Source organism: Rhinichthys klamathensis, unplaced genomic scaffold (genome assembly GCF_029890125.1).
Source record: "Rhinichthys klamathensis goyatoka isolate OS25496 unplaced genomic scaffold, OSU_Roscu_1.1 h1tg000090l_1, whole genome shotgun sequence".
Taxonomy (NCBI): domain Eukaryota; kingdom Metazoa; phylum Chordata; class Actinopteri; order Cypriniformes; family Leuciscidae; genus Rhinichthys; species Rhinichthys klamathensis.
This window is the reverse complement of record NW_026606629.1, coordinates 803,336-947,514: the sequence shown is the minus strand read 5'-3', so window position 1 is coordinate 947,514 and position 144,179 is coordinate 803,336. Positions and strand designations below refer to the sequence as shown.

General features: G+C 40.4%; 3 protein-coding genes and 1 long non-coding RNA gene across 5 annotated transcripts; 1 reads left to right on the top strand and 3 right to left on the bottom strand.

The window, feature by feature from the left end:
• Nucleotides 1-71,371: 71,371 nt before the first annotated feature.
• On the bottom strand, nucleotides 71,372-112,304 carry cckbrb (cholecystokinin B receptor b). Of its 2 annotated transcripts, XR_008807181.1 has the most exons (6): nucleotides 112,095-112,304; nucleotides 88,758-89,006; nucleotides 85,799-86,060; nucleotides 81,110-81,237; nucleotides 72,022-72,855; nucleotides 71,372-71,940 (listed from the first exon to the last, which is right to left on the bottom strand). XR_008807181.1 is itself a non-coding variant. In XM_056251791.1 (5 exons), the coding sequence occupies exons 1-5, from the start codon at nucleotides 112,240-112,242 to the stop codon at nucleotides 72,326-72,328; spliced, it is 1,317 nt and encodes a 438-aa protein (XP_056107766.1). In that variant the 5' UTR covers nucleotides 112,243-112,304; the 3' UTR covers nucleotides 71,372-72,325. The 2 variants fall into 2 exon arrangements, 1 of the variants encoding a protein (XP_056107766.1); XM_056251791.1 differs by having other exon boundaries at nucleotides 71,372-72,855.
• A 3,014-nt stretch (nucleotides 112,305-115,318) lies between these two features.
• pdzk1 (PDZ domain containing 1) lies at nucleotides 115,319-126,898 on the top strand. Its single transcript, XM_056251790.1, has 8 exons — nucleotides 115,319-115,548; nucleotides 115,672-115,900; nucleotides 116,482-116,618; nucleotides 117,754-117,949; nucleotides 119,951-120,147; nucleotides 120,644-120,865; nucleotides 125,225-125,551; nucleotides 126,442-126,898. The coding sequence occupies exons 1-8, from the start codon at nucleotides 115,342-115,344 to the stop codon at nucleotides 126,523-126,525; spliced, it is 1,599 nt and encodes a 532-aa protein (XP_056107765.1). The 5' UTR covers nucleotides 115,319-115,341; the 3' UTR covers nucleotides 126,526-126,898.
• A 392-nt stretch (nucleotides 126,899-127,290) lies between these two features.
• Nucleotides 127,291-129,299, bottom strand: LOC130085829 (uncharacterized). The gene is made up of 2 exons (XR_008807180.1): nucleotides 128,559-129,299; nucleotides 127,291-127,617 (listed from the first exon to the last, which is right to left on the bottom strand). It is a non-coding gene; the product is annotated as an uncharacterized LOC130085829 (long non-coding RNA).
• A 5-nt stretch (nucleotides 129,300-129,304) lies between these two features.
• On the bottom strand, nucleotides 129,305-140,823 carry si:ch73-390b10.2 (Golgi pH regulator). Its single transcript, XM_056251789.1, has 14 exons — nucleotides 140,667-140,823; nucleotides 140,109-140,168; nucleotides 139,913-140,016; nucleotides 139,722-139,828; nucleotides 139,519-139,620; nucleotides 138,488-138,608; nucleotides 138,327-138,407; nucleotides 137,560-137,669; nucleotides 136,424-136,512; nucleotides 135,782-135,874; nucleotides 135,595-135,690; nucleotides 134,352-134,441; nucleotides 134,048-134,113; nucleotides 129,305-129,683 (listed from the first exon to the last, which is right to left on the bottom strand). The coding sequence occupies exons 1-14, from the start codon at nucleotides 140,706-140,708 to the stop codon at nucleotides 129,477-129,479; spliced, it is 1,368 nt and encodes a 455-aa protein (XP_056107764.1). The 5' UTR covers nucleotides 140,709-140,823; the 3' UTR covers nucleotides 129,305-129,476.
• Nucleotides 140,824-144,179: the final 3,356 nt, after the last annotated feature.

Sequence of the window (144,179 nt, the reverse complement as noted above, 5' to 3'; positions counted from 1 at the left end):
ACACAATCATAAAATTATATTATATACTGATTGGTTAACACATCTTACTTAGTAGTTAACAGTAGTGAAGAAGTAGTTCATGAAGAATTCAACACAGTCTCATGAAAGTGCGTATCTATACCACGAATGTCATTTCTCGTGCCATTTATACGCCAAAAATGTTTTTTGCGTGCATATGCTACGCACTGAAAACCCCTTGGGTAGGTTTAGGGGGGAGGGGGGTGGGGAGTGCGTGCGTATTACACGCCATAAAGTGCGTATCATATGCACGCGAAAACTGCGTATCATACAGACGCAAAAACCATTTTTGGCGTATAAATAGCACGAAAAATGACATTCGTGGTATAGATACGCACTTTCATGAGATCGGGCTGGAAGAATTACCTATTAGTTCTTCAATAATTCCCAATTAGTTATGCAGTAAGTAAGAAACAGTATTCTAAAGTGTTACCGGGACGAGTTCTCACTATGAACTAGTTGCTTATTAGCATGCATTTTACAAGGATATTGGCTGTTTATTAGTACCTATAAGCACATATTATGTACCTTATTCGGAATTACCATATTCTACCTCCCTTAATCCTACCCAATATGTAAGGGATAATGTACATCCAGCCGATTGTTATCTCAGAATAAACACCGACAGGATGATCAGGACACTGACTAGAAGCGGAGGGGTCTTGCATCTGCCTGAAAGGGTTTATTCTGAGATAAAAACCGGCTGGATGTACATTATCCTGCTTATTACACGGCTACTTGACACGTAAGTAAATAATCAAGACACAAAATATTGATCTGAGTCAAAATATTTTATTAGGTCTTTAAACAAAAAACTTTCACGGAGAGAGCAGTTGCTAGCGCGGCAAGTTCAAACTAGACTGATATTTAAGGGATACAGTACAGTCATACCACTTATTACACTGCATTTCGCCACATAAATCACTATGGGGATAAGATATATTGATTTGAGATTAAACTGCTTTAAAATTATACCTGTTTGATATCTTATAATCCAACAGCGTACAAAACAAAATAGTCGTACAGTGGCAGCAGCTGCATTTGAATGAAACTCACAGAAAACAACGCAAGAGTACCAAATTGAGTTCTCTTTTGCCTTTTTTTTTGCGCTAGAATGGTTTTAAATAGCTTGAATGTGTAAATTGGCAAGACAATTTTGACCTGGTCCTGATCCATTTAACCCCTAAGAAATATAATAAAGTTATGGGCTGGATTTCCCAAAACCTTCTTAACGCTACGTCTTTCTTAAGTTATACCTTAAAAAGCAATTTCTTTAAAATAAAATATCTCCCTTTGCTTTGAACTTTGAGCATTGAAACTTTGCAGATGTTGTTTATGCTCAAACAGCAACATTACACACTAACTTAAGTTAGAAAAGGGAAATAATACCATTTCCCTTTAACTAAAGGTATACCATTTCTAGGCGTGTTCCCCAAACTATACCTTAGAAGGTTGCTTAAGATATACCTTCTTATGTGCTACGTTACCAGGTGCTGTCCGTGGTGGTGGTGCTAAATTGGTTGATATCGATGCCTCGAGAATCAATTATTCACTCATGCACGGGTTGCTTCACTGCGTTATGTGCGAAAGTGATGTTCTTTATAAAAGAAGCACTTCAGAAATAGTTGAAATTGCATTTATTAGGACAAATTGCTAACTAAATAGAACGCCTATTGGGAACGTCCTTCCACGTGAACCGGTGTCTGAAAAGCTATCCAATCATGGCAATCGAATTTGACTGGTGACAGCCTATGACGTCACTAGTGCGACCTGGAAGTATAAAAGGGGTGCCTAGAGAACATGTCATCCACTTTCGTCTGAAGAGACTGTTCAGCTGGCATCCCAGAGGCATGGCTAACGACGCAGTGTCTCGTTCCCTGTTCTCAGGGAACAGAGGTTACAGTTGTAACCTAGATGTTCCCTTTCGAAAGGGAACTCGGACTGCGTCAATGACACTATAGGGGAACAAAGTACAATCCCACCATGCTGAGGGGAGTGCATGCCAATTATGGCTCATGACAAAACGTCAGAACTGACAGTTTAAACCTGAAACACCAAGAAAACACTCCCCTCCGGGTCACATACAGGCTGTCAGTGACATTATTCCCTACGGTCACTGTCCAAGCTATAAGCCTCAAAGAGGCCTCCAAACAACAGAAGGCCTACCAAGGCCGCTCAAATGCTTGGAACAAACAAGCTTCCAAGGAAGGGGTTCCTTTAAGGGAATATGGCCAGGGGGTCCGAAAGGAGTCCCGTCCAGTCACTTTCTGAGGGGGACATAGACGCAACCTCACATGCCACCAGGGAGGCTGATCTGATCAAATCTACTGATAGTCTTGCCAACAACCTGTCTGTTTTCCCAAACAGGATCTATCACAATAACCAATAGTAAAACCAGAACATAGAGACGGGCATCCTGGAGAGTAGAACTCAGCATAGCACTTTATAACCCTTGCAAACGAGGGGAGTAACTCTACTCTACACAGTGCTTTAAAATATTGTGGAGGCTGGGCACTCTACCAAGGGACCCTAGATAAGGGGAGCGCCTCCAGCTCTAGGGCTGATCTAGCAGGGAGGCCTTGTGAAAGGCCTTCAACCTTCTAACCAGACTTAGGGTAGCTAGGAAAATTATTTATATATATATATATATATATATATATATATATATATATATACAGTATATATATATTTGACCAGGCTCAGGGCTAGAATCAGGGAGGCTCAAATGGAGCCTACAACGTGATGATCTTATTTATTGCTAAAAATAAATAAAAAAAGATAGTGGAACCACCTTCAAGGAGGCCTGTGAAGGCCTACTACTTGATAGCTATACATGTTAGCAGAACTAGCCTCCGATATCATAGGTACTTATAGAAATACTATGGGCCGGTTTTTCCTACTTTACATTGCCAATGGACAGTGTACTCAGCTAGATCACTATTGACCCTTTAAGGACTACAACAAACGGCTGGTAGGGACTACATGATATTCCTCCCAGGTTAATGACATCACTAACCCTAAAATTTACATAAATCCCACCCCCGGAACACGATTTATAGATTATCAAGACAGAATATTCTAATCAATGACTAGAAGATACCTACACATAAGCTACAAATTCATCAACTAACCATTCAGAAATACTGTCTACATGTTCTTGTTACTACTTCTTGAGTCTCTCCATATATGTCTGACTGCGGTTTGAGCATAAAACGCTAAAAGTTTTTGACATTTTCAGTGCATGTCTGTGTGCGGTAATCAAAACTGCTAAAAATGAGCTGTTGTAGCTCCTTCGTTTGTGCTGGGAGCAGCAGCTCATTTGCATTTAAAGGGACAGACACAAAAACGGTGCGTTTTTGCTCATCCTCAAAAAGTGACAATTTTAACATGCTATTTAAAAATATATGTGGAGTAATTTGAGCTAAAACTTCACATAGACACTCTGGGGACATCAGAGATTTATTTTATATCTTGTGAAAAGGGCATTATAAAGAGACAACGTTATCGGGTAATCCAACCTTGAACGTTTCCACTGTTATTACCCATGAAAATATAGTTGGTTATGTTGCTACAATGGGACCTTCCATTAAACAGCCTATTATGTGGTTTTATATGGAAGTTTGTTTCCACCATGAAAAAAAAAAAAAAAAAGTAATTACTAAATTTTCTCTCATAATTCGTATTTTTTTTCTCTCGCAATTGCAAGTTTATATCTCACAATTCTGACTTCATAACTCACAATTCTAAGACATAATGTCAGAATTGTGAGATATAAAATCACGATTGCGAGTTATAAAGTCTGAATTGTGAGATAGAGGGTTTGTGAGAAATAAATTCTGACTTTATTTCTTAGAACTGTGAGATATAAACTATAAAGTCAGAATTATGAGATAAAGTCACAATTACCTTGTAATGTCTTATTTCATGGTGGAATAAAGCTTCCATAGTTTTAAGCTAAATTCAAACAGTAACATTTATGTAACAGCAAAAAAGGAAGGGTAACAAATGAACATATCAAAACTGCTTTGGCCCACAAATATTGTAAGTAATGGTTTGTGTAAATTAATAACATTTAAAACATCTATTACAAATTTTACTCGTTTTATTTTATATTATTTACAAAACTGCTGCTATAAACACATTTGTGTAATTTGACTTTCAAAACCATATAGCCTCTGAGAGAAAAAAAGAGAAAAAACTATTATCATAATAGATAGCAGTTGTGGTTACATGCATTTACTTTTTTTTTTTATTAGTATTTATTATAGCACACTCCAGTGTGTGATCAGAATTATAGCACTAAAATCAAACCTTGCAATTATACATCCACAATAGATCACACTGGGTCAATTTTGACCAAATGTCATGGTAATTTTTCAAGCTGCATGTGTCAGGCAATCCATCCCTCCCCAGAATTCAAATGAGCTTTCTATCAATGATTAACCTACGACACATAATTAATGTGAACAAAAAGCTCCATTAATTTGTCAACATTTACCTCTGTCATGATCAAGTCTGTGTAGGGGCAGGTAATTAACAATATGAATCTGTTATACCGACATTCCTTCATCAGAACAGACTCTTAAGCAGGCACTACATATTGAGGCTTTCTTAGTAATTGCTAGCTATGGGAAGCAAGATGGAAAGATTTATCGATTCAGCGTCAGGTGCTTGGAAAAGAGTAATGGTGTTAAACAAGGAGGTGGTGTATATGCTCCATGTACAACCTCACCACAAAACAGGTATCATTTGTGTTTGGAAGCTGTCGATTTATGCAGCCAAAAAGATTCATCCTCCTGTCACTCATGTCACAGTTAATGAAAACAATCTTCATTCCCAAAGAAAATGAGGGCCCATTAATTGAATGTTCATGAGATGCTGTACAAGAACTGTAACACAGCAACATATCAATATCTAATTAATCACAGCATGTCTGCCACCCGACACCAGCACAGCTGTAGATCAGTCCGCTTTGAGAAAGACAGCACTTTTGCACAAGCATAAACAAACACTATAAATCCCAGTAATACTCACCCAGTTCACCCAGAACTTTATATGTTAGCACAATGTTATATCATTGAGAACACAGGAGCATTGCATGTTTTGTTGTTGACTGATTGCTGTTTTTTTGTAAATAAAAAAACAAAATGAATCCTTCCATGATCCCCAGTCACTTCACCATCACCTTCGCACTACATTTCCTCACCTGCACTCTTTCAGCTATCACCCACACCTGTTACACATCATCCTTGTCAGCAGCACCACATACAAGCACACACCTCGTATCCCTTGATTGTCCAGTCTCTTTCATACTTTCGTTTGCTTCCAGCGTTTAGGACTACGTGACTCCAATAGGCTTGTTTGAGATGAACAAAATCTGCGCATAACCGATCACCGCGAGATGCATACCGGTTAGACATGCTCATTTTCAGGATATGACATGCTCTGTTAAAACTGGGAACTATGTTTATGCGTCTACTCATGAGGGGTCCCGCAAGGATAAATTCTTGGTCCAACTTTGTTCTCTTTATACATGCTGCCCCTGAGGTTAAAGGTTTTAGGAAATGCAAGATAAATTATCTTGGGAGTAGTTTTCGATTCTGACCGTCGCTTTGATCGTCATAAAAAGAGAGTTGTGAGAACATCTATTTTCAGTAAAGGAAATTGTCTAACCTGAACCCTATCCTAACCTAACCAAGGACTTGGAGACTGTTATACATGCTTTAATTTCCACATCCTTGGATTGTTGTAATGATTTGTATTTAAGCATAAGTTAATCCTTGGTTACTCTTCTTCAATATGTCCAAAATGCAGCAGGCGATACTTTTAACAAACACCAGGAAAAGGGATAATTTAACACCCGTGTTAATATCTCTTAACTGGCTACCTGTAAAATACAGAATATAATACAAGTTGTTAATGTTTGTTTGCAAAGCATTACATGATCGGGCTCCTGGGTATATAAAGGATATATTAATCCCCTACCAATCTCAATGAGTGAATGCTTCTAACTGTTCAGCATTCCCATTTGAGGCGTAGTTGAGTAGTAACAGCTCTGGAATCCACTGCCATTATTTACAAAATCCCCATCAAGAATAGACACTTTTAAAAGTGACTTAAAGACTTACTTATTTTATCAGGCTTTCTGCGTTTGATTAGGTCTGATAAATGTGAGTCATTTGCTGTACGATGGACGATTTATTGGTGTTGCACCTTGTTGCTATTTTATGTTTGTATGAATTTTAGAGTTATATGCTATTTATGTATAGCCATTTGGACCATTTTTACGGTTTTGAAATTGCTTTATAAATTAAATTTGAGTTGAGTTGAGTTGAGTTGAGTTGAGCATAGGCCCATCTTGTAGAGTGGGCACTAGACTGAGTGATGGTGTCTATCATTCCTGGTGATAGCCCACTCAAGTCTTCCGCGTCACATCCTGAGGCCAGACATTGAGGTTCCAGAGGTATGGGCGTGGGTGCCAAATTCTGCCCCGACCTTGAGAAAGGAGGTTCTAGAAGTAATAGAAATGTATAGGCTTATGTATATTTATTATTAGGCTACTCTTGACAGAGAGCTGGTTTGATTTCTGAGAGGCGCACAGAGACGGAACGCGGCTGTTCGATTTGCGATCCTTCGGTGCTTATTCCATTCATTTGTGTATCATATCGTATAAGATTTAAATCATTTAAATACACTTATCAAATAGTAGAACATGTGTGTCACGGTCAGGTTCAGATGAAGATGATGAAAAAGGTTCAAACAGGTTTCTACAAACATAAGGTTTCTATGAACAATACCGGACAATGAGTGCAGGTGAAGGAACAACTTATGGAACACAAACGAGGATAATTAATCACATACAGCTGACACATATGAACTAATGATAACGGTAATCAAGGAGACAAATGAGTGGCGGAAACATGAACAAAGAAGACACGTGACAAATGAAAACAAACTGAAAGTCCATAAAAACTAAACTGAACAGAACATAATGGTGGCAATGTGTATAATGTAGTATTTTAGTTGATTTACTCTTGCCAAGATCTGTATCAGCCTCAGCCGAATATTATTCGGCAGAATTATTTGTTATTTGTTTTGAAGCCATTATCCCGGCGTCAGGCCAACCCCTAATCGCTGCTTGATTTATCTCGTCAAGGATGTGAGTGAACTGCAGTGACTTTAGTTGCTGCTGACTCCAGATGAGGAGATGGCTGGTGAGTTGTGACATGCGACGTGAAGATAAACTGCCCTGGCGGTTTATGTATGCAACAGTCGCCGTGTTGGTCTTGCCCTAGATCATAGGTTCTCAAAGTGCGGCCCGCGGGCCAATGGCGGCCCGCCGAAACATTTCTGGCGGCCCGCGATAACATCTGTAAAACTGTTAAAACTATTGCTTTGAAAAAATGAATATCTCCGTTTAGTGGTGTTTAGCGGCATCCATAGGCATAAGCGGTAATTACATGGTCCGACCGACCGATCGCACTTGACCTCACTCCCAAGGCCACCAGGAACAGTGGTTGTCTACACAGGAATAGGAATCGTGGCCAACCGAAACCAGCATCACAAATCCCATTGCAATTTAAAAGGGTATGTTGACCAAGTAATCAATATTCAATGTGACTTAATAATAATCTTAACAATGTCAAGCTTATTAATAGTCGCGTTTCCATTACCTTTCAAAATGTTCACGGGCGCGAACACTTGCATTTTCCTATCAACAGTGGAAACAACTTAAACTAGTCTATCATTTCTGGTCATACAGAAAATAATAATGCATTATTCGCAACTACTTTTATTTGTGTAAACTCATAACAAGAAAACGTGCTTTTGTAAAATAAAATAAAACAATCAGTAGCCTACTACGCGCTTTCATGATCTCTGTGAACTGGAGCGCGAGAACTGAAACAAAATATAGCCTATGTAGGCTAAAGCTTAAAATGTGCACTTTTAAACAAACAAACTCGAATCGAAAGCAAATACCTGATTATGTAATCCGTATGAAAGGTGGATTTCTCTCTAAAAGCGCATCTGCTTAACAGCGGAGATGGAGATATGTTTTTAGCCGACACTTAGAAAACAATAGTTTATTAATAAACAATTAAAATGCCTCGCTGTTTTTTCAGACGCATTTATTATCATTAGCCTATAACTCACCTATAAATCAGGCTAGATCAGACACGTACAGGCTATATGGCTCTTCTCATTCATCACTGCGGGAAAAATATAAATTCCAGGTTCTAATTTGGCCTTAGAAAACCAGTAAAATCGACATGTTTTCCATATTAATTTGTGAATATTTAAAATGTTTAATAAAGGGGCAAAAAGTCATTTAAACAAAAATCTGAAAAAGTCTGTCGATATTTACTTTTTTGCGCAGCAGTTGGTGAAGCCAGTTCAAATTAAAATTTTGTTCAACTTTGCGTTTTAAAAAGACAACAACCGTTCATTTTTCGTTTTTCAGTTACGGGTTAAAAAAGATAGATAATAATATGCAAATCTGCAATAATGGAAACGCGACTGACAAGCAATGATAGAAATGAATGATGATGATGACTTGTTTGGTAAGCTTCTATTTTAAAAGTTTCTTTCTCTCCCCCCAAAAATTTTCACAAGTTTTGCCAGGTTTAGCCTCAGTTATGAATTAAAATGTGTTTATTGCAACTAATGTAAACTGTAGAGATGCAACCTGGTCATTAAAATAATTTCAAATGGGATTTTCTTTTCAGTTTTTTTTTCTTCGTTTTCTCCCCCACCACTGGCGGCCCTCAGTTCAATGTTGGGTTCCTAAATTGGCCCTCACCTATCAAAACTTTGAGAACCCCTGCCCTAGATGAACGGCCGAAACATCCAAAGGGCCAGCAACTCGTGGCAATTGATATGCCAGCGCAGTCGAGGTCCTGTCCAGGGACCCAAGGCTGTGTGCCCGTTGCATACTGCACCCCACCCCATCTGAGGAACCTCTATGTACCCCCTGGCCACCCCACCATCGAGGTTAGTGAGGGTGGAAGCCCATGAGGTAACGCTTCCTTTTACAGTACAGTACTTACGTGTACTTACAGTGTTCTTACCTAGAAAGTACTGGCTAATATATGGTAAGTACATGGGTTAGGGGTAGGTTCAGGGTTAGTACCTAGTTATTACCCAGTAATTATAATTACTATAATAAGTACATAGTAAGTACATGGGTAACAGGACTGTAAAAGGAAGCGTTACCGCCCATGAAGTATGATGTGGAAGTAAAAGGTGCCTTCCACGACTTTGTGAGCTCCTCATGCACTTTCTGGAAGAAGGGGACTGGGCCCCAGATATCAATCATCGAACCAAGAGAACTTGGGACAGGGCGGATGATTCCATTCCAGCCCGATGCTCTCGGCAGCCAGGGCAAGCATGGCCGCCAACTCTGCATTATACTCAGACTGGGCCACTGTGCCCGAGGGTGGGAGCCCAGCTGAGTCATCCATGTTCGAAGGCATTGGCCCCTCCGATGCTGCTGTCGACAGCCCCTCCTCGTCTGAAGCACCAAATGAAAAATCAGGTTGACCATGTGACACAACGCCAAACTCATCCATTTTGCTTTTTTAGAGAAAAACTGTTCTTTTCAGATGGCTTAAGCGCCCATGGGAAGCTCTCACTACAATTAGCTGTGCGTGGGGCAGCGAGACTGCTGTAATGCACCGTAATCTTCTAGCAACGAGTCGAATGAGAATGAGCGTCTGTCTGTAAGTGACATCCACTCTGCTCTGTTTAACAAATCTGAATGAGTGAATGCACGCCAGCTCCTTTTTTACCCATATGTCTTGGGGTGTGGAATGCAAATTCCACTAGCCAATTCTCATTGGCCTTTTCTGAAGTATTAGAGGTATTTGGTGCTCCCAAGTGCGACCGCTAGTATCAGCATTCAACACCATGTCGAAGTGAACCCACAGTTAAGACTGATTTATACTTCTGCGTCGGACCTACGCCGGAGCCTCTACGCTGTAGGCTACGCGTTGATTTTCATTTATACTTCTGCGTCGTTGTCCACGTTGACGCGCAATTACACATGCAGACGGAGCATGTAAAAACCGAGGGAGCGGTTCTAGCAGACCAATCACAGCGCTTGCGTCCGCGTAGAATTGACGCGTTGTTACATTTTTTAAGAGGTGCACATTAGAGTTCGACGCAGAAGTATAAATTGGGCTTTACTCTCAAGCCATTCTGCAATTCAAGTATCTCTCTTACCTGTTTAAAGACTGTGTTTCTGCCGATTCACTAATAAACGTACCCGTTTTATCTCCCGCAGGTCATTAAGTCTAAGCCTGTACATGACAATAATAACCAGGTTTATATATTTACAAAATAAAAAATCCAGTTTTGTTTCAGTCTCATAAGGGGCTTTCACACCGGAGAATCCTTTTCATAATTCCTAGACCATTAGCGGAAGTTCCTGGATTTTGGCAGATCTCCTTTTGGAGGAACTAATTTAGCTCCTACTTCAGAGTAGGGTCTAAACCAGCACTATAGGAACTGTCAGTGATGTAAGTGTACGCTGATTAGCCGAACACACGCAAAACGCACCCTCCATTTTTAAAAAAAGCTGTGAAAACACACAGATTATAGCCTAGTTATTTACTCCACAAACTAACTCTACGAACATGGAAAACAGTGATAGATGGGCATCTAACCTTTACGCTAAGGAGAAAATCCAACGCAACTTTGAGGGGACCAAGCCAAACATGATAATGTATTTCTGCTCAGCAAGCAACACTGGACATCAACCACACGGCATACGCTAAAACCTTTTCATATACTGTCTACTTTCTATGTATAACAGTTCTATCTAATAACCTATAAGACAGGACTGTTAGACAGATCCTAAACTAATAAATACGGAGAATGCGAGCACTGTGAGCTCAGTCTCTGGAGTTCTCAGCACCATCAAAATAAAGGTCCACCGTCCTGTCAAAATAAAAGTCACAACAAGAAGCGGGGCTTATGTCACTTCAGAGTTCCTACTGGTGGTGCGAATGCAACCAGGAAAATGTTCCTAAGGGAACCATTAGTTCTCAGGGAACTACCCTGGTGGCTAGTTCCTACTACCCGGTGCGAAAGTCCCTATGCATTTTAACTAATTGAATATAGCTTTTTCCACTGGTAGCCATTTAACTATATTCATACTTTTAAATATGTTAGGGTTAGTAAATACGTAGCAAGGTTAGATGTTGTGGGAAGAAGGAAGCGGGAACCGGCGAACAATCAACAACTTTAATGAATAAATAAACAAATAAAAAACACGAAAGTAAAGACGGCAGCCCCTCACGGTCGACTGCCGCCACACATAATAAAACAAAACATCAAAATAAAATAGTCCAGGCCTGGCCTCTCTCGATCGTCACTGTCGTCACTCCTCCTTTTATGCTTCCGCTCCTCCATTAGAGATACGAGACCGGTGCATCACGAAGGTGTCACTCATCAGCAGTCACGCCACCGCTCTCTGCCTCTCACTGCTCGCCACAAATTTTTTTTTGACAATGAACAGATTTATGCTGATTCTTAACTGTTTTAATAAATGCATTGTTTTATTATTTAAATAAAATCACTAGATGAAAATGGTTGATAAACTATGCCATAATTAGAGTATAGAAATCTTGTCTGTTTCTTACCTGTTTCATTATGCATGACTGACATATGCATCACATTATGTTTGTTAGTTTATGTTAAACCTGTGTAATCCAAATGGATGGACATTTTATATGCAATTAAAATACATAAATCTTAAATTTGGGCTTAAATATATATATATATATATATATATATATATATATATATATATATATATATATATATATATATATATTTTTTTTTTTTTTTTTTTTTTTTTTTTGAGTGTACATAGACAGTGCAGAGATGCACTGATCATCCTCATTTGTTTCCCCCCTGAACTCTAATCCTTTTTCAGCTTCTCCAGCAGCGGGTTGGATTATTTGTTTATTTCCCACATTGCAGAGCTGTCCATCACCCTGAAAATGCTGTTGGCATTCAAAGTTTCTATGCCACTTACATTAACCCGAGCTGAACAAGATGATCCCACTCAGAATAAACACCACCAAGCGCATACATTACTAACATTACATGGGCTGTTTTTTTTTTTTCTAGAGTTAAATATTGTAGAAAGACCTGGTGTTATTGAGTCCAGTATGGTTAAAGCAATTGATTAAGGGTACGTTTACACGACAACAATACGCTTAAAACGGAGAAGTTTTTTCTTTGAGTTTTCTGCATACAGGTCAAAACGATCCCCCATTCACACGGATCCGTGAAAACCACTAAAAACACTGTATTTTGCTGCCAGGCCATTAGATGGCGATGAAACACTATAGACTGAACACGTAATACACATGTGCATGACGTCATTGTCTTCAGAGATTCACGTTTTTGTTGTTTACATGGAGACCGTTTCAAAAACTTGCACTTTGAAACCCGTTTTCACAAGTTTGTGTTTTTAGGCACCCAAAAATGCCGTTGTTGTGTAAATGAACGGCCAAAACGCAATTAAAAAGTTTTACGTTTTTAGTTGAAAACGGTGTCGTGTAAACAGCCCCTAAGGCCCCATCCACACTACTGCGTTTTAGTTTAGAAACGGATAATTAAAACGAATACGATCTCCGTCCACACCAGCGTTTTAGCTGCGTATTAGAATTGATCTCCATCCACATTAAAACGACTGAAAACGCAGATCACGTGACCATTCACCAACACTGGGCATGCGCGTGCCGGTGTAAACACAACTTCATTGATAAAATTATCCCACCATGCTCTGGGTTAACCCCAAACCGACGCTCCATGTACGGTCAACGCCGCCGCTGCACACGGGAATTGTCACAGATCGCTCGAATAATAGCTTGACTCCGGCGCATGTAGGCAGTTATAGCGTTGTAAAATGCAGAATTTACTTGTACAACAGCTGCTAGCAAAGATATACGCCATGACTGATGACACCCAATCATAGAGCCGAGCGTGAGCCTCTACTACGTCATCGTTTCTAGTCCGTTTTGACCCGTCTACACTAAAATGCCCTCCGGAGATTCAAAACGAAAAACGGATCGGCAGCGTTTCTAAACTTCTCCGTTTTGGGTCTCCTTTTTTGCCGTTTTAGTGTGGACGGGAGGTGCAAACGTAGCAAAAGGTCTCCGTTTTTAAAAGAAAACGCAGTAGTGTGGACGGGGCCTAAGAGTGTAATACAGTTCCCTTTCGAGGGAACTTTACACTGCGTCGAGAATCGACTCTTTGGGGACGCTCCCTAAGCGTGCGCCTCTGAAGTATGAATGAAACTAATCCAATCCTGATTGGTGTTGCGTCGTGACGTAACATGTGACGGCATACCCGGAAGTATAAAAGTGACGCTGTCACAACACACACTAGCTTTCGCTCTTCAGCAAGCGCTCTGTGTTGAAACTGTCTGTCTTATTTGGTGTTGTTTGTCAATCAGTTGATCAGAATGGCCAGCGAACAATTTAAAAGATGTGTGCATCCTTGCCCTCGTTTTATTACGGGTGGGGACACACATGCTTTGTGTGTGAATTGTTTGGGAGCGCAGCATGCACAAGCAGCTCTTGAGGGAGCTGTTTGTGCAGACTGTGAAGCACTTCCTATTAGAGTGCTGCGCTCCCGGCTGGCGTGCTTTGATGAGCACGGTCAGGCTCGCGTTCCCCACGGTTCTGGTCTCGCGTCCGTTGAGGCGGCGCGACGATTGAGATCGCGGGGTTCGCAGCAGGATCTTCCAGATGAGAATGAGACTGCTGCGGCACTTTCTCATTCTTCATCTGAGGATCCCGTAGCCCCTGAGAGTGGTACAGGAGCCCGAATCGCGGCTTCTCCTGCCCACGATCAGGTTCCAATGCTTGAGCTCTCTGCTTCCGAGGAAGTGGATGGGCTCAGTATTGATGCGGATGACCGTGATTTGGGCGCGCCAGTTCACGGCCAAAGCTATGAGGAGCTGGTAGAGGTTGTGACTCGTGCTGTGGCCAGACTTAACATTAGCTGGCCACATGATGAGCAAGGAACGCAAGTGAAAGCAAGTTTGATGAGCGTTTCCTGCAGCACAGGTCACAACCTCAGCGCCGGGCTAACTGTTTTTCCCCAGTCTTACAAATAAAGAGATAGGAACTCTCCTGGGGAAAACCCCACTCTTTTTCAAATCTGATCACATTCAAAACTAAATGATTATTTGAAGAGGTGGGTGTGAGATGGCGGTTGGTCAGGCTGGTACGTTCCTGTACTCTAAGACGATTTTACAGGCGTATAATGGCACTAAACGTTCCTTAGCTTATTGTAGCAGTTATGATGGTTGAGAGACATCAGTGGCTTAATTTGTCTGGTATAAAAAAAGGGAAGACAAATATTTTCTGCTGAACGCTCCGCTATCACCTTCTGGCCTGTTCTCTGACGCTGTAACTTCAATCGTCGACAGGTTTATGAATAAATAAATAAAATAAATATATATATATATATAAAAATAAATATATATATATATATATATAAAACTATATATGTTGTCCCGCCGTTTTTGAGCGTTTCGGGCTACATCAATTTCCAGCGAACGCACACCGTGGCGTTCACCCCAAGAGCTTGCAACCGGGCACCGACAATGGTCACAAAATTTTTCTAGACTTTTTCCTGCCGGTCATCTGCTTCAGGAAGTCGAGAATAGTGCTCGAGAAACACCCGAGGCCGGTCCCAAGGGGCTGGTTCCCTTAGTAGATTTTGTAGAATGGCAACGCCTTCCAATTATCTATATGGGTCCTGAATATTTTTAAATATGGGTACGGACTGCAGTTCGGTTACCGACCTCCCAGCTTTGTTGGGGTCGTACCGACCGCAGGGGTTCCAGAACAGGCTCGGGTTATGGAACAAGAGGTACAGACTCTACTGGAGTTAAGGGGCCATGGAGAAGGTTCCCCTACCAGATAGAAAGTCCAGGTGTTACAGCCGGTACTTTTTAGTTCCAAAGGAGGATGTTGGACTGAGGCCAATTTTAGATCTAAGGCTATTGACTTGTTCTTTGAGGAGATCCAGGTTCAAAATGCTTACAATTTCCATTATCGGAAACCAAATCAGATCCGAGGACTGGTTTGGCATGGTAGATCTAAATGTTGGGGCTGTCCACTCAGTTGCAGGGCAACCGATGTTGTTCTTGCAGCGGGGCCCGGAAACGATGTGTATTACCCGCCGTCTATGACGCTTCGGGCCGCATCATTTTCCAGGGAATGCACTCTGCGTCGTCTGTCCTCGAAAAATAGAAAACGAGCATCAGTTCAATTCAATTCAATTCAATTTTTATTTATATAGCGCCATTACAACACCCAAAAAGGTGCACAAAGCGCTTTCCATAAAACACATAAAAAGACAACAGTATATAAAAATTGAAAGTAACTAACACAACGACTAAAAACAAAACAAATGATTACGTGTTGAAAGCCTTCCTGAAAAGAAACGTTTTCAACTGTGATTTAAAAACACTAAACACAGTAATGTTACGAAGGGTAGTAGGTAAGGCATTCCACAAAGTAGGACCCTGGATGGCAAAAGATCGGCCTCCAAACTTTTTGCATCTAAACTTGGGGATAATCAAAGAGGTGTTCTGAGAGGAGCGGAGGGTTCTGGCAGAATGGTATACAGTGACCAGCTCAGAGAGGTAAGTTGGGGCCAGACCATTAATGGCCTTAAAAACAAACATCAGAACCTTATACTCCACCCTAAAACGTACCGGGAGCCAATGAAGTGAACAGAGGACGGGGGTGATATGAGTATGTTTGTGGGTATTTGTAAGGAGACGGGCTGCTGCGTTTTGAACCATCTGAAGACGGTTGAGAAGTGATAGGTTAAGCCCAGTGTAGAGGGCATTACAATAATCCAGCTTTGAGCTGATAAATGCATGAATGGCTCTTTCTAGATCAGCACGGGACAGGAATGATTTCACCTTACTGAGGAGCCTAAGCTGGAAAAAGCTACTCTTAACGACTGCACCAATCTGTTTGTCAAAATGCAATCTATTGTCGAAAGCAACACCCAGGTTACGAACAGTGGATGCAAACTGGGGCGTGAGAGGGCCAAAACTAAGAGAGCTGCAAGGTGAGTCCTGCGTGAACAATATATACTCGGTCTTACCTTCATTCAAATGAAGAAAGTTTTGAGAGAGCCACCGTTTAATGTCCTGGATGCAGTTATGGATGGGGTCTAATGCTGAATGATTGTTCAAAACTACAGGAAGGTAGACTTGAAGGTCGTCAGCATAGAAATGAAACTGAACGTTGTGCTTAGAAATGAGTTGACCTAGTGGCAGCATATAAAGGGAGAACAGTAAAGGACCAAGAATAGAACCCTGGGGCACACCAGATGATAAAGGGGCAGCTGAGGAGGAGAAGTCATCAAGCATTACTGAGAAAGTTCTGTTGGTGAGATATGACGAGAACCATTTTAGCACCGTGCCCTGTAGACCCACAACATGTTGGAGCCGGTCGATGAGGATTGCGTGGTCGACGGTGTCAAAAGCAGCGGTAAGGTCAAGCAGCACCATAACCACTGAGTTTTTGTTATCCAAGGCTCTAAGAATGTCATTATGAACCCTCAGTAAGGCTGACTCTGTACTATGTCTAGACTTAAAGCCAGATTGAAATTTGTCCCCCATACCATGCAGATCGATGTATGACTGAAGCTGGGAGAAAACAAGCTTTTCCATAAGCTTAGCCAAAAATGACAGATGGGATATGGGGCGGAAATTAGACAGTACAAAAGGATCAAGGTTTGGTTTCTTAAGAAGTGGTCTAACAATGGCGTGCTTGAGAGGATTGGGAACAACGCCCAGACTAAAACAGCTATTCATGAAGGAGACCAGGAAAGGGCATACGATGTCGATGGCTTCTTTCAGAATCCTAGCAGGAACAGTATCTAGAGGGCAGGTGGTTGGCTTCAAGTCATGAACAGCTTTTTTAAGATCAACAACAGAAACCACTTCGAAATTCTCCAATACACATTGCGTCGCCTGGGAGGGAGTACTGACAACAGGGGCTGGTATGATAGTTTGCCTAACAGACTGGACCTTATCAATAAAATATTTTTTAAATACATTGCATGCATTAACTGAAGCATCATTCAATACAACAGGGGCTGGATTTATAACAGAGTTTATAGTACTGAATAAAATACCAGGACGGTGGCTGTTGTTATTAATGAGCTTAGAGAGGTATTGACTTTTGGCTTCCTTGACTGCTCTCTGGATCGCGTGAAATGCTAGCGGGCTAAAGGCTAGTAGCCGAGATTCGCAAAGTTGGATCTAAGTAGCGATATCAAAGCAATCCGATTGTTTTTTTATTTTTATTTTTTATAGGGAATAGTATCGAGGATAGGTTCACACGATATAAAAATAGAAAGTGCTTGTTAATAAATGAGTGGTAAAGAAGAAAATCAAGGATTAATGAATCAATTCGACGGAGCTCCAAACACAAACAAACACCGCACGCGCATGCGCAGCCAAAGTAAGTGAGCAATGCAACAAAGTAAGTGAGAAAACTTCACAGAGGAAGAAGGAGAGTGACTGGCAGAAAAGAGAGTGGAAACCCGCTGCAGGATTCCCGCGATTCACCGAGGAAAAGTTAAGTGCACCCTTTCTATGATTCACCTTTTGGAGAAAGACACATGTAAAGATTGCAATCACCAGTGTACGACTAACCTGTGTTTGTGGGCAGTGTGTGTTATCCTGATGACAGTAGCGGCTGGGAAGATCGCTGAGTCCATGTTCATCTTCGGAGTCCACTATTCTTTGGTTCATCCATCCTATGAAGAAAAGAGAAACGAGTTGATTAATCGCTGTGAAGATAGAGTGAGTTTGCAGTGTCTGAAAGAGTGAACTAAACACGTGTGGAGATTTACAAGAGTGATTTATGCACGAGTGCGGTGAGGTCAAACAACTGTGTTCTCTCTGAGTTTCTGACGGGTGAGATTGACCCATAACTTTGAAGATTCTTTTGAATTGATCTGTCCCCTTAGCTGTGTCCAGGTCTCTGGGATTGTGTGTATGGTGCAGAGGAGAACAGCTCAACGCACCTCTATTACCACCGTTCACGAGCACTGTACCCCACGCCAAAGAAGGTCCAGCCTCCCTATTTCTCCCAACGGCGCCGTTCTAATCCACCCAGAACGAGAGCGAAGGCTGGTAAAGTACCCCGTTGCTGTCTTCAAAGCCACTGTCCGTCCCACGAGCTTATGCAACGAGTCTGACGACGAGAGAAGCCACTGCCTGTTCCACGAGCTTATGCAACGAGTCTGACGACGAGAGAAGCCACTGCCTGTTCCACGAGCTTATTCAACGAGTCTGACGACGAGAGAAGTCGCTGTCTGTCCCACGAGCTTATGCAACGAGTCTGACGACGAGGGAAGCCACTGTCTGTCCCACGAGCTTATGCAACGAGTCTGACGACGAGAGAAGCCACTGCCTGTTCCACGAGCTTATTCAACGAGTCTGATGACGAGAGAAGTCACTGTCTGTCCCACGAGTTTACTCAACGAGTCTGACGACGAGAGAAGTCACTGTCTGTCCCACGAGCTTATGCAACGAGTCTGACGACGAGAGAAGCCACTGCCTGTTCCACGAGCTTATGCAACGAGTCTGACGACGAGAGAAGCCACTGCCTGTTCCACGAGCTTATTCAACGAGTCTGACGACGAGAGAAGTCGCTGTCTGTCCCACGAGCTTATGCAACGAGTCTGACGACGACAGAAGCCACTGCCTGTTCCACGAGCTTATTCAACGAGTCTGATGACGAGAGAAGTCACTGTCTGTCCCATGAGTTTACTCAACGAGTCTGACGACGAGAGAAGCCACTGTCTGTCCCGCGAGCTTATTCAACGAGTCTGACGACGAGAAGAGCCATTGCCCGTCCCAGGAGCCATCAGGAGAGGGATATACTTACTTGAAGAACGGACAGAGTACCTACCAGCACTCCCCTCCCCGTATTGCACCAAAGCCACAGCCACGAACGTCCCTGCCCCTGCTTTTATCCCTTTTTAATTTTAATAAAAACTTACCTTTTAAACTTACCTTGGTTGTCTGCCTCTGGTGTCTGCTCCTCCGGAGTGTGGTAAATAACCCTTGGCCTTAACATCGGTGACATTACCTCTCTGTGAATACAGTCCCATCTCGTTAAAAGAGACATCTGAAATTTAGCATCACGATCATTGGCAAAACACAAGAGAGCTATTGATGTTTGGCATCAGTGACGTCATGGGGGCTCTTAGGGGAGAAAATGTAATGGTATTTCCCTAGATAAAATGAAAGTTGACAACATAATGAAATAAGCACACAACAGAATATAATTAGAATCAATATAAATTGAACATTTGAACAAATGGCATTTCAAGTAGTTCACAGAACAATGCAGATTTGGTTACAATTTTCACATTTAATGGAATGGTCAGATTATTAGATTAATTATTGACAGGCTACAGTTGTAAGGACTGAAATACAACAAAATAGTGGATCTGAAACATTATTTGGGTGACTGTGCAGCTGATTCAATATGTCAGTTTTGTGAACTGTTGCTTCCATTATCCAGGCTCATTCGGCACAGGTGCACAACTAAATTGAAGGTGACAGAGGAGCTTGACCCCTGCGGGTAAGACTCTCTATTTCAGATAAAAATAACTAGATCCATTTCCTCCCAATGTTTCATCACAGTTCTGTTAGTGAAATGAATAAATGCATGTCTTCTGTTAAAAGTAAGCTGTGTGTTATGCATAATTAACTGTACATAATTATCGATTTCAGTAACAAAATTTAGAATCTACAAATATTTTTTCCTAATGCATGTATTGATATGTTTTAATGTGTCTGCTAGACAAGCTGAGTCTAACCTTGCCTGACACTGGTCTCAGTGAAGCTTCAAGTCTGTTCAGTCCCTTGTCTCCACTTTTGAAATGCTAAAGGCCAGAATGAATCTGCGTATTTCTGCGGCAAAACTAATGACACTCATCTAGATGGATGGGGCAAGTGCTAACATGCAATAATGGCAAATTTGTGCAAATGAGGTTCTTGGAAAATACACTGTTTTTGTTTTGTTTTGTTTTGTTTTGTTTTGAGTGTCTGTTATATATATTTTTTTTTTTAACTGCACGGGTGAAGTATTTGTATTCATTTCGTACCAAAAACTATTATAAAAAAAATAATTGACTACCTTTTTTCCATGAATAAGATGAGATGATGATGAGACAACATCCCAGCAAACAGAACGACAACGTACCCAACTTTCTAACAACGTTTTAACAACATGGCAAAAAGGTTGCTATAACTACTTTGTGTGGTGAAGGTTGTTACATCGTTGTCACAATGTTGACATTAAACCACCAGGGCCTTTGCTTAATGTTGTGCCTAGGGTGTACATCCACTGGATGACATGTGTACTCGTCACTGCCCTGAAGCGCGAAAATCAGCCTTTTAAATTTCAACCGCCCATTGGGCTCATTGTGTTGTCTTGTCTCATTCTTCATCGAGCAAGGATACGTGAGTATTGCGTTTAATTTACCTCAGCTAAATAAGATACGTAATTATTCAAACACAACCTACAACTTCATTTTCTAATGTGACTAATGTAGCCTATAATCGCTCGCACATCTGTTTAGTTCTTCCTTTGATTTGTCTGCTATTTCAACGCATTCTCATCCTTTGGCGTCATATAGATGACGCCATATGACATTTCGTCGAAATCTTACGCACATGGTATCCTTTAGCGTCAATATAACACGCACTGTTATGGGTAGGTTTAGGTCTGGGGTAGGGTTACGGTTATGACGCCTTGGGATCTGCGTCTCATATTGACGCTAAACGATGCCATGTGCGTCGGATTTAGACGAGCGTCACCTGTATGACGCCTTGGGTTCTGCGTCTCAAATTGATGCTAAAGGATGCCATGTGCGTAAGATTTCAACGAAATGTCCAAAGCGTCACATGTATGACACCTTGGGATGAGAACGGGCTGGCTATATAGTCTAGTTCGTTTCTTTGCTCCTCTGGATTTGTTGATGTTTCCTGGACTGATTCCGGTTACCGAGCTTTATCGCCCAGCTTTCGACTACGCTCCCCTGTCTGCCATGTACAGAGCCCGGTTTTGTTCATTAAATGTTCTGATCTGCCTTTGCTTTTTATTTATTTTATTTATTATACTGAAAATAAATTTGTATATTCTTTTATTTCGTTTTTTTCTCTTTTCACAAATGTATGACTTTTGGAAGTGCAATTTTATTACCATATGCAGTTTTAATAAAGTTGAATTAATGTAACCTTCTGTCATTTTTACTCTTCAAAGTGTACACTTGCAGGTGTTGATTATAATTAGGCTAATTTACTGATATGCCCACTAAATAATAATAAGGATAAACAATATTTGAAAAGTATATAATTATCTAACATCTGACTAATTAAAATTAACCTCAAAACATAACTTGCTAAATGGGGGATATCTATAGGCCTATCAAGCATAAAAAAAAAGAAATTGTCAGAACGTCGTCTCGCAGTTGCTGAATGTCGCGCAACAAATACAGTCCTGTCGCGTCTTAGGCCCTGTCCCAATATCCACACTACGCCCTAAGGTCTTCCTCGAAGTGGACACTTGTTGAAAGTGCACTTAGCGGAGTAAGTGCGCAAGGGCCCGAAGCTGTGAAGAGCAGAATTGGGACAGTTTTGCACATATCACTATCTACGTCACTTCTGTTGTGATCAGGAGAGCAAACACCGTTCATTTGGGTAATGTGTGTGCTGCTAATAATAGCTGTAACATGACACAATCCTTTGAATAAAAAAATGAATATCATTTTTTACTCTTAGCTACCAACCTTTCTGTTAATGTTATTAATATTAAAACATTTTTTTGGATAAGATAAATTGTGATATAACCTAAACTATGAAATGATGTAAACTATACTGCATTATACTGAGAGCTGTTCCTAATATTTTGTCAATTTGGTGAGTGAGTGTGGAGAAAAGAACTATTTTATAGAGAACTATTTTCACTTACACTTAAAAAGAAATTTCTTCTCCATTTGTTTGTCCTCTTGCCGGCTTCCTTTTTCTTCAGAGTTTTCCATGGAGTTTTCCCGCTGCTGTTCGAAACGTCACGACACTACAAGGATTCAAGGACACTACGTACTACAAGCACGTAGACAGCGACGTTGCCATGGTAGAAATGCAACGTGCCACAGACGTTGCCACAACGTAAATGTGTTTGCTGGGATCCACATCATTAAACACTAACTATGACTATATCAACGTGTAATATTGTTGACGGAAAAGACAAGACTAAAACAGCTTTTGCTGTTTCCTGTGACTAAATCTTGTGGTTGCTGAATAAATGCACTTACGCAACCTGTGTGACAATACAAAGACTTTTTTTTTCTTTGTGTTAATAGAAATACATTATAGAAATGTAGAATTATTGGAATAACAGTAAGGAATTTCACTGTATTCTAAAACAGACATTTGACAAAGGGATACAGCTAAATTAAAAAATCTTAACACTACATGCAGCTCACAAAGGAGCAGATTAATAGAGGGAGACAGGGAGAGTTAAGACAGTTAAATGAGTACAATTATTGTAATTGCACCATTATTACCACAACATCACAACAGCATACTATTCCCTGTCTGATAACAGCCATACATAATTCATACTGGACAGAACAGGTTCCGATTGAATTTATAATCAGACACTGTATCATCTTAACTGAGAGCTTTATCAAACAAGCCCTGGTCAGAGATGAGGATCTGCTCACCTTTTCTCCAGGCCCAAATGAACAGAACGAATGAGCCCAAGCGTGGAGAAGTGACATCATGAAAGGTCACCTGTCAGTTTGGGCTGTGTGGATGAAAGGGGTCCCCTACATAATGAGAATCACTGCTGCTTCAACAACACCCACCTCAATCCTCTGAGCACTGGCTGCAAAATAAGAGGAGAGTGGAAAATGTCAGATTTGTTCCACTATGCGAGTTAATCTCAAGTGGAATGCCCCATCATGAATTTTAATGAGTCCCATAAGTCATTAATAATTTCACTTATCAAATTGGATGACCATAATTTAAAGGCTTTTCAGTTCTGACCAGTAGAGCAGAGATAATGTGCAAACCACACAAAAAATGAACACTTTGGCTTTCAAGAGTCTTTATTGTCTCAGGTTCTCTGTGACAGTATCTTTCAGCTCAGAGGCAATTTCATGCATACAATTTCATTTCATACAATTCATGTGTTTACACTTACAAATAATCAGTATTTGGAGTAGTTGGCGAGCTCTCCAAGGAGAGTGCTCCATGCTCAGTATTTTGGTATTTTGGTGGTGGAGGGATGCTGAAAGCTGTCGAGGAACATAAGTGAGTGGGCTACGTATATATAGGCCACCTATCATGCTGAATGGATAGATCATGTGTACATGTTCCTCCCAAACTTTGTTAGTAAAACATAATTTCACAAGTTTACACTTACATATAATCAGAAAGAGTAAAATAAGTATGTGTATTTGGTGTGCTGTGCGGGGAAAGGGCTCCGAGCTCTGTATTTTGGCCCGAACCCAGAGTACTCCCCCAACAAATTACAAACCAACGCAGGACAGCAGCCAAGAACATTACTGGCAACCCCCAAAAATTGTGGAGTGTAGGGCTGATAAGTTCGGAGGGTTTAGTCTTTGGACCGGAAGGGTTCTTGCATCAATGGACTAGGACATCACTGTTGCGGCATTGGAGAAAATTTAGCCAGAAAAACTGAGCTCCTGCAGTAGCGAGGAGGAAATACTGCTGCCACAGGGAAGGCAAGATTAGCCAGAGAACTGGTCTCCTGCGGGAGCATAGGGGACATCACTGCATCCTCACCTTAGAGTCTGCTGAAAGAGCTGTAGGCCACTGGTACGGGAAGAGGTTAGAGGCAGCGGGAGGAGGAGGAGGAAATGTTATCTGGACTTGAGTTGCTAGCGGAGGTAGCCTCGCGCTAGGAGCTGCAGGCCATGGACAATGCAGAGTGTTAGAGATGGCGGGATGAAAGGGCTGAGATGGCCGAGCTTGCTCAGCTTGCGGAGACAACCTCACGCTAGGGTGAAGGTATTTGTCGAGAGGGGCAGGCATTGTTGTGGCGCCGGGGAAAGCCGCGGTGTGTGGCTGAGCGGAGGGAGGAGGAGAATGAGGCCTGGTAGTGGCAGAATCTGAGCAGCAGCCCAGAGTTTTATATTGAAATGTATTCTCCATTGTTTCCATGCTCACTTCCTGTGATTGGTATCTGTTTCCCTTGCTGTCTTGCCTGCCTTCTTTGCTCCCATAGTTAACCTCATTAGTTCACATGACTACTAATCACTGACACCTGTCCCTCTTAAGTCCCTTGTTAACCTGTCTATTTAAACCTCTGTGCTTCAGTTGTTTGTCGGTTGTTGCTTGTGTTCTTGTTGTTGCTCTCCTGCCTTCTTTGTGTGGATTCCTCTCTTGTCCTTAGATTGGATTATCTGCATTTGTGTTTCTGCAGTTAAACTGGTGCTTGCATCTGGTTTCTCGCTTTCTGCCTCGTTCCTGCTCACGTTACATAAATATATTATTGTCACGTTTAGTTTTGGCTTCTGTTTCATTTTCATTTTCATGGGCTTTTAGGCCACGTACACACTGTAATGTTTCAGGAGTGAGTGCCCTAAACTATTGTTCCATGGGTGTACGGAACATGACTGAATCTGTAACGATTGAGACAAAGCAGACACAATTATTTGTTATATTTAAAGGTGGGGTATGTGATTTTCTTTTTTGATCATTTTTTCAAAATCACTTGAAATCCTATTCTTAACCTACTTACAGTCACTGAGTTAGAAGCACTGAAAATGAAAATTAAGCAATTTAATCATCTGTGGAACGGGCAGGACTCGAAAAACTCCAGCCAATCATTTCCAAGACCACCTAGAATCATTGGACAGTCAGTGCGTCAATCAAACGGTCGTACCATACCCCCCTCCCCCTCGCGCGCGTGTCCGCTTCGTGCGCATACTCAAAGCTCGTGACCCAGTCACAGTAAGTGCAAGTCGCCCCGGTACAGTGAGAGAGAGAGTAAGTGCAATCTCGAGCATCTGAGTTTTGCAGATGCATGATTGCGCGTCCATGTTCTTCGAATGGGTGGAGTCAGGGCCAGCGTTGGAGGAAAGAAGGTAGGACTTTTTGAGTTGTGTATTTTCAAAATCTGCTGGCCGTTTTGCAAATCCCATACCCTATACATTTAACAAATGATCTTTAAAACTCACTCTGGGAACTATGGTCTCATCCCCCCAACAAGGGTCTTGGTTACCAAGTTGGTTTTATTGCTGTTAAAAATGTGGTCACGTGGAAAAAGCAGAGGCCATAGAAAAGACCCACAGCCCTTAAACAGACTTTCCTGCGCATGAATGGACAAACTGATCTATAAATGAACATGCACCCCAGAACATTGTGTGAATGATTTACTGTCTTGTGTAGTGTCTTTTAATTATATTATTTTTTATTTTTGATATTGTGGATTTTGTGATAGAACCAACGGTCAATGTAACCTCACCTATACCATTTTGGTCTCCATAAATTGGTACTTTGAAGATCTGATTGCTAAGGTTTCCGGGTTGAACGTCATGTTTCCTGGAAACGGCGTGCACCGGTGTGCAACGGGGTTTGAGATACGTTTTATCTTGTTTGGTGGGTGTGTCAGAACAGCAGTCCAATCAGCAGCAACATGTATATAAAGCACGCGGTATTAAAGTGAACTCGCACAATGGGTTCAAGGAAAGTAATTTACAAATGTGTTCGATGCAGCTCGGCATACGCAACAACTGAGGATATTAGAAGACATGTTTGTCGTAAGTTTTATTGTAAAAATATAAGATATCAACATAATGATGTAGTTGTTTATATTTTTAGCTTCATTGCAAGTGTATGACATTTGGTATAGAAATAAACAATGGTAATTATGTGCTTTTCCTAAAAATGAGAAAGAAAATACAGGGTATTAAAACAGTATGAACTACAAATAAAGTCAGTATGTGAGGCTAAATAGATGTGTTTAAGTCTGAATTAGGTAAGATGTGTGCTTCCATTTGAAGTTTCCACAAATCCCTTCACTCGATTGGGATGTTCTCTTGTGTTCTGGGCGGCAAGTGCAGTAACTGTAACATCGGGCATATTTTGTAGTATTAAACACATATTTATACCGACTTCATCAGGCTCCGAAAATTTTCCACAAAGAACACAAAGAATGGCCTTCTCAGCTGCCATAGTTGCAAGTTGCATGGGTGATCTTTGGGTGATCTAGCTGGGTGATCTTTGGTGCAAGATGGCGGCGCCAGGTGTGGCAGGTATAGCTGCAGCACTCTTTGTTTATGCACTTCTTGCAAATAACTTTTTCTACACAGATACTGGTCGAATTCTGAATGACTCTTATAGTTATAATAGCATTAAGCTTACATTAGTGGACACTGTAACAATCAAAGCCACCAAACACTTTGGACTTGGGAGATACGTCCTGGCTGCTACTTTCATTCGTCCACATTTGTACAGCAAAGAAAGAAAGCACACTAAATCGGAACAAAAACCGCAGCAGAGCCTTGCGCTAATAATTACCATCTGTCTTCTGCTGTCCGGGGACATCCACCAATGCCCCGGTCCAACAACTGGTTCAACGTTAGATAGCTACCATAACTTCAAATCAAACCACAGCAAGAGCACCGCAGGAAACTTACAGGTACGTACTTTTACTCTACGCCACATGAGTTAAACACTCACCTCGACTCTTCCATGTCTCCGGCGAGCGCGGCGGGACCAGTGATCGACGTGGATACGGTTCGACGTGGATACGTGAATATGGACGGATCCATCAGGGAGTAGCGGCGAGTTTACCGGCTGCGCCGCACTGCCCTCTCCACCGCGCGGGATGCCCTCGTCAATTGGTTACTTGGACGAGGACGCATTCCGGGATTGCTGTGAAGCGCAGTCTCACCAGCGTTCATCGTGCACACTAGAGATCGCTGCAGCGAATGAACGGGTTTCACCTGTTGCTGTTACGGGATCCAGCTGGACGAGGCCTACCAAGTCCATCTGCGGGTTTGAGTCCTCCGCGGTGAAGCGGCAGCTAGTTGTCCAAACTTCGAGCGAAGAGACGTGTGTCGGCCCATACCACCTAATGTCTCCTGGTGTAACGAAATTGCGGGGAACATCGGACACCGTTTGTCTCGCTACGCCGGTGAGTTTTGGCCCATCAAACGATCATATTCTCGAGAATCAAAAACCCTGCTATGCTGCTGTGACAGAAGCGGAAAGTACACAAAGACGGTGTCCTGCAAGGGTCAAAACATCAAATTGCGCGACAGTAAGGCAGAGGCAGCTCAAGTTTTTTCAGACCGTAAATCATGCGCAAGTCTTATGGAATCCGCAAACGAAACCTAAAGGAATACTAGGTGGACACCTCAACGTTAGAAGTATTTTACCAAAAATAGACCAAATACATAATCTATTAACTGACTCGAATTTGGACTTTTTGTGTGTTTCTGAAAGCTGGTTAAATCAATGTACTTCAACAAATTTAATTAATATAGGCTACAAATGCTTTAGAAGAGATCGGGAACAAGGAAGGGGCAGGGGGGTGTTAATATACATCAGAGATCAATTTCAATGTGAAGAGGTTGCAATAAATGTGAAATTGGAGGGCCTTATACTACGAATAACTCTGTCTGCAACCATGAAATTTAATTTATGTGTTCTTTACAATCCACCATCACACAGTGTGAACTTTTACAACGATTTCAAGAGTTTTCTTTCAAATATGGATTGCTCTGAAAGCATAATATTGGGCGATTTTAATATAAACTGGATGGAAAAAAGTAGTAAAATGAAATTAAAAGGTCTAGTAGATACATTTAAGTATAAACAGCTCATAGACAAACCTACCAGAGTCACCAGAAGTAGTAAAACGCTGATTGATCTGATTCTTACAAATAGGCCTGAAAGAATAACAAAAACCTATTATCTCATTACTGTGCTCTCGGATCATAACATGACCTTAATTGTTAGGAAACTGGGTAAAAACCGATTGACTTATTATAACCAAGAAACAAAAATGCAGAAAATAGGAATTCCAAAAGCAAAACAAAATAACTTTGAAGAAGAACTGAACCAAATAAACTGGCATAATGTTATGAAAGAGTCCAATGTGAACCAAAGTGCTAATATCTTTGTCACTACACTCAGTAATACGATAAAAAAGTTTTCTAAAACATGGACAAGTAAACAAAAACAACATTCCCTTCCATGGTTTAATAGTGATATTTGGCACATCATGAAAAAACGTGATACTGCACGTAAAAAGTTTCTGAAAACTAGAACCGGTACAGATCAACTAATTTATACCACACTTAGAAATCAAGTCATAAGCAATATGCGTAAAGCCAAAACCAACTATTTTACTAATAAAATAGAAGAGGCTAATGGTAGTAGTTCTAAACTGTGGCAACACATAAACCACTTAACCAATCCTGCAAAGAAAAAGCACATTATGATAAATTCCATCAAAGTGGATGGCACTCTTGTTAAAAACAATGAGTCAATGGCAAATGTTTTTAATATTTTTTTTATAGACTCTCATTTTATAGGTCTCTTCTGTTAAAGTCAAAAAGATAATTACAAATATGAACAACTCCGCGGCAAAAGACATCCATAACCTAAGTATGATCTTGATTAAAAAACATCAGGACAGTCTGCTGCAACCAATTACATATTTAGTTTAATCTCTCAATTCGGTCAAGTACATTTCCACAGTGCTGGAAGCCCGCTGTAATAACACCAATTCCCAAGTCAGGGGAAAAGGACACACCCAACAATTACAGGCCTATTGCAATTTTACCTGTTGTGTCTAAAATCTTGGAGAAGGTTATTGCAGAAAAACTCATTGAACATCTTGAGTCAAACCAGTTGCTGCATCCTCAACAGTTTGGTTTTAGGCGCAAATACAGCACCGAAACATCTAATTGTTATTTGCTAGAGAAGATCAAAGGGCCTCTAGACAAAGGGCAAGTAGTTGGTGCTGTATTTTTAGACCTAAAAAAGACCTTTAATACTGTGGATCACAGTGTGCTAATTAACAAACTCCAGCTCTTCAATATGTCATCTAGTTCTCTAGCATGGTTACAATCATATTTGGAGGGAAGGCAACAGTGTGTTAAGGTTAATGAGGTGATGTCAGCTCTTTGCCCTAACAACATGGGGGTTCCTTAAGGATCAGTGCTGGGGCCATTGTTGTGCACGATGTACATCAATGACTTCCCTGACAGCTGTCAAGGTGCCAACTGCCAGCTGTATGCAGATGATAATTATTCTTGACAATAACCTTAAATTTAAAAGTCAAGTCAAAAATGTTTGCAAAAAGGTAAAATCCAACTTGAACTGTTTTCGTTTTATCAGGAGGGATTTGTCTCAACAGGCCGCCCGGTTATATATGCATGCAATGATTTTTTTCACATCTGTCTTATTGCGTAACATCTTGGTCACAAACCTCCATGTCCACACTCAAGCCAGTTGTTTCAGTGTACAAGCAGGCAGTCAAGGTATTTAATAGAAAACCCATGACATCGCATCACTGTCCCTTATATTATTTTCCTTCCCATTTTCCAATATATTATATATTGGAAATGCATGGAGTAATATATTGATGATACATATATTCTACAATATATTAAATATATTGTAATATATTGCAAAATATACAAATGATTGCCGCTTTCAATATATTGAAATATATGGTAAATGAATATATAATATATGTAATTATATATCCGAAAATATATGCAATTTTATACTTATAAATATCCACCATAATGTATTACAATTTGTATGGAATAATGTATTGGGAATATATGTAAAGATATAGGGTCCCATGTATGTTCAATATATGGTAGAATATATTTCAATATATATATATATATATATGAAATTATATGGAAATATATAAATAAAATATATGTATAGATATGTGTTCAATATATTGTGGAATATATTTTAAATATATGTACAATTATATGGAAATATATACATACATATATGTATAGATATGTGTTCAATATATTGTGGAATATATTTTAAATATATGTACAATTATATGGAAATTATATCGTATGTATATATGTAAAATTATATCGAAATATATGTACATATATTGTACATATATCAATATATATTGAGAACATGCACATTCTGTAACGATGCAGGCAGGAATGAAGCGGAGATTGAATCCAATCGCAAGCACTTTAATAAACAAACAAACAGGTAAACCAGGGTACACGACAGAACACTCAGAACAGGAACAGGGAACTCAGGATGGGAACAAGGAGACAACAACAAACATTACAACATCAAGAACTCACAAGGACTGAACTAAAACACAGGGCTTAAACACAAGGGAACACAAGCTAAGATAACAAGGGTGCGTGGTTAAACTAAAAACACTTGGGAAGACCAATCAACATAATGGGGAACTGCTGAACATGGGACAAGACACATGGTAGGATCACATGACAAACAGGGAATCACATGACAGACAAGAACAAGGACCAAGACAAAACCCACACCGTGACACATACAATGTATGTACATATACGGTGATATACAGTAGTATTCAGTATAAGTACATGTGATGTAACATCTAAAATATATGAATACTTAATAAATATTCAACCTGCAATATATGTGCAAACCTTTACACCACATATTAACACAGACTAATGGGTAATCTATCAAAAGCCACCTTTATTTTTTTTTAAATCAAGCACAGATACTAAACCCAATTTGAGGTAGAGCTAAAACCACAAAACGCCTTGCATATGGTCAGACAAAGGAAATGTGATTGACTACATTTATTAACAGTGCAACATTTTTAAAGAGTGCCATTGAACAGAAAATATACAAATTATACAATATAAATTGAAGGAATTTCAATGACCAATGTCTATTTCAAACTTTCAGCAGTGCTGTTATGAAATATAAATAAAATATCTATAAACAAAATGCACAAATAATAAGGAATAAATAAATAATATACAAACTTTCAAGGACCTTTGGGAACTGTGGAAAAGCATATATGTTTCAATAAAACTTATTTGTGTAATGCAATTGCAGTAATTATTTGTAAATTATTAAAGATATTTTAGTTGAGCTAAATAGCTATGCCATGCATGTCCATATGGTTGTTTATTTGGAAAGTATAACATGTAAAATCATATATAGCCTATATATGTATATATATATATATATATATATACACTCACCGGCCACTTTATTAGGTACACCTGTCCAACTGCTCGTTAACACTTAATTTCTAAGCAGCCAATCACATGGCGGCAACTCAGTGCATTTAGGCATGTAGACATGGTCAAGACAATCTCCTGCAGTTCAAACCGAGCATCAGTATGGGGAAGAAAGTTGATTTGAGTGACTTTGAACGTGGCATGATTGTTGGTGCCAGAAGGGCTGGTCTGAGTATTTCAGAAACTGCTAATCTACTGGGATTTTCACGCACAACCATCTCTAGGGTTTACAGAGAATGGTCCGAAAAAGAAAAAACATCCAGTGAGCGGCAGTTCTGTGGGCGGAAATGCCTTGTTGATGCCAGAGGTCAGAGGAGAATGGCCAGACTGGTTCGAGCTGATAGAAGGGCAACAGTGACTGAAATAACCACTCGTTACAACCGAGGTATGCAGCAAAGCATTTGTGAAGCCACAACACGCACAACCTTGAGGCGGATGGGCTACAACAGCAGAAGACTCCACCGGGTACCACTCATCTCCACTACAAATAGGAAAAAGAGGCTACAATTTGCAAGAGCTCACCAAAATTGGACAGTTGAAGACTGGAAAAATGTTGCCTGGTCTGATGAGTCTCGATTTCTGTTGAGACATTCAGATGTTAGAGTCAGAATTTGGCGTAAACAGAATGAGGACATGGAACCATCATGCCTTGTTACCACTGTGCAGGCTGGTGGTGGTGGTGTAATGGTGTGGGGGATGTTTTCCTGGCACACTTTAGGCCCCTTAGTGCCAATTGGGCATCGTTTAAATGCCACGGCCTACCTGAGCATTGTTTCTGACCATGTCCATCCCTTTATGGCCACCATGTACCCATCCTCTGATGGCTACTTCCACCATGTCACAAAGCTCTAATCATTTCAAATTGGTTTCTTGAACATGACAATGAGTTCACTGTACTAAAATGGCCTCCACAGTCACCAGATCTCAACCCAATAGAGCATCTTTGGGATGTGGTGGAACGGGAGATTCGCATCATGGATGTGCAGCCGACAAATCTGCGGCAACTGTGTGATGCCATCATGTCAATATGGACCAAACTCCCTGAGGAATGCTTCCAGCACCTTGTTGAATCTATGCCACGAAGAATTGAGGCAGTACTGAAGGCAAAAGGGGGTCCAACCCGTTACTAGCATGGGGTACCTAATAAAGTGGCCGGTGAGTGTATATATATATATATACACACATACATACATAGCTTACACACACACACACACACACACACACACACATAATGTGTGTGTGTGTGTGTGTGTGTGTAGGCTATGTATGTATGTATGTGTGTGTGTGTGTGTATATATATATATATATATATATATACAGCACATATATTGTAGTATGTTAAAGCATATAAAGACAATATGTAAAAAATATAGTGCCCTTTTTGGTCTTGATTGCAATATATGTATCAATATATATACATATGGACTATGCATATATTGCAATATATTGGACAATATAAATATTAAATCCTATATATGGGAATATATTGCCTAATATATCACATGGTATTTTCCAATATACTGCAATATATTTTTGTTTCGTAATGGGTGACACTATTCAAAGCACATAATCTGTTTACTTTTGGAAATTTTATACATTTTAGTACTTTGAAATTAGTTTTTAAATGTTTGAACAGTCATGTATCGCCATTGTTTTCTGCTCTCATTATTAGGCGTCAGGGCTCACAGACCTTCCACCAGAGCCTCAGTCAGTGGGGACTGTGTTCTTCCGCGATTTACAAAATCTTTTGGTCAGTCTAGTTTCTCTTTTAATGGATCGAGACTATGGAACTCTCTGCCCACTGAACTAAAATTGCAGACAGACATGATCAGCTTTGACAGAGGTCTGAAACAATGGCTGAGGTCAAGTCAAAGCTGTACACATGGTAACGCTGTATGAAATGAATGTTGATAATGTGTATTGTTTACTTTCTTAAATATTGTATTGTGTACTGTTTTTGTACTGTGTTTTGTGAAAGTGTGTAGCTTTCTATGGACAAGTGTTGCAAATTAGCAGTTCCCTTTCGAGGGAACTCCAACTGCGTCGAATGACACTTTGGGGGAACGCCCCTCAGCGTAGCGCCTCTGAAGTATGAATGAAACTGAGCCGATCTCTGATTGGTGCAACGTCATGACGTGATGTATGACGGCACATAGGCGGAAGCTATAAAAGCAGCCGGCACACATAAGATGTCAGCTTTCTGTTCTTCAGCAAGCGCTATCTGTGACTGTTTGTCCTATTTATTGTTGTCTATTACTGAGTGAACTGAATGAGTGAAATGGCGAGTGTGAGCTTCAGGAAGTGTGTGCATCCTTGCCCTCGCTACATCACGGGCGGGGACACACACCAACTGTGCACACATTGTTTGGGAATGCAGCACGCGCAGGCAGCTCTCGAGGGGGCTGCTTGCGAGGATTGTGAAAAGTTGACAATCCGTGTGCTGCGTTCCCGGCTGGCTATCTTTGATGAAGATGGTCAGCCTCGCGAGCCCCGTGGTGCGGGACCCGCGTCCGCTGAGGCGGCGCGGCGACGCTCTTCATGGGGCTCGCAAAAAGATCTGTCCGGGGATCTCGAGGCTGCCGAGGCACCTTCTCGGGATTCATCGGGCAGTTCTGATGTCCTCGAGCCTCGCGCAGAAGCCCGCCCCGCGGCTTCTTCTGCGCGAGTCGAGGATCCGATGTTTGAGCTGTCTGCCTCCGAGGAGGTTGACGTGCTCAGCATCGAGGGCGGGGATTTCGGGGACGACTCACCGCCCCGTGTCCCCGCGTATGAGGAGCTGGTTGAGGTTGTTTCCCGTGCGGTGGCTCATTTAAATATCAGCTGGCCACAAGAGAGGCAGGAAGCGCAAACTAAAAGCAAACTGGATGAGCGCTTCCTGCAGCACAGGGAACAACCTCATCACCGGGGCTTGCCGTTCTTTCCCGATCTGCACAACGAGTTGTGTAGATCGTGGAAAAAACCACACTCTTCTCGTGTCTCCAATCCCCCTATTATTAATTATAGTAACATCATGGGGGCACGAGAGAACGGTTATGGGATGATGCCGCGCGTTGAACAGCCTTTGGCGAATTATTTATCGCCTGAGTCGGCATCATCCCTTAAAGCCCCGGTGCTGCCCACTAAGCCGTGTAGAGACACATCAGCGCTAGTGGGCAGGGCTTATATGGCTGCGGGTCGGGCTGGTGCGAGTCTTCACACCATGGCTATGCTCCAGGCGTACCAGGCCGACCTTCTTAAGGACATTGATGAGGGCGAGGGTCCAACTCCGGAAGATATTGCGGAGTTGAGGAAGGTCGCTGATTTGTCTCTCCGAGTCACCAAGGAGACGGCCCGCGCTGTCGGTCGCTCCATGGCAGCTATGGTGGTCTCGGAGAGGCATTTATGGTTAAATCTTACGGGCATCAGGGAGAAAGACAGGGCTTTCCTCCTTGATGCCCCGATTTCGCCTTCTGGCCTGTTCGGCGACGCCGTTAATACCGTCGTCGATAGGTTTCAGGAGGCGAAAAGACAATCAGCGGCCTTCAAACAATATCTCCCTCGCCGCTCAGTGTCCAAGAAGTCTGCCCCCAGTGGGCAGCCGCAGCCACAGCCATCAGCCAGCTCCTCCGCCTATAGACAGGCTCAAAAACAGAGCGTCGCGTCTAGAGCCCCCCCTCAAGGAGCTTGGGGGCATAGACAGCGCTCTCAGGCGAAGCCTCAGCCTAAGCAGGGCGACCTGAGGGCCGTCCTGCAGGCTAAAAAGGCTTCGTCAAAGAGATCCTAGCTACTCTAGGATCTCTGCGGGCGGCCCCACCCGTGGTGGAACGACCGAGGTCGTCTCCTTCACGGAGCCCGCAGGAAATCGATGTTGCTCTCCCGCCGTTAAACACGCTTCGGGACACATCGGTATCCAGCGAACGCAGGCTGCACTGTCCGCCCCACAGGCTTGCGGTCAGGCAGCATTCGCGTCCGCCCATCGAGAATCGTTTTCGGTTCAGCCCTGCCGGGAATCCGCTTCAGGGGGCCGAGAACGAATCCCGATTAATACCCGAAGCCAGGCTCGAGAGCCTGGTTCCCTTGGTAAAATATTTCGATGCATGGAAAAATCTGGCGAATATTTCTCCTTGGGCCCTGCGCACCATTCAAAATGGGTACAGGCTGCAGTTCAGTTCCCGCCCACCCAGATTCAACGGGGTGGTCTGGACTGTAGTCGACCCAGTGCAGGGTCGGGTATTGGAACAGGAAGTAAACTCCCTGCTGGCAAAGGAGGCTATAGATCGTATTCCTCCACCGGACAGGGAGTCCGGGTTTTACAGCCGCTACTTCATAGTTCCCAAGAAGGATGGGGGGTTGCGTCCAATAATAGATCTCAGGCACCTGAACCGTTCTCTGAGGAGATTCAGGTTCAAGATGCTCACTATTCCCATTATCGTGAGTCAAATTCAGTCCGAGGATTGGTTTGTCACGATAGATCTAAAGTACGCATACTTCCACATATCCATCCTTCCATCTCACAGGAAGTTCCTGAGGTTCGCTTTCGGGGGCGAAGCGTACCAATATCGGGTTCTTCCGTTCGGCCTAGCTCTCTCCCCTCGCACATTTACCAAATGTATGGATGCAGCTCTGGCACCGCTGAGGCATCAGGGTGCTCAATTATATCGACGACTGGCTGATTTTAGCGCAGTCACAGGAGCTGGCGGTTCGGCATCGAGATGTCGTCCTCGCCCACATCCAGAGCCTGGGGTTGAGACTCAACACGAAAAAGAGCGTGTTGACACCAGCCCAGAGAACTACGTTCCTGGGAGTGGTGTGGGACTCGGTCACGATGCGGGCACAATTGTCTCCCGCGCGGATCGAGTCCATCCTGACCACAGTGTCCAGGATAAGGCTAGGCCAAGCCATCACTGTGAAGCACTTCCAGAGAGTGTTGGGGCTCATGGCAGCAGCGTCCAGTGTCATTCCATTCGGCCTGCTGCACATGAGGGCCCTTCAGTGGTGGTTAAAAACCAAGGGGTTCTCCCCGAGGGGAAACCCGTTCCGCATGATCAGGGTTAGGCGCAGATGCCTTCGTTCCCTATCTATGTGGAAGAAAGCTTGGTTTCTGTCCCAAGGGCCAGTGTTGGGAGCGTCATGTCGCCGGAGAACCGTTTCGACAGACGCCTCCCTCACGGGCTGGGGCGCGGTCATGGACGGCCGCTTTACGACAGGCCTATGGCAGGACCATCATGCCTCCTGGCACATAAACTGCCTGGAGATGTTGGCGGTGTTCCGAGCTCTGAGGAGCTTCCTGCCGGACCTCAAAGGTCATCATGTCCTTGTGAGGTCAGACAATATGTCGGTAGTGGCCTATATAAACCATCAGGGGGGTCTGAGGTCTCGCCCTCTATGCAGACTGGCGCATCAGATCCTCCTGTGGTCCCAGGGGAAGTTGTTGTCTCTAAAAGCAACATTCATCCCGGGGAGTCAAAATCAGGGAGCAGACATCCTGTCGAGACAGGGGCTGAGGCCCGGGGAGTGGAGACTCCACCCCGAGGTGGTGGAGTCAATATCTCAGAGGTTCGGCCCAGTGGAAGTGGACTTGTTCGCGTCTCGAGAGACGACCCACTGTCCACTGTGGTTTTCCCTCACCCATCCAGCCCCGCTGGGGTTGGATGCCATGGTGCAGACGTGGCCGAGGCTACGTCTGTACGCATTTCCCCCGATCGCTCTGCTCCCGGGAGTTCTAGAGAGAGTCCGTCGCGACGGGGTCAGTCTACTGTTGGTAGCCCCGTTGTGGCCGGCCCGAGTATGGTTCTCCGACATAATTTTGCTCCTGGACGGCCCTCCATGGGAGATTCCCATCAGGAGGGACCTGCTGACACAGGCAGAGGGCTCAATATTTCACCCTCGGCCCGAGTTATGGAAACTGTGGGTCTGGCCCCTGAGGGGGCACAGTACCTAGAGGCCGGCCTATCAGCTGGAGTAGTGGAGACCATACTCAGCTCTAGAGCTCCATCCACGAGGAAATTGTACGGCCTAAAGTGGAACGTCTTCACCGTTTGGTGTAGGGAGCGTGAGGTGGACCCAGTTAACTGCCCAGTGGCTTCAGTGCTGGAGTTCCTCCAAGATCGCTTTTCCACTGGTCTTACCCCGTCCACACTCAAGGTGTACGTGGCTGCCATTGCGGCTTTCCACGCTCCTCTGAGTGATGGGCCTCTGGGGAGACACCAATTGGTCGTACGTTTCCTCCGTGGGGCTTGGAGGATGAGACCTGCGGCTCGTACCAGGGTTCCCACTTGGGACCTGGCAGTGGTTCTCGAAGGGCTGGCCGAGGCCCCCTTCGAACCATTGGAGTCGGCTGAGGCCAAGAACCTTTCGTTGAAGGTGGTCTTTTTGTTGGCCATTACTTCTCTGAGGAGGGTAGGAGATCTCCAGGCGCTCTCCATATCTAACGAGTGCCTGGAGTTTGCTCCAGGCAACATTAAGGCCATTCTTCACCCTAGGCCCGGCTATTTGCCTAAGGTGCCGTCCAGTGCGGCACGGCCTACGGTTCTGCAGGCTTTTCATCCTCCACCTCACGTGACGGCGAATGAAGAGAGACTTCACATGCTCTGCCCTGTCAGAGCACTGAGTATTTACATTCAGAGGTCCTCTTCATGGCGGAAGTCGGACCAGTTGCTGGTGTGTTTCGGGTCGCCCAGAAAGGGGCTTCCCGCCTCAAAGCAGACCATCAGCAACTGGATTGTCCAAGCGATTTCCACGGCCTATCAGGTGCGCGGTATGCCTTCACCTTTGGCCGTGAGGGCTCATTCTACCAGAGGCATGGCGTCCTCTAGAGCCCTTCTCGCGGGGGCCCCCATCCAGGAGGTCTGCGATGCAGCAGGATGGGCTACCCCTCATACCTTTATTAGGTTTTATAGTTTGGACATTCCGTCTACACCCGGCTCTCTTGTGCTCGCGTCCTAAGTGTGCCTGTGAGCAGCTTCACACTAGGGCAGGCAGGGCGCGTTGTGGCGTAGTGGGTACTCGTTCCCCCAAAGTGTCATTCGACGCAGTTGGAGTTCCCTCGAAAGGGAACGTCCTCGGGTTACGACTGTAACCCTTGTTCCCTGAGAAGGGAACGAGAACTGCGTCCCTTGGCCACGCCTTCCCCTGCCTGGGAGCGCTTGCTTCATCACAGAAGCTGACATCTTATGTGTGCCGGCTGCTTTTATAGCTTCCGCCTATGTGCCGTCACACATCACGTCATGACGTTGCACCAATCAGAGATCGGCTCAGTTTCATTCATACTTCAGAGGCGCTACGCTGAGGGGCGTTCCCCCAAAGTGTCATTCGACGCAGTTCTCGTTCCCTTCTCAGGGAACAAGGGTTACAGTCGTAACCCGAGGACGTTTTGCTATAACACGAAAAACAATGTATCTGGTTTGTACAATACTGTTGTTATGTCCATATCAAATAAACAAATAAATAAATAAAAACTCTTGCATCATCAGAACAGTGTTCAACGCATCACCGTTTCTGTTTAAAAAACGTTGTGCAAAGTTTTGTCGGGGCTGAACGCAGCCCTGGTGTGCTGAGTTGATGCTGGCTGTGGTGTGTGTCGCCAGGTGTACCCGTGACAATAACAAATAACATATTAAATTTTTTTAGAAAATATTTTAATTTGATTGTTTTTATTTTAAAGTTATTTTATATATTAGCTTTTCATGAACTTTCAAACCCCTATTTGGGAAACCCTGTTTTAGAGGCCATAGCTTTCAGCATACTGCACTTTTATACACAATTGTACATAAGGTGCTGAATGTTGTCTTCATGGTTGTCTAAAGTAAAATATGACACACAGAGGTTTAGTTAACAAAGTAGTCTATTTTATATATATATATATATTGAACCAACAAAATCCACAAAGAACCTCCAACACCCCAATGTAAAAAAACAAAACAAAAAAAAACTGCTTAACCTAATTTTAAAGGTTAATGATTAATTATACCAAGACTGTAGGAAAGTAACTGCTGACTCAGAACGTGATTGTGAGAGGGTCAATCCTTTTCACCCATAGGCCAATTTTCATTGTAAAGGAATATAAATGAAATTCATTGGTGTGATTTCAGGAGTATTTCTCCACATGATTTCCTTTGAGGGATGTGTGACTCGGGATATAGCTGTTTTTTTCTCAGAGTCACTCCAGCAAACACTTTTAATCAGTGTAGAGTATTTCCTGACAGCTTCTTTTATCAACAAAATAAAATAAAGAACATCCACTACAGTATCACGTCTCTTTCATAAGTATTCTCTCCAACAGCTGCTGGGCAGAAAACTAGCATCCCTTAACACGTCCTTTATGATTATCTTTTCACATAATCTCACATAAGATGTCACTTGTACTGGAACTTTACTGTTAAAATCTATACTTATGGAATATTTTGATATACATTTTTAATTTTCAGTCGCCTTACTGCCCATAGTGGCCAAAAGTAATGTCCGGCCTAGGACTTACCCTATATTTAAATATTTTTCGTTTTTTTTTTTAAAGTCTGTAAGCATATATTATGTAGTTGTGCTTGGAGTCAATTGTTTTATTTGCAATAATGCAATGAAACATGCCAAATTGTGCTGACATAATTTTTGGACTGGCTGTTATACAAATAAATTATGAACACATGCAAGAACAAGAGAGAACCAATAAAATGTAAGCTTTTTCCTGTGAGCTGTAGTTTGCCCTTTTTGCCAAATTATTTTGTCAGATAAATACCTTAGCCATGTTAAGTGTTTTGTTCTTCCTTCATATTTAAAATATTTAAAACATATAAGATATTTTCCTCATATTTTGACGGTTTAATCGAACTAGTAGGGTCATTAAAAACAAATATCACATTCTGCTCCATAGTGGTACATACCAGTAAATTCCAGTAAATCAGACACAGTCAACAGCTCCATAATGGAAACCCTGTGTTGTTAAAGAGTCACAGGCTTTTTCTTCCCCCTGAGGTCCACTTATAAAGTTTGTTTGCACCAAAATCAGTCATAATCTAGTTAATTAGCCAACTGAGACAAGCCATGCAGAATATCTGAAAGAAATATAAACGATTCTTATGTTGGCTGTAATGAAGTGTTCATCTTAAAAAGCCTTTTATCTTCTATATTTCTTTACAGAAATTGTTCAACTGCAAATTGACACTGAAACTGAAAAGAGAAAAGCCTTCTCTGAGAGATTACAACTACTAACATGAGCGTAATATAAGAAAGGTTTCTACAATTCTACAATGCATCTACTACTGTTAGCTCTTTAGTTATTATCCACACTAATGACGAATTAATCATTATGTTCAAAAATAACAAAGATGACAACATTAACTTACAAATTTAGATGTTTTTACTAATTTTACTAGTTTATTTGAGAATGATAACTGACACAGTTTCATCCACAGCATGCACTTCTCAAGATTTATTTTATGATTTGGAAAATGGAAAAATACTGCTTGTATCCTCTCTGTCACTAATATAAGTTAGTTTTTCTCAAACCTGGTCCCAAAGTATCCCGGACACATTTTGTACAAATATTGTCATTTTCAATTGAATTTTTCACTGTATATGGAAACCATCATTGGCATCCTTCTGTCTCGAACGACAATGGAATCTGTGCCTTGGGGTCTCTAGACATTTGAGTTACAGCACCTGCTATGACTGTAGAGCCCGATTCTTGACAGACATGTTCTGTTGCAATTTCTGCAAGGGAAAATCATGCCTGTCTCTGTGGATGTTGGGTCTGTTGTCTTCGCTCGCTCCTCTCTTCCCACGGGTGCTCCCTACTCCTTTTGCTAACTTTGATGCCTGGATTAATGTTGCTTGCCTTTAGATCTTGTTTACACACATCTTTATAGCAGAGTAAAGGCCTAGTGGCCTGGAGCCAGTGGCAAGTTTGCTGTACATCAGGTCTTTAGGCATTCGGCCAGTGTTCATGCGGCTGACATGATCGAGCCAGCTGAGAGATCTCTGGGCGAGAGATCTGAGAGATCTCTGCGGGTAAAGCAATATATAGGTAAACCTGTGCGAGAACATTTTTGTTTGGAATGTGGTCCAGCCAGGAGATGCCCAAAATCCTTCTTAGATTACGTAGATGGAAGACATTAAGTCTGCGTTCTTGTAGAGTCAACGTTTCGCTGCTGTAGAGCAGTGTGTTAAGTAAGCAGGCTTGATAAACCCTCATCTTAGTGTTGATTGTTTACATGGAGTTATCCCAGACCCTCTTTGCCAGGCGAGCCATTGCTGTTGCTACCTTCCTGATCCGTATGTTCAGCTCGGCATCTAGAGAGAGATTGCAGGAGATAGCCAAGGTATGTGAAATTCTCCACCACCTCAATGGTAAAGTCACCAATAGAGATGCTGCACTGTTGATATCTTGTCCCATGATGTTGGTTTTGAGGAGGTTAATAGTGAGTCCAAACTCACTGCAAACATGTGTGAAGCAGTTGATGAGGCGCTGTAATGCTTTTTCATCATGTTAAGCATCGTCTGCAAATAGCATTTCCCTTATCAATACTTTTTGTAACTTGGTCTTAGCCCTAAAACGTGCAAGGTCAAATAGATTCTCATCGCTTCTGGTGTGGATGTATACACCATCCTCTGACTGATTGAAGGCAGACAGCAACAGAGAGAAGATGCCAAAGAGTGTTGGTGCCAGGACACATTCTTGAATCACATTCTTGGAAAAGGGTCAGAGGATGAGCCATCATACTGGATGGTGCCATGCCAGCCCGTTCTCATCCCAAGGCTTCATCTAACTGACGCTTTTGACCATGCGTCAACATGCCGACGGTCTAACCCTAACCCTAACCCTACCCCAGACCTAAACCTACCCATAACGGAAGCGTCATCTAACTGACGCTAAAGGGTGCCATGTGTGTCGGATTTAGACGCATGGTCAAAAGCGTCAGTTAGATGACGCCCGAGGATGAGCGTCTTATATTGACGCTTGAGGGGTACCATGTGCGTCGGCATGTTGACGCATGGTCAAAATTGTCAGTTAGATGACGCCTTGGGATGAGAATGTGTTGGCCATGCACCTTCTTTTAATAGAAGGTTCATGGAAATCCTCTGAAGTAATTTAAAAAGGCCATTCCTGTTGACAGAGTCAAAAGTCTTGGTCAGATCAATGAAGGCAATGTAGAGTGGTCGCCTCTGCTCGGTCGCCTTATATACACGTTCTGCGAAACAGGGGATTTATGGTCTCATCTGCTGTGTTGGTAAAAATATTCTGTTTCGAGTAGAGTTCCAGATAGTGTTTCGCCCATCTCTTCTTTTGCTCGCCACCGTCGGTTATGATGTCACCTTAGGTGGACTTTAGGGGTGTGATCCTGATGATGTTTGGCCCGAGGGTCTTCTTCATACCCTCACACATCACTCTGATGTTGCCACAGTCAGCAGAAAATGTTATACTCTGACAATGTAATGTTATACTTCAGCCAGAAGCCATTGGCGCATTTACGAATGATACTTTTGGTGTCTATTCTGGCCTACCTGAATGCAGCCAGTGTTTTCTCTGAAGGCTCCTTTTTGTTCTTAAACTCTTAAGCTTCACGAGGACGACGGCGCATTGAAGCATTTTTTGTTTATATTAGTTCAAAATTTGAAAGTAAATGATTGTAATTATAATTATAACTATACATCATTAAAAAGATCTAAGACTCAAGCTTCAGTTTGTTTACCTCTATTTTATTCTGAAAATCTGATAGTGGCAGTTGTGTCAGGACCACTATCATCAAATACAATTGGCAATTGCATACAGTTTCGATTGGCGGTATGATTCTGTTCTGGGCAAGAACTCCCTGTGCATCCAAGCAGCCTAGCATGGATAAGGGCAGGGAGAGCAGCAATAACTCCCCTTAGGGTAAACAGAACAGAACCAACATACATGTATTGCAGATATCATTAATTCAAGATTTTAAAATACAACATAATTCGAGAATTTGTTCTGATTCAAGGGGAATCAGAATGCCATACTGACTGATGAGAGGAGGAGCTGGGGATGGGGGAGGGTAATTGCTCCTGAGAAACACGATAGCTGCTGATAATACTGAAGGAGCTTATATATGTATACAGTAATAGGCGTCGTATTCCCATAGGTAGACGTGGATCAGCTGAGTGTCAGCTGATGCGAGCTTGACTAACGTGACCTGCCAGAACTGACGCTATGCTTTAATTTATGTCTTAATTTGTGTCAGGAGTTATGAAAATGGAAAAAGGAGTCGATGGCTTTAATATTACTTATGACCGTCTGCCCCTCCCATTCAGAAAAAAAACCTCATGTACGGTTGTTATGAAAGCGCTTGACAAAACAACGTCCCTCAGGGCTTTTAGTTCAAAATTGTGCAGATTTGGAGAAATATTGATAGATTCTCATGTTTAAATCAAATTTCTATAGAGAGGAGTCTTGTTTATTAAATTTTTACCCAAAATGTGGTGCTTTGACTGAGCAGTACCACTTAACACTTTAATGTACTGTTATTCATACATACTGAAAACTGGAGGACGCTCTATGCATGTTTAGTCCACAAACGAGACTCGTGTTGAACAGCCATATCATGTGATATTCTAGCAAATCCTTTACATAAATAAGGCTTCCAGAGCTTGCTGTAAAATGCAGATAAAGATGTTTTGGAGACAATAAACACCTGATTGCAACGTTATATGATTTATCTATGTTCTTCAAGCCATGTCTGTCAGGATTCCACCAGCTTCACTCACTCCTCCCACTCATTCAATCACTCCTCCCACTCGTTCATTGTCTCCTGAGTTCTGATCACCATCACCTGCACCTCATCATTCCACCTCCTTTATAGTCGACTCTCCTTCACACACTCTTTGTCTGGTCTCGTCTCTACATGATACACAGACTCACCCATGCTACCAACCTGCTATCCATTGGACTACCTGCTATCCATTGGACTACCTTCATCACCCTTGTCATTGTATGCCTTCTCCAGTCTTCAGCCATCCGTCTTCAACCCTTCCATGTGACTCTCCATCTGCATCTGAAACAGATACTCTAGTTATCCTTCAGTTAAGTTCCCATCTGCTAATCAACTGTCTGAATACTCACCATATCTCCGTCTGCTTCTGCAATCCTGTTAATAAACACTATTTCACTTACCACCTGTCTGACTCCTGTTCCATCCGTGACAAAACGACCAGACCAAAAATGCAGAATCCAGCGGAGCCTGTGGGGAATCCACCACGCGATCCATTCGCGGGACTCGTTCAGGCTGTTCGCCAATCTCTATTTCCTTCTCCACCAGCTAATCCACCCACCGTTCCCGAAGATATCCTTCACTCTGCACGCCAGCATTCACTTCCGCAAACACCCGCTGCTTCGTCAGCTGCCTCTGCGAGTCCCATGGCCCGTCCAGCGACATTCACCGGAGAGGCGGAGGATTTCAGCAGTTTTTTGCTTCAGGTATCGCTCTATTTTCAGATGCAAGCACATCAATTCTCTAATGATTCAGCCCGAGTGGCCTTTGTTATCTCCCTGCTGTCTGGCCGAGCGCTCCAATGGGCACAATCCCTTTGGAACTCTGATTCTCCTGTGGTAAAGTCCCTGTCAAGTTTTATTCAACATTTCAAAGAAGTGTTTGGTCAGACAGTTTCCGAACTCACCGTTCACGATCAAATCTACAATCTTCGTCAAGGAAAATCTTCTGTGAGTACATATGCACTTCAATTCCGCACGCTGGCAGCTTCTAGTGGCTGGAGTGAGACCGCCCTGATTACTGCTTTTCGGCATGGTCTCAACCCCAACATCCGTCAGCTGGTAGTGGTATATGAAGATGCAATGGGAATTGAAAGTCTCATTCAGAAAACCATTCGAGTATCCCAACGTTTGTCTGCCTGTGATAACCCTGCTACCGCTGTAAGTCCTCCGCCCTCGGCTCCATCTGTCGCTCCTCCAGCACCCGAGCCCATGCAAGTTGACTCCACTCATCTCTCTTCCACGGAGCGGCAGCGTCGCATTCAACACCATCTCTGCCTGTACTGTGGGGGTGAGAAACATCTCATCAATACCTGTCCTGTTCGACCACAACGCCCGGCGGTAAGCACCATTCTTCCTCCCAAGATTGCAACCTTGAACCGTACTACTGTCCATTTGTTAACCTCTCGTGTATGTGTCTCAGCACAAGCGCTCCTCGACTCTGGTTCAGCGGGGAACTTCATTTCCACGCAACTCCTACAAAAACTGAACGTCCGTGAACACCGAAGTCATCAAGATCTCAGAGTTCAAACCATCCAGGGTAAGCCGCTGGGTCGAGGTCGAAATCGCCATTTCACCCCCACACTGACGCTCTGCATTGGCTACTTACACTCGGAGGAGATCTCCTTTATGGTGCTGGAGGAGTCCACTGCTGAGCTCATCCTGGGACGCCCTTGGATGGTCCAACACCAACCCACCATCGACTGGAAATCCGGGGAGGTCCTTCGTTGGGGTGAAGACTGTTTCCATTCCTGTCTAACTTCGGTTAAGAAGATCCTGAAAAGCCCCTGCTTTGTTTCTCTATCTTCAGAGGGAAAGTCTGAGTTTCCCGTTTGTTCCACTTCCATTGAGAGTCCTGAGGTCCAACACCAGGTGGAGATTCCAGCTGAGTACAGGACGTTCCAGGATGTGTTCAGCAAGCAGTTGGCGACCAAACTACCACCTCATCGGCCATGGGACTGCGCCATCGACCTGCTACCTGGAGCCACTCTATCTAAAGGCCGTATTTACCCTATGTCCATCCCGGAGCAGAAGGCCATGGAGGAGTATGTGGAGGAAGCCCTTAAACAAGAGTACATTCGTCCATCTACATCCCCTGCTGCTTTCAGCTTCTTTTTCGTGGCTAAGAAGGACGGAGGCTTGAGGCTGTGCATTGATTATCGTCATCTCAACTCTCAAACTGTGAAGTTTAGTTATCCCCTTCCTCTGGTCCCAGCAGCACTGGAGCAGCTGTGTGGTGCCCGCATCTTTTCTAAGCTAGATCTACGCAGTGCGTATAACTTGATCCGAATTCGTCGGGGTGATGAATGGAAGACGGCATTCATCACGCCCTCCGGCCATTATGAGTACCGAGTCATGCCCTTCGGACTGTCCAATGCTCCAGCAGTCTTCCAAGGGTACATGAATGAGATCTTCCGGGAACATCTCAACAGATTTGTGGTTGTCTACATTGACGATATTCTCATATACTCCTCATCTCTCTCGGAGCATCAATGCCACGTCTCTCTTGTCCTGGAGAAGCTGAGAGCTCATAAACTGTATCTAAAACTGGAGAAATGTGAGTTTCACACCACCACTGTTCAATTTCTGGGCTATATCATTGACCAACATGGACTTCAGATGGACCAGAGGAAGGTGGAAACTATCCGGAACTGGCCCCAGCCCTCTACTGTAAAGGATATTCAGCGATTCCTCGGGTTCGCCAATTTCTATAGAAGATTCATCAATAACTACAGTCACATCAGTTCTCCTCTGACCTCATCTCTAAAGGGCCGGCCCAAGTCTCTGTCCTTATCTCCTGAAGCCATATTAGCCTTTCAGCAACTCAAAGAAGCCTTCCTGACCGCTCCAATCTTGGTTCATCCTAACCCTGAGATTCCCTTTGTCGTTGAGGTGGACGCATCCTCAACAGGAGTTGGAGCGGTTCTCTCCCAGAGACAGGGTGATCCTCCCAAACTCCATCCATGCGCCTTCTACTCTAAGAAGCTATCCCCGGCGGAGCGGAACTATGATATCGAACTGCTCGCCATCAAGCTGGCTTTAGAGGAGTGGAGGCATTGGCTGGAGGGAGCTAATCACCAGTTTGAGGTAATAACCGATCATCGCAACCTGGAATAAATGGTAAATGGTAAATGGACTGCATTTATATAGTGCTTTCACAGACCCAATGGCCACCAAAGCGCTTTACATTTTGCCTCACATTCACCCATTCACTCACTCATTCATACACCGACGGCGGTGTCAGCCATGCAAGGCGCCATCCAGCTCGTCGGGAGCAGCTGGGGTTAGGTGTCTTGCTCATGGACACCTCGACACTTGGTCAGGTGGAACCGGGGATTGAACCACCAACCTTCTGGTTTGTAGACAACCTACACCTCAGGAATACCTCAGAGGAATCCTGAGGAATACCTCAGAGGCGAAAATGCTAAATCCTCGTCAGGCTCGATGGGCTCTCTTCTTTACCCGCTTTGATTTCATCGTGTCATACCATCCTGGAAGTAAGAATTGCAAAGCGGATGCTCTCTCTCGTCTTCATCATTTTTCCTGCGAAGATTCTCTACCCGAACCTATTCTCCCTCCAGCCGTGTTCGTCAGCCCGATCGTCTGGGACATCGAGCAGATTTCGCAGATTTCTTCATCGTTGTGGATCGCTTTTCGAAGGCCTGCAAGTTAGTCCCATTGCCTGGACTTCCTACTGCTTTTGAGGCCGCTGAAGCCCTCTTCGATCATGTGTTTCGAAACTTCGGCATCCCCGAAGACAGAGGTCCACAGTTCATTTCAAGGGTTTGGCAAGCGTTCTTCAGACTCCTCGGGGTGACTGTCAGCCTGTCTTCTGCGTACCACCCTCAGACTAACGGCCAGACTGAGCGGAAGATCCAGGAGATCAGACGCTACCTAAGTCGGGTATTTTCATAATTATACATTATTTGTATAATGCAATGCTAATCGACATTGTCTTTATCATTGTGCAGAATAATACAAAATAATATATTTTCTGTCAGATTTTTTGATCAGAAGCCACATCAGATTCAGATCACAGAAGGTTATTTAATGCACTCGACTTGCAGTATAAAGTAAGTTTGGAGCAAAAACATGTTTTTAATCTCATACATTGTTGTGTATTTATGGTGTGCTAAGCTAACATGCTATCTAACCCTATACGATACACCTGCCACCTAGCTGAGCAAAATGTTATTTTTATGAATAATTTCGAATAGTAAAGCTTACTGAAATGTTTCCTTTTTTTCAAGAAGTGCATTTGATAAAGTTTCAAATAAGGTGAAGTCATTAGGGGTTAAACCGACTAGTCGATTAGTCGACTAGTCAACCTTAATGAAATACCGCGACGCTTTAAGCTTGACGTCGACTAGTCGCGTTGATCATGTGACACTATGATTGCGCTAATTAATTATCTAATTTAAAACTAAAATAAATATTCTCTGTTTATGTAATCTCTATGAAAAGAGAGAGGTGTCAGCCGTTCTCATTATCGTTCTCGCATCTCATTATTCCGCTAATGTGACACGCCCACGGAGAGCGCGCGCTATTCAAACGCTAATGATCTGAAGCAACACATTGAGACGTGTAAACGCCCACATAAACTCGGTAAACACACTATATTTAGTCAGATTAATGTACTGTTGTCTTGCGCGGCTGTGAGGAATAATCCTGGGACATTTACCTACCTCAGAACAAGTGCTGGTTTATTTTCACTTCGAGGAGCGAGCTGGGCTGTAAGTGTTTTATTCTTGTGCTTTGTTCTAATCGCGATATATAATAACGTTAGTGTCTGGAAACGCAAAAATAGCCTACTGTTTAAATTTGAATCATGTTTCTCTGTGTGTGTGTGTGACTAGTTTTGGATAGATTATAAAGTTTTAACTCTAAAATAGACATCAAATAAGCTTTTGTTAGCAGTTTCTGCTCATATGTTAAATATATAGTATGTTTTGTCAATAAACTAATCAACTAAGATGTTATAGTGTTTGTTCCAATGCAAGCTATATCAAAATAATGAATCCTTAACTTTGAAATATGTATGATAAAATGTATTGGCCTACTAAGACATTTATGGAAAAAGACAATTTTCTTTTCAAGATGTTTCCAACTCTAACTTTGAACCAATTCTGTAGAATGGCCCATATAACCTATTTGAACAGGATTTGTTTCCAGGTATGACTAAAAATGTGCTTTTGACTTTCATTTATATATTTGATTGTATATATATATATATATATATATATATATATATATATATATATATATATGTATGTGTGTGTGTGTGTGTGTGTGTGTGTATTGTCCTTGCATTCTTTCTTGTGTGACACACCTGAATGAAAGGCTCATTAATATGCGGGTCTTTGTCTTCTCAACCACCTAATTATTCATAATGGGGTTGGGCCTTTCGCACGCCCATTCGCATATTGCCTTGGCTAACAAAAAATGTTTTTCACAATTTAAAAGAATCTATTGTGTTATGTGAATGATTAGACAGGATGATTTTCAGATCATTTTGAAGCAAAAACTCTAGGCCACAACTTCCATTAGTCAAAAGTCTTGTGGACACATATTTAGTATGTGTTGTGTGGCTTTATTTCAGAAACTTTAATTTTTTGTTTTTTTCAATAACCATGCATAAACAATATTCTCTCAAAAATACAAACATGTACATACATGTTGCTCACATATTATGGTAGCCCTGTTTGTGCTAAATAGAGTGTAATTTCACCTGTGCCATTAATATGTTTATAAGCAACTGAAAAAAGCACAAATGTCAGGGCATGTCAAAACATCTCAAGGACCCCAAAAACACCTTGGTCCCCAGAGGGTTAAAGACATTTGTGGCTCAACCTAGCACATTAAAGAGAAAGACAAAAAAAAAATTCTCATGGACACTCCACTGTGACCTCCTGGCCTCTTCGGCAACGCTGTCAATACAGTCGTCGAGAGATTTCGCGAGGCTAGCAAATAGGCACTGGCATTCCAGAAATTTCTCCCCCTGGGCGGGAGCAGCCCCAAACATCACAGAAAGCCAGCTTCTCACACCGTGACACCTAAAAACAGAGTCCCGCCACCCGAGCTCCCCCACAGAAAGAATGGGGGCCAGGGAGGCACTCTCAACCACAGCCTTCGCGGGGTAAGCCAGATCTTAGGACCGTCATTAGCGCCAAAAAGGCTGCGGGAAAGAGGTCCTGATGCCAGTGGCGCCAGCCATCTGAGAGGAGTGCCCTTAGGGAGCTGTTCTGCCCACCCCATCACCTTGTGTGCTTTGGTGCGCAACGGTCTCTGGCGAGCCCATATCTCAGTGTCCGCACGGAAACGTTCAGTTGTTCCCTGCCGGTTCCCCACTTCAGGGCACCAAGTTGCTCCCTCGAGTACTACCAGATGCCAGTCTCGAGAGACTGGTTCCCTCAGTAGAGTTTTTAACAGCGTGGAAGCTACTACCAAATGTATCTCGTTGGGTCCTGTGAACAGTCGAAAATGGATACTCTATACAGTTCAGGTCTTGCCCAGATTTATGGGGGTCCTGCCCACAGTGGTGGGCCCCTAGCAGGCTCCGGTTATGGAACAAGAGGTCGAAACTTTGTTGGAGAATGAGGCTATAGAACATGTACTGTACCTCCCCCAAAAGAGAAACCCTTTTCTACAGCCGGTGTTTTATCGTTCCAAAGAAGGATGGGGGTTGGGTCCCATTTTTGATCTGCGTCATCTGAACCAGTCAGTCATGCAGCTCAAATTCAAAATGTTAACTTTAAGACAAATCGTGCCACAGATCAGACACGAAAACTGGTTTATTACGATAGATCTCAAGGACGCATATTTCCATATCTCCTTTATTCAACACAGGGCTGGGGGAAGACAATCCAGCGCTCTAGGCAAAATAGGAATATGCCGCCACCTACATTCAAATTTTTAAGAGAAAAAATGCCAATTTATCACATATTGACCTCTACTGTTGACTTAAGACAGGTGTAATGAATTAATACAGTTGACTCACCATTTAAAAAAGGACCTTTCTTGCTTTGGCTGTTGCAAACTCTTCAATTATCTTGGAGTAATCCAATGTGTCACAGATTTGGTGCTCAATTGAAATTTCTGCCAATCCATTCAAACGATCTTGTGACACTGGCTAGTTCCCTTTCGAGGGAACTCGCGATGCGTCAACGACGCTTTGGGAACGCCCCCAGCGTGAATGCGTCTGAGCATCAATGTCAACTAGTCCAATGGAAAGAATGAGCGTCACGGGCGGGTGACGTCATGACCAGGAAGGGATAAAAGCACATCCGGTGCAAACCGGCATTAGCTTCTGTGTCTCAGCAAGCGATCTGTGTTACTCTGTCTCTGTCTATTTATTGTTGTCTGTTGCATATATATTGGAAAGAGTTATGGCGAAACAAATGTACAAACAGTGTGCTTCTCCCTGCCCGCGTTATTTAACGGGTGGGAACACACACGAGCTTTGTGTCGTTTGTTTAGGAGTGGAGCATGCGGTCTCAGCCTTCGAGGGGGCTGAGTGCCAGCATTGTGAGATGCTTCCGCTTCGCATGCTCCGCTCTCGCCTGTCACTCTTTGACGAGAGTGGTCAGGTTCGCGATCCTCAGGGTGCAGGACCCGCTGTTGCCGAGGCAGCACAGAGAATGCATTCCTGGGGATCGCAAAAGGATCTTTCGGAGGGGTTGGAGACGGGTCCGAGGGCCTTTTCTCCTTCCTTACCCGGAGGATCCAGTGCTCTCCCCCCGGTGTTGGAAGCCCGCTCTGCGGCTTCTTCCGCCCGGGGAGAGAGCCCTCCATTACTTCATTGCTCTTCCTCTGAGGAGGTTGATGTGATGAGTATGGAGAGTGTAAGCACACACACTGGGGAAAGAGATTCGCCACCTGTTTCCCCAGCATATGAGGAGCTGGTGGATGTGATGTCTAGGGCTGTAGAAAAATTAAATATTGAATGGCCAGCTGAGAAAAGGGGCGCTCGTCCCAAAAGTAAATTAGACGAGCGTTTCCTTTCTTCAGCTACATCATCTCCACCACGGGGCCTTCCCTTTTTTCCCGATCTCAATAACGAGTTATCTAGATCATGGGATAAGCCGTACTCGTCACGACTTTTCAGACCTCAGGTTCATTTATATTCAGGTATAAGAGGGCTGAAAGAGTACGGATATGAGGCGATGCCCCAGGCTGAACAGACGCTCGCGAGCTATCTGTCACCTGGCCCAGCATCGTCTCTGAAGGCCTCAGCTTTGCCCACTAGACCGCTTAAAGCAACTTCGGTTTTAGTGGGCAAAGCGTATACGGCAGCAGGTCAGGCTGGAGCATGTCTGCACACTATGGCAGTGCTCCAGGCTTACCAGGCTGACCTGCTGGGGGATCTGGATAGGAGTGAGGGAGTTGGTCCTGACGAGGTTCGAGAGCTTCGTCGGGCCACCGATCTGTCTCTCAGAGCTACAAAGGAGACCGCTAGAGCAATTGGGCGGTCTATGGCAGCCCTTGTAGCTACTGAGAGACACCTTTGGTTAAATCTGGCCGAAATAAAAGAAAAAGACCGGGCTTTTTTACTGGATGCTCCGCTTGAGCCTTCTGGTCTCTTCGGCGACGCAGTCAATGCGGTCGTCGAGAGATTTCAGGAGTCGAAGAAGCAAGCGGAGGCATTTAAAAAGTTTCTCCCTCGCCGTGTCCAGCCCCCTGGGGCTGCTGGGCGTGAGCAGCCCCAGCCGCCGAGCTCCTCATATCGTGCGCAACAAAAAGAGAGTGTTTCGTCTCGTGCACCTCCACATAAACACTGGAAACAGGCGCAACACTCTCAGTCGAAGTCTTCTAAGTCGAAGCCGGATCTGAGGACCGTTCTTCAGGCAAAGAAGACTTCGGCTCAAAAAAAGCGGTCCTGACGTCACTGGCGTCAGACCTGTGAGGACAGCCCCGACCGAAGTGGAGCGGTGTACACCTCAGAATACGGTGCCCGTTCCACTTCGGGGTCCTCACGGGACCGTTCTGCCAACCCCGTCACCCTTGGTGCTTCGGGGCGCAGCGGTCTCCAGCGAGTCGCTGATGCTATGCTGCGGCACTGCATCGGTTTCGCGCCCTCTGAGGGGGGTTTTAGAGCAGTCAGTTCAGGTAGTTCCTGCCATTATGTTTCAGGCTCCACAACTGGCTGTCTCGTTAACACCAGAGACCAGCCTCGAGGTTCCCTTAGTAGATTTTCTGGCAGCGTGGAAGCTACTGCCAAATATTTCTCGTTGGGTCCTGCAGATTGTAGAGAAAGGATACAGAATCCAGTTCGGTTCTCGTCCTCCTCGCTACAACGGGATGTTGCTCACAGTAGTGCATCCCGAGCAGGCTCTGGTAATGGAGCAAGAGGTAAAGGCCCTGTTAGCAAAGGAAGCTATAGAACAGGTGTACTCACCCGACAGAGAGTCGGGTTTTTACAGCCGTTATTTCATTGTTCCGAAAAAGGATGGAGGGTTGCGTCCCATTTTAGATCTTCGTCTGTTAAATCGTTCAGTACAGAAACTCAAGTTCAAGATGCTGACACTCAAACAGATCGTGACTCAAATCAGATCCGAGGACTGGTTTGTCACGATAGATCTGAAGGACGCTTACTTCCATGTCTCCATCCTCTCTCAGCACAGGAAGTTCCTAAGGATTTCTTTCAGGGGCAAAGAATACCAGTATCAGGTACTTCCTTTCGGTCTTGCTCTATCACCCCGCACGTTCACGAAATGCGTAGATGCAGCTCTAGCCCCGCTCAGGCTGCAGGGCATACGTATTCTGAACTACATCGACGACTGGCTGATTCTAGCGGAATCAGAGCAATTGGCGGTTCGGCACCGAGGTGTCGTTCTCTCATATGCAGATGTTGGGGTTGAGGCTCAATGCCAAGAAGAGTGTTCTTTCTCCAGTACAGAGAACCACTTTCCTTGGTGTGGTATGGGATTCAGTGACGATGCGGGCCACTCTATCGCCCGTTCGTGTAGCAGCTATCCTGACAGCCACAGAAGAGCTTAGGCTAGGCCAGTCACGCACTGTGAAACAGTTCGAGAGACTGTTGGGTCTCTTGGCAGCAGCGTCCAACGTGATACCTTTTGGCCTGCTGTACATGAGACCTTTACAGTGGTGGCTCAGGACCAGAGGGTTCTCTCCGAGGGGAAACCCACTTCGTATAATCAAGATCACGCGGCGGTGTCTCCGCGCCTTGGTTATATGGAGGAAACACTGGTTCTTAACCCAGGGTCCGGTGTTGGGAGCTCTTTGCCATCGAGTTGCGATCTCGACAGATGCTTCCCTCACCGGCTGGGGAGCGGTAATGGAAGGCCGCTCGGTTCAGGGTCTGTGGAGGAGTCATCATCTTTCTTGGCACATAAATTGCCTGGAGATGATGGCTGTCTTCAATGCGTTGAGGCAATTCCTCCCAGACCTGAGGGGCCATCATGTGCTCGTCCGTACAGACAACACATCGGTGGTCTCTTATCTGAACCGTCAGGGGGGTCTGCGGTCGCGTCCGCTTTGCAAGCTGGCGCACCAGATCCTCCTGTGGTCTCTGGGGAAGGTACTCTCCCTGAGGGCAGTGTATATTCCTGGGGACCAGAATATTGGAGCAGGCATCCTGTCGAGGCAGGAGCTGAGGCCAGGGGACTGGAGACTCCACCCCGAGGCGGTGGAGAAAATTTGGGAGTTTTACGGCCAAGCAGAGGTGGATCTGTTTGCGTCTCAGCATACGACGCACTGTCCACTTTGGTTCTCCCTTACTCACCCAGCCCCCCTGGGGCTGGATGCTATGGTGCAGACGTGGCCGAGGCTACGTCTGTACGCACTTCCCCCTGTTGCTCTGCTCCCAGGAGTTCTGGAGCGAGTCCGCCAGTACGGAATAAGCCTACTGCTAGAAGCACCACGCTGGCCGAGTCGGATCTGGTTTGCGGACCTGATCCATCTCCTAGACGGTCCTCCCTTGGAGATCCCGATCAGGAGAGACCTTCTGTCTCAGGCCGGGGGCACAATATTTCACCCCCGACCAGAGATTTGGAACCTGTGGGTTTGGCCTCTGAGGGGGCCCAACTCATAGAGAGTGGTGGTCTCTCAAATGAGGTTGTTGAGACCATTCTAAGCTCCAGAGCTCCAGCTACTAGGAAACTATATGCGCTTAAATGGAGAGTTTTTTCTGTATGGTGTCACCGACATCAGTGGGACCCGGTAAACTGTTCTGTGAACACAGTACTCGAGTTCCTGCAGGAGCGCTTTACGTCAGGTCTATGTCCTTCCACGCTTAAGGTCTACGTGGCGGCCATTGCGGCTTACCACGCCCTGGTGGGGGGGTACATTGTTGGGTCGAGACCCCCTGATTACACGTTTCTTTCGTGGCACATTGAGGCTGAGGCCTGCAACTGCACTAGGGTGCCAGCTTGGGATTTGGCAATAGTACTAGAAGGCCTGTCTAGGGCTCCATTCGAGCCCTTAGATTCGGTTTCAGAGAAATTTCTTACCCTTAAGACTATCTTTCTGCTAGCTATTTCATCCCTTAAGAGAGTTGGAGACCTTCAGGCCCTTTCGGTTTCCCCCACTTGCCTTGAGTTTGCACCGGGGATGGTCAAGGCATTCTTATATCCGAAACAGGGATACGTCCCTAAGGTGCCGACCTTGATTCCGAGGCCTATTGTGCTGCAGGCTTTCTGTCCTCCTCCTTTTACATCTGCGGACCAGGAAAGGCTGAACCTCTTGTGTCCAGTGCGAGCACTGGATACTTATGTTCATCGGACATCTTCAATGAGGAAGTCCGACCAGTTCTTTATTTGCTTTGGATCACCTAAGAAGGGTCTTCCTGCTTCTAAACAGACGGTTAGTAAGTGGATAGTTGAGGCTATTTCACTTGCATACGAGTACTCTGACCAGCCGTGTCCTTTGGCGGTCAGAGCTCACTCTACGAGGAGTATGGCGGCCTCTAAAGCCTTACTATTTGGAGTTTCTCTTCAAGACGTGTGTCAGGCTGGTCCTCACCGCTCACATTCGTTAGGTTTTATAGCTTGGACCTGGATGCTGCCCCAGGTTCTCAGGTGCTTAGTGCTTAGTTTCAACAGACTGACACTCAGGTACTTGGAATTCTGGCGTTTTGGGTATTCTCGCTCCCAAAGCGTCGTTGACGCATCGCGAGTTCCCTCGAAAGGGAACGTCTCAGGTTACGACTGTAACCATAGTTCCCTGAGAAAGGGAACGAGACGATGCGTCACCCTGCCATACATCCTGCATCCCTGTGATCGGCTTGCTTCGACATTTTTTAAGCTAATGCCGGTTTGCACCGGATGTGCTTTTATCCCTTCCTGGTCATGACGTCACCCGCCCGTGACGCTCATTCTTTCCATTGGACTAGTTGACATTGATGCTCAGACGCATTCACGCTGGGGGCGTTCCCAAAGCGTCGTTGACACATCGTCTCGTTCCCTTTCTCAGGGAACTATGGTTACAGTCGTAACCTGAGACGTTTTACATGCACACCTTTTGTTTCAATTGGACTTCATTCATTACAATTGATGAATCTGAACGTAGTGTTTACATAAATACTATATAAAGTGATCAGGTTGATGTGCTCGTTTAGATGTCACAAGCTTCAAATCATAATTTATTTTTTGACATGCATAAACATACAGAGTTTCTCACTGTTTGCGCATAATAACTATTCTCCTACATTGGTTGTTAATTTGTTTTAAACAGCAGACTTAATATCCGAGACAATGAGCATATGAACCGTTGTGATATGCTGCTTATATTTATAACATGCAGTAAAAATGTATTCAACAGGATGAACAGCTCGTCAAGTGGGTCATACGTCATTAAGCTATTTCTACGTCAATGCACATTTGCAGTCTTTTCAGTTTCGGTTTTCAATCCGATCAATTTTCAAGCCCTTTCGATCGCATTAGAAAAGAAATAAACTACCCCTTTCAATCCGATCGAAATTTCATTCGGATAGAGTTCAATCGGATTGATTAAGGTGTTTACATTAAGGCTTTATGGATTATTTGGTTGGATGTAAACGTAGCCATTGTCGATCGCAGATAGTTCTTCACAAGTTTGAGATGTTCCTTGACATGGTGCGGCGCCCTTTAGAGTCTAGAACCCTGGGCAATTGCCCAGTTTGCCCAGCGCTTCCGCCGGCCCCAATTCTACAAACACAGGAAGTTTCTGAGATTTACCAATATCGGGTTCTTCCTTTCGGTCTAGCTTTATCACCCCGCACTTTCACCAAATGCGTGGATGTAGCACAGGAGCCTTTACGACCTCAGGGCATCCGCATTCTGAACTACATCGACGATTGGTTGATTCTAGCTCAGTCACATCAGCTGGCGGCTGGCACCTGGCAACGAGATGTTGTTCTCGCCCATATGATAATGTTGGGGAGTTAAGGTTAAATGCCAAGAAGAGTGTGCTTTATCCAGCAGAGAGGACCACTTTCTAGGTCGTGGTGTGGGAGTCGATTACAATGCAGGCTTGTCTATCTCCGGCATGCATCAAATCAATCCTTTCAGCCGTAAACAGAATAATACTAGGCCAGTCACTCACTGTAAAGCAGATTGATGGCAGCAGTGTCCAACGTGATACCTTTTGGCCTGCTGTACATGAGACCCCTGCAGTGGTGGTTTAGGACCAAAGGGTTTCCCCCAAGGGGCAACCCATTTCACATTATCAAGATCACGCGACGATGCTTACGTGCCTTGGTTATGTGGAAGAAACACTGGTTCCTATCCCGAGGTCCTGTGTTAGGAGCTCCTTGTCGCAAAATACTAATTACGAATGCTCCTCTCACGGGTTGGGGAGCGATGCTTGACGGTAGGTCTTTCTTGCTGTCAAGAATTTCCTCCCAGGCCTCAGGGGCCACCATGTGCTCATCCGCACAGACAACACATCGGTAGTCGCCTACATAAATCATCAGAGGTGGATCGGTTTGCATCTCAAGAGATGTCTCAATATGCACTTTGGTTCTCCCCCTCGTATCCAGCTCTTCTGGGACTGGATGCTATAGTATGGACGTGGCTGCGTCTGTATGCATTTCCCCCGATTGCTCTTCTCCCGGGAGTTCTATAGAGAGTTCGCAGGGACAAGGTCCGTCGTCTCTTGACACAACTCCGTTGTGGCCGGCCAGAGTATGTTTCGCGGATCTAGTGTCTCTCCTCGACGGCTCTCCTTGGGAGATTCCGGTCAGGTGGGACCTTCTGTCCCAGGCAGGAGGCTCAATACATCACCCCCACCCAGAACTGTGGAAGCTGTGGTCTTGGCCTCTGAGGAGATCCAGCTCATAGACTCCTGTCTCTCACCGGAGGTTGTCGAGACTATTGTTAACTCCAGAGCTCCCTACATGAGGAAACTGTATGCTCTGAAGTGGAGAGTCTTCGCTTCTTGGTGCAGTGGCCGTCAGCTGAATCCAGTTAACAGCCCTGATGGTACAGTGCTGGAGTTCCTGCAAGGGAATCGTGAATCGTTATCCCCGTCCACTTTAAAGGTCTATGCGGCGGCCATAGCTGCTTACCACATTCCTTTTGGTGGTATGTATTTAGGGAGAGACCCGTTGGCAACATGTTTCCTCCGTGGCACATTGAGGCAGATGCCTGCAGTACACACTAGGGTGCCGGCCTGGGATCTGGTCGTGGTTCTCCAAGACCTGTCCCTGGCTCCTTTCGGTCCTATTGAGAAGGTTCAGTCAAGTTTGTGGCTCTCAAAGTATTGTTCCTCTTGGCTATAACATCCCTTAAAAGCATAGGAGATTTGCAAGCTCTGTCGGTTGCCCCTTCGTGCACCTGGCATGGTGAAGGCATTTCTTCACCCGAGGCCAGTTTACATTCCTAAGGTCCCCACTAATGTGGCTAGATCTATTGTGCTGCAGGCCTTCTGTCCTTCTCCATTCCAGGATACAGACCAGGAAAGAAACAATCTGCTATGTCCAGTTTGGGCTTTATATGCTTATGTCCACAGAGCTGCCCTGTGGCTTAAATCAGAACAGCTGTTCATCTGTATTGGGTCACCCAGCAAGGGGTCCCCAGCATAGAAGCAGAGGATGAGCAAGTGGATATTTGAGGCTATCTCTCTTGCATATGAGTCGGCCAGACAACCTTCAGCTATGTCAATCCCAGCCCACTCTAGGAGTATGGCTGCCTCTAAGGCTCTTCTTTCAGGAGTATCACTTCAAAAGGTTTGTGATGTGACAGGCTGTTTCTCACCGCACACATTCGTGACGTTTTACAATCTGGACTTGGGCTCTACTCTAGGGTCCCAGGTGCTCACGTCTTAGTGCTGCTCTTCACGATTTCATACAAGACAGACACTTCATTATGATGTCCCATCACACCATTGGACTGATTTCACATGTGCTTCATTAAGCAATCATGCAGAGCATTCCCACAGCGTCATTTCTCATTCACTCTTCAGGGAACCAAGGCGAGGCGTTTATTGTTATGATTTTTTTTTAAGTATATGAAATACATATTTTCCAAAACACGTTTTATTCTAAAACTGTGAGAAAAATCAAATACATAAATCTAAACAAGTTATGTTCCACATTTGAACTTGATATCTAAAAAAAGAGCTTTCATTGAGATTTGTTTGGCCATAGTACCAAAAGTTTCCTCATGATGAAATGCATTTCCCATTAATTTCCAAAGCTTTCATTTTTGCTCGCGAGGAGTACAAGTGTGACCATTTTTTTTCAGAACCATTTAATAATTTTTTAATCATGTCCATGACTTTTTTTCTGTGTTCCCATAGCAAGTGCCAAAACCTTTCCCAAGTTTGTACCATTCTGATGAAGTAAAACATAAAAAAAAAAAAAAAATAATTTGTTTATACCCCTGGATGGTAATTGACAGTAATGATTGAACATGCATTGAATTTGTTTAGAAGCCCATTTAAATAACTGTTTGTTCTGTTTCAGGTGCTTTTTTTAGTTTGTGTTGAACATTTGCTAATCTTTATAGCTGCTGCATTGGATGTGTTACAAATGACTTTGAATGAAAACAATCCGTCAGGTTGGCAAGTATGATAGAGATGTGCCAGGTAGTAAACTGGATTGTTTCTTTGATTTTGGCACTTTTTCAACTATATTCACACAGTATCTTGACCCCAAAACCTTAATCTTTCCACACACTGTCATCTATCAAAATGACAAATAAAATATATATATATTATTATATATTATATATATTATAAAAAATAATAATAATAATATTTGGATAAACGTGCTTTCTGAATCCATTTTATTTTGTAATCTAACCAAATTTTCTTGATATCTGGAAGTTGCCACATTTCACAAAAATAAGTAGTTTGGCCGGTATCAATAACCAGTCTATTTTGAAGCTGATAACCAAAATATGACCTGGTAAATCTAAATCTAGATATATCTACATTTATTTATACTGATTACAAAAAATAAAATGCTTAAATGTTAAAAATATTAAACAATAAAGATAACATATTTATTTATCACAATCATTAACCAAATGTAGCCTACTTCAATCCAGTGAAATAAAATTACTTTATTGTAGAAGTTGCACTTTGTAATAAATTACATGCATGGACTGCTTTTACATACAATGCATTTACAAACACTTCATTTCACTTATTTCAATCCTGTCAAAAGATAACAATAAGGAATGTAAACAAGTCTCAAACTCACTGTAAACATAGAAATATCAAATATAATAATACGAAGAAACAAAATGTCTCTGTGCCATTTTTCTTTCATAATGTCATTTTTTCATATTATTATTGAGTGGGACATGCTGTACTCAGTCACGTATGCCCAGAGTGTTGCAATAGTTCATCATAAAACTTTTTCCATTTCAAACTTGATCTCATTGTTTAGTGTAGACAGCAGCCTGGTCTAAACAGAGGCCTCAGGATATTGTCTTGCGGTGGTGTGGGATATTACCCAGCCATGTTGCCATCCTGAAGATATATCTGATAGTTTATCTTTGATGGCTGATCTTAAACTTTGGTGTACCAGCTGTAGCAAGTCCAGTGTTCATCTTGTTTCCTAGATAGAAACTGAAATACTACAAATCTTTATATATTACAAATCTAAATCTAAATATTATTTTAACTTACAGTTTTATGTATTTATACGTTTTGCATCTTTTTAGCGTCAAACCATTACACTTATGCATAGACAACAGTTATTATGCTGGTCATGTAGGGTACGTTATTGCATCTCACTCCATCTCAGGGGTATTTTCATTAACTAAAACTAAAACTGTTCAGAACATTTTTAGTAATTGAAATAAAGGTTAAATAAAATAAAATAATAAATATTACATGGGAAATATTGCCTTGGCAACAAACTAAAATATATTTAAGCTGAAGTACTAAAAAATAACTAACTGGAAATAAATATAAACTAAAGCTGGACTAAAACGAAAAGAAAAATAAATGCAACCTAAATAGTAAAATAATAAAAGAAAAACGTTTTAAACTGGCAAAACCACAACAACATAACTAAACATTTACTTAACATTAAAATGAAGAATTGCTTTAAAAATAAAAAATAATTCAAAATAGCATGCTATTGGAAAGTGCTTATCTGAAATATTCGTATTTAACATCATGATAAATGCTATCAGCCCTTGTTGAATTAAAGAGCAAAATGAGTTATTTACCCTTATTTCAGTCTTGTGTGATTTGATCAGGTGTGGTAATCGGCCTGAAGCAGTTGCTGAAGAACATCTGTTCTTGATGGAATACTAGGACTGAGTTTTATATGAGCAACAAAAGCCAAGAATGTTCTTGGTGGATTATGATTATTGCATCATATTTTAGCTCTGATCTGAGACAACCACAAAAAGCAGTAAAGTATCCTGCACTCATTTATATCTTAGAATTTAAGTGCCTTATTTCCATTAGTACATTAGTCAAATGCTGTCAAGGCACCATGAAACCAGATGGCAGTGCCACGTTGGCAGTGTCGTGTTTTCTGGGACTTTCACTGGCAACCATGGGGGAATGCTGGGAGTTTTTATTTTGCTCTGTCCTAGTTTTTTTTTTTTTCTCTTGGAAGCTTTTATTTTGAAGTGTCTCATGTTTAGCGTGGCCTTGTTAGCTCCTGCTGGTAGATACTAGAACTTAAGCAGTAAATTCTGATGAAAACCATATTTTTGCAGGCAACATATAAATCCAAAATATTTCTTTGTTATAGCAGATGTTTTAACTGTGGTGGATGTTTTGTGGGCTCTTGAAAACAGTACTTTTTGGATATGTATCCCTGTCTTCTGGCTTTGATGTCAGAGCTCAGGATTGATGCCATTGAAGGGTTTGAGACTGTGTTTTTGTGATATCATCAGAAATGTATGTTTTCTTGTGGCTTCAGAGTGATTACACTTGTGAAAAAGAAGTACACTTTAGCATGCTTATAAAAAAAAAGTACTTTATACTGAAAAAAAAGTTTAAAAGAATATACTAAACTCTCGTAATGCGTTAAAAAACTGTATACACCTGTTGCATTTCCGGGTGTCACCGGTTGGCTGTAGCTTAATCCACAGATGATGAGTGATTCAGAATGAACGAAAAATATACCTTTTAATTCTATTTAAAAGTTGAAAAAAAGTTGAAAAAAAATATTCAAAAAGTTGTTGTTTTTTGCGTATGTATGGGTTTTGATGGCAACCTCTACAGAGGACACTATGCATCATCCTATACATTGCCACCAAGTGGCAAGCCATTGTACTGTATGTTGAATATTTTTCTCCAAACCAAGATGGCCGATAGCCAGTCAGAAATGCCAATTTGCTCCGGAATATCAATCCATTTTTTTTATCCTAGGAGAGTCTTGCAGGTAAAAAAAAAAAATGTTGTAGCATCAAGTAACATCTAAAACCCTATTCGGATGGGATTAGTTTAACATGGAGAGGTGGGATAAAGTAATTATTACCAGAGCTTCTCAGTGATTTTAGTCCCGTTCGCATGTGCCAGTAATCATTACGGACAATGTCAGAAAAGATTACGGCGACTTTTACCTTCTGTAAAAAGGTCCGGGAAAATTACCTTAGGTAATACTAATCCCGTGCGAATAGACCCACTGTAAATATGTACTTAAATATCCCATCATTTCCTGTTTAAATGTAGTTTTCCGTGGTTTTTCAAGGATGGAGGTGCTTGAAAAGCATTCAGTTGTGTTCTAGGTGGTGGGATAAATCTGTGGCAAATCTCAAGTGTTTTTCACATACCATTCAGATCAAAAAGAAGGTCCAAAGCACTTGTTAGAGGCATGAAACTTCTTTTAGCGTAAGGTCAGTGCATATTACAATAATAACAAATATAACATAATCCAATCTGAATTTAATTAATACATCGTTCGACCGGACCTAACTGTTATATAAATATAGTTTATATTTGTTTGCGCACATGATATCAGGAAGGTGAAGCATGATATAAATCGAGTTAACCCTCCCACTTCTGCTAGTTAACTGAGATATATTATCCCCTGCAAATTATTATTTAATTATTATTACAGACATCCTGTGGTAAAATTGTGGTAAAATACGAATCCCGTCCGAATAGGGCTTTAGCCTCGCTCCGTTCTCATGGCTCTCGGCCTCGTCCTGCTTGCCATAACCGTATTTCTTCAGTTAAAAGCAAAAACGAATACTGTCCACTCAAGTGGACATCTAAAAATCTCTTTGAAAAATATGACATCACTCTTCTTTTTTACAAGGCTTACAGCTTACAGCGTCGGTGATTGGCTCAAAACAACTTGGCTAAAAAAAACTGAGCACACACAAGCGTAGATGGCAGTTTCGAATGCTTTCAAGCAACTGCCAATGAGATGGGAATGCTTTCTCCAGGTATTATAGACCTCTTTTTTTATAAAGTGTATAACCTGTTTTATGTATTATTTAACTGATCTTGAATGTATCATATGAATGTTCCTAGTGAATCTGAACTTGAATCTAGGTATCTTGATTTAAGTCCCTGTTATCATGATCATCCTTGTGTTTTAATTCTAAACTGCTGCACTTTATGTTTGAGTCATGGTTGTTACAGGCAGTCCATTAGTTAAAATTAGGTCACATCTTCATTCTGGTTATTGACCATGTCTCATAACAATGGATGACCAGGGTAAAATCTCTCGGATGACTGGCTCCTTTTCCTCCAGACTACCATTTTTTTTACGATATGACTTAGAGACAGCCTATGTGAATGCAGATGGCCTCTTTAAAATGTATGGCCTCCGGTCAGATCTGGAGAGTGCTAATCCGCCTCACAATTTCCTCCTCCGCTGTCTTTTATCTTCTGGTGTCCAGATGCTTTGGGAGTGGGAGCGTAAATATCAGGCCGCAGTGCACTATCATCCAGTGTTTCACAGATTCTCTCAGTCTTCGTCTTTTCAGGTCACTAACAAGGTGGTTTGATGACATCCTCCAAAACTTTGATGTTTGTGATGTTTTGGCTCAAGACTGCTCATTTGATGTGTAAGTCTTCTAAGCCAGGAAAGTTCAGAGATAAAGGGAAAGGACACATTCTCATTTTTACTTTTGGTGATGTTTTCGTCACTGTGTCTGATCTCCGAAAAGCTAATAAAGACAAGTGTTTGATGTGTTTTCTTCTCTTGAACTCACAATATCTGATCTCCTTCAGTCTCATTAAGTCTCCAAGCTCCCTTGAGGAGTTTGTGTGTGTGTGTGTGTGTGCGTGCTTGCATGTGTGTTTTTACAACGCTTGAAGTACAAAATAACTTCCAACAGTATAAAGCAGATTTAATTTTCATGGCCTTGAACATTGCGACCCTGATCTAATTTTACATGAAAGGCAGGCCAGGCCTAAAACTATTTATTATATTTTATATATTTGTGATATTTTATTAGCAATAAAAGTCATTTTTCAAGTATGACAATTATTTTCTACTGAATAGAAGCATCTACCTAGTACCAAGTAGACTGTCTGCGTAATATGATAACACTTTATTTTGATGCTCCCCCAAAATACATTCTACTGACTATAAGTAACTTTGCAACTACATGTCAACTAACTCTCATTAGATTATTAGTTGACTGTCTGCTAAATATCTGCTAAAACTAGTTTGATGGTCCTTCAACAGGCATTCTACTGAATATAAGTAACTTTGCAACTACTGTATATGTCAACTTATTATTCTAACCTCTAATGAGAGTTAGTTGACATGTAATTGCAAAGTTACTTATAGTTAGTAGAGTATCTAAAGTGGACCGTCAAAATAAAGTGTAACCTTAAAATATGTTTTCTTTGTGCTCAAATGCATTACACTCTGTCCACACTTGTTCTTTAGTGGCATCAATCAAAAGTTTGATCCAGAACATTTAGTGAGGCAAAACTGTTTAGATGGCATAACATTGTTCTGAGTGTGCATTTTCCTCTATAATCCTTTGGGGCGTGAGATCAAAACCTTCAAGTACTTTAGGGTCATATTTGCTGTAAGAGGGAGTGAAGTAATCAGCTATAAATGTACAGCAATGCTGTTAGTTTGAAATATTAATCAATATCCTTCTGCATCTCTTCCTCTCTGAAAGGTTTTGATGCTCAAAGCGAAGAACATAATAAACAACTTCCCGATATGACACAATGGAAATTACTCTTTAATATCACATACCCTTGCCTCTGTCCATTAAAGCTTGTAAACATATACCGCTATGGAATTTATCTCTAATTCATATCTTCGATTTTGGCAAAGGTACATTTCTGATAAGCTCCAAAAAATGTTTCGCAACCTTGAACTTAGAGAACTTTGAAACTGTTTTGAACAGAGCCAACAACTCCAAAATAACCAGGGTCTGTATGTATCTTGAAGTTATTTATTGTGTTGTTTTTGATTATGGTAATCTTCACAGCAGACACTACAGAGATGATGAGCTTTATTATTTGATTACAACAACAAATTACACAGCATCAGTGGCCCCAGACGGACTCACTGGTTCACATATACATTTACACGCTGTGAAAGCAACAAGAGTCAGTCTCTTGGGTTTGCAAGCACAATTTATACTCGCAGTGGAAATACAGAAAGGATATGATTCTGCAGCTGAAGAAAACTGAGACTATGAGCAAATATGCCTGCAGTATTATTAAATTGAGTCCTCATATACTCGTGTCATTACACTGTTTATACTCCTTCATATGGTGTCAAATATATAGAATGTGTCAAATATATATATATATATATATATATATATATATAGCCATATTCCTTGTATATACTCTCTCAAACAGACTTTTATACAATTCTGTAGAATTAACTATTCACCAGCACAGTATATTTAATTCATTACTTCTGAATTAGCTTTGTTTCACTGTGTTGAAGGAGCATTGAGATAAACCATCTTTCAACAACCAAGGCAATAACACAAATGGCTGTCACAACAATCATAGTACAGATTATTATAGATTATAAGTAATATCAATACAATGAACACAAGACTGTATATGACATCCTTTCAAAAACAACAAAGCAAATTCACAACAGCGGTAAACAGATTATAAAATGTTCAATCTTCAAAGAAAATAAAAAGAGATCACAAGCTCACGAAAAACTCACCAAAAAATATAATATACGTTTAAGGCATTGGTGGCCTAAAGTCTATAATGTTTCACTTTTCATGTAGTCTTGTTTTCTTTTCTTTTTTTCTAGTCTTGTTTACACAATGCACAGATTCAATTTGAAATCCTTTTATAGTATCATTAAATCCTATTATAGTATTACACAAAAGTAATGAAATGGAACATGTCACCACAGTTGCTGGGGTGGAGATATCAGTGCATGGATGTCAGTAGATGTAATAACTTATTTTAGATGTCTCGCTTCAGCTTGAAGCCTCTGGTGGTGGTTACACCTTTACCTTAAGAGTATATGACATTTCCGGGTTAGAGTCACTTTATATTAGGCATATTTAACTATGTACTTGCATATAAACATGTTAGGCTACAACGCACTTATTGTGTTGCAAAAGACTTTTGCTGCTATTGAGGTGGAATTCGCGTAAGTTTAGGGACGGGTTTGGTGGTAAGGGTAGGTTTAAGGATTAAGGGAAGAGTCAACTGTATAATGATACAGAAATTAATAACAGCTGTAATAACATGCAGGTTTGCATACAAGTACACAATAAGTGCGTTTTATCAAATAATTTAAATGTTAGTACATAGTAAAAACAATATAAAATTGGGACCACATTTCTTTTACTACTACTTCTTTGATAGATTCATTGTCGGTTATTCTATTTAGAATAAGTATTTAGCATATTTATTTATGCATGACTAACATTTATGTTCGGTTGAGATTTTGAATGTATTTAATAATGTGTATGCAGTTTAAATATGATACTGTATGTAATTTAATTTATTTCATATTAAGTAACATTTTTCAAGTTATTAAAATGTCCTTGTGATATAATAGTAATGCACCTGTACATATAGATTTTTTTTTATTTTTATGATGGATCTCTCCACCAGTTGCTTTGCTCTGTACAAATTATTTAACAGTCATTCACAAGGACAATACAAGTCCACTAAATATAGAAACTAAGAATCTAAGATTATGAAAGATTAAATTAACATATGCTCTTCATTTGTTTTTATTTTAAACTTTTTGGTGACTGGGACGAATTTTGGAGAAGGTCACTTTAATTAAATCTATAAAATGTTGACGTGATGAGCATAGGTTTGCTATTTGTTTTAGAAAGCACAATCTGTCATCAGTTTCCATGAGCCAGTAATAAATCATGAGGCTTTCTGAGTGAAATCTGTCCACTGCCTTAGTAACAGATGCTGCTTAATCCTGGTTACAAGGCTAAGCTGCCTGCAAAAGAGATGAACGTTTTAATATATCATCTAAAAAAAAAAGGTTTAAAAGGACATTTTGGCTTGACGTGTGCACACTGCACATAGATCAAATCCAATCTTTCAGACTGACCTTCATTGTGTAGGTGATGTAATTTGATTTGTTTGTGCAGACAGTTTAGTTCATATCAGTTGTATCTAAATCATCAGTTGCTGTAATGGTCAAGAAAACCTAAAATGTCCATCCAATCATGTCCATCATGACATCGTGCTGTTATTCTGAAATCCTGAGGCACATGAGAGCAACATTTTGAGTGACATTTTATACATTCATGCATATACATATGTCCAAAACCATTGACTTGATCAAAATAGTGAATGGCATATAATGGGAAAAAGTGAGAGAAAAGTCTATGTGCACAATATTGTATTTTTTTTTTCTGACTACAAATGCTCTTCTGACTAAACACACAGGCAAATATGCCAAAAATCTGTTTTCTGTCTGTGTGAAGTTGGCTGCCTCAGTGTTTCTTGTCATCTTGACTGATGATGCTGTTAAACTTTTATTTTCATCATGCTAACTTTGTCCGTACAGAAGTGGCAAGGTGAAGCATTTCGAGGAAAGACTACACAGCATAGCCGAGAAGAGCTGAGAGGTTGTGTATGTAATCTAATGAGAACACTTGAGTTGTCTGTTGGTTTAACATCATGAATAATGTGGTTAGTTTAGGCTTCAGATTATATCCTATTAATCAGAAGAGAGCTGTGGGCCACAATAGCCCAATGTGTTCGGAGGTCTCGCCATAGACTTCTCAAATACACCTCAGGGAAATCAATGTTTTACAGCCTTTACATTTGCAGCCCTAGCACCCAAGTCTGAGAGCATTAACAACAGCGAAACGCCTCCAGGCCGAGGCAGGCGTTATGATGTCCGACTAATTAGAGTGTCCCACAGTTCATTTATGAAATTCATTTTCTAAAGTTGTTTGCCATCTCTAAATGCTTATTGTTTTACTGGATTAACATGCCAGATGTTGTTGCTGTCTGTTCGGACGTATTCATTTAAGTGTTTAGAGTTTAATTGATTCCACGTTCCGCTAATCCAAAAACATTATGTCAAATGTTTCCTCCATGAGAGCATTTCCTGAATGAAACTAGCCTGTTTTGTGCAAAAAAAAAAAAAATTGTGAGCTATGAAACATTGAATCCACAAAAGGGTCGAATCCATATTATCTTTCACAAACGACATATGTGCCACCTACAGCAGGCTATGCTACATTTTACTATTGCTTTCACAGTTCAAAAAGTATTCAAACTTACCAAGTTATGGGTTTTTCTCTTGCTTTGGGGACTTGTTTATACTATTTATAGGAAAACATGTTGTAGCATGCCAGTTGTTTTTCAGAGGGAACACATGGTTTTAGTCTGGATCCAAACCTGACGTTTGCTTCAAAACGTCATTCACAGGAGGATCCTTAACACTGGCTGTATATTGGTCTCATAAAAAAAAGGAGTCATGATGGGCTTGGAAAGGTCAGAACTTAATGCATCTGCTGACCTCATTTCTCTTCTAATTAGAATAAAACTGAAACATCTGCCGAACAGACATCCATCCAAAACCTCTTGAAGACTGAGTGATGCAATGCAATTTAAAGATGGGGTCATATAAAAGCATTTCGATCCTTTTTCAAAGCTTGCAATCAGGAAGAGTTCAAATGGTCCGTTTCAACCACAAATGCCATCACCTTTTCCGATCTCAAAATACTAATGGGATGCTGTTTTAAAATGTCAGAAACAAGCGAATCTGACAACATTGTCTGGGGGATCTAATAAATCTAATCTTTGTGTGTGATCCTGAATACCGACCCATTATCCAAGGCATGAGCAACGCAGGGGAAGGATGCTATTAAAACCCTGGCTGGTGCATCAGGGAAAGTTGGGATGGCCAAGCGGCATAAATTTAATGGGGGAATTGGCAGGTTTAAAAGGGCTGTTGTGTGATGGGCGGCCATCAGGGCAGGGGAGGAGTGTGGATAACTAGATATCAGTACATTGTTGACATTGTTCACTGCAAAGTATATAGGTTCAGGGAGCAGATGCACATTGATTAGAAAGCCACGGGAAAAAAAGAGAAACATAGAAAGCAGGGAAAAAAAGGGACAGACATTTGGAAAAGAGAAGATAGGTGTCAAAATAAACAGAAGGGAGAGTAATAGGAATTTTCCAGGGAGCATGTATGCCGGTTCTTGCTCGGTTATGATTATGCTCAACTGTACCTACGATGTAAAGAAACCTTTTGCACATAATGATGTTTGAAGTGAGCATGAGCAATGTAAAGTACACAGACAGAAGTGACTCAATGCCATCTTTTAAAACCAGTGTTTCCCAAGCATTTTTGTCTTATGTTTCTCAAAAGCCCTATCAGTACAGCTTCATCAACACCAAACCAGAAATGTGAATTTTGGTGAAAAAAAAGTCTATGAAAACATCCATAGTCATCAAAGTTGTAAAACAAGTCTTATTGCTGAAATGTATGCAGTTCAAATCAGTCGTGTGAGAATCGTTTTATGACCAATTTACCTAAATTGTTTCATTAATGGTGCCTATTATTTGGTGTTCTTTCATTATAAAGGAACTCAAAAACATCATGACATGAATCATAATTAGTTATTCTAACTAATTACTGTTTTACATGTTTAAAAGAAAAATCTAAAATACCCCTGGGATTGACTTACAGTCAATGTGACCACTTACTAATAAGTTAGTAATAATGTTAGTAATTATGTTTGGATGTGAATTGCAGATCAATCATTTTTCAAAATAAATGGTGTACATGCAATTAATTAATAATATAATAATATATATAAACAAGATACCATAACAAGTATGTCATAACTTCCTACTTAATTTCAGCTTAATTTTCTTCATCAGTAATTCAAATCAAAGTGGCTGAGAAAGTGCAACACACTTATCACTGCAGGTTCTCACTTTGGCAGCAGTTTACCTTTACTTAAAGGCAGCAATCAATTTGATGTTTTCAATTTTAGTGGCTTGACCATTTTTACTGACTCAAGTCTCACGTCCCATGGGCATCAAAAATATCTGACATTAATTCAAGCCCCACTCTCTTTCTCTAACCTGCCTCAATTTTTAAAAATGTTTTCTCTTCTAAAAGAAGGAGAAATTAAACAATCGCAAATCAGGTTTGAATGATCTTATTTGAGGACCATATATGAGGACCTTAATAAGCTTATATCTATAAAATTTGTGAGAGCATGTAAAAGCAGTCATAAATCAGTCTGCGAGATTATGACAGATCGGCATGAGTTTATCCTAATCGGGTGTCTTAGGTTCTCGTTCAGTTGAGGTGACCTGCATTTACCGCCACTTAAGACGATGAGTCACAGATTGTGAAGGCCATGAAGGACATCTTTGAAAACAAAACAAAACCTCTTTGGCTCCAAAAAATGGGATGAAACCAATTACCAAAATCATTGTCTTGTCTAGCAACAGACTATAATCATTAACCGTTTTTTGTAATACTGTAGAATATTGTGACTACAAGCATGCTACCTACGACTTTGGAGAGCTGTTATATGTCTGTGTTCAAGAGTTCTGATCATTTCACATAAGTGAAATCTTTTACATTATGCGACTACTACTCTGAAGAAAGCCTTGACCTCAGAACAGATTTTAAAGAATTATGCAGGCACTTAAATCTACAACAAAAGGATAATTCCACATAAAATGTCTAAGGCTTGCATTCCACTAGCTATTGTCAGTCATTTACATAGTTGTATGAGAATCATAGGAGATCGGTGCATGTAACCATCCCTCGGTGAGTGATAACAGCTTCAGAAACTCTGCTTCCTGCTGAGTTGATGGTCTAGCTGACTCTGACAATCGCATATTTGACATTATCATTATCCCGATAAGGCCGACCAATGAGCTTCTTCTCATCCTGAAGAACAGTTGTCAGGTTTGAATCTGATCCAAACTTCCTCTCAGCAAACTCTAAGCCACATGCATGAAACGCTGATTGTTATTCATTGTGGTTGCATAAATGAGTGTTCTTCTGGGGTTCTGCTACACCAAAATGACTTCTTAATTCAGTCAGAAATAAATGTTTAGTCATTTAGTCTTTCTTTTGCATTCTTAATGAGTGAGAGTAACAAGTAACAGACCTTCACCAGAAGAGGATGAGGTTGGTGTAACCGCTCCTACCGAGTTGTTTTAGGTCGGCCTGTGGGACGCCACCTTAAGTATATACATTTATAATACAAGTCTCTAGTGAGTTTGTCATGGATCATAAAACAACGACCGATGATGACGTAGCATGTGGTATGCTTGGTTGCAAATAGGCGATAAACAATCTAAGTCTGTCCATTTGAATACAGCTACTCCCTTCTACCAAAATGTAAACCCTGACAATATGTCAACATCAAGCCCAGTTCTCCTACATCTTTCCCAGCCTTGGTCCTCTGAGAATCAGCACGGTCCCATTGTGCTGACAGTGGTGTAGTTGAACTTAGACATGGACGCTCCGGTGGCAGTGACCTCATCGTCACCTTCCCTGAAGCCTCTTCTACGGCAGGGCCAGCAGCAGCAAGAGAAAGTGGTGAAAAGTGCTTTTCGAAAACGCTTGTTCATAAAGCAGTAGATGATAGGGTTGACGCAGGCAGATGTGTAGGACAGGAGGTGGATGAACGAGATGGGGGCTCCAGAGAGAGCCCTGTGGGCAGAGGGAAGGTCGAACGCTTTCCAGGTGTTAACGGAGTACAGGGGCATCCAGCAGATGAAGAACATGGCCACGATGACGATGAGCATACGGATCACTCGCTTCTTTGCCATCAGTTTAGCCTCGGAGGTATTGCTGCGGGGTCGGTCCACCTTTGCGGAGCCCGTTGGGGTGAGGGCTGACATCTCCAAGGAGTTGGGTCTCTTGGACACCTGGATGTAGCAGCCGTCTCCGTCATCGCTGGTACATAAGACAGTGGTGCTGATACCATTTTTCATTCCTGTAGAGGAAACATTGCATTTTCCTTAAAAAGAAGCTCTGAGTACTCACACATCAAACACACATCAAAAGGACGTTTACATTTTGAAGCAAATGTGCATTTCCTGAATGTACTGTAGGTCTAAGGCTGGCAGCAAAAAAAAAATTGTTAAAGTTTTACGTAAGCTCAGGTTTTAGGCTTTATTTTTTGTAAATGAAATGCTGCATCAAAACCGCTTGTTATTGTCATGACATGCAGCACACGTCTTGTTCCCTTTCGTTGTCACTCCGAGTTCCGTCGGAGGACGACGAATGGGGTTTTCACATCGAAAGCCTATCAACTTCGACTATTACAAAACGAGCCAATGGCAAAGAAATGCCATGGGTCTGCGAAATTTGCTTAGCGTATCTCCGCCCCACCTCGTGGGTATAAAGCGGAAGACGCCGCAACATGCAGATATGTTTTTCGCTTCGGAGCCAAGGCAATCCCTTCGCTCCACAAGCCATCTCTGACTGTCAGCTGCTACAAGACGAGATTCTCCGGTGTTGGTGTGACGGCGATCTCCCAGCGAGTGCACACTTTCCTGCTTATCTGTGCAGTGGTTTGCCAGTGAGTGTGTTTCTCCCTGGGCGCTTCAATACCGAGGTTTCCTCTCTAAAAGAGCTTGCACGCGGCATGTCTTTTTAAAGATGCCTCGCCCGTGCACTTCTGGTTGCGGTGGATTCGTGTTTGACTCTGATGGGCACGAGCGCTGTCTAGTGTGTTTGGGCATTGATCACGCTAGATTGGCGCTCGTGGATGACTCATGTTCTCTCTGTGGGAACATGACCATCGCGTCACTACGGTCGAGACTCAGTGATCTCGCAAGAGTGAGAGTCCCCTCATCCACACCCCGATCTACTGACTCTAGAAATAGAGCTAGTACTTCGGCTGGTGGCCAGGGTGACCTGAGGGTGACAGTGTGGAACAAAGCGCCGACTATCAGTCCGTGCTCTGCACCTACCCCTCCCGTGACGGTGCCCGTTAGTGTCCAGGGGATTCCCGCGGGTCCATCTTCGGATGCCCCGCGTGTTTCCTTTGGCGCTACAGAGGATGACGCGATGTCCATCGCAGCATCACAAGGTGGGCAGGATTCATCGGATGATGACTCGACAGCGCTGCCTCCTTCGGGTGCACAGTCGTTTGCCGAGTAGGACCCCGAGATGACTGCCATGCTTGCCCGGGCGGCCGCGAGCATCGGGTTGGAGTGGACTCCTCCGCCCCGTCCCGAGCGCTCGCGGCTAGATGATTGGTTTTTGGGTGCGGCTGCGGATTCACGTCCGCCAACCCCAATTCCTTTCTTCCCGGATGTGCATGATGAGATCTCGAAGTCCTGGAAGTCTCCCATGTCTTCCCGTGACCGCTCGTTGATTTTATCCGCCTTTCCTCCCCTCGATGGAGCAGCTGCCCGTGGGTACACTGGGCTCCCCCCGGTTGAATGCTCTGTTGCGATGCAACTGTGTCCTCAGAGTGCTTCTTCTCATGGCGAGCCTAAGCACCCATCCAAAGCCTGTAGGTACTCGTCTACGTTAGTGGCGAAGTCCTACAGAGCGGCCGGACAGGCAGCTGCTTCGCTGCATGCTACGGCGACTCTGCAGGTCTACCAGGCCCAAATGCTCAGAGACATGCACAAGGGTAGGACAGACCCAGGGCTCTTTGATGAGCTGCGCGCCGCCACCGTCCTCGCTCTCTGGGCGACGAAGGTGACCGCGCGCTCCCTGGGTTTGGTGATGTCCACTGCCGTGGTCCAGGAGAGACACCTGTGGCTAAACCTGGCTGACATGAAGGATGCCGAGCGGCCCCGGCTGCTCGACACCCCCATGTCCCAGGCCGGCCTCTTCGGCGTTGCAGTTTAGGACTTTGCCCAACAGTTCTCACCAGCTCAGAAACAGACTGAGGTTATTAAGCACATCCTGCCCCGCCGACCCGCTGCTGCCTCCACCCAGTCGGCCGGGCAGGTCACTCAGTCTGTTCGCCGCCGAGGACGCCCTCCTGCGGCTCCCGCCCCTCCCACCCGGCCCAAGCAGCAGCCTTCACCCGGGCCCGGTCATGGAGGAAGCCGCAAGAAGGCGTCCCAGCCCTCTCCAGCCCCGCCCCCCGCTAAACGCCGGGCCAAGCGGCGATCCTGAGACGGGCTGCTCAGGGATGTTGACGGTTACTTCGCAGGAGGTGGTAGCAGGACCACTCCATCCCCCGGTGGAGGGCCGGGGGAGAATCTTTTGTTCTCCACTCCCCGCTGCTCACCCCCGGGTGGGCAGCACCCCAATGTGGTTAAAGAAAGAAGTAACATGTCCATCCTTGAGCACACAGAGTTCTCGGACGACACGGAGCGCCGCCCCCCGGCCGTGCTCCCCTCGTCCTCCTCTGTCCCAGAGCCGGATGACAGTGCGCACCGTCCCCGGAACGTGCCGCTCTCATCCCCCTCTGTCGCCAGCCCCCTGGCAGCGCAGACCCTCATGGAACGTTCGTCCTTCCCTGGTCTGCTCTGTCAGGGCGCGGTCAATGACTGTGCCCCCACATCGGGTCGCTATGCCGTCCACGTCTGGGCCAGTCATTCCGCCTCGCTGCACCACCGGTGGGAAGTCTGTGGTTCGTATGACCCCGCTGGTAAAGTCGTTGGGAGCTTGGCTAGAGCTTCCCGACCTGTCCCGCTGGGTCGCTCGGACGATCAGGCTCAGCTACGCGATTCAGTTCGCGCGGTCTCCTCCCCGCTTCAGGGGTGTCCGCTCCACTATGGTCGGTGGCAATGCCCCTGTCATGAGAGCGGAGATTGCTACCCTGCTGGCGAAGGGTGCGATCGAGACTGTCCCTACAGCCGAAATGAGGTCCGGCTTCTACAGCCCGTACTTCATTGTCCCCAAGAAAACCGGTGGGTTACGGCCAATCCTGGATCTGCGCGTTCTGAACCGCTCCCTTCACAGGCTGCCGTTCAAGATGCTCACCGCCAAACGCGTTTTCGAATGTGTGCGGCACCAGGATTGGTTTGCAGCGATCGACCTGAAGGACGCCTACTTTCATGTCTCCATCCTCCCTCGACACAGACCGTTCCTGCGGTTTGCTTTCGAGGGGCAGGCATATCAGTACGCAGTTCTCCCTTTCGGGCTAGCCCTGTCTCCTCGCGTCTTCACGAAGGTCGTTGAGGCAGCCCTTGTTCCTCTCCGGGAACACGGGGTTCGCATCCTGAACTATCTCGACGACTGGCTGATTCTAGCTCACTCTCGAGATCAGCTTTGCGAACACAAGGACTTGGTGCTCCACCACGTAGCCCGTCTGGGCCTTCGGGTCAACTGGGAGGAGAGCAAACTTTGCCCCGTGCAGAGGATCTTTTTTCTCGGTATGGAGATCGACTCGGTCACCATGTCCGCGCAGCTTACGAGCGAGCGCGCGCAGTCACTGCTGACTTGCCTGAGACAGTTTGAGGGCAAGAGTGCGGTTCCACTGAAACTTTTTCAGAGGCTCCTGGGGCATATGGCATCTGCAGCTGCGGCAACGCCGCTCGGATTGCTTCATATGAGACCGCTTCAGCTTTGGCTTCGCGACCGAGTCCCGAGGTGGGCATGGCAGCACGGCACTCTCCGAGTACCAGTTACTCCGACTTGCCGTCAAACCTTCGAACCTCAGTGGTCGAACCTCAGTTTTCTACGGGCCGGAGTGCCTCTGGAACGAGCTTCGCGGCATGTTGTTGTAACGACAGATGCCTCCAACACGGGCTGGGGAGCCATGTGCAATGGACGTGCTGCCGCGGGCTCCTGGATAGGACCCCAGCGCCTATGGCACGTCAATTGCCTCGAGTTGCTGGCTGTACAGCTCGCCCTGCGCCGCTTCCGAGCCGTGCTCAGGGGCCAGCATGTACTAGTCCGATCAGACAATACCGCGACTGTAGCGTACATCAACCGTCAAGGTGGTCTGCGCTCCCGCCGTATGTCGCAACTCGCCCGCCACCTCCTCTTATGGAGTCAGAAGCATCTGAGGTCGCTTCGTGCCATTTATATTCCTGGAGTCCTGAACTGTGCAGACGAGCTCTCACGATTTCAGCCCCTCCCTGGGGAATGGCGACTCCATCCCCAGTCGGTTCAGCTGATTTGGGACCAGTTCGGGGGACGCACAGATAGATCTGTTTGCCTCTCACGACTCGACCCATTGCACCCTGTATTATTCCCTGACCGATGGGCACGCTCGGCACGGATGCACTGGCGCACAGCTGGCCGCGGGGCCGCAAATATGCGTTTCCCCCAGTGAACCTTCTTGCGCAGACCCTGCGCAAGGTCAGGGAGGACGAGGAGCAGGTCTTGCTGGTCGTGCCGTATTGGCCCACCCGAACCTGGTTCTCCGAACTCATTCTCCTCGCGACAGCACCTCCTTGGCCCATACCTCTGAGGAAGGACCTACTTTCTCAGGGACGGGGCACCCTGTGGCACCCTCGTCCCGATCTCTGGAGCCTCCACGTGTGGCTCCTGGATGGGACGAGGCAGGTTTGAGTACCCTACCACCAGCTGTGGTGGCTACCATCACTTCTGCAAGAGCGTCCTCCACGAGACACGTCTATGCGTTGAAGTGGAACCTCTTCGTCAACTGGTGCTCTTCTCACCGAGTAGACCCCCGGAGATGTTTGATCAGCGTCGTGCTTTCCTTCCTTCAAGATGGGTTGGAGCGAAGGCTGTCTCCCTCCACCCTCAAGGTCTATGTCGCCGCTATTCCCGCACAGCATGATCTTATAGAAGGCAAGTCGGTGGGGAAGCACGACCTGATCGTCAGGTTCCTGAGAGGAGCGAGGAGACTGAATCCTCCTCGCCCTCCTCTCGTACCCTCTTGGGACCTCGCAGTGGTTCTATCTGCCCTGCGGAGTGCTCCCTTTGAGCCTTTGCAGTCAGTCGAGCTTAACTTCCTGTCTATGAAGGCAGCGCTTCTGACTGCATTGGCCTCCATCAAGAGGGTAGGGGACCAGCACGCATTCTCCGTTGACGAAGCGTGCCTGGAATTCGGGCCGGCTTACTCTCACGTGATCCTGAGACCCCGGCCTGGATATGTGCCCAAGGTTCCTACCACTCCCTTCCGGGACCAGGTGCTGAACCTGCAAGCGCTGCCCCCGGAGGAGGCAGACCCAGCCTTGGCACTGCTCTGTCCAGTACGTGCTCTCCGCATCTATGTAGACAGAACGCAGTGTTTCAGGACCTCAGACCAGCTCTTTGTCTGTTATGGTGGGAAGCTGAAGGGAAAGGCTCTCTCCAAGCAAAGGTTGTCTCACTGGACAGTGGACACCATTGCTTTGGCATACCAGCAGCAAGGTCGACCGTGCCCCCTTGGTGTGACCGCCCACTCCACCCGGAGTGTGGCGTCCTCTTGGGCTCTAGCGCATGGCGCCTCGCTAACAGCCATCTGCAGAGCTGCAGGCTGGGCGACACCCAACACATTCGCCAGTGTCCTCTCATGTACTCGCTTCAACCAGCTAGTACCGGACCCGCTCAGGTGTCTTCGCTTGGTCGCCATTCCACTCCACGGACTGGATACGTGCGATATTTCCTCAGGTGAGCTTCCCGAAAGCCCTGAGTTCCTCCAATACTCCTGACGCTGGCGCCAGTGTCTTTTGCCTGTGCGTCGGCTAGGTGCCTCCCGTGTGCATGGTCCCTCCTCTGAGCGACCCCCACATGTGTATTTCCACTGGAAGCCTCTCTGAGCAGGTGTCTTTCCCTTGGCAAGCCACCTTGCCACCCCTGGGGTTGAAATATTCCACCTGCGGCTGGACACCCCAGTGATTCCCCATATGCATACCTCGGGTCATATGTGTATTCTCTAAGTCCCCCCCTCTGGGTTGGCAGTAATTGCATATTCCCCCAAAAATCTTGGGATATGCTCCCCAGTGTACCTTGGTATTCCTGTGGTAAATTGGAGTCCTTTGTTCGTGCCAGTTCACGACAGGGATCTCAGATTTACGCAGGGCACTGGAAGACAGCTGAGAAGGTGGCGTGATTAGACTGGTATCCCCATTCGTCGTCCTCCGACGGAACTCGGAGTGACAATGAAAGGGAACGTCTCGGTTACGGATGTAACCCTCGTTCCGTGAGTAGGGAACGGAGACGTTCCATCTACTTGCCACTTCCGCTGTACCGCGGGGATCGCCTGAGCTCAGTCTTGGCTCCACAGCGATTAAACATATCTGCATGTTGCGGCGTCTTCCGCTTTATACCCACGAGGTGGGGCGGAGATACGCTATGCAAATTCCGCAGACCCATGGCATTTCTTTGCCATTGGCTCGTTTTGTAATAGTCGAAGTTGATGGGCTTTCGATGCGAAAACCCCATTCGTCGTCCTCCGACGGAACGTCTCCGTTCCCTACTCAGGGAACGAGGGTTACATCCGTAACCGAGACATTTTCTATTGGTCGTGTACAAAAAAAAATACCATCTTTGCAGTATGAATGTGTCCATATATATATATATATATATATATATATATATACCTTAGTGGTAACACTTTACTTGAAGGGGTGTGCATAAGACTGACATGACACCTGTCATGAGTATGAAGGAGGTTTTATGCATGTTTATGACAACTGTCATTAAGTGTCATTCGCTCAATCCTGACATTTTTAATGCAAATATGACATTTTTTGAGATGTCTTTGTTATGACAACTTGACATAAACCAATACATCATAACCTGTCAGTGTCTTGGTAATGACAACTTGACATTATCAAGACAACATAAATTGTCATAAATAGGTCATAAACATGACACAGCAGATTAATTATTAAACTTAAGAAACCACTTAGCCAATGACAGCCAATGTCAAAACCAACCACCTGACAGTTTAATGTAATGTTAACCCATAAAGCTAAGTGGTTTATTAAGTTTGATAATTAATCTGCTATGTCATGTTTATGACATATTTATGACAGGTTGTGTTGTCTTAGTAATGTCAAGTTGTCATGACAAAGACACTGACATGTTCTGCTGTATTGATTTATGTCAAGGTGTCATAACAAAGACATCTCAAACAATGTCATATTTGCTTTAAAAATGTCATAATTGAGCGAATGACACTTAATGACAGTTGTCATAAACATGCATAAAACCTCCTTCATATCAGATTATGAAGGTGTCATGTCAGTCTTATGCACACCCCTTCAAGTAAAGTGTTAGTATGAAGTCTGACGTTATTGATAAAATGTCATTTCAATTTAGTCAATATGGTAAGCAGTGTGGGTGAATTAATTGGAGATTTTTTTTTTGCAGAAAAAAATGAATACAAATACACTTTCAAAACCTGTGATAATGATTTACTCATGATCAAATTACTCTTATGAACTGTTTCTTAGACAAAACGACTTACAAATCGGTCTCAAACTCATAAATTTAATCTGAATTGCTCTATAGAGGTTCACTTTCCTGCAGAGTTTTGCTCCAATGTTGATCAAACTCACCTGCCTGTAACTTTCTATTGATCCTGATGACCTTGATTAGCTTGTTGAGGTGTTTTATTAGGGCTGGAGCAAAACTCTGCAGGAAAGTGGACCTCAAGGGCCAGAGTTGAGAACCCCTATCTTAAGGAATCGTTAAATGGAATCATAATTGTTACATTTCTTATGATTCACAACTCTTGTGTCTTTCACTAAACATTAACATTTATAAGACCCCACAGCAGGTTGTATTTTGACATTCTTGAGTTTCCGTCTTTTGCACAAATTATTACCAATAAAAATGGGAAAGGAAATTACATTTTGCTAATTCAACTGAAAACATCTTAATGGGTAGAGAGGTGACTAAGCAATGGAGAGTTTGAATGCTAGAATACTGCGGCCCAGGGGAAATGGGGCATATTTATAACATTAATAGAATGTGATTTAGTCAGAACAGCGGAGGTCAGGATGGGACATAATCAAAGCAATCCAGCAGATATTAACTTCTAAGGGCTCCATTAATGAGCAATTTCAAGGAAATATTCAAGTCTATATTGCCTCTTTTTGTCCTTACTTTTTTAGGGGCAGTTACGGAAATTTTGCACAGCTGCAATTATCTTTTTGAAAGTCCTATAGGTCACATTTCATGACTTAGGAAACTGAGTCATTCACAAACAGATGGCCTCGACTGTACACATAGACAATTAAATCCTCAGGGCAGGTCATGCAATATGTTCACAGCGACTAGCATGGTTAATACCCTTTAGGATGGCCTGGGGCTTACTAAAAAAAATGACACTAAATCAGTTTGTAGTGTGTTATCGCCTTCATATGTCTCACCGCACTGTCCCTTCTTCTGTTCCAATTCAAACTGTATTCCACGGTAGAGCTCACAAGATATGAGCCCATAAGCGATGATCATCACCACTCCAGGAATGAAGAACAGAACAAATAGCAACAGGATGCACCTGAAACAAAGATACACCTTTTGAAACTCCCAATCATCACACAAGCTTGCTCTTCAACCAACAGTCTCTATTAGACTTGAAAAATGTTTCACCCGGTTAATTCAAAACATTGTTAATTATATACAGATTGATTATTTTAAATATAAGTAATTAACATCAGAAGTGCATAGCCATGCATCCTCACATCTTGAAGGAAACATATTTGTACCCAACAATGCCTATTACATGTGATAAAATCCCATGCCTAGCCTATATTCAGAAATATTCAGAAAGAATAAGGAAAGTGTACAAGCAAACTCAAAGGAAGAGAGAGAGTAAGAGAGAGAGAGAGAGAGAGAGAGAGAGAGAGAGAGAGAGAGAGAGAGAGAGAGAGAGAGAGAGAGAGAGAGAGAGAGAGAGAGAGAGAGAGAGAGAGAGAGAGAGAGAGAGAGAGAGAGAGAGAGAGAGAGAGAGAGAGAATACTGTTGTCATCCCTTGCTGTCTATGTAAGTAGCAGTAGCTGTCATAAAACATGAATGTGTCGCAAGAGGCACCCAGCTGATGTTTAAGACCCTGGCTTTATATGTTTCTCTGTCTTTGTTTGTATAGAGACAGACACAGACAACCAATGATGTTACATTATAAGTAATAACGGGATGCTTTTCCCATAAAGGGATGTTCCAGGTTCAAAACAACTTAAGCTCTATGGACAGCATCTGTAGTACACTCTCAATTACCACAATAATTTGAATATGTATGTTAATATATGCAAACAAACATTGTGTTTACAGGTATGCAGTTACAGTATAAGAGAAGTCTATGCGGGCATTGCATTCTGGAGGCTTTAAAAACAGAAATGTGCAACTCATGTTTTAAATAAAGCACTTTATTTTGAAGATGGTAACACATCTGATGTTCTACTTTATCAGGTGAAAGTAAAAGGGTTTAGCAAATGTACGTCATGACTGGAGCTGGATTTAACTTTGCCTAGACAAGGTAAATAAGCGATTTTATCAGTGTGACATGTTTAATGCTTTTAAAGTGTCTTTTTTTTTACAATGTTAAATCATTTTTTTCTTACCCAACATAGGGCCATAAACAGGGCCTAAACAGGGGCAAATTAGCGTGAGAGCGCAATTCCAAAAAAACGCAGATGGGAGTGGAAAGTTCTGAGCGTGATCTACTAATGACGCAAATAAAAGAACACAGACGCAGCCGGATCATTTCCATAATGACCAGCATAATCTACCAAGAGCAGCGCAAATTAGCGTCTGGTTTAAAACATTGCGCAAATTGACGAGCGCAATTCTTAGTAAATCACCTTGCATTATTCAATTAAATACTCTCCTCCCATACATTTTGAGTCTGAAAGGGAAACTCCTACAAAAGCATTTAAGGTGCCCTTTCAGCGAAAATGTTTCACTTCGTGTCTGTATTTGTTTTTTAACACCAAAAGAGGGTTTGCGATGGCGCAAGCTGTTAGTAAATCTGGCCCTTATGTGGAGACAACTATAAGGTGTAAACCATAGACTGTAAAAAAAAAGATGGACGACGCCCCTTCGCTCTTTTCCATTGGAGAGAACTGAAGCCGCCAGTGTCCCGATATGGCGCTGACATATTGGAATTTGAGTTTGCGCAGTAGCGTTTTCGGGACCAGTCATGCGCAGTAGTGAGCAGGAAGTAAAGCCGCGAAATCAAGGCCCCGCCCTCACTCTCGCTGAATCAGTCGCAAGCACACGCCCTGCACTTTTCTTAAGTGGCCTTTGACTGCTCCGTTCCTCTCCAATGATGTCTGCTGATTGCAGTACCTCGTTAAAATAAGGTAAATACAACTACTAACCACATAGTCAACATTATGAAAAAAAGTCAGTTGGTGCTTCAGTGACTACTTCGCACAGAGAACCTGTCAATCACAGCTGTCAATCATGATGTCACAGCACCGTTTTTATAGCATCAAATAACTAACTAAAAACAAACTTATTTTAAAAACAAACCCTTGAAATTCCATCAACGTGATAGAAACTACAGTAAATGACAGAAAACATCTTTAGAAAAAAGATATGTGAAGTGTAATTTAATTGTTTAGTTGGTCTCGCGTCCCGTTGAATAACACAGGGAGGCGGGGTTTATGACCTATACTAGGACCGGTCACTGGGGGGCGATCGAGACGTTTTGGCTTCACTTTTGAGGGCTTGTGCGGAGATAAAGCTCGGCCAGTCACTCACTGTGAAACAGTTCCAGAGACTGTTGGTTCTGATGGCAGCTGCATCGAACTTGATTGGTTATATGGAGGGAAGATGCTCTCTCTGAGAGTGGTATACATCCCGGGGTACCAGAATGTAGGAGCAGACATCCTGTCAAGGCAGGGGCTGAGGCCCGGGGAATGGAAACTTCACCTGAGGTGGTGTTACGTATATGGGAGGTTTAGGGCCAAGCTGAAGTTGGATCTGTTTGTGTCTCAGGATACGACGCACTGTCCACTTTGGTTCTCCCTAACACACCCAGCCCCCCTGATTGCTCTGGTCCGCCGGGACAGAATAAGTCTACTCCTAGTAGCGCCATACTGGCCGAGCAGAATATGGTTCGCAGGCCTAGTGTCCTCCCTCGACGGTTCTCCCCTAGAGATTCCGGTCAGGAGGGACCTTCTGTCTTAGGCGGGAGGCGTGATCCTTCACCCCTGCCCTGAGATATGGAATCTGTGGGTTTGGCCTCTGAAGGGGGCCCAACTCATAGACTCAGGTCTCTCAACTGTTGAGACCATACTTCACTCTAGAGCTCCCTCCAAAAGGAAGCTTTATGCCTTGAAGTGGAGAGCTTTCACTTCTTGGTGCAGTATGCAACAGTGGGATCCAGTTAACTGCCCGGTTGGTTCAGTACTAGAGTACTGGGCTATCCCCTTCCATACTAAAGGTGTATGTGGCAGCCATATCTGCTTACCACATCCCTTTGGGTGGTGTATCTTTTTGGAGGGACCCATTAATAACATGTTTCCTTCGTGGCACTTTAAGGCTTAGGCCTGCAATTCGTACCAGAGTTCCAGCTTGGGATCTGGCTATTGTGCTAGGTCTATCTCCCTTTGAGCCCCTTGAGACAGTTTCAGAAAAATGTCTGACCTTAAAAACTGTGTTCCTTCTAGCTATATCTTCTCTAAAGAGAGTAGGTGATCTCCAGGCCCTGTCGGTATCCCCAAGGTGCCTTGAGTTCAAAGTCAAGGCATTCCTTTACCAAAAGCCGAGCTATGTCCCCAAGGTGCCGACCAATGTACCTCTGCCTAATGTTCTGCAAACCTTCTGCCCTCCTCATTTCGGAGTTCGGGACCAGGAAAAGCTGAACCTTGTGTGTCCAGTAAAAGCGCTGGATACTTATGTCCACAGAGCTACCCTGTGGAGGAAAACCGATCCGCTATTTGTTTGCTTTGGATCGCCTAAAAATTTTAGTCTCTCTGTTTATCCCGAGGTTTACTATAGTTAGCCGGATCCGGACCATATCCAGATCAGATGGTGGACCTGCACCTAGACACGACCACAACGCATGATGTAGTCAGCCAGATCCGGGCCGTATCCTGATCCGATGGTGGACCTGCGCCTAGACACGACCATTGAGACATTTTCATAATAGTGTAAACCATTGATACATTTTATTTCAGGATTCTTTGATGAATAAAAAAGTTAAAAAGAACAGCATTTATTTGAAATAGCAATATTTTATAAAATTAATATCTTTACTGTCACTTTTTTATCAATTGAATGTGTCCTCACAGAATAAAATAATTTTATTTAATAATAAAAGTATTACATATTTAATTAAAGCATAAAAAATCATACTAAGCCCAAACTTTTGTAACCTCTATGGCCCTATCGAAATAGTGCTTCAAAATACTGTTTGCCTATCAGCCTGAAACTGTCAGAGCTGTGGTGTAGTGGTCTGTGCACATGTTCTGGACACTGTTGGCTCAGGAGGAACCAGATTTGAGTCTGACTCTGGTCCTGATCCCACTCAAGTGTTGCATGCGTTAACGCACTAATTTTGACAGACCTAATTTTTATATAATTAAACAGAAACATATGTATTTATTATATTCCTTTGCTCACTTGGTTCCTCCCTGTCCACACCTGTGCTCTAGTCGTCAGTTGTGTCTAAGTCTGTATGCTGGCTCGTTGGCTCGTCATTTTCACCAGCATCCTCACCCTCCACACTTTGTTTTTTAAAGTAATCAGCTATTGACCTCTTCATTTTTAGACGACATTCCTAAATTTCCTGAATTCCTAATTTGCGCATTTTATCATTTGTGTGCGTGTACATGACTGATAATAGAGACTTTAAGGAGCAGCTGCTGACACACTACTTTTTGACGTTCTGCAGTAACCGTCTGCTACGGGAGAATAGCCGTTTTGCCCTAGTCGATAATACGTGACAGATTAGATAAGTCCCTAATGCAAGTGCAGGTAGGCAGACACCATTTATGTGCGTGACCATGCACTCGCACAAATGCGTCCACGTCAAATTTTGACTCGCTCATTCTGAAAAAATGGTCGCAGTCTGGAGCCCTGATAAGTGTGTTACTCCACACATGAGCACTTACCACGCTTGCTCCACCTCGATCTTCGGCCAGTCATGGCGGCACATGTGAGCCTTGATGTTGTTGGGTTTGGTCAACTTAATCAGGGTGCTGAAAATGGGATAGGGTATCATAATAAGGAAGGACAGAAGCCAAGTGGAAGCGATGACTTTGTAGGCGTGGGATCGGGTCTGCCATGCACGTGACTTCAGCGGGTTGCAAATGGCACTGTACCTCTCAATGGCTATAGCCACCAGACTGAAGGTAGATATGCAGACGGAAATTCCTGTGATAAAGCAGAATGATATTTTTGATCAAAATCGGTACATTTACAATGCGCAAACTACAGTCAAAAGCTTAAAGATCGTATCTAAATAGTTTATCCACCAGGTTTTCTGATTCAGTTGCTCTTATCGCTACATCTATTCACTACACATCTACACGTTATTTTTTCCGAGAGCTTGATGCCTTGCAAAATTGAAAGCGACAAATCCTTAATACGTTCTCCTAAAAGTACTAAGCTTTGTGAAAAACATTACGAAATGGCATTCTTGTTGGTGAACGCTGTAAAGCAAGATTTCCGACAACCCCTCATGTTTGAGGAATTACTGCCCCGATGCCCCAAGAGCTTTGATCTGATCTCGCCCTCCGCACCAGAGCTCGTACCATGGAAATTGTTCTTTGCTTTACAAATCCCCTTCCTTCTCCGCCTCATCAAAAAACAAACAGAGGGGGGGAGGTTGTGTTTGGCACTGCGTGTTGGATGTGCTGCCCTGTAGCACTCCAACACTGTGTGGGCCGCGGGCCGCTAGCACACACTCAAGCAAATAAGATCTGCTCTCTTCTGAACTATGTCATCTCCAGGGCCTCCATCAGACAGTAAACATAATGCTGGAGAAAAACATCCTTTAGAAACTCTGTCTGATCGCCGTGCATTCAAGGACAAATCATGATAGTGTAATTGTTTTAGAGTCACCATAGCTGATTCGTTTCTTTTGACTTTGTGCCCATGACTTTTCTTTCAAATGTGCTACAATATACAGTAGACCGCTGCTGTCCAGAACAAAACTGTCTTAAGGTTGTTCTTTTTTTTTCCCTTCAATCCATTTGCCAGAAGCCCTTGTGTGTCAAATCTGACCTTGGCATTGTATCGGTTGGTACTGGATGGGCATTGACTTTCAATTAGGGAGGTAGTCATCCATGAAAAAGTGCAGATCAAGCTGGGTGCATTCAAACATATGCCTACATCAGTGGCTAATTTCTCAAAGCGAGAGTCAGTGTCAATATCTGACATCCAGGTAATTGTATTACAATTAAACAGTAGTCTCACATAGCAAATTTGACTTGAATCATATAGTCTGGTTCACTGGTTCATTTTTACAGTATGTGCTGTTTAGGAGCCAAAAACTAAAATACATGATACAGTGAAACAGTTTCTGAAAAAGAGATGTACAGGAAATACAAATAAATTATTGGAAATGTGTGTAAACTAATGACGACACTTTGGGAAACACTTTATTTCACAGTTACAACTTACATGTACTTACTGTAGTAATTATAAATTATGCTAATTACATGCAACTAACCCTGAACCAAACCCGGTAGCAGCACTTTATTTTACAGTCCTGTCCCACATATACATACTATGTACTTATTATAGTGATTACAATAACTGTGTAATAACTAGATACTAAACCTAACCTTAACCCATGTAGTTACCTTATATTACCCAGTACTTTTTTGAAGGTAAGAACGCTGTGAGTACACGTAAGAGCACGTACTGTAAAATAAAGTGCAACCCCAAACCCTAATCATGACTTTAAAAATATTTCTAAATGTATATAAATGTAAAGTTGCACTGTAACAAGGACACTTTTAAATAACCTAATGTATAGTTAAATGCATTGAAATACATACATGTATAGTTGTACTGTAACAAGGACACTTTAAAATAAAGTGTAACCACACTTTGTTTTAAAAAGTAACTGTGATGTGGATGATAGGCTCATGAATATTATTTAGATCGTGGATGTTAAATATGCACACAATTCTTTTAAAAATACTTTTGACAGTTTTGATATACAGTTGACATTAACTGTTGTTCATCAGGTCTATAACTGAGTATTGTTCATACACAGCTAAAAAACTCAATGTGCACACACGCCTGGTTTCACAATCAGGGCTTAGATTAAGCCAGGTTTAGGCCTTAGTTCAATTTGGATATGTAAGTAGCTTTTATAAAGGTGCCTTAGAAATAAAAAATAAAAATAAAAAACATTACTGATGTGCATCTTAAGACAAAACAATGGCACTGACATAATTATTTTAAGATATGTCAGTGCAAGTTGCTATCAGTTTAAACAGCTTAAACATGCACTTTAGTCTGAGACTAGGTTTAAGCCTTGTCTTAGCAACCGGGGTTTAAATTGGTAAAATACAAGTTACTTAATCCATTTGTGTTGGCACTACATAAATCATTGGCGTTAACTGAACATGGGCAGAATATTTTTAAGAGAGGGATTTTTCTTTCTTAAGAATGACTTTTTTATTGGGCTTTACTTCAGCTCAGGTAGGTTCCCCATATGTGGAACCAATTGAATTATTTTCAGCTAGAGTTATATTTTTGAGAGAATAACATAAATGTCCAAATTAATAATACAAGCAATAATTCTTAATCCTTAGGTGTGGCGAGCATCACTTTTTTACATCATTGATGATCATGATGAATTACTGCTGCCACGATTGAGAGAAAATGTATTCATACACATCTTTTTTTAAAAATCAAGGAAGGCTTGTCTGCACAGAAAAGAATGACTTAATTTAAATATTCATGCCACAGCATGAATGATTGCACCTGGATAGACTAAACTGAAAAGTGAAAGAAATGAATATCTTTCAAAATTTTGAAGGCACATACATTTCTGCAGATTTAGGGAATAGTGCTTGAAGCCAGTGCATTTGAAGAAATGACAGTCCATCTTACCCATAAGATAGGCCACAATCTTGCACATAGCAGCTCCAAAGATGAAATCCTCCAGCAGGTTGGGAATAAGAGTGAATGGCATGCAGAAAACAGCCATCATAAGATCACTAATGGCCAGGGAGAGCAGGAATGAGTTGGTCACCGTCCGCATTCGCTTATTCGCCACCAAAACCACAATGATGAGCAGATTACCAAACACGCTCAGCAGGAATATGAGGGAGTATAGCAGTATGCGCAGCGAATCCATGTCTGAAAGACAAAGATCAAATAACAGATCAGCATATTAAAAGACAGATCCCTGCTTTTGAAATGACAAAATATCAACAATTAAACCTATAAAACCTACTGTACTCTATCATGTTTGATACGCAAATTTCTATGATGCCTGATTGATAGTTTATGCTTTTTTAGCAAACAAAAGTTGATTTAGTATATTTCTACATATGTCCCTTTTCAGGTTGCGCTATTTGTGTCTTTTTGCTCTGAAATCTTTACTGATTTTTATAACTTTTATATTTTTAGTAATGTTTTAACATAAACATTTACTGGACTGAAGCAACTTGATTATCCATAAAACAAATTAAATCATTGTAAAATAAATCAAATATGATAGATTAGGCTTTTGAGGACTGTTTATTTTATCATTGTACTGCTCTGTATTATATGTTTTGTTACCGAAAATTAAAACTGCAGAGCTTTGATCATAAAACTATGCATTTAAATATCATCTTTAGACATATTATTAGGAGACATAGAGTGACAACTGAAACTTACATTGCATTTTATGTAAGTGTATCTGTTATTGTTACAAAAATCTGGAGATATAAATATTAGCAACAACACTAAATTGCATATTTTTGCTCAGTTCAGGTCTACTAAAATTGATTAAATGAAATAGTTTCCCCCCCTCAAATATGAGATCCATATTCTTATGTTTCATAGTATAAGAGCCATAAAAGCTATATAATGGATCAAGTAATGATACTAATATTTTTGATAGGTAATATTTTTCACTAAACTTTTTCATTTAATATATATATATATACATTTGAAGTGGATCAAAACATTTCATCCAGGTTATACATGAATTTTGAACAATACCCGTTCTTGTCTCGTCCTGGGTTTATTTTCCACACTGTCAGCAATTTCCTGATGTAAATTATATATTTATAAATGAATCACAGATACATGTAGTTATTTATAAATTGTGCATAGAGGAAGGTAAGACATGACCTAAGAAAAACATTTTAACAATTCGAAGCTCATTGTGACATGTTGGATAGAGTTTTTAATTTGCAAGCAATGGGACTGGGATTCATATTAGATTAATAAACTGAATGCCTCTAATGGTCCTCAATGCAACCGTGTGCTGGTAATGGAAAAATTCCAGCCATCATAAAATAACATCTCCAGTAAGTATAACAGCTCACTCAAACACTTGCTGTGTGTTTTTCAGACATGGCTGATGGATTATGTTTTTTTTTAGCTGATCTCTGTGGACATAAATCTCAATTTTGACACAGAGAACCATTCTTCCTGCTACAGCCTTTCATTTCATTTAAGCAATGAGTTGGAAACTTGATATCTGTAACTGAAATGCTGATGTGTAATTGGTTGATCAATCAGAATGAACTGCAGTGATTAATGGAGAAAAATTGCAGAATTAAAGCAAAACAATATTAGACTATGAATTGTAATTCTGGTCGAATGTCATAAACTTCCAATGTATTCATTTAATGGGATCATAAACATGGATCCCTTAATTTACCACTTCATATTTATATGTTTGAACCGAAAGTTTCAGAGTATTCAACCCCTAAATGATAGTGATCTATATATGTGGGTAACATTATTATATTTACATAAACAGGCTTTGTTGCTACAAAAAAAAAAAAACAAAAAAAAAAAAAACCTAATACATTTTAAGTCAGGATCAGATAAAGTTTGCATAAATGTTTCATAACTTCAAGAAATATTATGCTAATACCAGACTTTATGCATCTTATCAGAATTTGTGTGGTTCCTACAGAGCTGACGTGGATTCAATTAATTTCCGCTGAGTTTAATAAAGACATGCCACTTCATGCTAGACAAGATAAAATCATTGTAATGCCACAGAATAAATAAAAAGAAACAGCAAAACATATTAATGATCAAAGAAGTAGATATGTTATTGTATTTCTTATGACATCTCATATAATAAATAATAAAACTAATATAATTATTTGTTTACTTGGACAGGAACAAAAGGAAAGTTCAGTGATGTAACCAAAGATTCAGTGTACCAAATGTAGAATTGTAAGAATCAGTCATTGAAAACCATATTCACACCATTATTCTGAATATGAACACATACCCCTTAATGTCTTAAGTGGTTATGGCCTGACATGTGAATTCTTCATTAAACTTCCTCTGATAGTGCACATTATGGTAAATTTGACCAGTGGAACACACTGATATATTATTTATACTGAGAAACACAAAAGAAGATATATATAAAAAAAAAAACACACACACACAGGCAAGGCTTTTTGCATATGACTGCCTCTAAAGCACTGATAGTTTTACATCATCGCACCATGCCCCGCCCACTGGTGTTCAGTCACTTAACGGCTGACACGTCTACACCGGATGTGAGTGTTGTGTCAAAAGAAAATATAACCCATTATAATCATTGATGCTGTCTACACTGCATTTTCTTTTCTTGTTTGAGAAGCCGTTTCACTCGTATTTATACAATCCCTTTCATGCTGACTTTGTCAGGAACAAGTTCAGTAACACTTTAGTGCAAGGTCCAATTTTCACTATTAACTAGTTGCAGGGAATATTCCCCTAGAATATTTTGTTGGATAAATATCTGAACATGCAATACATCAAAAGAATGAACAGACCCTCTAATTAAAAAAAATATAATAATATTCTAGCTGCATTCTTTTTTTTATCAACACCTGAATGTTGGTAAGTTTCATTTAAAAAAGCAACATTTTTAGTAAAAAGCTGAGAAAATCACATTTTGTTCTAAGACTACATCTTGATCGGATTCAGAACAATAATCAAAACATAGATGGAGTAGATTGAGTCCATCAACACCCACAAAGCTTCACAGTCCTATACCTCGTCAAGAATCGGCATTTCATTCAGTAACGTTAGGCATTTTTGATTTATATGCTGTTTAATATTGATGATCGCGTTATTTTACATGTGCATTTGCATACATGTGCTATCACTTGTTTCTGCTTCTTATTCGCGTTTTTTTTTGTTTTTTTTTGATGCAGAGATTTTGTACTCTGAAATCTGGAAAATTACGTCAATGGTGGGGAAAGAGTTCATAAGCAGTAATCAGGAGTTTTTTGAGGCAAAAGTTGTAGTTAATAGCAGTGTTGGGAGTAATGCATTACAAAAGTAATGCCATTATTACTTTTTTATAACTCAGTAATTTAACACATTACTAATAAAATGTTGGCAAGGTCCGACTTTATATTAAGTGGCTTTAATAAATGTAATAAATAAAGCTGTAATAAATGTATGTAATTACACTGTTGACCCTTCCCTTAATCCACCCTTAAAGCTACCCATACCACCACACCTGTCCCTAACCTTACCCGTATCACACCTCAATAGCAGCAAAAGTGTTTTACAGTACAACATGATAACAATAAGTACATTGTACTTATTTTTCCATGTAAGTACATAGTACTTAAAGCCACTTAATACAAAGTGGGACCTTTTTTATTTTAAGAATTTACCAATTCTTACATTTCAGCATTCCAGCACCAGAGAAAAAAAAATTAATAGTTAAAATAGTATGTCTATTTCCTGTTGCTGGAATTCGATGGTTGAGATGACTGCAGAGACGGATTCTATTTGTGAGATGGACATACACCCATTTTAAGTTTGTCAGAGAAAAACCCAGACACAACATAGTGTCGGCCCAGATCCGGCCCACATCTGGTACACATTGATTCCACACGGCCCGGATGTGGGACGACACTATGTTGCTATCTGGGAAGGTAACAAGAACGTAATAGTCAAGTGCAATCTATGTGTGACACAGAGGGAACTCTCTACATCGAGAAAGACCACAAGTAACTTGAAAAAACACCTGGACCAAGCTAGACCTTAGTGCCAAGCTAACACTAAGTTAACCAAGAGAGCGGCATGGTCGGAGAAAAGACAGAATGTCAAAAAAAAAAAAAAAAGGTTTCTTTTGGTCTGCCATGCTGCTTGAACCCTGAGAAGTGAAGAGATTTGTGTCCACCCAATGCATGCCAGGTTTGTGCTGTGAACTTGAATAAGAGAAAAGAAGCGGAAAGAAAAAGAGTTTGTGCGTCTTGCCATGTCATTAGGCTATAGGTTGCATTATATTGGCCTCTAGTTCTATAGTTTTTTGTATCTCTACCATAATTTACCAGATTTGATCGTGACAGTGATTGTTACTTATTCTATGTATTGTGCCATGAGCCTTCAGTCTGCCTATTACATTGTTGTTAGTAGGCTTGGGGGCCTACACCACATCGCCCTCTACTTGATGTATAATGAGCAGCAAAAAATACATTTTAGAATGCCTACACTTCTGTGGTTATTTTGGTGAAAGCAACGCAGAAGTAGTGTAATGCATTACATTTTAGAGACAGTAAAATTGTAATGTAACCAACTACTTTCAAATAACAGTAACTAGTACTATATGTGGCAAACAGGACGGGGCCGAGAGCCGTGCGAGTATGGCACGAGGCCGGTGGCGTGATTGATGATGAGCGACACTAGCGCGGCGCACCGGTCTCAAATCTCTCACGGAGGAGCGGAAGCATAAAAGGAGGAGCGGCGATGGTGAAGGACGAGAGAGGACCAGGCCTAGATTTTACGTTGTGTTTTTTTTTTTATTATGTGAGGCGGCAGTCGTCCGTGAGGGGCTGCCGTCTTTACTTTCGTTTTGTATTTGTTTATTTATTTTATTAAAAATCTTTAAATGTTCGCCAGTTCCCACCCCGTCTTGTTCTTCCTTCCTCACACTGAAATCGTTACAATATAGTACTATATAATGTATTAGATTTTGGAAGTAACTTGCCCAACTCTGGTTAATAGTTAGTTAATAGTGAGAATTGGACCGTAATCTAAAGTGTGACCACAAGCTCTAATGGCATCCCGGATCGAGTAGGATTATATGTTTGTTCGGAGCATTTAACTACAGTTTGTTTTGTTAAAAAAAGGCACATTGTAATGGAGAGTTCACAAAGAAACTTTTGTTGAAAGTTGAAGCAGACAACTGTATTGGATCTGACAGCAGATGCATAGCAAACAGTTTGATGATGCTTTGTCTGTAAATGACAGATTTGTATAGATGTTTTTTGCCTGATGAAAGTCGTGAGACCGAAACGTTGCTAATAAAATTTTGATACTCATTTGCAAGTACTGATAGTGTGTGGGAGTTCCTTGTTTTTTTGTTGATTTTTTGACCTACTTAGTTGGTCTTTTTTTTCCTACGCACCTATCACCTGCAGGTGTGCGATGGCGTTTGTTTGCATTGATACTTTTCCCTATGTAATGACATTAGCCAATCTTAACAGTAGACGTTTACTGACATGACAAGGGAAAAAGGAGCCGGCCCTTAAAACGGATCATTTCAGACAGAGGGTCAGAATGAGGGTTGAAAATAATACTTTTTCCACATTTATGACTCTTTTGTGTGTGTGTGTGTGTGTGTGTGTACTTGTACGACTATCTTTGTGAGGACCAGTTTGAGTTTTAGACCATTGGAGTGAGGAAAAAGAGAGTAAAGTGAGGACATTTTGGCCGGTCCTCACTTTCTGAGACCCCTTTAAAGGCCTGTTTGAGGGTCAAGACTTGGTTTTAGGGATAAGGTTATAATTAGGTTAAGGGTAGGTTTAGGGTAAGGGTTCGGGTTAAGCACGTAGTTGTGATGAGTAAGGTTAGGGTAAGCGGCTAGAGATTGCATTGTGTCAATGAATGTCCTCATAAAGATAGATGTACAAGAGTGAGTGTGTATGTGTGTGTGTGTGTGCAAAAATACATGTCACAAGCCATCTAAGACTTAATTTGCTCTTGCTGTAGTGATATTTGACATAGAAAAGCTCCACAAACCTTACAAAAACAGAACTGAATACTAAGCCTTAATGTTTGGGCCAAACTATCAGACATTGACAAGAAGCCATTTTTTGCCAAAGTGCTATGTATTCCAGCTGTTTTCCATTAATGCATCTGCAGAGAGCAGTCAATGTGAGCCAGCATGAGCAGGGAGGCTTATGGGATGTGAACAGTCATATCCTGTTTGTGACTTAGTCAGGCTAAAGCAATCAATCGAGGCCACCTTTGACTACAGTGCAGGGTTCTGCGTGTGCTCCATTACTGATAGCCTGTAGCCTCTAGTCTTAAAGGATTAGAGCCGCCAAAATGCTGCTGACATCCTCAGGACTTTGATCTCATATTAGATCAAACTAAAATCGATATAATCTCTCACTTTCCAGTTGTTGCAAAGAATGTTTCCGCGTTTATGAAGTAGGCTACTCTCTGCATGGCACTACTTTCTGTGGGAAGCATTAGCCTCACTATATGGGAGAAGCGTGAACTAAACTGTTTGCTAAAGAACTAGCGCTGATGAAAGCCGACTGTGTTGTCGCCTAGTGTCACCTGCGTCGGGGACAAGAACCTGTGCTTGAACACACCGAAAGGACTACAGGCGACTGTCAATGTGTTATGCGCCTGTGTGTAAGGAGATATCTGTATATTTCTGCAGATATATTCATCTATATTCGTCATTCAAAAAGAGAAACCAACTCTGTAGGCTGCAGATACACAAACCATAACAAAGCACTGCGTGCTTACCATTTTGAATATCAATCATACTGATCACTTTCTTTATTTCGCTCATGTTACTATGAAAATATTCGTCAAGGAACACTCAGGTAAGATGACGTAAAATAAGAACAGTCTTGTCTTGACTTCTTTGCACACTGTTTTGCTATTATTCTCGTGCACTGACTCATTCGGTAAACTGAACAGCCAATCAGAGTTCTCTCTCACACATACGCCAATTCTACATGTTGAATGGGCCCCAAAAAAACAGAAGCCGTCCAACTAGAGTCAACGGTGTGTAACACACCGAACAAACCAAGTCGGTCGACGCTCAAAACCGGTCCGACACTGCCAGACGGACGATCGTCAGCTTGTTGTGTCCCTGGCTTTAAACAGCATGTGTCATCATTGCTGGTTGGATTAATTTACTATTTTTATCTCTATGATATAGTCTATTATATGGTGCTTCATATTCCTTTGTACAAGCTTTACAAGTTCAAGTCATTGAAAACCCAACTAGAGCCCTTCTTTTCATAACTACGAGTATTTATGAAACTGACAACAGTTCTCTTGTGAAAAAGTAGGCTACACTTCAGCATAATTTTAAAATATATATACTTTTAAAGAATATGGTTACGTGTGAATTGAAAGTAATGTTCCCTTTCAAGGGAACTCCAGCTGCGTCGAGACGCTGTTGGAACTCCTCTGCTTGATTGCGTCTTGAAGCACTTATGAAATCAGTCCAATGGCGTGACGGAAGAACGTCATGTGACGTCATCGACCAAGAAACTAAAGCATACCTGGAACAAACATTTACTAGCTTCTGTGTCTTCAGCAAGAGCTTTGTGTGAAACTGATCTCGGATCTCGCGTTTGCTGAGGCAGCACGTAGTTTACGGGTTTGCAATAAGAATCTAGTGGCTCAGATCTCGCGTTTGCCGAGGCAGCGCATAGATTATGGGTCTACATATCTGCAATAAGAATCTAATGGCTCAGATCACGCGTTTGCTGAGGCAGCGCATTGATTTTGGGTCTGCATCTCTGCAATAAGAATCTAGTGGCTCATCTCGCGTTTGCCGAGGCAACGTGTAGATTATGGGTCCGCAATGTACATGCAGGTTACTGAGAGGACGGGAATTCCCTTTCTCTTAGTGTTTGTATACTATTATTTTGGCTATGGTTCCTTTTGTTTGAGATTATAATATGAATATTCAGAATATTCAGCCTGTCATTCAGACCATGTATTCAATTGTCTGCTTGTTTCTGGCTGCTTTTAATTTCTGCTCGAAATTAAATGTTAAACTCTCTTCTGATTTAAAGTCTATATTAATTCACTATATTCAGCCTTTCACCTAGACCGTTTCTACTTGTATGGTTGAAATTTGGCTGCATTTAATTTTTGAGAAAATTAAATATGTACTCATCTTATCTTTAATGAGGTAGATGTCTGTATTAATATACTATTCAGCTTTTTCATCCAGACCGTGTTGACTTGTCTGGTTGATATTTGGCTGAATTTCATTTTGAGAAAATTAAATACTCATCTTATCTTTGAGGCCTTAAATGTCTGTATTATTATACTATTCAGCTTTTCATCCAGATCATGTTTACTTTTCTGGGGTGTGTTTCCCAAAGCCAACCATGGTCGCACGTTCCATCGTTACCAATAGACTTCAATAGAAATTGCGATCATAGTTGGCCAATGATGCTTTTGGGAAACGCACCCCTGGTTGATATTTGTCTGTATTTGATTTTTGAGAAAATTAAATATATACTCATCTGATCTTTGAGGAGTCATTTAATGCTGAGGAAATAAATGGGTAATTCCTGGGGGAAATGGATAACACCTCATTATATGGTGCCCATCTCCCATTCAGTGCCCTCCAGTGCATTAGTCTCAGACCTGAGGGGCCATCATGTGCTTGAAAAATGTAAAATGTAAAATTTCTTAAAATGAAATTTATTGTATGTCATGTACTTAAATATATTTGTAATTACACAATTGCTATGATGAAGTTGCAATTTAGTACAGTTAAAATATATTAACTTTAAATGTAATATCAAATAACACACTACAGTTAAAATTATAATCAAGTACTTTACAAGTGATTTAGTATGTTAGTTAACGCATTAAAATAAGTATACTTATTTAAAGCCGGACAAAAATTATTAAAACATACTTAAATTATTAAAATCAATGTACTTAGATTATTAAAATGTACTTCTTTTTTCACAAGGGTTGTTAAGCTAACTTAGATGGACCGCCCACAAAGACCAGACAAACAGGCTGAGAATGTATAAAAACATATCAAAGAAATCGCTGGTGCTATCAAAACTTAGTTAGGAGAAAAGAATTATGAGGCAATAAGTTAGATTACAGAGAATGAAATGCTTGATCTCCTTTTACAAATGAAATGTTACAAAGGGACCTCACACCTCTGTGCTGTACTCCCTGTGGATGAATGTCTTCTTCGGCATATTTCACTACGTAATCTTGGCGTTTGTGACAGCTGTTTGCTTTAGGATGATATCTCAACACGTTCTTTCTCGCACAAACCTGCACTGTCAACATTCGCAAGTCACATCGCTATTCAAACCATCCAAGACAGTATGGTGTGTAAACTGTCAATTGCTCGCGCCAAACAAGGAACTGACAATTCAGAATGAGATCATTATAGAAAACAAACACTGTTGGTCATTGATCATTTATTTAACCCTCTGAGGCTAGTAGACTTGTAAATCTTTAAAAACATGTCTAACCATTCAGGGAGTGATATTACTTTCAAACCACCATATGTGAGGGCCTTTTATTTATTTGGCATTTCAAGGTGAATTTTCATTCAGCTCTATTAATAAATAAAAACCATGCAACATGGATATTTGAATGAAATAATATGTAAGGCTTTTTGTTGACGTCACTGCTTATATTTGTGGAAATAGGGACAAATGGGGATATAAAATGCACACAATATGGACATCTTGAGTATTTTCCATTTAAAGAGAGATCATTATTTATTATGTTATTTTAAACCACAAGTTAGGTTAATGGGTTAAAAGGGCATATTATTGCTTGAAGTGCCCCTATGCTAATTTAAAGGTTCCTAATTTTGTTTTGAAGGTCTTCTACAATACATTTAGCCTACGTAAATCCAGGGTCAAAAACATTTTATTTTACTTATGAATATACATTGCAGAATCACCTCTTTTCCTCACATTTTCTGATAGTTCGATAAAGGATTCAGTCTCTCTAAACCCCTCCTGTTCGAGAGCGTATACTCTCCTCTGATTGGTCAGATGGCCCAGTCTCTTGTGATTGGTCTACCGCTTACTGCGTGTGTCGGAAACAAAATAGTATATGAACAGTAACGATGGCATCGTTTTTAGCATATCAAAAATCATCATTTTGAAGTGACTGCAAAGTGCAACCCTAAATGCATAGTGTCCTCTACAGTACTGTAGACAGATCATTTAATAATAATTGTAATAATTACAATAAAGGTTGAAAGATAGATATTTTTGTGATGCGATCATTCATGCATCAGACTGTTAAAGATCCATTCTCATCTGTACTATGCTGTTGTATGCCTTTGGGGTGTTTACACTGTGAACCCAAAAAAACAAAACTTATAGCGTGATGTATACCACACTTAAAATTATCTAAAATGTGTATGCAAGATATACAGATCGTTAAATCAGATGGATATTGTTTAAAAGTGAACTGAATATTTGTTCTAAGATGGGATAAACTGCAACTCGTGTCATTAAATGCCTTGGCTCTGTGTCCTGTAAACAAAACATTACTATGATTTCTCATCATCCCTCGTCCATTTCCATCTTCCAACACAGAGCCTGTAGAGCCGCACAGCTACCGTTTCAGCTGTTGAACTTCCCCTTTCCAAAACCCTGCTATTTCATCAATGCTTTTGGCCTCATAATCAATTCATGTGGAGATTGAACTGGGTTATGAATACAGGTCTCAAACCAGAGAAGGATGAATAATGAATACAATACAATCAAGAGGAATCAAGATATCATGGAAGTTGGTTGCATGAATTATGAATCTGAGGCCAAATGTGAGTGTATAAATATTTTACACTTGCATAATGTGTTTGCTCACACGTCAGCTGCATTTTACATGCTCCAAGTCATTGTTATATAGGACCAGTGCTATGACTAACTTGAGGGGAATAACTAACTTGGTACTTTTCTTAAAGTGTAATTGTTGTCATGAACTATTTCTATTTTTTGACTCAATCAATCAATTAATTCTAAATGTTCTACATTCTTACATTTTTCAGTTGACAGTCACAGATCAGCTGCTTTAAGTGGCATGTCTCTATGCTTTCTGATATTTATGTGTTTATATTCTAGATTTTCAGTTGTATTCAGTGTGATTTATTTAGTTAGTTTATTTTTGTAATGTGTTTATTATTACGTTTAATGCTCTCACCCTAACTGGTCAACCTTTTTTTTTGAGCCACAGCAATTTTTACAATATAGAGATTTAAAATATTTATTATAAAATCCAAGAATAATATATTGACCCTTTAACCCTCTGGGGTCTGAGGTGTTTTTGGGGCCATTTGGATGTTCTGTGATGCCCTTACATTTGTGCTTTTTTCAGTTATTTATAAACATGTTAATGGCAAAGGTGTAAATTCACTCTATATAGCACAAACAGGGCTACCATAATCTGTGAGCAACTTGTATGTACATTGTTTGTATTTTTAAGAGAATATTGTTTATGCGTGGTTATTGAAAAAAATTAAAATGAAAGCTGCTGAAATAAGACCACAAAACAAATACTAAATATGTGTCCACAAGACTTTTGACAAATGGATGTTGACGCTTCGAGTTCTGGCTTCAAAATGATCTGAAAATCATCCTTCCTAATCATTCACATAAACCAATAGATTGTTTTAAATTGTGAAAAACATTTTTTTGTTTGCCAAGGCAATATGCAGATGGGCGGAACGGCCCAACCCCTATCATGAATATTAAGTGGTTCTCAGACAGTGACCCTACATAATAATGAGCCTTTCATTCAGGGGTGTCACACAAGAAATAATGCAAGGACAATATATATATATATATATATATATATTGTCATTGCATTCTTTCTTGTATATATATAGCCTAAATATATATATATATATATATATATATATACACACACACACACACACATATATATATATATATATATATATATATATATATATATATATATATATATATATATATATATATATACAAACAATCAAAATATAAATGAAAGCCAAAAGCACATTTTTAGTCATACCTGGAAACAAATTCTAGTCAAATGCTATATGGGCCATTCTACAGAATCTTGAAAAGAAAATAGTCTTTTTCCATAAATGTCTTATAAAGTATTATTTTTTAAAGTAGACCAATACAATAAAAATAAACCAGTCGCATTTCAAAGTCGTTCGCGAAATGACCGCCAGGTGGCGCAAAGGGACATTTATCAAAACGTAAGTGGGGCTAATGTCAATTAACAGTAAGGATGAAATTCTACAAGTTATGGTAATTTGCAAATAAGCCTACAACAAACATTTATTTTTAAACAAATATTTTTAAATATGCAACATGCACGTTTAAACAACAAACAATACAATCTGAACCAGCGCTTCTGCTCCTGTATTGAGACATGCAGCGCGTTGCAGTTACGATCCGGGTTCCAGTGGCCTTAATACATTCACGGCTTTTTAAAATGTCACAAAGCGTTTTGAGATGGTTTTGAATGAAATATTGAAGTTTATAATTAGGGTATTTTGGCACACCACGCCGAGTGGCTATGCATTATTCTAAAATCTGGCTTTATTCTGGCATGTTGAATTAGAGTTTGACAAACGCGGCGGCGCGTTCATTTGAATTTATTTTTCTCATAACAGCTAAAAGAACTTACTGCGTAATTGTTGGTCATACAGATAAGATATCATCTTTTAAAACTGTAAAAGGTCTACTTTTATTCATGTAGGCTAAAGTAGGCCTACACTCACAGGCTAACGACAAAACGTTTTCTCGCTCATGACAAACAAACGTTTGGGCATTTCTCAGTGAGAAAATTCATAGCCGAGTGGTAGAACTTACGGTTCGATCATCAAGATGACACGGGTTCAAATCCCGAACAAACATGGTCTATTGTAAATTTTATATTTATTAATGCAGAGAGATTTGTGTAGCTCTAAAACTCTGGTACACCATACAGTTTTTTGCTTATATTTATAAAATAAAATTACCATGCATTTCCATTTTACACTAAGGAACAATAGTATCCAACAGAACGACTTTGCATCTGTACCAATCGTATGAGGCCAATCTTAATTTCAAAAGCAGTTCTGTAAAAAAAGTAATTTTATATATATAGCCAATATAAGCTATAAAGCTTCATTGATGTAGCCTAAATGTTTTTATTGCAATGTTTTATGTTTTCATTATTTATTCAATTTCATTTCAGTATTTCAGCCTAATTTCAGTATTGTGGTAATGAATTATTTTAACTACGTTTCACTTGTTGAATTCATCTGCTACCAGCTTTCAATCGCTCTGAATGAGCAGCAGATTACGCATTAGAGAGAATAAACGAACACTTTTCAGAGTCTATGATTGTAGCGCCTCTTAGCGGTAAAAGGCAGAAAATACACCCCACATTTTACCGCCGCGGTGGAACAGCTGATGTGGGCGTTGTCATGGCTTTCCTCTACATTTGCGTTTGAATAGCGCGCGTTCTCCGTGGGCGTGTCAGATTAACGCGTAATGAAGTGTAATGAGCTGGGGAAAAAAATTCTGACAGCACTCTCTTTTCATACAGATTACATAAACTGAGAATATTTGTTTTTTATATAAATTACTTCATTGAAAAGAAGAGAATTCAAGCTTCATAAAGAAAAATCTCTCGTGCCTGTGTGACAAGTATTTGCAGAGTTAGAGTTAATTTTTCGGACGCGTTTCAGAATGGACTGCACTGACAGAGAGAAGGCAAAACTCGCATCATGTTTATTTTTCTTCATTTGACAAAAAGCACAACACTTTGTTTTTATTGTGAGTATACAGAAAAATAATATACACTAAACAGGATCGACTGATGTATAACACTTACATGTAAGATTAAAATCAACAGAGTATTTTGAGTCTCTTTTGCACTGATAAGAAAAAAAGTCTGCCTATCGCGCCGGCGCGATAGCCGACCCCAGGGGGTTAAATAATGTCTTATTTTTGTTAAAGTGCCCCAATTATGCTATTTTAAATGTTCCTAATTTTGTTTTGGGGGTCTCCCACAACATGTTTACGTACATTAAAGGCCAAAAAACACTTTAATTTTCTCATAATATAGATTACACATCACCTCATTTCTCAAAGAGTCTAAAACCACTCATTCGAAGATTCGGGGGCCGTTTTCACGACACTCTTTTTCAACTAAAAACAGAAAACAACGCGTTTTAGGGGCCTGAATATGCAAACTTTTTCAAAGCCCAAGTTTGTGAAAACGATACCGCTATCGTCTCTGTGTATACTTAAAAAATTTGAATTTGTGAAAACGGTGGAGTCATGCGCATGTGTGTATTATGTGTTCAATATAGGCTATAGATGCATAGTGGTTCTTTACAAAGTGACATCACCAACTACTGGCCTGGTATGTATAACTCAGCGTTTTTAGTTGTTTTTGCGCATCCGAGTGAACGGGGATCATTTTGACAATGACAATTTTCAGTTTTTAGAACATTGTTGTCATGTAAACGTACCCTCAGTCTCTCTAAACCCCTTCTTTCCAAAAGCCTACTCTGATTGGTCAGATGGCCTAGTCTGTAGTGATTGGTCTGCTGCTTAAAGCGCATGTAGGAAACGAAACCAAAGTCGTTTAGGCCTCAGCTACAACTCCAGTGTTTGAGGGCGGGTCAAAGTAGATGTTGTTTGTGAGGACCCAATGAAGACCACAATGAAGACTTTTGGGAAACAATAATTTAACGTGTGCTCCAATTAACGTGTGCTTTGATCTTTGAAACTTTGCAGGCCTTTTACATTTATAAACAGCTATATTACACACTACATGAAAGACAATATTAGAAAAGGCATTATAGGGCACTATAATTAGATGTATGTCTAATCATGGATTTTGGTAAAGCACGACGGTCAGAGAAAGTCAAGTGGTTATCAGTCCTTTTAGGCTGCAGTCAATATTCCCAAAGCAGAGAAGTAATCCATGCTATTTCCTGTTTGTAATTGGTTTCCACAGTGAGGCCAAGTGCCTGTCCGTAATTGAAATAATCATCTGTTTGCTAATTAAAATACAGGACAACACAGGATAAACATTCGGCCACAGATTGTTTTTTATTAACCATGTACTGCGGTAGATTTTTTAGAGACCCACTTTTGGCTATGTGTGTTTTGTGATTATACAAATATAATACTCCAATAGCTATTACACATCGAGTTCCCAGATGACCAACTGTATTTGCCTAAAATCAAATAACTTTACACTGCATACTCTATCCCATTTTCTAGTGAACCGTTTCTTTTCTTAACCCATTTATTTTGACTCATTTTTTGATCAGACTGTCAAAAGAAAAACAAGAAAAAAAGCCTATTGTTCACTTGCTATTTTTACAGATCCTGTTTAAGTGTTGCTGTGGTGTACAGAGTCCTTGAGCTGTGTCCTAGAAATGAATGGATGTGGCTCATTTCTGCAAGCCGGTGGCCTTCAGTGATCCCTCAGTTTGCTCATCTCCATCTGGATCATTCTGTAAATTGTTGTATAGTACTTCTGTATTTACCAGAATAGGCCATTCAAGGATCTGAGAGACATTCTGTGAGCAAAACACAACAGAAACGAATAGTATTCACCCCCACATCATGCCATCAGCTGCTAACAGTCTGTGGAGAATCAGGGAGCCTTGCAGGTGTTAACTGTAAAAGTGTCAGAGGATGAGATTGCATGTTGCTGAGTAGAAGAGCCCACACAAGTTTACAACTCAACAGTCTCAACAGTCTGAAGTGTCAGGTGAAGTCGTTATAGATGGCAACAATTTTATTTACATTCAGAAAGGTTATTAGGAACATTCAGAAAACAAGTACATTTGTTTATTCAATTAACTTTGGGCAAGTGAAATCAGTGCAGTGTAAGAATTTAGCAGGGATTTGGGGGGAAATGCCACTGAAGCTGAAAAAATTCCATCGAAAATTTAAATGTGGGAGCAAAAAAAAAAAACTAGTTTCAACCATTTTAACTGGTATATTTCATTATATTCTGTCAGTGTCACTTTAGTATTATTTGAATGTTATTATGATATTTATTAATAATTTGAATTAGCTTTTGTTTCAGTTTTACATTTTTATTTTGTCTTAAATTATTTTAGCTTTAACTTATTTTATTTCAGTTTACGTAATTTTAGTACTTAAGGCAACATTTCAAATTTTTGTTTACTTTTTGTTAGTTCACATTTTTCATCTAATATTATATTTTATTTCTTTAGTTCAATTAACGAAAACAATTTTTAATAGTTTTAGTTTTAATCCTGTTCTATTTTAGGCCTGTCTAGTGATGGGTTAAGTATCTTTTTAGTTGCTTTTTTAGTTTTATTAATTGATTCAATTAATCTGTTTAACCCTTAAACGCACACCTCAGGTCTTTAATGACCCGGGAAGTCATTCATTACCCTCCTCCTCATTATTATTTTTTTTTAAGTTAGACATCAACTTTCTAAGTTTTCCACAATCAATTCAATATAAACAATATCACAAGATTTATATATATATAGGCTATATATAAAAGAATGCCTGTTTTCCCATTCTTTTTTTCTTTTTCTTTTTTACAAATTGTATAGGGTCACTAACGACCCGAATATGTAACAGTGTATTTTTTTACCGCACAACATTAATTGAATCTTTATTCCACAAGGTGACATTGGCTGATACACAATAATGAAGTGTCGTTTCACTCATAGTTACCGCAGGCAGAAAACAAAAGAATAGGAAGTATTATCAGCAAAACTTGAAATGGCTCAGAGATTTACTGCAGAGCAAGTACTGAACACAATCAAATAGTGTCACTGTCACTTGATGGTGGATCTGGTGAAAAAGCTGTCAGCGATCAAAATATTGATTTTGAAGATGTTGAAAATGATACTTTGATAGTTTTTCAAAAATCTGTTTGAGATCATAAATATAAGCCAGATGCTGAATGTACTGGGAAATCTCTGAAAGCTCTGATGAGGACAGTGATGATGGTATAAAACATCTGCTCAAACTGAACCTTTCCAAACTCCAAAAGGTAACAAAATGTGCTTTATTTGATTCTTCTGGAATTGTTACTCTCATATCAGGAGTTTTATATTATTGCTAAATATAGAGATCCATCTTGTTAGATATAGATCCGGGTTGCTAAAGATCAAAATATGTAATAACGATTGGCGAAACGTTTATGCATTTAAGGGTTAAAAAATCAACGGCATGCTGTATGTTATTATGTGGTTAGAAAAATCCCATAATAAAGGTAAAAAAAGCTCATGTTAGTCAATTTCAGGAATAAGGAAATCATTCCTTTAAAAACAATTAATAATTTATAAATTAGTAATTTCTCACTATAAATTACATCAAAAGTAGAAAACGTTGGTCAAAAAAAAAAAAAACATTTAGCCTACACACAGTGACCATGAAACGAAACGTTTAGACGGCATCTATTTGTGGCTTAACTGTCACAGAATGGAAAGCACAGGATTGTGGGATATCATAGGAATCGAAGGAATTCAACGTTTGATCAGGTGAAGATATCTCAGGAGACGGGATGTGAAGCTAACATTGGATTTGGACATTCTCCGAAGGCAGCATTTTTCAGCTTTTGGATGCAGCCACAGACTCTCTCCAAATACATATATGTAAGAAAAAAAAAAGGAAAAAAAGTAAGTAATGCAGTATGGACACAAAATTATAATAAACTGGCTCTTAAATGACTGGGTAGCAAATGTTCTTGAGTCATTTGCTTTTACATGAAAGCCAGAAACATAGGTAATGCCATCATTTTGATTTGGATCACACTCTGATGCGTTGAAGACAACCAAACAGAACATTTGTCAATTAAGACCATTATACCCGTTTAGGCACATCGTACACTGCAATAATACAATCACAATTTCTTTCTTTTTTTTTCAGTGAACAATGCGAAAAATTTCTTCTGATTTGCTGCCTGCTGAATCACTGTAGCTGTATGAAGCCATATAGCATCCAAGATGTAACCAAGATATATCCATAGATCAGATGTATAACCCACTATGAAGAGAAGTGTAACGGACAGGCAGTAAAGCAGTCAATTATCTCATATTGGATCCTAAATATGTAAATATGCGTCAATCATCATCACGTCAAGAACTGTCAAGGAAGTTTATTAATCACATAAAACGTTTCTATATTAAGCAAAAGCATGACGTTCTGCTAACCTTTGTGTCCTTTTGAATTACCCTGACGGAGCTTCATCTCTGGAATCTAAATGTTAAGGGCTCATGACTGATGACCTCATCCTGAGAAGACTCAACGGGGGTCTTAACTGAGATCAGAGGTTGCATTGCTTTAAGCCAAATGACTTATAGTACCTACCTTGTCAAGTTAACACAGCACGTGTTTAAACATATAGCCTACTATAGTGCTTCCCAACTGGTGGGTCGCAGGTAGTGTTAATTTCGACATCAGACGGCGCCGACTTCATTAAGCACTAACTGTGACTATATCTAACTGTGACTATAAATGTAGTTTAAAAATAAAAAAACTTTACCAAAATCTGTCTATATTAAGCAGAAAAAAAGATGTACTGTTTTAACAAGCCTCTATGAGCTTTCGTGCTTGAATCAGTCGAGTTTCAATCCCCCAACCAGGGGCGTAGAATTTAGTAGGGACGCTAGGGACGTGTCCCTACCAATATCCAGTGACACTGATATATCCCTAGCAATAATTTCGATCAAAACTTAAAATATTTATACATTGATGTCCCCGTCCCCACCAATGTCAAAATCAAACCTACGCCACTGCCCCCAACCTTATTAGGAATAACTACCATCGGTATGTTAACACAGTCTCATCCGGGTTACTGAAGTCAGCAACGCTATACACTTGCTAGGAACAGTTTTTCTTCATGGAAGTTTTGCGTTTGGTGAGCTAATAAAATATTAAAACTCAGTCAAATCAATATTTTGTGTACAGTTATTTAATTATGTCATCCAGTATCTCTCTTGTTTCATACAAACGCAGCTGCTGCCATTTTGCGACTATTGTTTTGTACACTGTAATGGATTATAAGATAACAAAACGATTTTAAAACAGTTTGATTTCAAATAAATATCTCTTATCCCTATAACTATTTATGTGGCGAAATGCAGTGTAATAAGTACTGTGGCTGTACCATATCCCTTAAATGTCTAGTTTGAACTTGCTGCTCGCTAGTAACTGCTCTCTCCACTGAAGCTTTGTGTTTAAAGACCTAATAAAATATTTCAACTCAGATCAATATTTCATGTCTAATTACTTATGTGGCAAGTAGCCGTGTAATAAGCTGGATAATGTACATCCAGCCGGTTGTTATCTCAGAATAAACCCCTTCAGGGTGATTCAAGACCCTCATCACCCTGTCTGTGTTTATCCTGAGATAACAACCGGCTGGATGTACATTATCCCTTATGTAGAGTTGGGTGTCTCCGCAAGGCAATGGCACGACACACCAAATCGAATTATTATTGATCCCAAAAGAAGCATGAAACAGAGAAACTAACAGAGAAACTTCTATTAGACAGGAAAGACTGGAACCATTTGAGTACCATACATGTGATACCAATAGAACGCTCCAGCTGAGATAAAAGAATACTGTGATCTACGAAGTGAAAGCGCAATAGATGACAAAAAATCAAGCTCAGTACAATTTTGAGCAAAATAATTGAGATAATCAGTTTAACCATTATACACAGCCCATTGTCATCCCTAGGCGTCATGAAACTGACGCCTTGGGAATCATTTTGACCATGCTTCAATATTCGACGCTTTAGGCACCCTTTAGCGTCAGTTACATGACGCGATCCTAGGGCGTCATCTTGCTGACGCTTTACCTTTAACGTCAGTTAGATGACGCTATCTAATCCTAACCCTACCCCAGACCTAAACCTACCCGCGTCATCTAACTGACGCTTAGGTAAAGCGTCAGTAAGATGACGCCCTAGGATCGCGTCATGTAACTGACGCTAAAGGGTGCCTAAAGCGTCGAATATTGAAGCATGGTCAAAATTGTCATTTTAGTGACGCCTTGGGGTGAGAATGCGTTGATTATACACCATGACTAGGTTTTCACTGACTAAAAAATGCCCAGACTTTTACCCCTGGTTTCACAGACAAGGCTTAAGCCTAGTCCCAGACTAAAATGCGTTGTGCTGTTTTAACTGAAAGCAACTTGCACTTATAAAAATTATTTTAAAAAAATGATAAAAAATATTTTTATAAAGAATTACTTAAATGTCCTGATTAAACTAAGGCCTAATCTTGGCTTAGTCTAAGCCCTGTCTGTGAAACCAGGATTTAGTCAAATAAAATTTGACTAAACAAACAAATAACCAGGATTGGTTGACTAAAAAATTACAAACAAAAAAAAAAACTAAAAAGGGCATTTGACACAGGACTAAGACTAAACCAATTTAAATAAGAAAAAAAAAGAAAAAAGAAACATAGCTGACACCAGTCGCAGGTTTGTTCTGATGGGGGTCAGCAGAGAAAAATATCCTAAAGGAGAAAATGCTCCATTTAGATGGAAGTCGACAATATTGCATTGGCAAGTAAAGAGATTTACCAAGATTAAAAAAAGAAAAATCACTGAGATGATACCAAAGTATGCATGTGCACGAAGAAGAAGAAGATCATGAAGAAGAATGAATTTGCAGTGTATGCTAACAGTCCAAAATCAGTGGATTTGAAGAGGCTGTTGGAGCACTATGTGATGGAGATAATGACAGACGTCTGTTTGATGACCAGGGTTTATTATGGACCCAACAACAGAGAGCCCTGCTGATGGAGGAAATGGACAGCAAATATGTGAATTGTCGAGAAGTCTCTGATTAGGCTCCTCAGTGGCAATGCACTAAATTTAGCCTGGACCCCGGAGGTATGCTGAACGCTTACTCCAAACCACCCACAGAGAAAGAGACATTGCTTGTTTTCGCTGTAAAATGTGAACATACGTATGTAGTGTGTGCCTTAAAGAGCTGTTTCGACATCAGGCTGACTCTTTAAAAGGACGTTCATTGGTGTAACTTAATAAAGGCAGGTTCAATAAGTCTTTAAATAGCCTAGTATTTTTGATTTTTAAAAAAATAAAGTATATAAAATAATTAAAAGCAGTTAAATTAGATGTTGAAATAATCACATGAAGTGTTTAAAGAATTGTTATATTGCGATGAACGACTTGTTTTTGTTACCAATAGATTCATTATTTATTTTTGAGTCACATCTAATTACTGTAGTTTTGTTTTCTTCTGCTTGTATGTCATTTTAACTTCATTATGATTAGTGCAATTTGTCTCTAAAAGTGATCTAATTTAATATTCAGTTTTCGAATTTTAGAAATCCAGTCACAACCATGAAGTTTACAATCCTGTTAAACAGCCTGAAACCTTGGGGACACTGTTTTTATGGCTTCATATGTTGCAAATGGCAGTTGGAGCCTGTCATGTAATGTCCATCACTAATTTAATATAAGGAAAATTTAACTTCTGCTTTCTTGCAGTAAAGCACCCTTTAATGCTTTGAAAACTCCTTTAATGCTTTGGGATATATTGTATACTTTGATAGTTTACTGTATGTTTTACCATTTAAGGTGATGTTTTTATATAAGTCTGTAGAATTACTAACACTGTACATTTTGCTTCTTCACGTCATAAAACGTCTCTCACGTCATAATGCCCAGAGGATGAACATGCAATGTACGCATGCAGTGAAGTCTTCTGAATTATTTACATGCTTTGACTGTGATTCTAATAGCAGTGGAAATGCTGCAAACTCTATTTCCTGAATAGACACCGCTGGCGTCATTTAGATCTGTGAAATTTAATGAACTTGTTCAATCCTAATTTTTCCCATCGACGTGAGCACATGTGTTATACTTCTTGGATAGCTTAATGAAACAACAGCATGCCTTTACCAAGAGCTAGTAAAAGTGTGTTTTATTGCTAAATGTTAACACAATGTTGCAAAAAAAAACTAACTTTATTTCTGTCTTTCTTTATTTGATGATAAAAAAAAATGCATTCTTCATTTGACTTATTTAATGCAATTTGTGTTTTGTTTTGTTTTTTTCAAAATGTTGCTTGTGTTTCTCAACTGGTCACTGATTACATGTGTAATCATGATTTACTGTTTAAGAAACAGGGCATATTCAGAAATTTCAAAGATTATATATCCCACATATGGCACTAGGACACATGTAGCACAACCGAGATTGTAATTAAAAGAAAAAAAAAAACTCAAGTGACTATTTACAACAGCCATGTAAATCAATGCTTTGATTACAGTTCACAGTTCACACTAATGCACTAACAAGTCTTCTAGGTCACTAACAGGGTTCTTCACTCATATGTAAATGTTGGTCACAGGTAGGATTTAAAGGGTTTAATTAAATAGCTAAACTAAATCAGATTTCCACATACTTCATTATCCTTTTGTTGTATCATGTCCCGTTGACTTACTGCAAAGGCATCAGAAACCAATAAACCATAGGATTATAATCGCACCGACATCTGAATTAACACTCTGCAGTGACAAATCAAGCTAGCGATGCTGCCAGAAACAGTTTACAGTTTTCCAAGATATAACAATCACCTTCCCCCACACCCTACAGTGATACTCCTTTAGTAATTTGATATACACCATTTGATATAGTACACCAATTTGATATACACCAGTGCTGAATGATTACCACATCAATGCCATATTCTTATATTATACCATGACATAGGACAAAAAAATCATGGAGTCATCATGAAGAAGAATGAATGTGCAGTGTATGTTAAAAGTCCAAAATCAGTATTTGAAGAGGCTGTTGGAGCACTATGATGGCAATAATGACAGACATGTGTTTGATGATAAGGGCTTTTTCTTGATACAAGAACAGAGATCCCAGAAGCCTCTGATGGAGGAAATGGGTAGCAAATATGTGTATTATCTACATGTAGCCTAGAAGTCTCTGATTAGGCTCCTTGCATAGCCTAGTAGGCTTACGCTCTAACTAACTAACTAACTAACTAACTAACTAACTGACTTTTGTGGTTAGCTACTGAATTTTTATTTTTTTTATTTTGTTTATTGTATGTGTATAGGCTATAATCTTTAACGCCCCAACCACTTTAAGCTTTTGGGGGGTTCTCCAACCTCTCCATAATGTCATGGTCAAGATAAGCTTTGGTACGTCTTTGTTAGAGTGAACGAGAACGAGTGGCTTTGAACGAACGATCTGAAACGGCTGTCTGGCGTGTCAAGAGATCCTCACCTTTGGCGCGCGCTGGTTCCGTCTTTGGCAGCAGGAGCGCGTCTCCGCAGGTGCCGTTGGGGAACTCCAGACTTCCGTTTGAGGTCCCGTTCTGAAGCTGGAGACATGCCCAAATCCCAGACGTATCATTTAGCGTTTGTAAATCCATTTCGGACCTAACCACAACTATTTTAGTAGTTCCTCGCAATCATTAGTCAACAATAAGTGTCTAATGAGAGCGCAATAGTAGCTAAGTGGCTTGGAGAGTAGCTATGTTACGTTTAAAGAGGATATGTAAAAACAAAAAAAAAATGTAATCAGGGAGAAATAGGATTCGTTTATGCAGGTTAAAACGTTTCAGCCGTTGTTGCTCAGCAGTGTGAAGGCACAGTTGCTCTGTATGAGAATGTGATGAAGCGCGCAGCGACAGTGAGTCTCTCGCGCGTGGACCGAGGGTTTATTGATGAGCTCTTAAACAGCAGGGGTGGGAGTTTGGGGGTGTGTCGGTGGGATTCAGGGATTTGAGCATCCTGGAGAGGTGGAGACATTGAAAGGAGTTTGTGGAGTACGTGAGCAAAAGGCTTTAGGTAAAGTTATCAATGAGGCAGGTGGAGTGGAGCATCAGCTCCCTCTTGTGGAAGCAAAACTGGTTGCAAGACGTCGATTTTCCAAGGCTGGGCATTATTTTTGGACACTACTGTATATTACTAAGAATTTAGAATTGCATTGTAATTTTAACTGCAAAAGCCTCCTTCAAGATATATGTAGTGCAGTCATCTGGTTACTTGGATTTCGATATTGTGGACTTGACAGTACCTAAAATGAACACACTCTTTTTACAGCCATGAAATAGCCATGTAAACCAAGTAAATAAAGTGTATAAGAGATATCCTTGCAGACTTCATAGATTTACAAATGAAGGTGCATGTCTTGTTAAAACATAATAATATTTTTTTATTAAATTTATTTCGGGTAGAGTGTGGTCACATAGCAACAGAGAATAACCCTCCAGCCACGGGACATGGTTAAATAACTCACCTTTTAGATCAACCTTTGGCCTTTCAAAGTCCTTCACACACACACTTACACAGCGCTAGATAACACCTGAGCAGAAGCAAGCAGCCACCTCCTTTAGACTGGGACACTGAGGAGACTGCAGCTGGTGAGTGACATACACTTCTTTTCAGAACATACGTTTAAATATTATCTGCTTTAAGGGTACAATCTGGAAAATAGATTCAGAGTCATGTCATTTGAATGTTTTTATCAGAATAGAATAGAATAGAATAGAATAGAATAGAATAGAATAGAATAGAACAGAACAGAATAGAATAGAATAGAATAGAATGTATAATTGAATGTATAATTTGGAAAATATATACAGAGTCATTCCATTTGAAAGTTTTTATCAGAATAGAATAAAATGAAAATTTAACTTACAACTTGGAAAATATATTCAGTCATGTCATTTGAAAGTTTTTTTCAGAATAGAATAGAATAGAATGGAGTAGAAATGTAACTTCCAATTTGGAAAGTATATTTAGAGTCATGTCATTTGAAAGTTTGTATAAGGATAGAATAGAATGGAATGGAATAGAAATGTGACATACAATTTGGAAAATATATAGACTCATGCCATTTGAAGCTGTTATCCGAATAGAATAGAATAAAATAGAATAGAATAGAATAGAATAGAATAGAATAGAATAGAATAGAATAGAATAGAATAGAATAGAATAGAATAGAATAATTTTGTACCCGGACCCCTAAGTTCTCCTTTGGAATCTTGTTGAGAAATGTTATCATGCGACTTCCTGACCCGTTTGACAGCTTAAGTGAAATTCTTGTTTTCAAATTATTTGTACCAGATGAGAAACTTGAAGCAAGTAAAGCATTAATTATTAAACAGCAGAAAGGAGGTAGTTTTAGGCATAATGCGATGGTGTGAAAGCATTACCAGCTCATATAGCAGTCCATGAAGCGTTCAAGTGTGAGAAGTGTACTTCAGCTCTCAGCTGATGTGTGAGGTATTATGTAATTGATATGGCATCTGTGGTGCTTTAATCTACAGCGATGTTTATGCAGTTTTCCCTGGTAAAACATTTATGAAAATGAACAAAGGCTGTAGGCAATCTTGCTAAAGCCTTGGAAGCCTTGATGACGGGTCCTCACATTTGAGTCTACTGTTTTGTAAAGATTTTATGATTGACATTTGTAATTACTAAGATAATGTTCAAGCATTTTAGACCAAAACATAGTTTAAAATAAACACATTCAGCCACTTTGGTAACAATGAACAATTACAGAATCAGAGCGCTCCCTCACTCTCTTAATTTCTTTCTTTCTTTCTTTCTTTCTTTCTTTCTTTCTTTCTTTCTTTCTTTCTTTCTTTCTTTCTTTCTTTCTTTCTTTCTTTCTTTCCTTCTTATTTCATGATCTGTAATCGTAATTGCAGAGACAAGGTACAAGCGTTTTAGAGCAACGTGGACTTGGACATAAAAACAGTTATCCACTTTGTTAACAATTAACAGTTGGGTCAGAGCGCTGACTCTATTATTTATTTATACGTTATTTCTTTCTTTATTTTACACATTCCTGGTATTATTGCGCATGATTAATTGGTGTATATAAAAATCAAAAGGTTAATACATTTAAAAATTGCTCTAGTCATTTAATTTGAGTTGATATCTGATTAAATTTAGTAACTAATTGAATTTTAATTTATATTTAATTAAGAAAACATACCTGCTCTGCCTCTGAAATGATTTGACCTTTTATGTGTTTTTAGCAAATATAACCTGCTCAGAAATATAAGTGAAATACGTTGACGCTAAACCTTAAGTAGATTGGCAGATGCACCCTAACACAGGTCGATGATTATATGGCCTTTGATAATTCTATATTACCCCAGTTATCACCTCCATTTCAAGAACATAAGATTGCATAATCGTGTCAGCTTGGAAGGGTTCCTCTTTGTTTAATCTGCACTTGTCTGCTGCCATTGATTACTAACACCCGTGATTTATCTCACAGCATTTTGTCATTATAACTCTGCTACGTATAATGAGAAATGAAATCGGTCTCCCCTCACTTCATTGGTACATTCTAGATTGTAATCACCAATTTGACCACCAAATGACTGGTATATAATGAATTGTGAGCATCTGATAAGATAACATCAGATGTACCAAGAAGAGCATATTATCACATGTTAGATGACCTTGGCGTGAAGGCAACACTGATCAATCAATGTTTCCAAACAGGAAAAATGGCTGGGCCAAAACCACGAATTATTTCTCTGACCAAGCGAGAGGGACAGGGCTATGGCTTCTACCTCCGAGTGGAGCACGGCGAGGAGGGTCACCTGATCCGAGCCCTGGAGATGGGCGGCGCGGCTGAGCTGGCCGGTTTGAAGGATGGAGACCGCATTATCAAAGTCAATGGAACTTTTGTGGACAATTTGGAGCACAGTCAGGTTTGACATATTGGGACATGGCTTTTCTAAATGTTAAATTAATCTCATGATTGTGGCTACTGAAAGGAAAACAATGTTTTATTCAAAAAGTTTTACCTCGCACTTGACTTTTTCTCGGGTCAGGTTGCAGATTTGGTGAGAAAGAGTGGGATGAGCGTCACATTGCACGTTCTTGGAGAGGAGCCGTATAAGACGGCCAAAGCCAAGGGTGTGAATCTTGCCGACCCTCAGTCCCAGTCAGGTCAGAGCCCACCCACCATGAATGGAGTGTCTGCACCAGCCGCTAAAGCCAAACTTTGTTATCTGCAAAAATCCAGCAGTGGATTGGGTTTCTCCTTAAAGTCCATCAAAGGTAAGCTATAAAACTCCCATAGCCAGATCTTTGACTTACAGCATAACACCTGGTCTTTAATTTGGGCCAAGAATTGACTACTTGAACAAAATAGACCATCTGACCAACATGGGACCATGATAGAAAATTAAATATCAAATGTGTAAAGGAAATTTTGTAATGACTTTTTGCGATCTGAATTTTTTTCCATCCAAAGTACACTTCAAAATCAAGGTTCCAATAGAGGGATTTCACAGCGATTTCACAAAAGCATTGAATCTAGTTAAATTTCACCCTCAGTCTGAATATCTTTTAAAGATTTGCCTCTAAACTGGCGAACCCTGGTAAATCCAGTCATTAGTTCATCCTCAGAAATGCTCATGGTCAGCAAGTCAGGTTGCCAACTCAAGAACGTGTTTTCCAGTGCTGTCAACAGTCAGCAAATGGTCATCTGAGGCTGAGAAAATTAAAGGTTAACTCGTTTTCTCAGGCCTGTCTTGGATAAATCAACCAATATGTTGATAATTGTCTGAAATATTTGGAATGGCTTGTGAAATGAAGTACTAACAGTAGTTATTTGTTCTAACCCTGTTTTCTCTCAGGTACTCATGGCATGTTCATGACAGAAGTGGTGTCAGGAGCAGTAGCTGATCAGGCGGGTGTGAAGATAGGTGATCGTTTGGTGGAGATAAACAGCGAAAATGTTGAGAGTCTCACACATGATCAGATTGTGCAAAAGGTAAGTTAAATTGTCATCCTACAATAATTCCTGTCTAACATTTCCCCTTTGTCAACAATTTTATAATACAGTTGTTTTAGGGTTTCAGAAAAGCTTTAAAGGGATCATTCTGTCATCATTTACTCGCCCTTGTGTCATTCCAAACCCGTAGACTTTCTTTCTTCTCAGAAAAACACAAAAATGTTGATAACCATACAGTTTCGGTTCCCATTCACTTCCATTCTATTTTTTTGACCATACAATGGAAGTCACTGAGACCCGAAACTGTATGGTTACCGACATTCTTCAAAATATCTTATTTTGCCTTCCACAGAGGAAAGAAAGTCATAAAAGTTTGGAGCGACATAAGGGTGAGTGAAAGATGACATAATTTTCATTTTTGGGTGATCTATTCCTTTAAAGAGGCCATATTATGCCCTTTTACAAAGTCTTGAATTTGTTTTTGGACTTTACTAGAATAGGTTATGTTTGCATGTTCAAAAACACATTATTTTTCACATATTTTACATTGTTGCAGCACCTCTCTTCCCAGTCTGTCAGTAATGCTCTGTTTAGTTCCTTCGGAAGCCCCTCCTTCCGAAATGTGCTCTGATTGGTCAGCTGGACCAGCGTGTTGTGATTGGTCAACCGTTTCAAGTGTGTTTTGGAAATGTCATGTACCTTACCATAACCGCGAGTAACACACTACTAATGTAACTCATCCAGGCTTCCCTTCTTTTTTTTTTCTTTTTTTTTTGCATATGCCTTGGGCAGGAATTATATTAATGAAGAATATTGTGACGTGTACGTTACCGGAAGAAAACTCAAGACTACAATTTAGGCATTTCAGGGAGTTCAGAAACAGTGCTTAGTGATAGAGCGAATAAATCCCTTTGGAGTGACTTTGTGCTTTGTAACTTTGCAGGCCTTTTTCATGCTCATACAGCAACATTAAACACTAAAGTTGTAAATGTAAAGTAGTCAAATGGATATGTAAGTTGAAAATGTAAAAAAAAAAAAAATCATAATAGGTCCTCTTTAACAGCTGCCATGCATGCTGCTGAAGACCTTGACCCTAATGTTTTACCCTGCATTACCCCAAATATCAGTGCTTTGAGGAGAATATTATAATAATGTATTCCCTTTGTTATTGTAGGTGAAAGCAGCCGGTGACAGAGTGATGCTTCTGCTGGTGGAGGAGGATGCTGACAAATACTTCAAGAGCAAAAGCCTTCTACCAGGGGTGGCTCATGCCACGGTCAGGCACCTCTCACATAAGCCACGCATTGCAGACATGATCAAGAGAGCAGATGGTTATGGCTTCATCCTGAAAGAAGATCCTAAACGTTCAGGTGAGTGTGTGCCATCTGCCATAGTATATCAACATGAAATACGCATTTACCCTTTTACACGTCACTTAAGTCAAATGTGTTATCATTCACATATTGGCGTTTAGGCCTTGTCAAAGTTAGATGCAGTCTAAATTAAATCTGCTTCAGTTGTCCAAATTCTCAAAATAGGCAATTTTGTGAGCTTTAATTTTGGGTAAATGAAACCTTTCCAAGTGTCTTGTTGGATTGTCTTTTGCTTTCTGCTGAGGGATGTGTTATAGCAGTGCACTTTTTTTTTTTTTTTTAACCAGCCAATGCATATAAAAGTAGTTGTAGATTTGAATATTTAATGTCACAAGCTATTTATTCTTTTTGTAAGTAGTAAGAATTGCATCCTTTAGTCATTTTGCAGATGCGTACTGTGACTTACAGTACACTAATTGCATGGACGGACGTCTCACTGGAGCAACCTAAGATTAAGTGCACTGCTCACAAGGGAAATACAGCAGGATTGTAATGTTCTGGGTCCTGGAAATTTGATGTTAGCAGCCCAGATTCTATTAACCATTGCATTATTACCCTTTTGTTTAGCATGGTGGTGCTAACTGAACTTACTGAGGTTTATTGCAATGTTAGGACAATGTTTTTATGTTGTAAAATTGACATTGCGTAACTGAGGAATTTTGATAACGTACAATGCAAAGCTTATCTACTGTAATGGCTCTATGATGCTATAAAAAGAATTTCAGTGTGAGTTAATACCTTGACAACATGGATATGTGTTGACTAAACTTACAATTTTAAGGCATTATGAACACATACTTTCAATTCTGCTGTAAAGCAGCTCTTAAAAGACAATACTAAACAGTCATTATTCAATTGAAATCAGTTCAATGTTGATACATTTCGTTCCAATACCTGTGTAAATTATGAAACCAGTTCAATTCAGCTAAAATAATACATTAAAATGCCTAAATCGGAGAGTCTATTTACACTATGTGCAAACAGCTGTTGGCAGAGGCTATATTTACACTAACTCCGCTCACCGTTGTCTGATTGAGCCAGACAAAATTGCAAAAGAAACCCATGTGAAAACAGGAGCAGTGGCCTGGAGAGTAAGGCAGGTGGTGTTATAGCTTTGGACGCGCCTTTTCCGAACTCACTCTTCTCCCTTTTCCCATCGCATATCAGTTTGGAGAGGTGTTTATTTGAATGATATTTAAAAAGTGAAAATAGTGCCTAATGGGTATTTAATAGTGAGAATAAAGTGTTTATCAGATAGGGTTTGTCAGAGACAGAAACGAGTAATGTCCAAATAAGGCCGTATCCATTTATGATTTTAATAAATATAATCATATACACTAAATATTTTATTAATGCATACTGTTTTATAATGTATTTCAATACACTGAGGGGCAAACATCTGCCACAAAGTATAAATAGCATCTAACAACTATTTGCACTGGTTACACTTTAGATATTCTACTAACTATAAGTAACTTTTCATCTACATGTCAACTAACTCTCATTAGAGTATCGAGAGTATAGAGCTGTAGTAGACTGTCAGTAGACTGTTAGGTTAGGGTTAGGTCTTACTTGTTAGGAGAACAAGTTGGCTTATAGTTGCCAAGTTACTTATAGTCAGTAGAATGTCTGTTGGGGAGCGTCACAATAAAGAGTTAGCAGATATTAAGCAGACAGTCTACTATTACTCTAATGAGAGTTAGTTGACATGTAGCTGCAAAGTTACTTATAGTTAGTAGAATGTCTAAAGTGGACAATCGAAATAAAGTGTTACCTTTGCACTTAGTGCAAATAAACTACTATTTTCACTTTGTGTAAATTTAGCATTTAACGCCACTGCAAATAGCCGCTGCCTAATTAAATTGGTTAAATATGCATATTTTTATTATAATTAATAGATTATTCCAATACTAATAACAGACTTTGTGAAAAGATAAAGTGAGAAGTAGAAAAATGTTTCAATATATGATTCATGTCATATTTTGTGCCGTATCTCAGGTCATTACATTGGAGAAATAGACAAAGGAAGCCCTGCGGAGAGAGCAGGGCTGAAGGATAGGGACCGACTTGTGGCTGTGAACGGAGAGGAAATCGATAACTGCACACATGAGCAGGTGGTGAACAAAATAGGTAAAGAAGGAAACAAGTGCTGCCTCCTAGTGCTGGATGCTGAGACCGAGAAAATGTACAAATTGGTGAGTCATTTTCATTCAATGACATTGCTGCAATACAGCAATAAACATGAATTTGAATGTACAATGTCTGGTGACTGCATACTTAAATTAAAGTTAAAAATTGGGTACACTTTATTTTAATGGTCCTCTTTGGACATTCTACTAACTATAAGTGACTTGCAACGACGTCAACTAACTCTCATTAGAGTATTAGACTGTCTGCTTAATATCTGATAACTCTTTATTTTGATGCTCCACAACAGACATTATACTACTGACTATAAGCAACTTTGCAAACATGTCAAATAATTTTAACCCTAACACCTAACCCAAACTTAACAGTCTACAAATACTCTAATGAGAATACACATAGTTGCAATTGTATGCATAGTATGTATAATGTGGATCATCAAAATAAGTGTAACGAATATTGTAGTCTTAAATATTCCACTTGCATTTGTTTTATATTATACTTCACATTCTATATTCAATTATTGAATGATACTGTAATGTCAAGGGTGGTGCTTCTCCACTTCTGTACTGGGAGGAAATGAGAGGATCCCTGCCCGGCTATCCTGAGCATGAACCTGCTCCAGCAGTGCCTGCGCCTGTCCCAGCTGTACCTGTCCCAGCAGATTTGGACCGCAAACCCAAACTGTGCCGACTGGAGAAGACCGCCGCTGGATTTGGTTTCCATCTCAATGGCATCCAGGGAGTTAACGGACAGTACATCAAAGAGGTCTGAGAAATGCCCTACACTGACATTTATAGAAAGCTTGTCTAGATCTATTTTTTACAGGTTCAGTGTTTCAATAGTTTCCCTCAATAGGTTCAATAGGTTCACTCATGACATTTCAAACTTGTGTGACTTACTTTCTTCAGCACGACCCAAAAGGAGAATATTTAAAGAATATCGCTGCTGTTCTTGTCCATTTAACCCTTGTGTTATGTTGCGGGTCAATTTGACCCGTTTCGATTTTCATTTTCAAGTTGTTGGAAATACTGGTTAACCTTTGTTTTTTTTCTTGATATTTTGTGACTTTTTCTCATTTATCATGATGAACATGCATGCAAAGTTTCAGCATGCTGATGTGTTTTGACATATACAAACAAAATTACTATTACGTTCGTGATGTTCGCGGGTCAATTTGACCCTCATAGGCAGCCATTCAAAAGCAACTGTACAGACACAAAATAAAAACATTTATTTTCTGTATGTCAGGGCACTTCAACTCCAGTTCTAACGTGCAAGTGCATCTAAAAGTGCGCTAACCCTAACCAAACACACTTGAAAAAGATAAAATCACAGTGTTTAGAATTATTTGCAAATTACAGATGAAAATCTCAGCCCGTTCTCATCCTTTGGCGTCATACATGTGACGCTTTGTACATTTCGTAAAATCTTACGCACATGGCATCCTTTAGCATCAATATGAGACGCAGAACCCAAGGCGTCATACAGGTGACGCTCGTCTAAATCCAACGCACATGGCATCGTTTAGCGTGCATATGAGACGCAGATCCCAAGGCGTCATAACCGTACCCTACCCCAGACCTAAACCTACCCATAACAGGGCGTGTTATATTGACGCTAAAGGATGCCATGTGCGTAAGATTTCGACGAAATGTCATATGGCGTCACCTGTATGACGCCAAAGGATGAGAATGCGTTGGAAAATCTTTGTCAGACACAGATAGTAAAATAAGCTCTCATTTAGATATTCAAGATATCTAAAATACCTAGCTCAGGGTTCCAGACTGCGACCAAATATGTAACTTATGTTCAAAATGAACGAGTAGGCTAAATCATCAATCCATTTTCCAAACCGTGTTTTTGACTTATTCTGAATCAATACGGTACGCCTATAATAAGTGTTTATATTCGGACTATTTTATCCCGGGGTCGTCTCGGCTGCGGAGTAGCCCAGTGCCTGCGTGACTCGCCATAGACATTAACGGAGAGTAGCTCCGTCTACAGTGTTCTTCCGCAAGACACGTGCAGTTTATGTATTGATGAACGTAGACGTCACGCGCATTGCACACTGATTGTCAAACGCGCCAATTACGAATTCACGAATTAAGGCATATAAAAATTATAAAAAATGGTCTCACGAAACACAGAGCCCCTTCCTCCTACGGCTTTTCAGCGGTTATATTTTCCTCTGTCGAGCGATTACTCTCATGATCGCTCGACAGAGGAAAAGGAAATGATTATAAAATGCAGAAGGTATGGAGTGTGAGATTTCTGCTTTGTGTTACAACTATAAACTTTGATAACGAAAAATCTGTATCAGTTTATTATAATACTCTAATTTTTTAAAATGTAATGCATACAGTAGCCTACATTTGAATGTTTAATGATTTTTAAAAGATAGAAAGATGATAATAGACAGATAGATAGATAGATAGATAGATAGATAGATAGATAGATAGATAGATAGATAGATAGATAGATAGAATATGATTCAGATGTAAATAGACAGATTGTATATAATTCAAATGTAAAATGCTTAAAATTACAGATTAAAATTACTGTGCAAAATCCATGAAAATCCTGAAATTTGGCAATGATAATTAATATATTACAGGTATTTCTGCTGCAACCCAGAAAGCCTTTGCTAGCCTTGGTCCATTAAAACCACTATTCATCAGCATGCATTGATTAATCCCATGGCATGTAGCAAAAAAAAAAAAAAAAAAAAAAAGGTGTGACCAAATCATATGCTGGTGCGACCAACTGAGAAAGTTGGTAGCACCAGTGCAACCAGTGGAAAAGTTAGTCTGGAGCCCTGTAGCTTTTAACCAAAACTTTTATGTAGGATTTTCAAAGGCAGCTTCACAGAGCCAAAAAATTAATAAAAAAACATTTATTTGATGTATGTTTTTGTTATGTTTGGTTTCTCACTTCCCTGTGAGTGAATAATGAAACTAGGGAACTAGGTCTTAGGAAACTAGGGAAAGTTAACTTAGGAAAATAAAAAAAAATTCATTATACAGCAAAATGTTATTGTTCAGTTACGATGTTCAAAGCATAAAATGTAAAAAATAAAAATAAAAAATAAAAAGTAAAAAAAATGTATATGCAAAAAAAGTCCGTATACTGTTTATTTTCCAATTTTGTCAAAAATTGGTTTAAAAACATTTTTAAAAATCATATTTTCAGATATAATGTTTTTGTAATGTTTGACAAATGTTGATATTAAAAGTTTACAGTTTGTATCTAAATCTTTGTTGTTTTTCATAGTGTGATTTTTGAGGAATTGTATTGAATCCAATTAGGGTCAATTTGACCCGCTCCATAAAGCGTGTACACAGAATTTGAAAGTGAATTGGGTGTGGTGTCTGTCAAGCTCCAAAATATCAGGAAAGCACCATGAAAGCATCATAAAAGTATCATAAGTGTTGTCCCAAAACCATATAATCCAAGTGCCATGTACTCAAAATAGTTATAAATTTAAGATTTAAAATATCCATCCATTTGGATGGAACATTAACTATAATAAACTTAATGTGGTGCATATTTGTCTGTAATACATACATTAAACAGGTAAAAAAAAAAAAAAAACTCGAAAATAGGTACGATTTCTGTAATAGTATTAATCAACTGAACGTGTTTTAAATAAACAATAACCAAGTTTATACATTTATCATCACAAACCCAGTTTATTATAATCTCACATATTTTAACTAAACCCCTTAAGTGTCACGGGCCCACCGGTGGGCCCAAATTCTTTACATTTTTAAAACAGTAATATCCTATACTAAACCTAAACTAATCTTGACAAACTATATATCATTTGAAAGCTTACAATCTCTAGTTTCCATATTTGGTGATTGATTTTCAAAATAAATTACAGAGGAGCCGTAATTTATCAATTTGCAACAATAATATTTTCATACTCTTAGACCTTTATTTTGAAATAGTGATGAACATGAAAAATCATGAAAGAAGGGTAGAAACCTCAGTTTGTTTTCATTCCAAGAGTTCAAAAGATAGCATCCATTCAATTATAAAAAAAAAAAAAGGTCTGAATTTTTTTTTTTATATAAAGAAAAAAATTATATGATGTGGCAGGAAGCTAAAACGCACATGCGTGTTCTTTTTATGTTTCTTAGAGGTTGAAATCATATCAAAATCTGCCAAACTTCTCATATTACTTCTGAATAGGATGTCTACTTCATAAATTGTATGAAAATTGTGGAAATAATGGTTCATATCACTCAAAACACATATGGAAATGGAGGCGCCCTTATATGGGCAGTGATGGAGTCTGGTTGTCATCTAGTGAAAAAGTTTGGTACTGCGCCAAAACAAAATCTTACTGAAAGCTCATTTTTTGAGATATCAACCTAAAATTTGAAACACAACTTGTTCAGATTTTTGGCTTTGATTTTTTTGCAGTTTTAGAGTCGCCCAGGTTTTGAAAATATATATTTTATATAAAATATGAATAATTCAAAATTTTACATTGTACATTTTCATAAACACAAACTTCTATAACTTTTTTTCTGTTTCACTTTCTTAATTTATTTCACTTCTACAAGAATCTGCCAAATGTCTTCTTTAAAACAAGACCAATCTTACGTCGATATTCCAAAGCATTCTTGAATTACAACCATTTAAGTTCGAAATGTGCATTTTCATGTATATTCAAAAAAAGGGGGGTGACACTTAAAGGGTTAAATAGTGCTCATTCTACAGCTAGCCATATGTTCTTACTTGTTAAATGAATACATGTAATCGTTTTCATGACGAACAGAATTATGCTGGTTCAAAGCTAAATTAAATGCAATTTGAAATTATGATTATTTAAATAAAAATCTGTTTTGTCTGAGAATCTGAAATTTTGACTGCAATTTAAGTTGTTATTCACTTATAAGCTATGATACGTGTATTAGTATTAGTATTTCAGTAGTATATGGAGAAACCACTTGTATGATATTTTTATTGTAATTTTGCCATTTTGGAGTTTAATAGACTCGCTAGGAAAACAAATTTAAAATGATCTTCACAAATATCCTTCAGATATAGAACATGAGGGTGAGTAACTGTTTTTCATTTGGAGAAAAATAATCCTTTAATGAATTTGTCTGCCAGGTGGTGAAAGGTGGAGCAGCAGACAGAGCGGGACTGGAGGATGAAGACATGGTTGTGGAGGTGAATGGGGTGAACGTGGAAATGAGCACACATGAGGAAGTTGTTAGCCTCATCCGCAAGAGCGGGAACACGCTGGTCCTCTTAGTGGCTGAGAGGACAGCCTATGACCACCTGAAAGCACAAGGGATCGCCATCACCCCTCAACTGCTGAATAAAGAGCCCTCCGCTGATGTCCCAGCACCAGCTTATACACAAGAGGACAAGAGGAAAGACACAGAAAGTGACAGTGAAAGACCAGCCACTCCACCAGCTCAAACCCGTTCAAGGGTCAGTACTGCTTTTCAACATTTCCCATTCTCAGCAGACAGAACTGGGGTTTCAACATTTACAATATACCTCACAATACTTTTTTCCCCATTCTGTCATCTTTTACTCACCCTCATGTCATTCCAAACTTGTTTGATTTTTTTTTTTCTTATATAAGAAAGTATTGGCTGCTCTTTCCCATATAATGAAAGAGAAGAGGATTCTGGGTTGTTGAGCCCCAAAAATGTATTTCTAAAAGTAGTCCATACAAAATATGTGCTATATTTTAAGTTGAATATGTATTTCTGAATATGTATTTCTATCTGAATATGCTTTTTGTTTGGAATGGCTTAAACGTAAGTGAATGATGATAGAATTAGAATTTTGGGGGTGAACTATTCCTTTAAACTGATTCATTTAAAAGTTTGGGGGTCAGTTACTTGTTTACTCAAATGAATGCTGTCTTTCTGTTCATCAAATAATTCTGAAAAGACAATGATTTCCATAAAGTTAGATTAGATTAAGAAAATTAGAAGATTTCCATATTAAGCCTGTTTTTTTTTTCACAACTGTTTTTATCTGATAATAATAATGTTTCTTGAGCATCATATTATAATGATTTCTGAAGGATCATGTAACACTAAAGACTGATGATGCTGAAAATTCAGCTTTGCCATCAAAGGAATAAATGACATTTTAAAATATATTTCAAATTTTGATCAAATAAATGCAACCTTGGTGAGCATAAGAGACATCAGAAAAGTCCCACAAACTCTTGAACAGTATATTGTGTATTGTTATTGTATTTGTTTTGTCATATTCTAAACCTGAGTTATATCTATACTATATACTATATGACTAAATCCTAAAAAAATAAAATCCTAACTCAAGCATCTATCTTTTCACCCTAGGCTTCTTCTTCTTCTTCATCATCATCATCATCATCATCATCATCTTCTTCAGCATCAGATGCGAGTGAGGACGAAAGACTCTGAGCACACTACACTTTCCTGTACCAACAGATACTTTTAATAATATCACTTTATTGTAGTGTCCTTGTTAGACATGTTACATGTATACTTACTATATAGTCATAACAGTAAATTATGCATAATTACATGCAACCAGCCCTAAACCAAACCATATAGTAAATACGTGTTTATTATATTACTCAGTACTTAAATATATAATTACACTGTAACAAGGACACCTTAAAATAAAGTGTAACCCTTTCAATACTGTGATTTAGTGACAGGTTGATGCACTTACCTGATAAACTGCAGAATCTATTAAGAGAGGAAATGCCCATTTGAACAAGAGACTGTAAGAACATTGATTAAAGAACTTTAGTAAGGATATCAAATACAACAGATTATTTCTGTACTGCTTTCATTGGGATCTACAACAACGACAATCTATTTAAACTTGCTTTAATACCCTTTTGATGCATGAGATATCAAATTATGAGCAGTTACAGACTTTCAGACAATGCATACTTCTTGATGTGTAATTTATTGTACGGGAATTTTTTTTTTCTTTTTTTTTTCTGGTGGATGCCTATTGAATAAAACCTGCTCTGTATTTGGTGCAACATCAGTAACCCATTCTTTTCATTTTAAAGGTGCATTTAGCAAGTTCTTTAGCAAGTGTTGGCATCGCTGTTTTTCGTGTACCAATTACAGTGTTGTAAGACAATGTTTTATGCAAATTACACTGAGTTTCAGAGAGCAATCTACACAATAATTAAAGCCGGCATGTAATTGAAGTTGCGACAGTCTTTTATTCCATATTGTGACGTATCTTCGAGTTAAACATTGGACTTGATTTTGTCCATTGGGAATTGATTGGATGGTTGTGGTTTGCTATTGGTCGATCTCATGTGTGACAGGTTGGCCCGCCCTCACGCTAGTAAACATGTCATCAGAGAAGAAATATTGGTGCAAGAGGGAGGGGAAGTTATTTTGATTACAAAGGTACATGAATTTTAAAACAAATAATGAGTTGGACAGATAAATCGTTAAAAGTAAATACTGCAATTTTCCATAAAAATAAATAAGAATTGACCATTTTGGAGACTTCAATAGTACCTGTCCCAAAAAAAAAAAAAAGTTTGTGTCTGCCATACTGAAGTTTAGACTCGTTTTTGCTTTTGTCCGTGTTCCAGTGTTTAGATCTTCTCTGCTTCTGTGGCTGTACAGGTACTGATTCTCCAATTGTCTCCACTGGTAAATCATGAATAAGTGTAGATGGGTTAACACCGAATTACCGTAATTACCAGATTTCAAGCGGTCACTTTCTCGTAGAACTCGTTATTACAACTTGTAAACGGAATTTTCTGAGAGCTCCAACTTGTACCTCATGACCGCTTCAGATTCATTTTGCTATAGAAACCCATAATTTCGAGTCCGAGGACGTGAACTGCTCCGAGTAGAATGTCAAAGGTCGTCATCTAGTAATTACGGTAATTACAACGTGTGTGAATGCAGCATATGCTTTGTTGGCTGCATTCGAAATAGCATATTTCCTTGCTACAATAATCCCCAATCCTATTCTTGGAGATCTAACTTCCTGAAAAGTTTAGCTCCACCCCTGATCAAACACAACTGAACCAGCTAAATAAGAACTTCAGAAGCACTTGATAATTACAGGTGTGTTGGAACTGAACTCGGCAGGAAGGTAGATCTCCAGCAACACATTTGGACAGTACTTCCAAATTCACAGTACTCATAAAAGAGTAGGCAAAAAGAACCCGGATGTCCTACTTCCGACGAGATTCTGAAATGCACATATGATGGACACTACTATCCCATGAGGCCACGGGAGAGGAGTTGTGAATGGCAGTGAAGCGGCGCAGCTGACACTGGTAGGTCACATGATAATGACAACATGGCAAATGTATTACATTCATACTACACATATTTCATACAGAACGTACATTTTTTGTGCTTGCAAAATAAGTACTTATTCAAAATAAGGAACTACTCAAGAGAGTAAGCGTTTTCAGATGCAACAACTGCCTAATTTTCACTCTTCACATCACCGAACAACACTTTGCTACTAGCATATCTACAGAGGTGGCAGCCAATAAACGTAAGGAATCTCTGAGACATTTAGAGAAACATCACCGGTCACGTCACTTCAAAATGGTGAAATACGTTGAGGGGAGAGACCTGCAACATATTTAAAACACTTTATCTCCTAATATGTAAAACCTTTTAAATCAGCACCAAACTACTAAATACACCTTTAAGAAACAGTGGACATGTTTGAAAAGCCTTTTAATTGAATTCTGAGCTGACTTGATTTGAGCATAAACCACAGACGGTTACATCTCTGGCACAGCCTATTTAGTAAATCAAAAGCACCCGTCCATCTAACAAAAAAGAATAACACAAAATAGCCTAAACTAACATATATGCCTGCATGATTTCAGATTATGACTCTCACTCACTCTATACAGTATCAACATGTGAATCATTCTTAATGTCCCTGGACAAGACATGAAATGATAGTAACGATTAACAGGCTTGTAAGAAAAACAAGAGTCCAACAGTCCACTGTAACATCTCTGGGTGTTGCTGAGATATATACAGTATGTGTTGTCTATTAATGATAAAAGATGGTTCGAGGCTGATTTCATGCCAAACAAACTAGTAAGACGGGTTATTTTGGTCACCTACCGTGGAAAACATAACACCTGGTATGGGAATTTTTATGCTCTTTATAAAAAATTACACCAATATTGTATGCAATTTTGTTCCCTCCAATAATAGCATCACAGTCTTTAAACCCAAAGTCAAATAAACACTGTCTCTGGGCCCCTCCTGATTCAGGAAATACAGACCCAATAATGCTCATTATAGGATAGAGGCATGAAAGTCCTTCTAAAAGGAGAGGCAAAAGAAAAGGCACATTTCAGTCCTGTGCGTCTGTCTCTCTGATGAGGTCACAGGGTCATGTGCTTCTCAGGTGCCTGTTTATGGGCCAGGTAGAGGAAGAGGATGCTGGAGAGAGCGCTGACCAGGAAGATGACGTCAAACCAGCGGTGGTAGAAGTTAAACTGCAGTTCTCCCAGTACCTCAGTCACTATAGTGCGGTACTCTAAAGGCATGCTCATCCGCATCAGGAGCACCGACGACACAAAATACATGCCCTACAAATAGACAGCAGAGAGAGAGAGTGAGATGCCACACCACTTTGTGTATAGTAAGGATTTACAATACTAACAGTTGGGAATCAAAAACAGTTGCACTTTTCAACAATACTGGAACCAAAAGTTGTTATGACTTTTGACTCTTTTAATAGTTCTTGAACATATATTGGTAAATTAATTTAGAATTGGAACCAGGAATGTTTCTTTATGATTCCTTTCACAATATATGGGAGACTATATTAGTTTCTATCAGTCATATATTTTTTTCATGAGATAATATTGATTATAACATAATATTAGACTATTTTCAATTTGCATATACATAATATATGCACATATATATACACTACCGTTCAAAAGTTTGGGGTCGGTACGATTTTAAATACTTTTAAAAGAATTCTCTTCTGCTAACCATGGCTGCGCTTATTTGATTAAAAATACAACAAAAATCAGTTATAGTATTAAATATTATTCCAGTGTAAATCAGCTGTTTTCTGTGTGAATATATAGTAAAGTGTAATTTATTCCTGTGATCAAAGCTGAATTTTCAGCATCACCAGTGTCAGTGTCTTCAGTGTCAAATGATCCTTCACAAATCAGTATAATATGAGGATTTGATGCTCAAGAAACATTTATTATTATTATCAATGTTGAAACAGTTGTTGGTCTGTCAGTTGTACAGTTTTTTTTTTTTTTTTAGGATTCTTTGATGAATAGGAAGTTCAAAAGACTTTTGTAACATTATAAATGTCTTTACTGTCACTTTTGATCAAATTAATTATTCCTTGATAAATAAAAGTATTGATTTCTTTCCTCCAAAAAATAAAAATACAATTCTCACTGACCCCAAACTTTTGAACGGTAGTGTATATATATATATATATATATATATAATTAAATCAGTTATCTATTATTTCTGCTGCACACTGAACTGTTTTTACACTTCCAGAGTCAGTACCGTAAAAATGTTATGTTTTTGAAAGAAATCTTTTATGCTCGCCAAAGCTGCATTTATTTGATAAAAAATACAGTGAAAAACTGCAATATTGTAAAATATTACATTTTTTTTTTCTATTGGAATATATTTACAAATATAATTTATTTCTGTGTTGGCAAAGCTAAATTTTCAGAATCATTACTCCAGTCTTCGGTCACATGATCCTTTAGACTAATATACTGATTTGCTGCTCAAGAAACATTTCTTATTATTATCAATGTTGAAAACAGCTGTGCTGCTTAATATTTTTGTGGAAACTGTAAAACTTTTTTTTTTTTTTATGAATATAACGTTCAACAGAACAGCATTTATTTGAAACCGAAATCATTCGAAACACAAATTTTTTTTTTTTTAAAGATATTGACATTTTTGTTCAAGATTATTTGATAAATAGAAAGTTCAAAAGAAAAGCATTTATTTTAAATATAAATCTTGTGAAACATTGCAAATGTCTTCACTGTCACTTCTTATTAATTTAATATAAATTTTGTGGATATATATATATACACACACTCACCTAAAGGATTATTAGGAACACCATACTAATACTGTGTTTGACACCCTTTCGCCTTCAGAACTGCCTTCATTCTACGTGGCATTGATTCAACAAGGTGCTGAAAGCATTCTTTAGAAATGTTGGCCCATATTGATAGGATAGCATCTTGCAGTTGATGGAGATTTGTGGGATGCACATCCAGGGCACGAAGCTCCCGTTCCACCACATCCCAAAGATGCTCTATTGGGTTGAGATCTGGTGACTGTGGGGGCCATTTTAGTACAGTGAACTCATTGTCATGTTCAAGAAACCAATTTGAAATGATTCGAGCTTTGTGACATGGTGCATTATCCTGCTGGAAGTAGCCATCAGAGGATGGGTACATGGTGGCCATAAAGAGATGGACATGGTCAGAAACAATGCTCAGTTAGGCCATGGCATTTAAACGATGCCCAATTGGCACTAAGGGGCCTAAAGTGTGCCAAGAAAACATCCACCACACCATTACACCACCACCACCAGCCTGCACAGTGGTAACAAGGCATGATGGATCCATGTTCTCATTCTGTTTACACCAAATTCTGACTCTATTCGAGACTCATCAGACCAGGCAACATTTTTCCAGTCTTCAACTGTCCAATTTTGGTGAGCTCTTGCAAATTGTAGCCTCTTTTTCCTATTTGTAGTGGAGATGAGTGGTACCCGGTGGGGTCTTCTGCTGTTGTAGTCCATCCGCCTCAAGGTTGTGCGTGTTGTGGCTTCACAAATGCTTTGCTGCATACCTCGGTTGTAACGAGTGGTTATTTCAGTCAAAGTTGCTCTTCTATCAGGTTGAATCAGTCGGCCAATTCTCCTCTGACCTCTAGCATCAACAAGGCATTTTCGCCCACAGGACTGCCGCATACTGGATGTTTTTCCCTTTTCACACCATTCTTTGTAAACCCTAGAAATGGTTTAACGTGAAAATCCCAGTAACTGAGCAGATTGTGAAATACTCAGACCGGCCCGTCTGGCACCAACAACCATGCCACGCTCAAAATTGCTTAAATCACCTTTCTTTCCCATTCTGACATTCAGTTTGGAGTTCAGGAGATTGTCTTGACCAGGACCACACCCCTAAATGCATTGAAGCAACTGCCATGTGATTGGTTGATTAGATAATTGCATTAATGAGAAATTGAACAGGTGTTCCTAATAATCCTTTAGGTGAGTGTATATATTAGTGATCGACCGATGTATCGGTTTACCGATATTTTTCCCGATATTTAAGCATTTTCCCATAATCGGGTATCGGTTTTGTAATATCGGATTCGCCGATTAATGGCGCTATCTTGTGGCCGTTTTGAGAATTCCGCCATTGCAGCCCGCGTCTGAGGAGATCAGTCAACAACAACTCTGTGCACAGGTAAGTATATGTTCTACTTGCTTTGCTTTAATTATTGAACTTTATTTAACATAACAGACATGCAGAAATGAGATTTGAGACATAAATGCCTGATATAGTTTATTTATGCAGCTTGGTTCTAAAAAATTCAGACGAACTCATGGAGTCACGTAGCGTAATCCGTCATGTCCTGCCCCAATAAAGACGTAACTTTACATGAATTAAATAAAACAGACATGAATGAGTGCATGTTGAAAATAAAAGCGCTGAATTTAATTCTCTATCTGTTGTATTTGCTCACCATTAGTCTCGGAAAAAAAGTTCGTTCATATTGCTGAGCACTCACTGGGTTGATGATCAGGAATGTTGAAGCACGGCCACTGAATGAAACTTTTGACAAGATTATCTTGTTTAAACACCCTAGATTAGGCTATATGATCATTTACTACATAGCAATTATTTCGCTAATTCACATCTAAATATACCGCTTTGTGGAAATTAATTATTTATTATCTGCACGCGCGATCGCGGTTGAGTAGCCTAAGTTATAGTTCTGTGTAAATGCATAGATAAACAGCACTTTGTCAGAAAGCATTTCATGATCTAGACCGACAAAAATATTATTAATTATTTAATAACATACGAGTTGGAAAATGAAATGATGTATATGCTGTTTTGTTTGTTACTTTCCTGACAATGTTATAGCTAATGTTATTCAGTGAATCAATATTACCCAGTGAATTATTCCTCATTCTTTAAACCTATTAAACGGCACATAAACCTTCTAAAACTGTTTAAAATGAATTACATTTCTGCAAAGGTGATATGACTCCCCTGTCAATTATTTTCTCCATATGAAAACATTAGACTTTTAAAATTTATTTTGCCTATTGTTAACATTGTTGCTGCTGATGCTTATAAATTATATGTATAATTTAGATATAAATTATATAATGCAAAAATAAAGTTACACTACTAAAATAGCTATGCAAAAAAAAAAAAAAACAGGTAATTTAGATTTTTTCCCCCCAATATGTTAGAATAATTTTTGTGCTTTATTTTTTACCTCAAAGCTTTTATTTTTAAACAAAGACACTTGTAACAGTGCACTTTATTTTATGGACTTTTATTTTTTTGTATGCAAGGAGGGAGTGATTGTTATAAATAAAATGGTTTGTCCAGTTCATTTGTGTTGTAATAATTGTGTCAAAAACAGAAGTATAACAATAAATAAATATCGGTTCTGCATATCGGTTATCGGGCACATAAACATGCAAATAATCGGTATCGGTATCGGTTATAAAAATCAATATCGGTCGATCACTAGTATATATATATATATATAACAATTTTCAATGACTGTAATGTATAAATAATTATCAGTATTGGCCAAACTTCCGCTGATGTATGAATGTGTCTTAAATTAACAAAAGTTGTCCTCCTAAAATGGTGCAGTTATTTCTGGTCTATTTTATATTATGTCTCACCATGATCTGAGCCAAGACGAGCACAATGACATTGGAGGACTTGCTGCTGGAGATGGCATAGAAAAACTGTGAACAAAAGAAAGAGATTACCCAAAACTGCTTTTTATGAGCTTTGAACATCATTAATGCTTCTCAGAAACTGAATTCGGCCAATACCATGTTGCAGTTGCTCAAGGATATAATCTTCCCCCTTTACACCGGCTGAACCAACACGCCTACGCAGATGTAATACGTGACTGTTTTCCCTTAAGTGATAAGACTGAATGAGAAAAAGAACAAAAAAAACATGTTCATCCTTCATTACCTTGGTGAGTGTGATTAAAAGGCCTCGTATGGACGTGACTATGATGATTCCCACCAGGATAAAGGAAATGTGCTGAGACCAGAACTTGACCTGTGGGAAAACAGAGGTTTAAGTTCTTCTGCACATAAATTAAGAGGCTTTATCCATTAGAAAAGGGATGAGCAGCATTTGCGCTTAGCAGTAAAAAGCGAGAGTGAAGCCGGACCAAGATTACATGTTTAAGAGGCTGAATCATTACCTTCTCATGGGGAAAGATTAAACGTCATTTAACAGGCTGGGGAACAATTAACTGCCAACCAAAGCAGTAAATGTCAGCTGACACAGCACACACAATCACAGCCTGCATATACAACCGCAGTCATGAGTATAAAGTCTATTAGGGTGGATACTAGTACACAGCGATTATGTATATGAGTGTGGAATAACAAATGTAATCATTTACTATCATTAAAAAAAGTAAACAAACAACTGGTGTGGTAATTTGTCCTGCTGTGACAATGCGATCTGATCTGTCTGATCAGTTTTATATATTGGCCAATAGGAGGCAGAGAAGCACAAGAAGATGAAGAGACATTAAAAATGTAAAAGTTAAGGGATGATTTATGCACCTCTAGCATCACCAAACGTTATCCTTGAAAAAAAAAAAACATACACTAGCATTCAAAAGTTTTGTGTCAGTAAGATTTAAAAATGTAAAAAGTTATTAAGGATGCATTAAATTGTTTAAAAGTGTCATTTATAATGTTACAAAAGATTTCTAATTTAAATAAATGCTGTTCTTTTGAACTGAAAAAAAAAAATTGCCTCACCATATCCACAAAAAGTTTAAGCACAACTGTGTTCAACATTGATAGTAATAAGACATTTAAGAAATGTTTCTTGAGCAGCAAATCAGCATATTAGAATTATTTCAAATATGGCTGCTGAAAATTCAGCTTTAACATCACAGGAATACAATACATTTGAATTTATATTTGAATAGGAAACAGTTGTTTTTAAATTGAAATGATATTACACAATATTATTGTTTTACTGTATGTTTCATCAAATAAATCCAGCCTTGGTGAGCTTGAGAGACTTTCAAAACATAAAAAAAATTATCTAACCAACTCCTTCGCAATCCAATGCGGAGTAACAAAATTTGAGCAAAAGTAGAGAAAGATAAAATTAAGACTCAGTCTAATGGAGATTTAGTTAGCCAAAATATATAAAGCAGTTTAAGTTAATGGTGATAATAACGTACATCAAACTGAATTCCGAGGTAGTTGACTGTGATCTCGATTCCTCTTGTCACCGGGTCAGTCTTCCCAACACGGTCAAACACTATGTTTATAGTGGCCTACGAAGAACACATTACATCACTGATTGAGATTCATTCTCACAAAACTCTATAGTACATGCCAAACATAACATGAGGAAACAATTCTTACCATGAATATTTTCCACACACAGTAGATGGAGAAGAAATACCCCAAGAAGTTGAAGTATTTCCCTTGAAATGTTTTTGAGTATTCTATCCGTTCCTTGGGATACAGGGACATAAGACTGTTCATGTAGTGCTTTTAATATTTATTTTTATTTATATAAAGGGCTCCCACATATTTCGACCAACATTTTTTTAATTACTGGATATTTTAAAGCCAATCATGACTAAAAAATACTTTATTCAATTTAATTAAGTTGTTTATCCATTTATTTTTATGATTTGGTTCATTTCCATGCCTGTTCCATTTTAAAAGACTAAAACAAATCATTTCAAATCATAAGGTTGCGCTACAAATAATCCTTATCCATCAGTTTGACTGAATGAGCTGTAAAATTTCCTTCACGTTCTCATGTTCAGATTTGTCCTTTTAATGTTCCATGGTTGTGGGTTGAGTAGAATAATGTCATCTCATTGTATCCAGTCTTTGAAAATGCTTATTGCGTTCATAGAGTGAGCCTTTCGCTGATTGTTTACAGTTTAACGGAAGTTGCTCCCATAATTTGTGCAAAGCGTCATGGGGCGTAGGAGGGTGGATAGAAGGTGGATAGAAATAAATCTTAGGCACTGCATTTCATTTGATAAGTACCTTGGTGGCCTGCAGGTCCACGGTCTCCAGAAAAAGCTGTCGACTGAGTTCCTCCAGAGCATCCACTTCCTGCTGGATCAGGGAAAGATCTGCAGTGCCAGAGTTAAGAAACATCCCTCAGAGGAACCACAAGTCATAGCAAACTAACTTTCAGCCAGTGGTCCTAAACCGCTGCATCACAAACCAAAAAATGGGTGCTCTCGGTGTCGGAAGCAACAAATACTGTAATACAACATGAAGTGGAAGAAAATACAATCCTGACAACATTAAATTAAGATTTATTGTGGAAGCTTGTTTCTGATTCGGAATAAAATGATTAAAAAATATATACTTTATATCACAAAAAGGAGTTTATATTTCTCTCAATTCTGAGAGAAAAAAAAGTCAGAATTGCAAGACGTAAACTTACAATTGCAAGAAAAGAGTCAGAATTGTAAAATAAAAAGTTGCAATTACCTCTTTAATTCCATGTTGGAAACAAGTCTTAATAGTTTATAGCCAATTTGAATTCAAAAATATGAATACATTTCAATGTTTGACTTGTTTGCTTTTGTGATAACTAAAAATGTATATTGCAAAACCAGTTGAGATTGAGATACATGGTTTTTAGCCAGCAGGTTAACCAGTCTATTTAACATGCACATGCGCGCGCGCGCGCACACACACACACACACACACGGTTGTGTTTCCATGTTTTATGGGGACTTTACATAGACATAATGATTTTTATACTGTACAAACTGTATATTCTATCTCCTTACATCTCCAAAAAACATCACTTGTGATTTATAAGCTGTTTTCCTCATGGGGACTAAAGAATGTCCCCACAAGGACAAGGATTTCGGATATTGCCATATTTGTGGGGACATTTTGTCCCCATAATGGTTTACCAGACACACAAATATATTTTACTGCCCATTAATGCTTTAAAGTAAATTGTTGACGCAGTCCTCTAGGAGTGAACAGGGGTTAAGCGCTTTGCACAGACACTTAGAGCACAATGATGATTAATATACATGATCTCAGAAATGCTCTCCAGTTGCTGGGTCACTCCTAAGTGAGACAGAGGAAGGCCTGTAACTTAGGAACACTAGTATTAGCCTGCTGCCTCAAATAAACGGGGTCATTAAGGATACTCTCACTGCCTGATGGTGAGGAGGTCACACTCTTTATCATCCCCCAAAATCCTGTCTGTTTATTCTGCTCCTCTCCACGCTGGTACATCTGCCTTCTTACCATGGCAATCCTACAAAGAGGCATTAAAAACTTATTAAAAAGAAAAATCTTATTCTGTTATGATAAAACGAATTGAATACAAAACTTATGTTCTTAACTGATTTACTTTTTTTAATGTTCATATAACATCCATATGTGTTGGGTCAGTAGGACTTTTTTTTTTGTAAGAAATAAATATTTTTCTTCAGGGTTCAGGTGATCAAAAGTGACAGTAATAAAGTTACAAAAGATTTATATTTCAAATTAATACCATTCTTTTGAAATTTCTGTTCATCAAAGAATCTTGAAATGTATCACGGGTTCCACAAAATATTAAGCAGCACAACTGTTTTCAACATTGATAATAATATTAAATGTTTCTTGAGCATCAAATCATCATATTAGAATGATTTCTGAAGGATCATATGACACTGAAGACTGGAGTAATGATGCTGGAAATTACATTTTGCCATCACATGAATAAATTACAGTTTTAAAATATATTTATATATAAAAAACGTTATTTTGATTAAATAACTGCAGCTTTGGGGAGCATAAGAAACATTTTAAAAAAATTGTACAACCCCAAACTTTTGAACAGTAATAGCCTATGTTGTGGGTGAGTAATGATGAGAGTATTTTCATTTTTAGGGTGGACTGATTGGATCACTCTATTTATATCGCTTACCTTTTCTTTTTACTGACAATCATGTCCATAGTCTGGAGCAGTCTTCTCTCCAGGGCCAGGATATCACTGTCCGTCACATTTCTGAGCAAACAAACCAAACAAATATCTATTATAAAAAATATAAATACAAAGTTATTTTGTGTGTCTGAGAGCAAAGTTACCTCAGGAAATAAGACATGTATGTATAAGGACAGTTTACAGCACCAAAGCCAGACAGAAGAGCCATCAGTGTGACCCCAATGACCCCCACACGACTGATCAGCTGCTCTATGGACAGAATGCCTGAGAACACAAGAAAGAGATACACATCTACATATTGAGATGGAAAACATAATTTATATTATTAATATATTTACTTTCTTAATGCACACTTAATGTGCATGATTAACTGGTTCCCATTATTCCAAATTAAACAAATAGTTGTTCACATAATCTACTAAAAACTGTTCATATACCAATCAATTCTGTTGTTTTTTTCTTATTATTTTCTTTTTTTAGTGTTTTTAGTGATTAATATTCATGAACCCAGCAGCTCATCCTTAGTGTGGTTTATATTGTTATTAGTAGTAGAATTCGTAGTAGTATTTTTATCTTATGATTATTATAGTTAGTTTTTTTTCATTTCAAACGCGTAATAGATTTGAATTATTATTGTGTAATTATTATTGTGTGATGTTTTTCAGTACAGTTGCACTATTTAAACATTATCTGCACCTTTACAGAAGAAACAGATATCTGCAACTTTTCCATTTCTGCAAGGGCTAGCGTTTGGATTTTTACCGTTTTTTTTTTATTTTTATTTTTTTATTATTATTTAATGTAATTGGTAAATTATAGGAGCGTATTTGATGATGGGTACGTTTTACTGTAGATGTTTCTGAGGCTCTCAAGAATGCATGCAGCTATCACTTGTACTGGTACTATATTTATATCGTCATTGATATAATGATCGCAATAAATACCAGAAAATATTGTGATATAGGTTTAAGTCCTTATCGCCCGTCCCTACCGCATAATTGGGCTTGAACGGTTAAAAACACATACTTAAGTGTCAAAATGCCCATCTTTTTAAGCACCCTCGTAAACACGATAATTTATGTAGTAAGTGAACGTGAACAGTTGAGAAAGAAACATGTGTAACAGTATATTGGATCTACGCATTTGGTCTTAAAGTGACAAGAACAGTGCCTACCATGTTTTGGACTAAGAATAGGGAAAGGATCGCCCAGTTTCCAGAAGAAATACATGAAAGTGAACCAGACCACGCATGAAAAAAGCAACCTTTGTCTATGCACTGTAAGAGAGAAGAAAGCAACATGTGCGGTGCATGAGCAAACTTTGAGCAAATGGAAAAGTTAAGGAATACTGTATAAAGTGAGAACTGAATTTACTTACATAAACGTATATTACTGACCACAAAGTAGCCAATGTAGAAAGGCACCACAAATATTAGAACTAGTAATATTACATACAAATTCAGCTTCCAATGGAAATACCTGGACCTGTTTGGAAACAACCAGCATGTGATCATCTGATCTAAAGTTCTCATCAATGATGATTTCATCAAGTAAATCATGAATACTTACGTGCTGCTTAATGCACCAAGAATCTCAAAGATAATGAGCTCAAACATAGTGCAAGAAAAGGCAAATGTGACAGAGAACACCACCTGCACAACATATTGTCGAACCTGATGAAGAATTGAGAAAGATCACTTGAATGAGAAATACTGAAAGGCCAGTCAACAAAACTGGGTTAAATATACACTTTTATGCACAGTACCTCATAATCTTTAAACAACTGCCGCATGAAAAACAGCCACCCGAACCCGAAAAACAGCACCTGTGTGTAGAAAACTATGTTAGCTGGAGCATTTAATACATTCTTCAAGCTTTTCTATGTGGAACATTATATATTGTAATACAGTCAGCAACCAAAAACCAAACAGCTTCAAAAGTACTTAACTAATGAGCAGATTGTTTGGCCAGAGGATTGGAGAAAATTGTATATTAGGCTAATAATGGAGAAGATCCACACACATAAAGCTCAAAATCAAGTTTAAAATTTTTTTTTTTATTATTATTATAAACTATTTAAAATATCGCTGTGTTTTGTTCAAATGTAAAAGCAAATACATTCCTATGAATATATTGTTATACTAGACATACGGACACAGTCAGCCAGACATATTTTAAAGCATTTGTTTACATAATTTAAATTTAATTGAATCCATTAAAACTTGGTAACGTGTTGTTCATTGTACACTGTATAAAACAATAAAGACATGTTGTTAGCATTGTTCGTGTTAATATGCACTTAATAATGTCAGAGAGGACTTACCTGAGAAGTGAACATAATCACGGAATCTACGAAGAAAGACATGGCGTAGCATGTGGTACCAAGTTAATACACAGAAAATGGCAAACGCACTATCAGCTCATAATGTTACACTTCTCGGTTAATACAGAGAAACAAATATTGAACAGAACAAGTGTCTGACCAAGCTGTCAAGCTGCTGACGTCATGACATGACACACAGGTTTTCCGGCGCACGGTAATGTCATCATCGATTGTTTCGTAATGTGTTCACTAGAGGGCGTCACCACCTCAGAAATGTAGAAAGCACAACCCGGAGCAAACAGACGACACATAAGCTACATCATAAACGCTGTTATGATAGATAGATAGATAGATAGATAGATAGATAGATAGATAGATAGATAGATAGATAGATAGATAGATAGATAGATAGATAGATAGATAGATAGATAGATAGATAGATAGATAGATAGATAGATAGATAGATAGATAGATAGATTTTTTACAAAGAGAGAGAGAGATCATGCTGCTCTTGTGTTAAGAGGAAAGTCTCATCAGACTGAAGCAATATGGAACAGAGAACATGGGTGTCTTGGCTAAATCACATCCTGTGAAAAGCTGTCACCACGCAGCAGTCCCAATGGCCCATTCAGCCTGTGGTGTCATTTTCATAACATATAACGTCACTTACATCATTTGAAGTTATTTTTTCCTTTGCTTTATTCATTTTAGTTAAATGTCAAAATGCAATCAAATTGTATTTTGCATATTGTCTGACCTTTATGGTAATAATTATAAATTTCACCCACAAAAAAGGAACAATTACAAATAGGATCATGTTATAAAGAGCAACAATATTAAACAATGATCAGATGGAGACTTTAGATTTTTGGGATGCAGAATTTTCATGTCTCCTTAAAAAAGTTTCAGAAGGGATCTATACAGTTGTAGCAAAAATGTCCTCTGAAGGCAATTTGAAGTGAACCCAAGTGCAGATTTTATTTAGCATGGGAAAACCCAGACAACTTCCGGCAAATTTAGATTTGCTCTAAAGTTAGTCTGGCAAAGAGCTCATTCAAACCCATTTCCAATCCGTCGAAATCGAGGCACCAATCAGAAACGTTGGGGCGGGCTTTACATGATGACGACAGCGCTGGGATTTTGAAGCAGATTTTGTAGCCTACATTACAAAGATGGATGCCGCCGTCGAACATCACTCGTTCGAATCAGCTATCGCGTCTGTTTTAAGCGATTTGAACGTTTCCTTTTTGTTAAAAACCGAGCAAAGAACAACACTCGGAGATTCTCCGCCACTCTGCATACGTCATCTCCTTCATCGCTCTGATTGGTTTTAGGTCTATCCGCGACGTCCGTTGGTGACGCCCCTCTGGAAATGATTTGTCTATGACGCTTTGCCAGACCATAACTCAGTTACAACTGAGAATGGTCTGGTTTTAACCAGGCTAGCTTTTATTTACAAAGCTTGAACAAATCCAAATAAATAAAAAAACAAGAGGGTGGCATGGCATGGCATGACTTGAATCTAAACCTGAACCTGAATATAAACATGAACTAAACCACGAGAAACCAACAGCAAGTTAAATAAAGTTATAAGGAACAATGGTAACATAAGGGCTGTTTATACACAAATACTAATGACTAACAAGAAACACCTGAAAACAATAAACCAAGAGCATGACACATAAAACAAGGGAACTGATCAGAACATGACAAGACGCTGAATCCGAAATCACCCCCTATACCCTCAAATAGAGCGTTACTTGAGGGGACAGCCATTTGTAGTGGTGTCCGAAACCATAGTGGACGTTATTGAGTGCACTTATTCAATCCCACATTGCACTGCAATAACAAGTGTACAACCGATCAACGGGTGTCCGAATCCGCTCACTCCTTTTCATTCACTCCTTCAAGTGAAAAGTAGTGGACTAACATAGGGAATAGTGAATGAGGGTTTACGGGGTGATTTCGGAAAGCATAAGACAGGATCACATGATGGGATAAAGGAATCACATGGCAAAACCAAGAAACACAGGAACCATGAATACAAAATACAAGACATGAACTTTGAACACCAAAAACAGGCATGACAGGACCTCAAAGACTACTGGACTTGAGACCACAGGACTTGGAAGCACAACAGTCATGGTAGAGATGTTCAATGCTGGACCGAGCTCCTCATCTGCATGCAATATTCCATAATGGCTGGAGGCTCTAGCATGGCGGCCATGACATGACGAGGCTCTATGGCTAGTACTGAAGCATTGCTGGGATTCTCATCCGCAATTCCTACAGTAAGAGAGGATCCGCTCAGTAATAAAGCTAGGTCAATTTATTCCTCAAGGGTTTTTGGTCTGTTGCTTTGGAGCATTAGATAATCCATTTCGGAAAATGCCCTAAAGTGCCACAACATTAAAATCCACCTGGGAACATAGTTCACAAAAACCTCCGCCATAATCCTCAATGACGCGATCACCTTGACGGAGGAGCAGGAGGCGAACTGCTGGGTTCATTGTTGGTGTTCTAGCTTTCTGTAACAAACCTCCACTGAAGGTAAGTTAGTGAATCCAAGTGCAGCTTTTATTACAGAACTTGAACAAAATACAACTAAACAAAACACAACAATGGCATGACATAACTATAATTTGACTTGAACATAAACCTGAATATAAACATGAACTTGAACTTGACACATACTCACTGACAGTAGGTTGTATAAACAAAGCTAGACTTAAGAATTAGACATAGACTTAGAATTAAGGGGGATTGTACTAGGTTGGTGGAGTAAATCATAGATCTTAGGTAGTGTTAATGGTTGTGGCCTTTGCAATGTTTCACTCGTTTCACTTGAAACGGGCCTCACAAGGAGCCTCCACTTGCACTTGAAAAAGAGCCCTGCCATCCTGTCATCACGGAAATGAACGGGGGCTAGGGGCAAAAATGTCCCTAAAATTCAAGATATGGGTAAAAAATGGCCTTGTATGAGCTCTTGTTTTTAATAGTTATAACAGGCAGAATGCTGTTTTCCCGAATATCAGCGCAATTGCAATTGTGACAGCCTATTGATTTCATACAACAGTTCAATAAACAAGAAGTTAGTGTTAGGTGACTTTCATTTTAGTCTTATTATATTTCGCCAATGAAAATAGTTCCAAACAAATCCACTGAGGCGTCTCCAAGCAGACTCCAATTGCAAAGGCCGCCTCTTGGTGGCGGTAATACAGTTATGTGTCTGCGATCCACACAAACAAGAAGAAGAAGGCCATAGATGTGTTCGATTTCGGCTGGATGTAACCGATCGGCGAGAGTTGCCGCTTGCAACTCTTGTCGCTTGTCGGAGACGTTGAAGTCGGACACCAGCATGCACTGCTTTAAGTCAGCCTCCGATCGGTCTACGCAGCGTTGCATTAAGTCGAACAAGCCTCATGACACATGAGACTAGGGAAGCACATGACAGGATCACATGATGGGATAAGATAATCACATGACAAAACCAAGAAACAAAAAGCTGGTTCG

Bases quoted from the DNA above. Each gene is read 5' to 3' on its own strand.
- cckbrb (XM_056251791.1), bottom strand. From the start codon at position 112,242: ATGGATTTACAAACGCTAAATGATACGTCTGGGATTTGGGCATGTCTC. The intron at 89,007-112,094 runs GTGAGGATCTCT...TTTGTCTTTCAG, and splicing joins GGAACCAGCGCGCGCCAAAG to ACATGGATTCGCTGCGCATA. The intron at 81,238-85,798 runs GTAAGTGCTCAT...TCTTTGTTTCAG, and splicing joins ATCGAGGTGGAGCAAGCGTG to GTGCATCCTGTTGCTATTTG.
- pdzk1 (XM_056251790.1), top strand. From the start codon at position 115,342: ATGGCTGGGCCAAAACCACGAATTATTTCTCTGACCAAGCGAGAGGGA. The intron at 115,549-115,671 runs GTTTGACATATT...TTCTCGGGTCAG, and splicing joins ACAATTTGGAGCACAGTCAG to GTTGCAGATTTGGTGAGAAA. The intron at 115,901-116,481 runs GTAAGCTATAAA...GTTTTCTCTCAG, and splicing joins CTCCTTAAAGTCCATCAAAG to GTACTCATGGCATGTTCATG.
- si:ch73-390b10.2 (XM_056251789.1), bottom strand. From the start codon at position 140,708: ATGTCTTTCTTCGTAGATTCCGTGATTATGTTCACTTCTCAG. The intron at 139,621-139,721 runs GTAAGTAAATTC...TCTCTCTTACAG, and splicing joins GGTCAGTAATATACGTTTAT to TGCATAGACAAAGGTTGCTT. The intron at 137,670-138,326 runs GTAAGCGATATA...GCCTCTTTGTAG, and splicing joins ATTGTCAGTAAAAAGAAAAG to GATTGCCATGGTAAGAAGGC.